Here is a 144,179-nt window from a genome sequence, read left to right on the forward strand (position 1 = left end):
TAATAGGCATTTTTTAAGTTACGGGTTGGCTTACATAATTTTATTGATGCATTGCCTTTCTAACTCCCAAAATCATTCTTGGGTTTTCACCAAGTTACTCCAATAGTTTGCGAAAGCGATGACTAAAAGGTCCCAGATTTGAACGTCACTATGATTTATAATCAATTCTTACAAGTTTTAACCTAGGTTGCCTATTAATTAAGACAAAGCACCAATGCCACTGCATGCAAGCATTTTGAGATAAATGAAACTGACAGATGTCTGCCTCCTCCTCTAAGCATTCCTAGTACAATAAAATGACAAAGAAAACCTATCCAAAGCAATAGTCCATTTGCTGTCTATGAAATCGGTAGCGGCAGGTAGTGTTGTCGGCCAAGCCAAAGTTGTCACTAGCATGCTTAATACAATTAGCATGGCACCCTATTTCATCATTGACAGTGCAATGCATGCAGCAATTCAGAGAAATCTGAAGATCACAAACAAATGATGCCATAACAATAATTATTAATAAACAATAGCAGCTATGAGTTCCAAACAAATTAGTTGATGTAAGCCAATCTGTAAAAAAATATCAGACTAGTAAATTTGGAAATGGAACTCCATCAGACTGTAAAAAAAATATTAACTATTATAAACCAAAAAAATTACAAAAAATAAGAAAATCGGAATAGAATTTCTATTTCCAAACTATTGCTTGTATGAACTATTATCCACTGGCCAACCATAATTTCAGAATGTGACTCCATTATGCTTACAATGTTATAGACCAAACAAACTCATAGAATGACTTTTCTCAACTTATATAATCTTAAATAAATCATCTTTCAGAAACAACATAGCCCAATTGTCTAATGAAACAACATCACAGATCCATAGCCTAGTAGACATTTTCCCTAACTTCATTTTCTGGAGACATTATCAATTGTGTTAGGAGTTTTTCCCTGTACTTTATGACATTGTCCTGTACAAAAGAGTATATAATATAATATTAACAAAAATTCACAATCATCAAAAATAAAAAACATTTTATTAAGCACAATATAATACATTTGCAATTGCACGAGAAAGTCCATCGTTACTCCATAATTGCGTAAACTTGATTACAAATATTCCATAATTTGTCCTGTAAATAGTAATTAAGGAAATTATAAGTCAATTGGGCATCAAATTAGTAAATTTATAACCTGATTTGCTTTCCATAGTTAAAGAGGAATACAAATCTTGCAACTTACGGATTCAATTGTTGGACAACTTCTGGAACAACGAATTCAAATTCTATCATGTCCACTGATGGTCTTCTTTCTTGAATCCCAATGACAATTGACAAAACGTTCACCTTAACACAATATACAATTATAAATATGGACATCTTTAAAAAATAATGACAACAATTCACATAAGTAATTGGACTATAATTATATTTGCCAGTTTCTCTATGAAGGCATTCATCCGTTTTTTCCTTCCGTCAATTAATGAATCCAACAACTCGATTCTTTTTGCATGAATATTCAAAATGATTAAATACCAGTGATTTTTCTTGCATATTGGTATGAACAACTAAAAGGAACAAAAAAAAAAAAAACAATGATTTTATCAAATTAGTTGTGTTCATGTATTTTCTGCACAATACTTAAAAATATCCAATTACAAAGTACTTTCATTAAACTAAATAAAACCTGTTCATATGTGCACAACTGATTATTTTTGAAATATTTTCATAAATTGTCACACATGTATTTTGGAGATAAGGTACCCCTCTTGTTTTCCACATCAGACTGTAATAAAAAAAAAATACAAAACATACATTAGATTAAAACAAACTACGTAAAACAAGAAAACCAATCTATAATTCTTACAACATATCTTACCACAAAGTTTGGAGATAAGAAATGCTTCCTATTTTCTTTATCCATACCATTCAAAATTCGACAATGCATGGTTACAACCTTCATGTAAATTAATGAAAATTAGATTTATAGTTTTAGAGTAATTTTATCCTAACTTCACATAACTAAATATGAATACCTTACTGTCAACCAATTTGTCGGGTCCCAAGCATTTGAAGTTAAACCTTGTCAAGAAGAAATCGTACATGAAACATAATATTTGGCTACACATAAATAATTATGATGTTAGAAATTAAAACTAATTATTTCAACTGGCTATCTTAATTGTATTTGTTTATACTAAATTAAATTCAACCTTACCTTTCATCACGTGTATTGTCCAATGCATATGCCAAAACTTGCTTCGCTACAGATGAAGACGCTAAAAATTTGATTGGCGGTTGTACCACGTATGGTGATTGTATGGCAGTAGCATGTCGATGTAGCCGATATGAACGTATTGGAGGATGTCCAATCTGGTAAGGAATAATAGCATTCATCCGAACTTCATCCTCAACTATATGTATAGAAAACAAGAGAAAATAAAATTCATTAATGAAAATAACACGCACAGGAAAGACTAGCCATTATTATGTACTCATTATTATTTTGATATTAAAACATAAAGATGCAGAAAGTATATTGCTATGCTACGCTGCTGGCTGTGAGGTCAATGAGCCTGCATTATCTTCACCATGAGCAAAACGATCATTCTGTGGCGATCCATAAGCTAATTTCAGAATGCATAACAACCAAAATTAATTTTTCCAAAAAAAAAATTATAGAACATTTGCAATTAAATTAAAAGTAATACAAAATTATAATGACTAGTGCTATAAAAATCGTACTACCATGTGGTGGTGATGGGAAAGAATCATTGATATCAGGTTGATTATGACTTCCGCTTTGATGAGAAGATGATAGGGTTTTATTTGTATTCTGCCGCTTTGCTAGTTTATCAATTGCTTCTCTCATTGTTCAAAGCAATTGGTGAATCTGTCTCTCCGCTGCATTATATTCTACTATAATTTCCTACAAAATGGTACAAAGTGTAAAAGATGTATATTATTATGCATAACATGTTTGGTTTTCTCTTTAAATAAAAGAATAGATGTAGAAGGTTCTCACATTAGTAGTCTCTTCTTCAACTTCATTTACTGGATTAACAGGGTCTTCATGCGCATCTTCCCCCATTTCATTTTCTTGAACCTACAATAATAATAAAAAAGAATATATGATTTTTTAAAAATTATTTTTCAAAAATGAAAATAAAAGAAAATGTTGAAAGAAAATTTTGTCCCTTACATCAACTAGTCCAAAGTCACCGTAATCCTGCAACTCTACATGCACCATTTTCTTCATCAAGTCATCAATCCACATTGCACATATTGGGATGGTACGTGGCACCAACATGGTTGGAATGTAGAATTTATTTACATAAAAAAGCTGATACACAAATATTCCACACATCAATACGTTATTTAGAAAAGACTTGTTAAAACATAGAAAATGATATGGAAACCTTCAGCATTTAATAAAAAAAGGTATCACCTGTAAAAAAATAAGGCAACCTGTAAACCATGAGCCTTTACCGAATCGAAAATGTCTAATTCCAACAACCAATGTGTCAAGTACAAATTGGCCCCAATTAACATTGATGTCAAAGTCTCAAGCAAGCAAAGTACGCCACAACTCATGACTACCATCCAACTTTGATGTTGGAGCAAGTAATGTAGCACATGAGAAGAAGATAAACAATTTTTTGAACTCGCCCATGTCTTCCATTGAAATCAGCTTATCTCTAAGATCTGATAGGTTTTCCATCCTATTATTCCTATTGGTAGGTGAAAGTAGAAGCCTCCTACCAATATATGGAATACCCAGAATTTCACCTACATCAGAACAAGTTATTGGAAATTGCCTTTCTTGTCCTATGTTTAACCTACAGTGGGCTATATTGAAATGAGTTATTATCCATCTACATAAGCTATGCCTTATCTCTGTGGAAGAGAGCTAAAGTAATCCACCAAAGACAATATGTTGAATTATACTCTTCTTTTCATCACTTAGATCATCAAGTAGATATCTAAGTTTGTTGCTGGAGCATCGACTATTTATTTTGACCTCTTGTAGAAGTAAATAAATGATATTATAAAATAAAAATTAATACAGTAAAATTAAACAACAATGTCAAACATTAATATAGTCAAAATAAAATAATACTAATTAAAAGAATGTTCAAACCTGGTTGTATTGTATTGTTTTTTACCTTTTATCCATGTATTATACTCTACACTGCACTATAGAATTTATATCAAATAATCAATTGTCATAATTAAATGTATAATGAATCAAGTAATGTTGTAATATGTTGTACTTTTAGTGCAATTGTATTGTAAATGTAGGGCATTTGTGTTGTACCCTTATTTATTTTGGTTTAACTACTATTAGTGATCCCAAATATAGTTACATACATGCTACTAAAAACACACTGAGCCATTGTATTAGTGGATAACAAATTTAAGCTATTTGATGGTAATCCAATATGTACACATTGTTAATGCTCATCATGGCTAACCTTTTAAACCATATATAATTTATACAAACTAGGTACAACATAAATGCATTATACTTACAATACAAATACACTAACGTTACAATAGATTACAATATAATTTAATTTATTTATGTTTATTTTTTCATATGCTATGTCCCTTGGCCATCCAATATGGTGTCTGACAGCTCCTAAGAATATATATTAAATCCGAAAGAATTGAAATGCAAAAAAAGAGATGAAATTTTGTTTGCATTAAAAAATGATGTCCAATATTCCCTAAGACAATATTGGAAACACAATCCTAAAGAAATAATACAAATTACATAAAACATCTAAAATATAACATATATGAGAAACTAATACTAAAAACTAGAAATAAAATTAAGATTCTAAGTTATTTTTTCCATTCTTTTATTTCATTTTTCATTTACCACCTACAACAAATAATGAAAATAACTACAACAACTTCAATAAGAGGTCAGATTGGTTTTCCCCAAATAACCAATTTAAATAACGCAATCAAACTTCATTCATACTCTATCTTTCCATTTCTCTTGCAAATCGAAGAACATAACACCGCAATAATCCAGTTGTTCAGTGAATAGGTACCCCATATAAACCCTAGAAACTAAAATCATATGATGAAAAAATTTAAATGAACTCTACAAACTAAAATCTAAGATTTCTCATATTTAAATGAAATAAAAAAATCACCTCTTTCAGATACGATGGAAAAAAAATGTGGTTGAAGAACCCTAGAAACTAAAATCTAAGATTTCTCATATTTAAATAAATAAAAAAAATCACCTCTTTCAAATACGATGAAAAAAAATGCGGTTGAAGAACCTTAGAAACTAAAATATAAGATTTCTCATATTTAAATAAATAAATAAATCACCTATTTCAGATACGATGAAAAAAAAATGCGGTTGAAGAACCCTAAAAACTAAAATCTAAGATTTCTCATATTTAAATAAATAAAAAAATCACCTATTTTAGATACGATGAAAAAAAAAATGCGGTTGAAGAACCCTAGAAACTAATATCTAAGATTTCTCATATTTAAATAAATAAAAAATCACATCTTTCAGATACGATGAAAAAAAAATGTGGTTCAAGACATCGTTGAAGGCACAATATTCAAAATGGAGACACGTCAACAATGATGCAGAATGGAAGTCTTCAACGGAGTCACCGCTGGAACAATGGAACTATACACGCCTACACGAGATTCAGTATCTCTCACAATATCATACCACCGTGAAAACACCCAGATCATGCGAAAGGGAAGCCTTGACGAGAAGGATGCGAAAGGGAAGGTTTCAAAGGGAAGGCATTGGAACGACAGTCTTCTCCTTTTTTTTTTTTCAATTCTTTTATTCTTTAAAAATTATAATTTTAGAATTTAATTGAGGATAAATTGGTCTAATAAAAATGTTAGGCCTTCAGAAGAATTATCAAATCTACCCACCTTTCTCGGTAATTTTTTTTTTCCCAGCCTACCCTTAAGGGTAATTCTCCCTTTTGGTAACTATGAATAGGGAAAAAGTAAAAAAAAAAACTATTTACTTTGATTGAGAAGACAATTTTTTTAGATGGAGCTATGAAGGTGGAACTATGCCATGAATGGTCTAATGCTAATGCTAAAGAAGTTGCTTAGGGATGGCAATGGGGCGGGTTTTTTCGGGTACCCACCCCGTCCCGCCCCTAATGGGACGGGGTTTAATTTTAATAAACGGGCTTGGGACGGGTATTGGATTTTTTTTTAAAGCGGGGACGGGTTCGGGTATTGCCCCATCCCGCCCCGCCCCGATTATATATAAAATTAATTTTAAATTTTAATTTAATTTAAATTTTAAAATTAATTTAATTTAAATTTTTATTTTACTATTTTTAATATATAGATAATAATAAATTTTTTTAAATAAAATAAGTTGTAAAAAATATAAAAATTTTATTATTTATAAAATATATTTATTTTTATGTAATTTTTTATTTTTTAAAAAAAAAAGTTAAGCGAGGCGAGCGGGTATGGGAAATTCCCATACCCGGCCCACCCTGCCCCGTTTAATTTTTTAAACGGGACGGGGATGGGAATTGTTTTTAATAAACGGGGCGGAGTTGGGATGGGGGCGACCCGTCCCGAACCCGCCCCGTTGTCATTCTTAAAGTTGCTAGAGTATAACACAACAAGGTGTTGGTATTAGATGAAAAGCACTAAGGCATGATGATTAAGATTTTGTTTTCAGCTAAGAGTACTGATTTACACGAGAACAAGATTAATTGTAAAAGGAATGAAATCATAAAGAAGACAAAGATAGTTTCTCAAGTCAAGTTTGATAAGAGTTTGAACTTAATACATGTTCACTCTCATTGATTGTCAGAATTGACACCCCACGTATAAGGGGTGGAAAGGTGGATATCAAGGAGAGATATCCTCACATGTGAATCGAGGGAATTTGAGGTAAGGTGGAGACTATTATATGATCTTAACTCAAATAATTTATTTTTTATTTTTGAGGAAGTCAATATTTTTTGGAAAGTCAATATTATAGGTCTGAAGAGTTATGAGAGATAGTTAAAGAGCGTATTGAGTTTTGGATACAAAGAGATGGAAAGAGGTTATGAGAGCTTGAGTGTATATTTTTTAAGTTTGCTAGTGAATTTGATCTCCCTCTCCTATGGATATAGACAATTACGAAAAATCACATAAATCTTTCATCTTCTCTATTTCACTTTATTTTCTTACAATGTTTGAATGTTGTATTTTCCTCAACACTACCAAATAATAGTTGATCTGATGTTACTTTTAAGCTAAGTTTGTGATGAGTAGGGTTTCCAAGGATGCATATATCTAAGGGTCTTTCCCTTGGTTTTTTTTTAAAAAATTATCACTCTGCAAGTGATTTCCCTTCAAGCCTGAATCCAAGAAATGGAAGCAGCAAAAATAGTGAAAAGACCACTTCTTGAAGCTGAAAACCAAATGAAACTCAACTCCAAGCTTTATAATACTGCCTGCAATCACCTCAGGGGATGTAAATTAGCACATGAATTCGTCTTGAAAGTGAAACAGAAATGGCTACCATTTGCCATTAAGTAGATAACTTGCTACAGAGAAACTCGGATACTTCCATTAACTAGCAAACACCCCAAATCAATATTCCTTAGGCTAATCACTCAAGAAGATGGCAGTTGGGTTTCCTGGAGAAGGCGGATTCTGGTTTAGCAGTGAGGCATACTGCCCAGCTTTCTGAATAGCCTCAGGGTCTGCAGCAGACAGAACTTCAACCTCCTCTAGACCAAGCTGCCTCTTGATCAACTCCAAGTTCTCCCCCAGGACCTCCACTTCTCCGAAGGGTAGCTTCAGATCCAAGGCCTGATGCCCAACAGCAATGGCCTCATCCTTCTTGAACCTCAGGAAAGGCATACACAGCTTCTGGGTCTCCTTAAAGTTTCCTTCCTGCCCAATTTCACTCTGCTGTAATGCCTCCAAGATCTCTTGGTCTGGTGCAAAACTGCTCGTTTCTGTGTTGAACTTGCTTTGTAGTATTTTCAAGCATTCTGCTTTCCATCCGTCGTATTGCTCGGCCATGTATATTAGTCCGACAGTTGGTCTGTTTTCTGCACTAGAGGAGATGCTTTTGTCGGCCCTTTTTGGGCCTGAAACTTGTTTTTGGAGCAGCTTCCTCATTGAGACAATTGAGTCCTGCAGATACTTGTTGGCAAGCTTGAGAGTGAGGTCAAGTGTATCAGCTTCAGGCCATCCTGCTTTCACAACAAACCCTTCTTTCCTCAGAAGCTCCTTCCAAACATATTCAGCAAAATGAGGGCAGATTGGAGTCATAAGACGAGTTTGAACATCCATAAACCGCCATAACAGATCACGATTCATGCCCCCCATACCACAAGAAAATCTATACTCATCCCTGGCAGCTTGGAGATCATAAAACCCAGTCTTGAGAGCTTCCCTGAACATGAACTCACTGTAGTTCTTCTCAGTCATTTTGACTGCAATGTTGATCTCATTGGCAAACACGCGATCAGCATAAGTAGAAGAGGGCCCCTTTCTGAAAGATGACTCCCCCTCTATAACCTCCTGCATCCATGATATCTCTTTTGTGAGGCGTAAGATTGCAGCATTTGCCGTCTCAGAGACAAAGTTGGCATCATCCATTCCATCTCCAGCATCAGCAAGGGAGAATCGTGTGGCGTCAGCAGAGAATTCCTGGATAGCTTGGCGTATTGTCATGAAGTTTCCAGTGGACTTGGACATTTTCTCAGAATTCAGCATAATGTGCCCATTGCATCTGAATCCCCTAGGCCAGTGATGCTTGGCTAGGATTGCTGTGTGGTTGTATATACAAAAAGTGAGATGATTCTGAATCAGGTCTTTGCCAGAAGTCCTGACATCAAATGGATACCAATATTCAAACTCCTGCTTCATCTTCCTCAGAACACTGGGGCAAATATCAGATGATTTGGGGAATGGGCTGCCACAAAACACAAAGTCCCAAACCTCATCTGTCATTTGCTCTGGTTTAACCGAAGAAGTATCAGAACCATACAAGTTCCCTTTCTGTAACAGATGAGATATGGTATAGTATGCCATGTATAGAGTCGAATCAGATAAGGACTCGACGAGGAAGTCTTCATCCCATGGAAGACGAGTCCCAAGCCCAAAGGAACGGGAACAAGCCCACTGATTCAGCCAGCTCAATGTGTGCTCAAAACCATGCCGCACCTCATTGGAGTACAGATTCATGCTGGCCAAGCACTCCTCTGCCTTCTGCTTCCATTCAGGCTCCCCATAGGTGATATACCACTGATCAGTCAGAGCCACCACACACTCATCCCCTGATCTTGAGATGACCTTCTTCTCTGGCTCGCTATATACAACAGCTTGACCGAGCTCCAGAAGCTTGCTCCTGATCAGATTCTTAGCTTCCTGGACTCTCATTCCTGCATATTCTCCAACAATCAAAGTTCCCTCATAGAATCCTCCCCTGTAAATCAGTTTCTTGGCCTCAGCAAGCTTCTCTTTCTCATTCTGGCTCTGAATACCATAATCTTTGCAGATTTTCTCAGCTGACTTATCTCCAAATTCTGGGGTATTGATAATTGGAATGACCTCAAATGGCAAGACCCACTCGTCCTTTACACCAAACTTAGCTCTGAAAACTGGCTTTGTTTTCAAATCATGGAGAGCCATGAAATCGTCGGGTGAATCACTTGGCACGCTTGTCACAATTCCAGTACCTTTGTCAATGAGAATCGAAAGCATGGGGAGAGCATATATGATCTCATTGAATGCTAATGGGGACTTGAGGGGCAAACCGATCAAATCATAGCCGGTCAGCTCAGCCAAACAACTGGGCTTTTCTGGAACACGGGACAGTTTCTGGTATGCAAGATTAAGAGCTGCCCTCTCAGATAAAATGAACACATCAGTATCATTGATCTCAAAGGCTCCATATTTCCCATCTGGCAACACCCACGCGTTTGTTTGTCCATACATCGTCTCAGGCCTCAATGTTGCAGCAGCAAGAAACACCTTCCTCCCTTCCAGAGCTCTCAACTTTGGGGGAAATTGTGGGATCACCTCCATTTTTACAAGAGTGTACTCTTGAGGCAAAACGCCTTCACCAGAAGCTCGGTCATGATCAGCACACGGCTGGCCGTCTAAAGGAGAGTAGATAGTGTATCTCAAGTCCTTAACAATCTTCCCCATCTTCTTCAGCTTCCTCATCTGCCACCTGACAAATGAGTCATAGAAGGGGTTCACTTCTGTGGTGATGAAGGTCCGTCTCCAGTCGCAGCCCAAGCCAAAAGCCTTGAGGTCTTCCATGGCCAGAGGGGGGAAATAGATTAGCCAGTGATATGGATCCTGGAACTTAGAAATCTCAGCATCAGAGAGGCCATAACTCCGCATAATCTCCCACTGAAACTTGGTGCTGCTCGCCTTTGCTGCTGCTTTGGACTTCTTGCCTTTAGACTTTTCTGCCACACCCTGGTTTTCCCCAACCTCTTCCCCCAGTTCCTGGTCTGGGTCACTGATTTGGTCCTCTGGGGTGGAAGGGAAGATGGGTGGATCACCAAACAATTGGATTTCCCGGGATAGTTTATCAGCAGAGGCCTTGACTGGCATCCCAGTACAGTGGAAAGCGAAAGGCAAGAGGACATTGGCGCCTCTCAGTCGGTGATATGCTGAAGCAAACTCCAATTTTGAAAGGGAAAATGCATGACCAAGGTGCAGGTAGCCATTCATGTAAGGATATGGGAAATTCCCAAAGAACCTTTCACCCGGTTTAGGAGGCGTTTTGAGAGAATCAGCCCTGAAAATCTCTTTTTCTCCCCACCATTTTTGGACCTGAGCCTCTATTTCCAGCAGCCGGTCTCTCCTGGCAAAGCTCTTCCCACCTTCAGTGTTTGAAACCATCTCCTTACTGGAAAGTCAGACAGAAAAGTGATGAATTCATAGAAGAAATGAGTCATTTGAGAGCAACAAAGGGAACCAACTGCTGTGCCATATAAATTGGAAATAAAGCATCAAATCTCAATGTTTTCTGTATCCTTCCCCATGTAATTCACTAGAAAATTTTTCCTTTCAACCAAACAGGATACAATAAATTGTTTTTCTGATCATTCAACCATCAATCTCATTGAATACATCATAGGGACCCAACAGGATTGCTGGCCAAAATTCACTGAAAATTTTACAATTCAATCTAATACAGATTTGCAAATAAGAACCATGTTCAAGTACAAAATTCAACATAATCCACACTTCAACCAAGAAAATTTTGATTATGTAAATGGGCAGTAAGGCATAAAATTTTAATGCTTTCGATTACATCCTTTTGATGATAAAGACAACCACAAGTTTTTCTAAGGAACCAAACAGATACCAATTATAAATTGATTTTTCAACTACACAGGCATCAATCTCAATGAAGGGTAAAAAATTTTTAAAAATAAACAAAACCTATGAAATGGGCATGAACGCATCATCTTCTTGTTTGACTAGTTTCTTGACTTCAAAAACTAGTTCTGTTATCAACCCAGAAGAAGAAATATAAAGAGAATGAATACAGATGGAAAGTATCCTCTGTTCTCTGCTTGGTTTCTGAGAAAACTGAGGAAAAGATGAAACTTGAAGTACAAAAACGTCTACTGTATGGTTGAAATGAAAAAAGAAAACCTCAACCAGCTGGAGCCAAAATACAGCAAAAAAAATATAGATGAAGACAAGATTTTAAATTTTTTCTTTCTTCTCCTCCACTTTCTCTTCAACCAAACAGATTATCAAAGCAATAAGACACAAATGAAGAATCTAAAAATAAAAGGTTACAGCACCAAAACTGAAGTACTTGGAGTCAGAGCTCGAATTCTAATAATAATAAAAATAACAATAATAGCAGTGAAAATTTACCTGAAACTCAATTGCAATCCAGAAAATGAATTACTCAGAAAATTTTCTGCTTGAATGAGAGGTCATTCTCACTCTTTATATGCAGAGAATACTGGGTTTGTGCTTCTCTTTCATTGATTCTCAGGGCAGTTATTCTGCTAGTGTTGAGAAAAGAATCTTAGAAAGTGCACAGGCTGATATTGGAAGTTTCTTTCTTTCTTTTTATTTTTTATTTTTTTTATTAATTTTATATTTCATTTTCATTTTCATTTTTTTTTTATAAACTAAGTTTTTATTTCCACTTGAAAAAAGAAAATTTAAATTTTGAATAGAGTTAAGAGCTTTGAAGGAGGATGTGAAGAAGATGAAGAAGATGATATTTTGGTCATTTCATTGTAAATTTATTTTAAAATGAAATGAATGAATACATATAATAATGTTTATATTTGCATTCATCAAATATCTTCAAACCTTTACTTTGATTAAGATTTTTTGAGACAAAAATAACTTTCATTGAAATCACCAAATTATCGTAAGAGTGCCTAAAATTATACTTACGAGACATTATTTATATTTCAAATTTATTGATCTTTTAATAAAAGAACACCATAAACTGTAATCTCAATAAATGATATATGGACATGGATTCAAATCTTGCTATGATACTAGTTGTTGTGAGATAGTCAACACTCCGAGGTTTGGATCCTACGAAGAGTTCTAAGGTTTTGATCATGGAAGGTTCCTCGATTATCAAAAAAAGAAAAAAAAATCAATAATTAATCTAAGTAATTTTTAGGTAAATATCTTATAAAAATATTTGAAAAATTCATATGGTTAGAGTGATTATAGAATTAAAGTGGATATATATGAATGAACAAAATAATTCATTAATGTTAAATCACATAATTTTTAAAACCATTTTACTTGGTCTACTACAACAATTAGATATTTATTATAAGTTTAATAATTAATGAGGTATATGATACTTTAGTTGATTTGACTTTGAGTGGGCTACGAATAGCAAGATGATAAGGGACAAGATTTTTAAAATATTTATTTGAAAAAAAAAAAAGTTATGCTAAATGCTAGTAAATGCATATGGATTTTGGAAAATATTAAAGAAGGAGAAATAAAATATGAAAGAAATTTAATTTTTTTTAATTTAATTTGTTATAGAAAGTAAGAGAAAAAATGAAATATAATTAAATTATGTAAAAGATTAATAAAATTTTAAAATATTGAATTTTTATGTAGAAGAAGGAATAGTAAAAAAGAATTTTCAACTGAAAATTATTACACTCGAATATATTTTTTATTTTTTATTTTTTATCTTTCGTTTTCGTATAAATATGTTCAAATTACATGTGATTACCACTGTGGTTAATAATGTTCATATTTGAAGTCTTTTAGTGAACGTGTGTGTGTGTTTTTTTTAAAGTATTTTAGGAGAATCACCTATTAAGTAATTCTCTTAAAAGTACTATAAATAATTTTTTAATTTTAAAAACATATTATTTAAATTTCACCAAAAATTTTATTTTTTTTAAAATATATTTTTTATACTAGAAGTTTATAAAATCATAACCCTTAAATATCTCATTCCTCAATTTGTAATTTTATGATATCTCTCCACGATATACATATTGAGCTTAAATCCTATAAGATTAAATTTTTACAAAAATTGATAGTTAAACATTGACTACCTCATTTGAAAATTAAGAATCTCTGATAAGTATAAATATACAATATTTTTAGAATTAAAATGATTATTAAATAGATAAAGTTATTGATTCACGGTTCATTAATCGGATCGATAATTGAACTATGATAAAATTGGTAATGTTATAAATATATCATTTATATATTATTAAAATTATAAGAAAATAAAAATTATAAATTCTACCACAATTTCTATGGCATCACCTCTCGACCTATTTCACTTTTTTTATAAAAAAAAAATTATAAAAGTTGTCGAGTTAGAAATATAAATTTTAAAATAAAAAAATTTTAAATAAAAAATTTTAGAAATCAAAGTTTTAAAAATTAGAAACTTAAAATGATGGAAATAAATTAGAAACTTAAATTGTTAAGGAAAAACGAGATTCATTAAGAGGAAATAGGAATTTTTTAGGAAACAAAGGAAAATATATTTTTAGGAAATAAGAAAAGAGAATTTTTTAAGGTCTCTATCTCTATCTTGGTAGGAGAGGAGACACCCTTTTCTCCCTTCCTTTTTTTCTAGGGAAAGTTGTGTTTATAGGTTGTTTATATGGAAAATATATGGTTTTGGAAACCCATATAATTGAAATATGAGTTTTGCTTATATGTTTCATGCACTATTTACTGTTCATATTTATATTTCCGAAATTACCCTTCAAGTCTCCCTTGGGGGTTTTGCATGGATTTTCTCGGAAATTAAATGAGGATGAATTTTCCTAGAAATCGAATGGGGGAAGCAACGACGACTCAAACAAATCCAAAAAACACATGGAGGAAAAAAAAAAAAAAAGCAATTTTGTTTTGTTTTCCTTGAGGGTTTTGCATGGATTTTCTCAGAAATCAAACGAGGATGAATTTTCCCAGAAATCGAATGGGGGTGGCGGCGGCTCGAACAGATCCAGAAAACACAAGGAACAAAAAAAAAAGCATATAATCTTTTGAAAATTTCAGAAATAAAGGGTAATTTCATAAATATAAATATGAATAGTAAATAGTGCATGAAACATATGATATTTTTCTCATTATCAAACAAAACCCATATTTCAATTATATGGATTTCCAAAACCATATATTTCCCGTATGCCTATAAACACAACTTTCCCTTTTTTCTGCCACTTATTTTCCTTCTCTTGGAACTTCTCTAAAAAAACTATGGTCATCTCCACACTCACCCGCACTGTTACTGACCACTGCAGCGTGTCGGCAATTATTGGTGTCACTTCTCTGCACCTACTCATACTACTCGTCGCACCCTCCCTCTCTCTTTTTCTCTCTTATTTTTTATTCTTCCTCCTGTTCTCAACCATGCAGCACCACCTCAACCATGCAGCACCACCCTCCATCTCCATTGTTGTTAGGGCTTTTGAGAGGGGAAAGGAAAGGGGCCTTTTATACCAAGACTAAACAACGTCATTTCGCTACAAAATGCATCAAAGTGACATCGTTTTGGAAAGAAAAAATAAATTTGCTAGTTCTTTGATAACCATCTAGTTCACCCAATTTGCGGGTTCAATAGCCAATTCCGATTATTCGAGGTTGATTCAACTGGTTCAAAAGGCTACTAATTCAAAAGGTTGGACCAGACCAATCGATTCAATCCGATTTTTAAAACATTGTAAATGGATCTTTTAATTTGCGACATAATAAACTCAATATATATATGAGATCATTTTAATTATGAAATGGCCTGTATTTTTCAACTATTTACTAAAACTATATTTGATTGCAATTTTTTAAATTTTGCAAATTTCTTTTAAATTAAAATTTTTAAAAAAAATTGAAAATCATGTTTTTTTATTTATAAAATATGATAATAAAAAAATCTTAATTAAGAGTATCTTTTTTTATTCCAAAGTCTTTTAAAATAAAAAAATATTTATTTGATGACATTTTCTAAAATAATTCTCAAAAAATAAATTTTAAAAACTTCTAATAAAAAAAAATGAAAATTACCAAATATGTTGATTTCCAGACCACCTAAAAACGGGCTTTGGATCGTGGAGGATTCGAAACCGGACCCGATCAACAGCATTTTTCACTGCAAAACAGACCCGAAAAGATCAAAGAGCTGAAGATGAGAGCTTTGGTCGCGACGCTGTGCCGGAGAAGAGTTCAAGAGCCGTTCTCGCGCTTCTTCTACGGCTCACTCTCTACGGACAATGGAGATGGGTTTCAGAGTTCACGCGTCAAGATCTTCGATCGCCATCTCAAACGCAAACAAGTTAAGTCTTTTTTTTTTTTTTTTTTTTTCCGGAGTCCTCAGTTTGGCTGCCGAGACAATTTGGGAAAAATAAAAGAAAATTGAATTTAGAGTTTCCTTTGTTTATTTGGATTCTGTTTTATATTGTTTTGGGCTATAGGAAAAATATAATTGGAGAAAAAGCTGCACCTCATCAGAGAACCATGGGGTTAAGATTTTGCTATTGTCGTCCCTTTGGTTGTTGGGAAAATGTGGGAAAGAGAAGTGAATTAAAACATGGAGATTTACTGTTTTTTCTTTTGGTGTTCTCATAACTTAGGAAAAAATATGGTGTTTTTTTTTTATAAAAAAGATGAAAGCTAACATAATCTGAGACATGTAGGGCTTAAAAGCTTGCTGTTAGGCTGTCTTTGGTTTCTGAATAACTGAAGGAGGGGAAACGAAGATGGAATTAGGATGCATATTGTGTTTTCTTTTGTTGTTTTTGTTTATTGGAGAAAGAAATGATTCAGAATTATTAAAGCTGTCCTCAGCTGAGAAATGATCTAGGATTTTTTTTTTTTTTTTTCTATTAGATTCTGTTTGGTTACTGAGAAAATGTGGGCAAGGAAAAGAGAGGTCTGTAGGATTTTTAATGCTCTTTATTTTTTTCTTTTTTGGTTTATTGGAAAAAATTAAGAAAGCAAAAGCTGATCTCAACTGAGAACTAGAGGAGTTAAAAATATTGTGCTTAGCGTCTCTTCAGTTCCTGAGAAAATGCAGGCAAAGGAAATTGAAGTAAATGGAATTTGGAGTTTATTGTGTTTGCATTTGATATTTTGGTTTCTTTGTTGTTTTGGCATAGAGGAAAAAAATTAATTGAAAAGACCAAAAAATTGACTTTATAAGAAATATAGGATTTAAAATTTTGTTGTTAGCCATCGTTTGGTGCAATAAAAATATGAGTAGACTAAATAGAAGAAAATGGAATTTGGAAGTTCATTGTGAATTGGTTTATTGTGTGTGTGTGTGTGTTTTTTGTTGTTATGGTTCAAAGGAAAAATATGAAAGAAAAGCTGGCATCAGCTGAGAATGGAGGGTTTAAAATTTTGCTGCTAGCCTCTGTTTGATTGCCGAGAAAATATGAGTAAGGGGAAAAGAAGTAAATAGAATTTGGATGTTAATTGTGTTTTGCTTTTTTTTTTTTCTCCCAGTTCAGAGGAAAAATATAATTGGAAAAAGAAAAGCTGGCTTCAGCTAAGAAATGGAAGCTTTAAAATTTTGCTGTTGGCCTCAGTTTGGTTGCTGAGAAAATGTGGACAAGTATAGGAAAGAACATAGAATTTGGTGGTTTATTGCGTATATATACACACATATATACATATATGCATATACAATAAACCTTGAAATTCTATTCCCATGTTTTCATTTAGAGGGAAAAAAATATTGAAAAAGAAAAAGGGTCAACTTCACCCGAGAAGTACAGGGTTTAAGATTTTTCTGTTAGCCCCTGTTTGGCTGCATTAGAAAATGTGGGCAAAAAGGGAAGAGAAGCAAATAGAATTTGAATTTCAATTTTTATTTTTTATTTTCTAATCTAGTCTTGTTTACAGGAAAATAACAATTAAGAAAAGAAAAGCTGACATAAATAGAGAAATCTTGACTGGCTAGAGAGAATGAGAGAGAGAGAGTGCGAGAGGGTGAGAGAGAGGGCGACGGCGATTGCGAAGGAGAGGAGGAGGAGGAGAGATCGGCGTCGCAAATCAGAAGGAAGGAGAGTAGGTTTTCAGTGGAGTCTAAGGAGTTTGAGATCGCAGTGGAAGATAGAAGAGGAAAGATCCAAGGATGCATTGTGGAGAAGAAGGGAGGGGCCTCGTCATGGGTCCGGCTGGGAGCGGAGAGCTTAACGTTCTTCTTGGAAGGGTTGAACCTCTGTATCAATGGTGAGAAAGAAACCAGATGGGGAAGGGAATGGAAGGAGCAGGGGCGAGTGTATTCTATGATTCGGGGGACAAACAGAGCGGGGGGGGGGGGGGGGTTCATTCGCCTAGGGGTCTCTGATGTGGAGGGGAAAAGGTTCTGCGTCTTTGTCCCAAGAGGTCGTAGGGATAAGAAGGGGTGGACGATAATGGCGGAGAAACTCAAACAGGTGTTAGGGTTTTTTGGTAAAAATCCGGAAAAATACAAGGGAAAGGTTGTGGAGAAAGTTGCTATGGGAGGGTCGTATGCAACAATGGTGAGAAAGTCGACGACGGGTAACCTAAATGCTGCTGCAATAAAGGTGACAAAAGAGGAGTCAGAAGTGTTAAAAAGGAAATTGCAAAATTGTGTTGTGGCGAGCTGGAGAGAAGGATTAGGGGGGGAAGATGATATTGAGAAATGGGGGAAATTCTGGGCAAAGTCTTGGGACCTCAAAGGTAACCTAGGGCTGGCTAAGTTGAACAAGAGGAAAGTGTTGCTGGAATTTGAAGATTTGGAGGAGGCCAGACGAGTCGTTTCCTCCGGGAGCTGCGCGTGGGAAGGAACCCCGGTAAGGTTGGAACATTGGAGCTCTAGGAGCGGATGTTGGGCAGAGGGGGAAGAGAGAAGGGACGTTTGGGTAAGGATTGTTGGGCTCCCAATTTCGTTATGGAGCCCGGTAATTTTGAGGAAAGTGGGGGATGCATGTGGTGGTTTTATCACCGCCGATGAAAATACGAGATCGATGAGAGATCTCCAATAGGCAAGAATCCTAGTGAAATGGGGAGGGGAATCCAGACCCAACGTGTTGGAAATTGAAGGGGAGGATGAAAGCTATGTTGTGTCCCTATGGTGGGAATGTTGGCCGGTGTTGAGGAGGAAATGCAGGGACGAAGCGGATCGTCAAGGCAGGGAGGTTAGGGATGAGGAGGATCCACGCGCGGGGCAGCGAGTAAGGAAGGGTTGGGGGAGCGGGAGGCTCGAGATGCTGCACCTGTCAGATGATGGGACGATGCTGCAGGGGGGCGGGCCGGGTCGGATTGAGACCAGCTCAGTGCCAAGCCCGTCAAACCGTAATTGGGTCCCAACTGATGAGATGAAGCCTTCAAGCCCAATCGCGGGCCCAAGGGAAACAAGAAGGGAGGGCGGGCCTAGCTTTTTGTTTGGGTCCATGGACTCTAAGAACAAAGGGGTGACTGTAAGTGATGTTGGCCCAGACGAAGGCCCATCGGAAGCTGTGGGCTGCTATTCTAAAGGTCCAGATCTGCCTCTAGCCCAGATGACAGCTAAAGGCCTGCTTGGTTTAAAGGCCTGCACAACAAGAAAGGGCTCTAAGGCATTAGCAGTCCAAGAGGTAACGGGCCTTAGTCTGAAGGGTCCTGCGCACAGTCAGTTCCCAGAAGCAGAGTTCTTTGCTGCGAGGGAGGAGGAGAACACAAGGAAGCTACAAGAAGGGGTGAGGCTGACAGAGATGGATAGGGTGCTTGAGGAGGAATCAATGAGGTATGAAAAGGGGGTTGATTCTTGGGGGAAAAGGGATAAGGGGAATTCTCATCTTAATTCTTTTTCTCTTGATCGGACTCTAGGGGGGAAGTCTTTCGATCACTCTGGGGATTTGGATGAGGAGGGTCGGGCCGATAAATCACTGTGGCTAACAGTGTATAAGGCATGCAATGAGAGGATTAAGGAGTGTAAGGAATTGGGAGGCATACACTGCAACAGTGACAAAGGTAGGGAGATGGAAGGGGCAGGGGTTATAGAGGATGCTCAAATTGTGAGAAGTGAGCTGGAGGGTAACTGGGAAGAGAGTGGTTTGGCAAGATTCAGCAAGTTTCTGGGCTTCCCTACGGAGGGATTGGAGAAGGAAATCTTGAATTTTTTGACAAAGATCAGGAAAAGAAGGGAGAAAATACATAGCAAAGAGTTACTGGAAAAGTCTAAATTTGAAAGGGAGTTAAAACGTTTAGAATGCTCCATAAACTATGAGGGAGGGATGAAACAGAAAGGCTCGGTACAGGGCAAAGGGCGCCAAATTGTAGTTGTCCAATGAAGGTGAAAATTTTGAGCTGGAATGTGAGGGGGGCAAATGACAGCTCCAAAAGAAAAGTAATTAAGACATTTATTAGAAATCAGAGGGTGGACTTAATGTGCATTCAGGAGACAAAAGTGCAGTGTATGATGGATAGCATTGCGAGAAGTATAGGATCAGGGAGATTCCTAGGCTGGAGAGCAGTGAATGCGGAGGGAGCATCAGGAGGTATTTTTATATGCTGGGATAGAAGGGCCCTGGACATGCTAGATTGGGAGGAGGGTCAGTTTACCTTGTCTTGCAGATTTCGTAATATAGAAGATGGAAATGTATGGGTTTTTACGGGAGTGTATGGCCCTTTTACTAAGGTAGAGAGGAATGCTTTATGGGAAGAGTTTGGGGCGATCAGAGGGCTGTGGGAGGATCCTTGGTGCATAGGGGGGGATTTTAACATTACTTTGTTCTCAAGGGAAAGGAGTGGGCAGAGGAGGATTAGCTCAGCAATGAGAAACTTTGCTGAAATTGTGGATGATCTTGGGCTGGTGGATCTTCCGCTGCAGGGGGGAGATTTTACTTGGAATGGGGGTCTACATAATCAGACTTGGGCTCGTTTGGACAGGTTTTTGGTGTCTCCTAGTTGGATAGATCAATTCAGTGGGATTAACCAGTGCAGGCTGCCCCGACCGGTGTCCAATCATTTCCCAATTATGCTAGTGGGGGGTGGGATAAGACGAGGCCCGACCCCATTCAGATTTGAAAATATGTGGCTTAAGGCTGAGGGATTTAAAGAGCTTCTACGCAGCTGGTGGCAAGGAATCGATGTTAGGGGTAGTGCTAGCTACAAGTTGGCCACTAAAATGAAGGAAATCAAACAGAAGCTGAAAGTGTGGAATAGAGAAGTATTTGGTAAGCTGGAGAGCAACAAATATGCAGCTTTGCAACAGGTGGAATTTTGGGATAGGGAGGAAAATGACAGAATTCTGACTATGGAGGAAGTAGAACTGAAGAAAGAGGCAAAGGAAAATTACAAAAAATGGGTGATTATGGAGGAAACTCATTGGAGACAACTTTCTAGGGAGATATGGCTGAAAGAGGGGGATAGAAACACGGGTTTCTTTCATCGTATGGCAAGTGCCCACCGTAGAAATAATTGTATGGAGAGAGTTAAGATTAATGGGGAGTGGTTTCTAGAGGAGCAGGAAATTAGAGAAGGAATTGCTAATGCGTTTAAAGAGCTTCTTTCAGAAGATATGGGGTGGAAGGCGGATATTGGGAGGCTTCAGCTAGATCAGATCAGTCAAGAAGAGGCTGAGATGTTGGAGAGGCCCTTTACAGAGGAGGAGATTCAGGGGGCTTTAATGGAGATGAATGGGGATAAAGCCCCTGGTCCGGATGGCTTTACTCTGGCTTTTTGGCAAAGCTGCTGGGAGTTTGTTAAAGAGGAGATTATAGAAATGTTCAAGGAATTCTTTGAGCATAGCTCTTTCCTTAAAAGCCTTAACAATACTTTTTTGGTTTTGATCCCCAAGAAATGTGGTGCTGAGGATCTTGGGGATTTTAGACCTATCAGTCTATTAGGGGGTCTCTACAAGTTATTGGCTAAAGTGCTGGCCAATAGATTGAAGAGAGTGGTTGGTAAGGTGGTCTCAAATTCTCAGAATGCCTTTGTGAGGGGAAGACAGATTCTTGACGCTTCTCTAATAGCAAATGAAGTGATAGATTCATGGCAAAAACGAAGAGAAAAGGGTTTTATATGCAAACTGGATATTGAGAAAGCTTATGACAGTATCAATTGGAAGTTCCTATTGAAGGTGTTGCAGAAAATGGGCTTTGGGTCTAAGTGGGTGGGGTGGATGTGGAGTTGTTTATCTTCAGCTAAATTTTCAGTGATGATTAATGGAGTGCCTGCAGGTTTCTTTCCTAGCTCCAAAGGCCTTAGACAAGGAGATCCCTTGTCTCCTTATCTCTTTGTCATGGGAATGGAAGTGTTGGATGTTCTTATTAGGAGAGCTATGGAGGAGGGCTTCTTATCAGGGTGCAACATAAGGGGCGGTAGTGAATCTCCATTGCATATCTCTCATTTGTTCTTTGCGGACGATACCATCATATTCTGTGAGGCTAGGAAGGACCACTTAACTCATTTAAGTTGGATTTTGTTTTGGTTTGAAGCGGCTTCAGGACTAAAGATTAACCTTGCAAAAAGTGAGATCATTCCAGTGGGAGAGGTGGTGGGGATGGAGGAGTTGGCTGTTGAGCTAGGGTGCAAGGTGGGCTCTTTACCTTCTCAGTACTTGGGTCTACCCTTAGGGGTACTCAATAGAGCGCCTTATATGTGGGACGGGGTGGAAGAGAGAGTCAGGAGAAGACTAGCTCTTTGGAAAAGACAATATATATCTAAAGGGGGAAGAGTTACTTTAATAAAAAACACTTTGGCTAGCATGCCAATCTACCAAATGTCAATCTTCAGGATGCCCAAGATGGTGGCTAGAAGACTTGAGAAAGTGCAAAGGGACTTTTTGTGGGGAGGAGGACAGATGGAGGGGAAATCTCACTTGGTTAATTGGGAGGTGGTATGTACAGATAAGGCCAAAGGTGGGCTAGGCATTAGAAAGCTAGCCTTGTTGAACAAAGCATTACTTGGCAAGTGGATATGGAGGTATGCTAGTGACAAAGATAATCTTTGGAAACAAGTGATCAAGGTGAAGTACGGGCAGGAGGATTTCGGGTGGAGGCCAAAGAAGACTATGGGGGCGGTGGGAGTAGGGGTTTGGAAGGAGATTTGGAAAGAATCAGAATGGTGCTGGAATAACATGTTCTTCAAAGTAGGGAAGGGCAACACAATCAGGTTTTGGACAGATGTGTGGTGTTCAGAGACAGCGTTGTCCCATTGTTTTCCTCATCTCTTCGCTATGGCGGTTCAAAGGAACGCAACGGTTGAGGAAATGTGGGATCAAAATTCGAGTAACGGAAACTGGAATCTAAATTTTTTGAGGGACTTCAATGATTGGGAGTTGGGGTTGGTTGGGGATTTTCTTCAGATTTTGAGGGGCCACAAACCCTCTGGGGTAGAAGACTCAGTCCTGTGGAGTAAAGGAGGAAAGGCGCATTTCAGGGTAAAGGAAGCGTATAATTTGCTGGTGAGATCTGAGGATACAGGCTTTCCTTCTAGAAGCATTTGGGTGACAAGGGTGCCAACTAAAGTTTGTTTTTTTGCATGGGAGGCGACGTGGGGGAGGGTGCTGACTTTGGATAGACTTCAAAGAAGAGGGTTACAACTTCCAAATCGCTGCTTTCTATGTGGTTGTGAGGAAGAAAGTGTAAATCATATACTCATACACTGTACAGTGGTTAGAGTTTTATGGGATATAGTGTTTGGTTTAGTAGATGTGAAATGGGTTTTCCCAAAAACTGTAAAGGATGTTTTAGTTAGTTGGAGGGGTTCGTTTGTGGGAAAGAAAAGGAAAAAGATTTGGGAAGCCATTCCGTTGTGTATTTTTTGGACGGTGTGGAAGGAAAGGAATAGGATAACTTTTAGGGAGGGGGTGTTGAACGTTCAGAAGTTAAAGAGTATTTTTGTTTGTAATTTGTGGAGTTGGGCCAAACTGTATGTAGGTGAGGAGGCGTTCTCCCTTATAGGGTTTCTTGAGTGGATGGCTTCCACTTAATAGGAGATGTTTTTGTTTTGTTGTTTTTGAGGCTTAGTTGCCTTGTATACCCCCTGTATACTTTGTGGCGTCTTGCCTTTTGAATGAATTTCCTTTACTTATCAAAAAAAATAAAAATAAATAGAGAAATCTTGAATTTAAGAATTTGTCATTGAATCACAGCTTGATTGGGAGAAAATGTGGGAAAAGAAAAGCAAATGGGTTTTTAGATCTTGCGTCTTTCATGCTGGGCTTGCTGGAGTGGGTTTTTTATTTTTTATTTTTTTTATTTTCAGACCTTAAACAAGTACAAATAGATTTTGTTTTTGTAGCACTTCCATGAGGAAGGTGAGGCTTCATTTGCTTTACTGGAGAATAATTCCAGGAAGAATTTTCCTAGAAAATGCACACCCTAAATACAGCTTAATTTCATCATTGCCTTCTTTTGATAAGTAATTTCATCATCTTTTTACATTTCACCTTTTTTATTCTCTATTTATCTTTGGGTCTTTCACTCATTCTTTATTATCAAATGTGGTTTTGTTCCTTGGCAGCGTGATCGAGCTGCGTGGTTGGCATGTCCAAAGGATCCTTTAGTTGACACAGTTGCTGAGAATCTTTTGGATCGACTGGAGGTACTAGTTTACTTTGGAATTCAAGTATTTTAGTGCCCTTCTACACTAAATTGCTACTAAACTTCTCACAAGATGCATTGAATTGTTTATTATCATTTTTTTTTCCTGTATCAGAAGGCAAAAGACATAAAAGAAGCTGCATAGGTATTATGGAAACTGCATATTGCTAACATTTGCAGTTTTTTTTTAAGGAAAAGTATATCTTGAGAATGGAACCAGTGGCTTTGAGCACTACTTTGATGATATATTTTCAGCACATGGAGATCAATCCTTTCTAGAACTTTTTTTTTTTTTTGATAGGCAATGCTTTTCAGAACACAAATTATATTATTGTCCAATTTGATGGACAGTTGTCTTCCACTGTTATACTTTGAGATGTCACTTCCTAGGAAACACTTCATCCATCTCTTGCTCTTTCTGATGTACAGAAACGCACGTACACATGTATGTGAGCATTCATGTAGACATGTGTTGGCATAAAAAGAAGTGAATAGGCTGGGTGTAAATGAATATGCTAAAATAAGAAATAAGAGTCAATGAGATATAATCAATGAAATGTAAATAGAGTTTAGGCTCAAATTCACATAAGAAGGTTACACTAAGTATAGAGCAAGCCATACTCAAACTTTACATTCATGAAGATTTTTATTTTATTTTATTTTTTAATATTTTTTTTCATTGATATGTTTACGTTCATTAAAATTGTTGTACATAAGCTCAGCAAAATTTGAGGAAGGGATTCCAAAGAAAATTTCTACATAAGACTACGAATAAGTGTCTGCACAAACTAATATGCTCTCCAGTTCCTCATATGCCTACATGTTAATGCATGTTTGTGGTCCTTTTTGAAAAGGAAACGGTGGAAGTATTATGAGATCATTTGTGGGATACAAACTTTGTGAAATGTAGGAGACATATATTTTGGTTAAGTGCATGAAGGTACCTTCAATTCATTATACAGGGAGCAAAATAACTGGAATAGAAAAGCAAGAGCTGTAGAAAATACACATAATAGTGCATATGTCAAAGATTTTGGATTCTTGCAGACTTTAATGGCATGAATGTAAGAGCATGGAAAACTGACCTGCATTACCAATAGAGCTATGCTATGGATTGAATTGCCAGTTCTATGTTATTCAGGGGCCATATTGCCTTCAAGCAGGATACTGTTAGATAAATTTAAACCTTACAGAGCTATTAGCCTCAATAGATATGCCTTATGGAGAGTGAACAAAAAAACTCCTCCTGCATTGCCCTCTTGCATATGATGTTTGACATTTTCTATTCCTTTTGGCTGGGATCTAATTGGCAGACTTGAAGCTGATTCCACGTATGTTGACTATGGTTTTGGTAGGATATCTAGGATTAGTCTTGTGGCATTGTGCTATTTTACCTACCTTGTAGGTAATCTGGAAAGGACTACAAAGATGAATTATCAACAAAACCAATTGATTTTTATGTCTATTTTTGTTTCTGTCATCAAAGAGTTTGTGGTCATCTTCATTAGCTTGGTCTCTATGGATCAGGTTGGCTTGTTAATCCTTTCTGAGGAGAAGACCACCAGTTGTTTTGTGGATTCCTCCTCCCATAGATTGCATTAATCTTATCTTTAAACGGTTTCTCACTACGTAACTAATGGATAGGATTTTGAATCTGAACTAACAGGGAACTGAAAAAGGATTGTTAATGGTTAGGAACATAAAGGTGGAAGAGGCGTTTTTGCTTTATAGTTCATGGCCTTCCACAGAAAGAGAGGCCTGTGGAACTGTGGAGGTATAAGCACCAGATGAGGTGAATCTGAGATTGTTGAGGAATGGATTCTCCTACCTGATTTGGAAGACTAGATGACCTAATCAGGAGATAGATGCGTTAGCTAGGAGGGGAGCTCTTTGTTTTTTTGTGTCTTCCTTGTAATCTGTTGGTGATTTAGCTATTTATTGTATTGTAACATACACTATGGCTGAAGGTTACTTTAGGAAAGAAAGTTTGGGGCTTAGTTTTTTAAGCTCTTCTCAATCTCACAAAGGATGTCACAACCTGCTTTGCGTTTCATTCTTGTTTGCATATATCAATAAATTGTTCTGTTATGGACTAAGAAAAAGGACCACTCCTGTCAAACTTTTTCAGTTGTTGTTTTATTGATACCAGCCAGTTATGATGAAATGATGTTCCTAATTTAATATTCATAGTTGTCAGTTTTTATCTATATATATGAACATCAGGATATTCCCTTTCTTTAATTATTTTGTCTGAGCTTTCCATTAATGTTAATTTAATATGTCCATTAGCAATATGGTAGTGTAAGTTTCTGTTGAAAAAAACATTCAGGAAACATATGTGAAGGCAACATGTTACTTCAAGATTCTATGAACCATATTTTGAGGCAATATTGTCTTAATGTAAGATTCTACAAAAACAATTAATTTAGTCTAGAATCTTTTTAGGCAATATAATAACAAAAGTTAACCCGCTAGGGTAGGCTAGTCAGTCAGGGCGAACACTGAGAAGTGTGGTCCTAATAAGTGGCACATGGTCTTGGGTTCGAATCCTGACACTGATTATACCCTGAATTTATTGGGTACTAGTTGTTGCGGGATAGATAACACCCCGAGGTTTGGGTCCCCATGGAGAGTCCTAAGGACTAATAATAATAATAATAATAATAATAATAATAATAATAATAACAATAACAATAACAATAACAATAACAATAATAATAATAAGAATAACAATAAGAATAAGAATAACAATAAGAATAAGAATAATAATAAGAAGAAGAAGAAAGTTACCTCCAAGCCATATATTAAGGCAAACATGAATTAAGAAATTCTCAATATATGGAAACATCATTTCAGCTAAAGGCTCCAAAATAATACAACAACAACAACAACAACAGTTACCTCCAAGCCATATATTAAGGCAAACAACAACAAAAGTTACCTCCAAGCCATATATTAAGGCAAACATGAATTAAGAAATTCTCAATATATGGAAACATCATTTCAGCTAAAGGCTCCACTTATTCATCGACAAATCATATATTAAGGCTGCAGGTAATCTAGAGTCTTGTTAATCTACTTATTTGATCTAATATAAAAACATTGGTCACAGGTCATGTTTAGGTTTTTCTAAATGCTTATGTACATTAAATAATATGTACTAATGTAAAGTTTAAATATTATATACTATCTTCTTAATCACTTGTTGGCCTGATGAAAGGAGTCCAGCATGTGTAAAATTGGTAAAGAACAATCACAAAATTGTGTCAAGAGTTGCAGTTCTTCATACAATAATGAAAAGCTAATGTTCCTTCTAAAAGTTTAGTATGATAATATTTTGAATTTGTTTTGCATATTTTGGGTATCTCTCCCATGTGTTTTCCCTTTTGTAGGATTGCAAAAAGGCATTTCCTACAGCGTTATGTTTGGGGGGTTCATTGGAAGCTATTAGGCGTTTGTTGCGTGGGCGTGGTGAGAGTTCATTTTAATATATATATGTTTTCTCCCAAAAATATGTGTTGCTGTTGGGTATTTTTTTGGGTTTGTTGGCTTTACTTCATGATTTGAGTATGAAATTTGAAAATATATGGCATGCAGCTTTAGGAAGAACAATAACATCAGTGACAGTATGGCTCTTTGTTAGCTCAAATGCATGCAAACTGTATTGCTGGTTAGAAAGGCATCACTACAGATGATAACGGAAACCCCTGAGAAGGAATTCATGTCGAAGAATAAATAGAAATTCAAGTTTCACAAATAGAAATCTTTTATCCATATGTTCGTTGCTTCTTTTTTGTTTTTGATTTTATTATAAATCTCTTTATCAAGTTTCACTTATCTTGTATAAAAAAAATTCTTTCTTCCATATTTCATACACCATAACTTGTTCAAACAGATTGTGCCTTCAGCTTGATCAGTTGCAATATATTGCACATATGTCCGTAGTAAACATGTTTTAGGAAGATATTAATTTTTAAGTGGAAAATCCAACCTTATTAACTTTAGTTGCTGCCTCAATAGAGCAAAGGGATGAGCACCAGCTCTATTGATTTCAATTTTGCTTGAATGACTCTTCATATATATGGTAAGTTTCTGTAGAAAATATTTTGTATAGCTGTCTTATTATATAGCTATTGGTTTCCTAGTTTGTATCCTGATCGTACTAGTGGAGATTGACAAGCATTTCATAAAAGAGAAACTGGATGGTGCATTGATTTGCATTCCATGTGTTTTAACAAGAGGGCAACTTGTATATCGTAACCAAGGGACTAGCTAGTCACTCATTTCAAGCAATCACTGGCAAGCTGGGAATGGATAATTTCTGTTCTCTAGCTTTAGGGGGAGCATTGGAAAGTCAACATAAACCAAAGTTGGGAATGAGCCGTATATCTATTATTTAATTCAGGCTAATTTTTTATGTTGTGATTGTTTCCCTTTATTGTAAATTTGAACAATTTGACCCCTAATTCTTAGAAGTTGATCCTTGAATTTTAAGATTCGTACAACTAGGTAATTATTTCCCTTTTAGTGTAGGGAGTGCTATATATATATATTGTGTATTGATTAATTTAGAAATAAAATGAATCATTCTTCTTCGTCATTACTTTAATAATACGCAAATTATATACTTACGATGTCCTACTGGCATTATAATTCGACTATAGTTAAACTATCTGAAGAATTTCTAAACTCCTTTATTCGTTTTTTCGGTACACACCATACACATATATATACACAAATGACTAAATAAGAAAATATTTATTTAGCTTGATTCTCTCCTAAAAAATAGGAAACTGAATCCTAAGGAAATATCCTAAATGATCTCTCCTTTTTTATTCCTAAAATACTTTCCTAAATTAAAACCCTAACTTTAAATGCCGAATTTCAACACTCCCCCTCAAGCTGGAGAATATATATCATATAATCCCAGCTTGCAAGTTAAGTCTTCGAAGTTAGGCCTAGGTAAAGCTTTGGTGAGGATGTCTGCGGTTTGGTGCTTGGTAGGAACGTAGTTCAATTTAACCGTCTCACTAGTCACCTTCTCTGTGATGAAGTGTCTGTCAATCTCAACGTCCTTGGTCCTGTCATGATGCACGGGATTCTTTGCTATGCTTATAGCTGCCTGATTATCACACATCATCAGAATCGGAGATGAACTCGTTTGTCCCAGTTCACTAAGAACCCTTTTTATCCAAATCCCTTCATAGATTCCCTGTGCTAGAGCTCTGTACTCAGCTTCTGCACTACTTCTGGCTACAAATGATTGCTTCTTACTCCTCCAGGTAATAAGATTTCCCCAGACAAAAGAACAGTATCCAGAAGTGGACCGCCTGTCAATGATGTTTCCTGCCCAATCCGCATCTGAGTATACTTCAGTGTCACGATTCTCTGTCTTTCTGAAGAATAGACCTTTCCCTGGTGTCATTTTTAAATATCTAAGAATCCTGTAGACTGCTTCCATGTGTTCCTCAGTGGGGTTGTGCATGAATTGACTTACAGCACTCACTGCAAAGCCAATATCTGGCCGAGTGTGTGAAAGATAAATCAAGTGCCCGACGAGTCGCTGATATCTCCCCCTGTCTACCGCTGTACTCTCTTTCTCGATACCAAGTTTCTTCTGACTATCCATAGGAGTATCAATTGGTTTGCATCGAAGCATACCGGTCTCCTTAAGAAGGTCGAGTATGTATTTTCTTTGAGATACTACAATTCCCTTCCTTGATCTAACCACTTCCATACCAATGAAATATTTCAAATTTCCAAGGTCTTTAACTTCAAACTCTTCTGAAAAATACTTCTTCAAATTCTGTAATTCCTCCATATCATTCCCAGATAGAATAATATCATCGACATAGACTATCAACATGGCCATTTTCCCGGCATGAGACTTCTTGACAAATAGAGTATGATCGGCCTGACCTTGTTTGTAGCCCAACTTCAAGACTGCCTTTGTGAATCTATCAAACTAGGCTCGGGGAGATTGTTTAAGGCCGTACAAGGATTTTTGGAGTTTGCAAACCTGATTCTTTGCCATACTTCCTTCGAAACCAGGTGATATTTCCATGTAGAATTCCTCTTCTAGGTCACCATTTAGAAACGCATTTTTTATGTCCAGTTGTTGCAAGCATCAATCTTGATTGACAGCCAATGAGAGAAGAATCCTGATAGTGTTCAGTTTTGCAATAGGAGCAAAGGTCTCCTGATAGTCTATCCCATAGGATTGTGTAAACCCTCTAGCTACCAAACGAGCCTTGAATCTCTCGATTGATCCATCTGCTTTGTATTTTATGGTGAAAATCCACTTGCACCCCACGGGCCTCTTCCCAACCGGCAAATTTGTGATAGTCCATGTCCCATTCTTCTCAAGTGCATCAATCTCATCTTGTACTGCCTTCTTCCATTCTAAAATTTTGAATGCCTCTTGTATTGTGTTGGGAACCTGAGTATCATCAAGAGAAGTAGCAAATGCTCTGTAAGATGGTGATAACCCTTCATAAGTAACATAATTCCCAATTGGATGATCTGTACATCTCCTAACACCCTTCCTCAATGCAATCGGCAGAGTAGAATCATCAATGCTGGGAATTGACACCTCTCCAGCCTTATCCTCACCTATGTTCTCTTCAGGTAAACTTGAAATGGAGTCAATATATTGGCCACATGTTGGCTGTGATCCGTGCTCTAAGTCCTGTCTTTTCCTCCTCCTGATGTATACTTGTAAGTTCTCATTAGCAAGTTATAGGGCTATAGGTTGAATAGGCGTGGGAGACTGGATGGTCACGGGAGAAGGAACATTTGTGGGCTGGGTTGGTTGGACTGATGACGGCATGGGTGTGGACAACTCAGTGGGCGCGGATTGGGAAGGATTTGGTGACTCTAAGTGAGAAAAAGGTACAGCCTCAAGAAGAGACTCCCAAACTTGATGTTCATTCATGCTCTCCCCCTGAACATGAGATTTGGGATAGAAGAAGACATGTTCAAAGAAAGAGACGTCCATGGTGGTGTAAAATCTTTTGTTGGTTAGAGAATAGCATTTGTACCCTTTTTGGGTTGGAGAATACCCTAGGAAAATGCACTTATTGGCTCGAGGAGCAAATTTGCTACGATTTTGAGGATACACATGAACGAAGGCCGTGCAACCAAATACTTTGAGTGGTAAATCAGAAGAGGCAGCACAGGTGTGAGAGAATTTTTTTAAGAGAAGTTGATGTGGGGATTGAAAGGTAAGCACTCTGGATGGCATACGGTTAATCAAATAGGTAGCTGTGAGAATGGTTTCCCCCCAGAAATAGTTTGGAACATTAGAGGAAAACATAAGGCACCGGGCAACCTCCAAGAGATGTCTATTCTTGCGTTCAGCCACCCCATTTTGTTGTGGCGTGTCAACGCAAGAACTTATGTGGATAATGCCGTGATTTTGAAGATAGGTACTGAGACTACTAGTAAAGTATTCCTTTGCATTATCTGACTTGAGGACTTGAATTTTGGAATTGAATTGATTTTGAACCATAAGATTGAAGGTTTGAAAAATGTGCCCGACCTCTGACTTTTCTTTCATAAGGAAAACCCATGTTACCCGTGTATGATCATCAACGAATGTCACAAACCATTGAGTGCCAGAAATATTTTTTATCCGTGAGGGACCCCACACATCACTATGTACTAAAGAGAAAACAGTCGAAGGTTTGTATGGGATTTGAGGATATACTGTTCGAGTATGCTTTGCAAACTGACAAATTTCACAGTGATAAGATGCTGGATTTTTATTGATAACTAATTTGGGAAACAATTTTGCAAGGTAAACAAAGCTAGGATGACCAAGGCGATAGTGTAACATTATAATCTCACTATCTTTATTGACCTTAGAATTTGACACAGAATTGAAAGACTCTAACAGACTCTGAGACTGTACGCAACTTGCTTGAGAGACTTGGTTTGAGAATCGGCCACATGGGAGGAGGTAGAGCCCGGAACACAGTTCAGCACTGCCAATCATCTTCCCCGATTTCAAGTCCTGAAAAACACATGAGTTTGGATAAAATTTAGTAACACATTGGAGATCACGGGCCAATTTGCTAATGGACAAAAGATTATAATCCAAGTTTGGAACATGGAGGACAGAGTCAAGATACAATTCTTTAGTAAGTTTTATGGAACCTGTCCCGACAATTTTTGACTTTGAACCATCAGCAATATGGACGGATGAATGACCATTACTTGGCTTGTAATTTTGAAGAATGGCAGCATCTCCTGTCATGTGATCAAAAGCACCTGTGTCCACTATCCACAGCTTCATTCCTCCTCGATTAGCAGTGAAGGCTGTCCCGGTAGTACTGCCACTGCCAACTTGGCTTAATAGTTTCTGTAGCATCTCCATCTGCTCTTTGTTAAATGGACTCGGCTCAGGAACAGATGTGCTCTCAGAGTTGGTAGCCACGTGTGCTCTGCCATCTCTGTCAAACCGTGGCTTTGGTTTCCAATCAGCCGGTTTGCCATGAAGCTTCCAGCAAGCCTCCTTATAATGGCCTAGTTTCTTACAATAATCACACCAAGGCTTATCTCGTTTCTGACGATCTCCACCACTACTATTAAATGACCGAGCAGCAAGGGCAGAGGCATCCAATGTTAGGGCAGGTTGCTCTTTGGATCCCATCATCACTTTCTTTCTACTTTCTTCACGCCTAACCTCTGAAAAAGCCTCCCTGAGACTTGGCAGGGGTTTAATGCCCATAATTCGGCCTCTAACATCATCCAATTCCCTGTTTAGTCCTAGGAAAAACTTGAACAGTCTCTTTTGTTCCACAATCTGCCTGTATGTTGCTGCATCATCCGAACATTTCTATGAGTGAGTCTCGAATAAGTCAAGTTGTTGCCAATACCTTGTGAATGTGTTGTAATACTGAGTAACTGACTGTTCTCCTTGGCGGAAGTCATGTAGGGCTGATTCAACCTGAAAAAGTTCTGAAGTATTTTCAGAACTTGAGTAAGTTTCTTTGGTTGCATCCCATATGTCCTTTGCAGTCCCAAACAGCAAGAAATTTTCACCTATGTCATTGTTCATGGAATTGATAAGCCATGACATGATCATGCTGTTTTCAATCTTCCACTTCCTGAAACCCGGTTCTGTAGTTTCTGGCATGACTGCTTCTCCAGTGAGGTACTCATCCTTTCCTTTACCGCAAATGAACAGCAACACAGATTGTGACCACTGTAAATAGTTATGGTCATTTAATTTGTGTCCTGTGATGAGAATAGGAGAGGAATCACTGCCACCAAGGTTTGGAATTTCAGAACTTCCCCCTGATTCTGGTGTCGTGACACTGGATACTTGTGATGATGTCATTCCGTATTTTGTCATGGAGATGAGGAAGACAACCGAATATGGTTGCTGGAAATAGGGAAGAGGAGAAAACCAGAGATATCGGCCTGAGAGACAGCCGAATATGGTTGCTAGAAATAAGGAAGAGATGAAAACCAGAGATACCGGCCTGAGAACAGGGACTGATGGCCGGAATGAGAGATGGCCAGAGAGAGAGATGGTCGGATTGAGAGATGGCCATAGAGACTTGGTCGGAATGAGTGATGGCCAGAGAGAGAGATGGCCGAATTGAGAGATGGCTAGAGAGGTTTGGCTGGAATGAATGATGGCCTGAATAAGAGGCGGCCAGAAGGGATTAGGGTTTCAGAAAACTAGCTCTGATACCATGAAGAATTTCTGAACTCCTTTATTCGTTTTTTGGTATACACCATACACATATATATACACAAATGACTGAATAAGAAAATATCTATCTAGCTTGATTCTCTCCTAAAAAATAGGAAACTGAATCCTAAGGAAATATCCTAAATGATCTCTCCTTTTTTATTCTTAAAATATTTTCCTAAATTAAAACCTTAACTTTGAATGCCGAATTTCAACACTATCAATTCAATTGGTGATCCTAGTAAATTTTCCAATTCAATGATTGGTCCAGTTCTAAAAACATTGGTGATAATGGGTTAAGGAGATGGTGGTGTGGTAACATTGGTGGCAATTTAGCAATAGTTGTCTTGGTGATAGTGGTAATGTTAGCAACCTAAAAAAGATAGGGGCACTATGTTTACTTATAAACGGAAGGAGAAAGGTTAAGGTGAAAAGTCCTGGGTGCAAGTGTAATTTCCCCATAATTTTAAAAGTTCTACTAGGAGAATTTGTCTTCTATTTAGTCCCATACTTAAATGGTTGTTTGATCAAAATTCAATTTTCTTTTTCTCCTAATTATTCTATATGATGCATGATGGTTTTTCTCCTAATTATTCCATATGATGCATGATGGAATTTCATCTGGGCATTTTGTGCATCTAAGTCGTTCCTATGTTTTTTGAAACTTTTGTCTTTACTATTTGAGTACTTGAGGAAAGTATGATATAAATCATCTGATGGAAAGGCTTGTTCCTTACCTTGGTAATCATTATAGATTATAATGTTAAGGACACTTTATCCAATCTCAGGTGCCATCGAAAAGCTCATTATGATGGATACGTCTTATGACATGGTGAAATTGTGTAGAGATGCTGAGCAAGATGTGCCTAATGAAAGCATAGAAACTTCCTTTGTGGTTGGTGATGAAGAGTTTTTGCCCATAAAAGAAAGGTATTTTAATGCAAACCATGATTGCACACGGGAAAGGACTGCTAAAATGGTAATTGCAGAAAGCTAAGCAGCTGTTTAATAAATGGAAAACCTACTCAATAAGAAACCATAATAGGAAGTTGTGTGAGCATAGCTTTCAGTACTAAAGGAGTCGAATAAAATATGAGTGTCTCTTTTTTGCATTATGCTTGGGTGCTTATAAATGTTGCTTAGTAATTTGAATCATTGTTTAATTTATAATTCAATGGGCAATATTAAAATTCTCCTTTACTGTAATACCAATTTCAGAATTCAAATGGTCCTCTGTAATCTAGTAGATAAAGTCCAGTGGAAAAGCTCAGCGTAAAACATAAAAAAAGCTCACTAAACATTTTCTAAACAAAAAATTTAGAAACTTTTTAACCAGATTCTGGTGTACAACTGGCTGCCTTATTTGATTCCTATCATAATGGAAATTACCTTTGGAGCCTTATGATATTCACAACAAACAAAACCTGCTCTTCAATGCCTTCATCAGTATGTATGTAGATTCATGTAAAAAATATGTTGATGTTTTTATTGGCACTCTAATGGCTTGTATTTGTAAATTGCAAAGTTCTCTAGATCTGGTAATCAGCTGCTTGGGACTCCATTGGACGAATGATCTTCCTGGAGCCATGATACAGGTAAGCTTCTTTAGAGTTGTTATGGTTTTAAGTATTGTTATCGATGTCTCAAAACTCAAAAGTGATGGGCCTGGTGCTACGCTATGTCTTCTGAAGTGCAGCGTTACACAAAAAGTGCATTGAAGTCCATGAAGAGAGGTTTTTTTTTTTTTTTTTTTTTCTGATAGGCATTGAAAATTCACAAAGATAAGAACATCTAAATAAATGGAGAGAACTTATAAGGTACCAATCTTAGAGATAAGGGTGCATATTCCATTGTGTAGAAAAAGCAATAAATTTTCTGACTTGGCCTAAGCTACTATGCTAGTTCATCATCTTAAAGTATGTAACTCCAGAGATATTGTAAACCTATAGTATTAGGATAATTGCACTCCTTGGTTTCTTCATATTTTGAAACTCTATTTTTTCAATCTTGAAATAGGTACTCAACTTTACCAACATGTCATTTGATACAACATTTACAACAACAAAAGTAGAGTACATGTTAGACCTTTTTTTTTATATCAGAAACAAAATATATTCATTTTATTGAATGGTAATTACAAAGAAGGATGGCTTATCCTTTCAACACGTACAATTGCTGGCCAAAAAGTAGAAACACTTACAAAGAAGTACATGTTAGAGTCAAAAATGAAGATGAGCAAACTTACACTGATATATACCCATCTGCCAAAAACAAAAACAAGCAACTTGGTCCAAGTGGAATTTAAACAGACTATTTTCCTTTTTGAAAAAGGTGTTTCCTTCAATTGGTTTTTTAGTGTTAGACAAGCTATGTAGTTTCATCTTTTATTTAACAACCTAATTATATATATATATTGGAGGATGGAGATATATTACACAGCTCCTAGCAAAAAGGGGGATTCACCCCATTTATGCTGGAAAACTACTCCAATTAAATATTTGAGGAGTCAGTCTCCTGCAACGTTAATCCTTGATTGAATGGTCTAAGTTTGCACTTGATCTCTTTCCTGAAAATGGGATTAGCTTTGTAACTGTGTTTTCTTCCCTAATATTGACATTTTAATAATTTGATGCCTAGTTTAGAATCTCCTTCATAATCACAGAGACACATCTTTTTCCTTTTCAGTAGTTGCAGCCCATTTAGGAGAGATAAAGATTCAAACTGAGATTTTATGGCAGTCAATTATTATTGTTGAGTGGTAACTCATTTGTGGCGATGTCTAAGACACAAGTTCATGTTGTATTTTTGACAGTGCAGATTGGCATTGAAGCCCGATTGCCTATTTTTAGCAGCTATTCTTGGTGGAGAAACCTTAAAGTAGTTTATTCACTTGTTTTTCTTCAAATCTAGTATAGTATTTCAATGCACTAAAGGCCTAAGTGTTTTTTCCATTTTTCTTGTGATTAGGGAGCTGAGAATAGCATGTACTGTAGCACAAATGGAGCGTGAAGGGGGCATAAGTCCACGAGTATCACCATTGGCACAGGTGGGTACTTTGCTGCAAAATTCCTCTCTATTATCATTAAATTGTGACTTGAAAGGTCAGTCATTATATAGTTTTCAAGCAGTAGTTTCTTATGCATGCATGTAATTTTGTGTATTTAGTACTTTTATACGAATTGTTCTGATCTCCATACTCTGTAGTTGAATTTCTTTCCAGATTATTCAATGTTTTAAGTCAAGTCTAAAACTTGAAATGTACTGGTTACAAATTTCTCATCACTTCTATGCTCGCATATAAATTTTTGTTGTGAGAGTTCAAATTTTAATTGAAGCTCTATATTGATCCACATAATAAATATATAAAAGTAAACATCTAGGTACTTAAAAGTACAATCATATACAGGCATGAGTCAAATTTACATGCAGGATGTCAATTTATGAGTTTTTTTTCATGTGAGCCATGTGGTAAGCTTGGAATTCAAACATCCAGATGCTTTTGTTGTTTGTGTTGGAAAATTTTCTGAGCATGGTAATTAGTGGTAAAACATGGTAATTGGCAACTTAACTTTAGGAAATGTCAAAAGAGGCGGTAAAAAGCAATTAATACCTGAGTTGTTACTAATAAATTGCATACATAACAAACATGTGATATATAGGCTGCTAATCATGTGTGCTGGAGAAGATACATAACATGTCAAAAAGTTGAATGCTAATTAGATGCCAACTCTGATATCCAAATACAATGTCTTGGCACTAAAACATGTTTACCAGAGTACTTGATTGAGTGTCTACTAGAAGGTAAAAGTATTAGACAAAAGAAAAGGAACTGGAACCAAAAAAATTAAGGAAAAAAAAAGCTGAGGGTGGAATGGAAACCCCATTAAAAGACTTTGCTGCCAGTGATCCTTTTGGCATAGTCAACTGATCCACTACTTAGTTACTGACTTAGACATCCAATAGAAGAGGTGTAAAACATGATAATGTGAGATTAATCATCAATGAAGAAGATGAAATATTCAAATAAAAAAATTTCGGGGGTTTTGCTCATAGTAAAAGAGATTATCTTGTTACTCAATTTATTAAGCCCATGTGCAACCCCAAAAAGAGATGTTACACGTGAGGGAGGGTGTTGCAAATCTCCCAATTTATAAAGCTCACTTTTAAACCCAAAAAGCGAGGCTACATGTGAGGAAAGGTGTTGGAGAGAATGATGTACATTATGAACCCAAATCTTACAAGCTTAAGTTTTTAGGAAAATTGGTAGTTCAACATATTTGTTTAATGACCATTCATCTTGGATCTTGGACCATGGATCATCCATCTAGTTTACACCCCTAACTGCAGAACATGATTTCAAACTTCTCTTATGACTATGAGGTAACCATAGCTCCAAGAGCCTGAATCCTGTGTAGTTCATGAAATGAATGAAAACCTAGAATCAATCATCAATTTATAGCCAGATCCAGAAGAGCAAGCACTTCTCAAGGGAAGGTGCTGTCATCTCATGCGAAATTCCATTTATCACAGTGGCACTCTTCAAATTGATTTTGGGCCCACAAATTCTTAAAATTCTTAAAGATGGTGGTCATGCTAATGAACCTATTGCCCTTGCTAGAGGAGAATAAAAATGGTATTGTTAGCAAAGTAGAAATGGGAAACTCTAGGACTCGCCTTCCCAACCCTGAAGCTTTTAATAATATCAACCTTCTCAACCCTAGTGAAAATCTTACTCAAAACATGGACTACCAAGGAAAATAAGAAATGCAGTAAAGGACCCCTTGCCTTAGGTCCCTCTAAGTTCCATCTTGCTTTCTGATTTTACACTGATCTTGATTGCAAAAATCTATTACATCTTTTGCTTATCAGAAAAAAATTTGTTCCATTTTTCCCATCTTTCACCAAAAGCTTCCCTGTGCATTACATGGTGTAGGAAATCCTGGGCCACCTGGTCATTGACTTTCTCAAACTCCACCATAATCATAAGTCTTTGCCTTCTTTTTGATACATTTTAGTATGGTGTTGGTCACCAATATAGAATTCTGCATCCCTAGTGAAGGCCCCTTGAGTATGGTATCCTATAAACACAAATAACAACAACAATAGGTCTGAATTCTTATCCCAAATATAAAAAACTAATGTGTCTCAAGTTTTTAATAGAGATGGAATCCATTTTCTTGAGGATGAGAGTTATGAAGCTAGAATTGGAGTTTTGGCCCCTAAAATAAAATTTGTAAAATCTGGTTTTGTCTTAATAAAGAAGTAATGATAAAACAGTAGAGACATGTGGCTTTATCTCATCTTAAACTGAAATCCACCTCTTGAATCTCCTCTTCCTCAAAAGATCTTCCTAACTAAGAGGTACTCTTCCCTGCTACAGACTCCATTCAACCACTCCCTTCCCTGTTTCACCATCTTTTTAGCTGAATACAACCTCAAAAATATCTCAAAAATTCATTAGAAATACAACTGCCATATCCAAGAAATTTCCTGATTCAAACTCTAAAGCCTCAGTCTGTTTAATCACTCAAAATTTCATCCATTTGTCACCATGTGGTTATAATTTGTTTCTGTGTCTGTTTAGCATGGCTTGAATCACAGTAATTAGATTGTCTAGGAGTTAAGTAATCACTATGGGCCCATTGAAATGCCCAGATTTAGAGTTCAGTTTGCAAAATATTTGGCTTTGCTTTTTTCCCCATTTTTCGTTGTTTCCTTTACACTTTAAATGTACTCTTGGTGGTTGTTGGAGTTGTTTCTGCTTTTGTGCCAAAGCACTCTTCTTGGTCTTATCTTTGTTGACAAATGTAGTGAAGACTTGGATTGGGTTATGTTTAATACCATATTTTGTTGGTGGTGCTGACAATTTTTTATGGTTTTGTTATTTAGGTTCGGGATGCGGGCAATCTTTTGACTCGTGCAGGCTTTACGCTTCCTAGTGTTGATGTTGATGAATACACTGTTAAATATAGAAGTGGTGAGAATCCCCATTTGTCAATTCTGGCTTGTAGTTCAGTAGCTGTATTGGAAACACATAATTCTATGCCTTTTGAGTCTACATTTGATTGTAAAGTAACGCTTTCATTAGTGGGATTACTGTAAGCTTAGGTCTCATGGTTAAGTTTGTCATATGCATGTGAACTGCTGACATGTCCACAGACCCTTGTAGTTTGAAGCATTTTAATTGCCATCTATCTTATTTGTTGAATCTCCGGAATAATTCTTACTTGTATGACCTTGATCTTCTTTGCAATACCAATCGTTATTTCTCATTCCCCATGTAGTTTTTGGGTCTGTTTCTATGTCCATGTTCCTTGTACGGATCACTATAAACTTGACCCTAAGATGTTTGACAGCATTTTTCTTTGTTTGCCCACTCAAGTGAGTTATGTGTTATCATTTTTTTTTTTTATCAGAAGTTATGTGTTATCATCTCACCTCTTTAAAAATTTAATTTCCACGTCACAATATTTGAGTTTGCCTTTTATCTGGGCCTGGTCACCATACCCCCCTTTCTGAGGAGGCACACCTTCTCTTGAAGTTGCAGGTCCTTCTATGTCTGATTAACCATCTTTCAGAAATCAGTGGGTGTAAAAAGTTGTTTATTCCCTCATTGTTGAAATATGTGCTATTGCTTGCATTTCCTGCTGCCTTTTCCACTTCTTCTCCTGAGCAGGAAGGTGATTTTCTTATTGAAGCAAAAAATAATAATCATATGTTCCTATAAAAGAATTGTAATTATTATTATATATTAACTTAGAATATAAGTTAAAAATAAAATCAATGCATCTTAATTACCTTTATGTCTCACATGTGCTTTTAACTGTATGTAGCTCTTGACCTAATAGAACATCTGCGTTCAATGGGTGAAACTAATGCTCTTCTACAGAAAAGCAATGTAAGATTTTTTTCTCTTTTTTTAAAATTGTTATTTTTAAAATTTAGGTTTAATTTTTTTTACTTTTTTCGCATATAATGAATGCTTCATTCTTTTGGATATATATTCTGCTTTCTTACTGAGAGTCAGCTTGGTTCTACTTATATCATTGGCAATTTTGATTTGTGTCTCAATGAAATCAGATCTTAAAGAGAGAAACAGCCCTAGCAACTGCAGCTGTTTATGATTCAATGTTTGCAGGAGAAGATGGCACCATTCCCGCAACCTTCCAGGTGATAATAGTACAGTGCTTCCTGTAGAATAACATTTTTGTATGGTTTGTATTGTCAACTTTCTTCATGATAAATAATGAAGCTCTTGAAACCAGGGAAACAGTACAAACAAATGAAGCTAAAACAACTTAGCCTTAGGGGTTGGATAATCTAAGTATGTATTCTGTAATGTTCAAGCGATCTACCAATTGAATAGGTGGAGCTACCAAGAGCCATTGGTATTTCTGTCTGATTTCATGAACTGGAATCTTGATCTCTATATCACCATGGGGATCATATAATAGAATAATTATAAAGAGGGCTGACTTGACTCCCAAATCATGATAAGTGAAAAATATTCACTCATTCTATTGTTTACTACTTCTATCCTTTGCAAAACTGTTCTATATAAGATTATTGACCCTTGCATGGGCAAGAGAAAGTGATGCAGGATTTTTAAAATTTCCAGCATTTTGGAATTATTGTTAGTTGTAGAGAAGAAAATTTCTTAATCACACTAAGACTTCTAGGAAATGTAGGATAGATTCCCTAGTAATCACATGATTCACACCCTCAAAGAAGCTTGATAGCTGATGAAAACTCTCAGTAAATTCCTAAGCAATCACACCCACAAAATAAAGATTTTCATTGTTAGATATGTGTACATACAAGGGCATACACCGGTTGGCGAGTTTGTTCTCACCTATCCTTTAGCCTTAGTATTTTCAGGTTCTACCTCAAGGGATTTGCCATCTTTTACCTTCGGGTTTCCTTCTAACCTTTGGTCTTGGCCCTCCTTAATTAGAGGGAAATGGTTTCAAAAGTCAATCAATTGAGAAAAAACTGATAACAAGCTACTTTAAAGTGGGTTGGAGTTTCTCATGTTTGTGCTTTGATTGCCAAGATGGATGGAAAGGAGAAGAAATTATTCAGGATCCTACATCTTCTTGGCAAACCAAAGTGGAGGATTAGATAATTCAATTTCCTTTCTTCATCTCAGTTCTCTTTTTGTACTCCTATTTATGCTTGCACATCCTTGTTATGACACTGGAAAATGATGAAAATTTTCTCATATTTTGGTTAACTTTTACACTGCTCTGGTTTTTGTAGGTTATTTACATGACCGGGTGGAGGGAACACTCTTCTCAGCAGAAGGCCAAAAGAAGGGGATCTGCCACAGTATCTTTCCAAGACATACAAAAGCAGTTTGGCAGTGATAGTTGACTGGTAGTCTTTATGAATGTTAAAGACGATGAAGGAACTTCCCCAACATGGGCAGAGAGGCATTCCAATGCCCACCAAGGTGGCAGTATTTTCATATGTAGCATGATTATTCTGAAGGGAAACAAAATAAGAGAAGTCAGTTATGGTTGTTATACAATTGCTTTGTATTGATGTCCTCACCAAATTGACTTGATGTAGGAGTTTCTACAGAGCAAAAGTACCAGGAGGCAAAGTTATGGGTGCCTTTTCTTTCAAGTTAAGAAACTGTTCCAATGGAGGATATGAGAAGTAACTGTGTCATGGGTTAATCATCTCAGGTGAGTGATGGAAAATCTTCAAATTTCATAAAATTTTCCGTGGATATCCCTCAGTTACTCCTCTTGAAGTTAGTCTTTTGAATTTTTATTCTTCGCAATGGCTGGGAACGCCTTTGTGGCTTTTGAATCTATATGGACCGTTCTTTTGAATCTTTGTTTTATTTCCTCTAGTAGATTATGTGATGGGTTTTTAGTGATGTTGGGTAGACTTTTTAAGACAACTGATGCCCTAGATGGTTGATATTGCTTTAAGAGCTGGTAGATCCTTTCGGTGGACGTCTTGCTTAGCCAAGCATGCAGATGGGTTAGTAAACTTTTATTTAAAAAAAAATTGGATGATTGTTGACATAAAGCGGGTGATAATTCATGATTAGATGTAGATTAGATGTAGGACGAACGTCACTCTTGTGTTTTCCTAATGGATCTGTGACTCGCATAAAGTGTTGGCTGAAACCATTTAGAGTTCGTTTGGTAGTAGTTTTAGGAAACGTTTTTAATATTTGAAAAATTTTATTATTTAAGTATTAAAAATGTTATATACGCTTTCTAGAATGACTTCCAAACATGCAATAATTCTATATAAGATAAACTACAATTTTAAAAATATCCATTAAGAAAACAAATTAATTAAATTTGATGTCTTTATAAGTAAATAAATTTCAATTAATACGTGCAAAAATAAATTGATTAAAAAAATATCTACCATATTTCTTAGATTATTTTATTAAGTGAATGAATATATTTCTTTATACTTATAAATTTATATTAAGAATTTAGATTTATTATAATGGAGGTTCTTACTTTTTTTAGAAATGTAACAACAATGATGATATTCAGTTTTTTGTATTGCATAATTTTATTATTAATCTATGATTAGTTCGCATTATTAAATTAATTAAGCTGATATTAGTTTCCAAATGAGTAATTATGATTATTATTTATTTTATTTTATACGTTTATATAAGTATTTCAAGGTGTATGGTTAATCTTGAGACTTTGATAATAACTAGGGACAACAAGGACGGGTTGCTCTCATCCCTATCCCACTCCATTTATTCAAAAATAATTCTTATCTTCGTCCCATTAAAAAAATTAATCTGATGGGTGGACATAAGAAATTTTTTATACTCGTCATGTCCTCTTGTTTAACTTTTTTTTTTTTTGTTTAGTGAAATTTTTTTAATTATCTTTTATTTTTTAATTTTTTTAATTGCATTAAAACAAATATATTTTATAAATAATTAAAATATTATAATTTTTTATAACTTAATAAGTATTTTATTATTATTATTATTATTATTATTATTATTATTATTATTATTATTATTATTATTATTATATTAAAGATAGGAAAATAAAATTTAAATTAAATTAATTTTATATATAACTGGGTTGTATAAGGAAACACTTGAACCTGTCCTGGATTTTAAAAAATCTCAAACCCCATTACCGGATGAAATTCATCCTATTGTCATTCTTATTAACTACGCATACATTTGAATTTAATAGATATATTTGGGTGTAATAGAAAAAAAATCCAAAAGTATATTAAAAAAGATACATTCAAATGAAATCATTAATATAAAAAAGGATCGGTGTATGTGTTAAAAAAAAACTCAAAACTGTGAGTGCATTAAATTTTGAGATGCATAATTATTTTAATATTAAATATACATTTTATTTATTTATTATATATATATATAGTTTTCAATTAAGTTATTTACAATTGAAACCAAAAATCATGTGCATCTATGCACTCAACGGGGTAGGTCAATTAGTTGAACCATTTTGTTGCCTCAATTAATTGAGTCGAATTTAATAAATTTAATATTAATTAGCTAAATAAAATAAAACCTTTCTATAAAAAAAAAGGGTTCATTCTATTTCTATCTCTTTCTTATTGGGCACTTTTCTATCTTATCCTTCTGTTTTCCTAAAAAGCTTGTCTTATTATTGACTAAGCAACGTATTAGTCAACATCTGTATAAATTATTGATATTGTGATGGTTACACCCCGTGGTAAAAATCTGACAAAAATGATGATGCATGTAGCATCAGTATTGCACATTTTTCATGCAAGTTGGCATGAAAAAATATAGTCAATCCGATTTCAACAATATGTGAGTATTTTTCGTTTGACCACTTCGATTTGTTCGAGAGTCCCATGATATGAAATATGTAGTTATATTCCATCATTTTGAAGATGCTCGAGAAAAATATTAGAGCTAAATTCCTTTTCACAATCACATTGAAATACTTTAGTTCTTCGAATAAATTGATTCTTTATAAATAGTTGAAATTTATGGAAATAGACAAAAAAAAAATTGGATTTTCGTTTTAAATGGTGAAGTCATGTGAATCGTGAATAGTTGTGAATCATCTTCCCCTTGAGTTGAAATTTCCTTTATTCTTTCAACCATTTCAACCATAATCTCGTTGTCTAAAATTTTTTTGCATGTTTTTAAAATGTTTTCTTATCTTCCTTTTAGGTAGTAAGTAATTGTCATATCCTTAAATAGCTAGCAAAAATTGACTAAAGGAGCGATAATATGGTTTAGTAAATATTGCTAGTCGAAAATTTTATATTTTTGTCCCGTGAGCAAATTGGAACACTTTGTTTTGGTCTAAAATTGACTTTTTGATTGTGACAAGATCATCACATATGTTTTTCAATTCTTTTAAATTCTTTAAGAGGCCGTGACCCATTTCTAAAAGTCATCAACATGTGTTTTTAGATTATGTTTTTTAGATTCTTTTTTTTTTAAAACTGTAATAAGAAGCAATTGCTCTTTAAAAGACGTATATGCTTCATATATTGTTTCAACACTGAAGATCGTACCCAAAATGTCTTATTTCATGGTTCCAAGAAGTCATGAAGTGAGAAATTCTTCATTATTGATTTATAATTGGTATTATGGGTGAAGACTTTTGTTTCCCTCACCAACTTTAAGTTCTTCAACAAGTTTCTTTCTATTGAATAGATGATGGAAAACACCGAGGCTATGAACTAAGGGGTGATTTGGTTTCGCCGATAGGAAGTTTGTAATGTTTAACTTGAAAGAGTATCGTGAAATAACTAAATATTGAGTTTAGGTTATTAGAAAGAAGAAAAGGATAGAGAAGTTTTATGGCTCAAATACCATATAGGACTTGGTGTATTTTGGTAATGATAGTTATGATTTCTACTATATTTAGAATTTTATACAAAAATATGGTTGAATTATAGAAGGAAAGAAATAAATCATATCCCTAACAAAACTATGTATAAGAAAATAATCTAAAATTAAGAGAATCAAATATGGTTAATATTTAATTTCTTTAGATTTATGGAATTTTTTATGGGAGTGTCTTCGGCCTTTATGCTTACTTTGTGTATCTTCTCAATAGATAAGATTTCTTAGTTTTTTATTTTTATTTTTATTTATTTAATAAAATATAATTAAAGTAAAAAAAATCATGAAAAAGAAAAGGATATAATTAAAAATGAATGTTCTTTTTTTATTTTAAGGAAATGTATTTAAAAAAAATTCAACTAAAATAATTTCCAAACTAATGTATTTCAACCACTTGGATGTCCTCAATTTTTTTATCATAGAACCGTAGTTACTATTTACGGTTTTGAAAATTTTTTAAACATAATATCATAACAACGACTTGACTGTGGTTTTAACCATTTAAAAAATAAATAAAAAAAAGGTAATTACGGTTTTATGACATGGATATTCATGTTGATAAGACACATTAGTTTGAAAATTATTTTGAAAATCAAATTAGTTTATGAAATTTTTGTTTTAAAGAAATCATTTTTACCCAAAACTTTTTTTTTTTCTGTATTGGTTATATAATAATGATAATTTATAGGTAAAACTATTAAAAAGAAAAAGAAAAAAGGCAAAAATATTAAATAAAAAAAGGGAAAAAAACAAAAAAAGTTAAGTAATTCAAAATAAATATTCTAACATTTTCCATGAATTTTAAACTTATAAACATTAAATATTTAAAAAATTCACAAAATGCACAAAAAAAAAACCCAACAAGCTTTTGATGAAAAGTAATTTAATGATCATCTTCCAAAAAATTTAAAAGGTAAAAATTACAAAAAAAAAAAAAGAAAGAAGTAAAATAAAAAAAAAAATTATTATGACATAAAGAAAATTACAAAATTGACCTTTCCCTTCAAATGAGTAATAAAGCTGATAGGTAATTGTATGGGGTAAAAAGGTTATAAGGACTAAGGAGTCTTTGTGAAAAAACAAAAAAAAATAAAAAATAAAAATAAAAAGCAAGAAAACAAAGTTATTTATTGAAGTGGAAATGGGAGAGAGATTGAAAAAATCAAACACCCCCAGTATAAATTCGGTTACAATGAAGGCATATTCTCTCTCTTTCTCTCTCCCTTCTCCTCACTTCCCACACTCTCCCCCTTTGTTTTCTTCTTCGCATATCCGTTACAATCTCTCTCTCCTCTCTCTCTCCTTCTCCCTCATCACTCTCTCTTTTACCCTCAAGTTTTGATTTTTCCAGAAAATTTGTGATGGATCTGTGGTGCGCTCATATCAAGAACCCCAATCTGAGTCCGCTTCTGCTGCGGAATTCGTTTTCCGAGAGGCCGTTTTCATGCTATTTGGCCAAGGTCGGGAGTTTCAGGCCTGAAGATGGGAGGCTGTTCGAGATCAGGGTTGCTTCGCGCAAGGCTTCCTCGTTGGTTGTGAGAGCCATGGGCAAGAAGAACCATGATAATTCCTCTTCTTCTGGTAATTTCTTTTTTTTTGCGTCTTCATGGATTTTGGATTTCGAGTCTTTGATACGGTGGAAAAATTTGATAAATAACGAATTGGAGGTTTATTTATGTGAAAAATTTTGAGCAATTTTTTCTCAAGCAACTCCGGTGATTTTCTTTTTCCCTATCTTTTGGGATTTGGGTTCCAAATTCGTATATGATTGCTCTATTTGTTTTATGGGAAAGCGGGTTTAAGGGAAAGAGGAAAGCTGAACTTGAATTCGTGTGAAAATTTGAGCTTTTCTTTTATTGTATTCATAGTTTAATCACACATATGTGTTAAATGCCGTAGTTCTCCTGGATTTTCAAATTGATTAATGGCTCAGTCTGTATCTTATTCTGACTTTTCAGTTGAGGATTTTGATCTTGGTTTAAGACGTTTCATCAAGCTTCTAATGTGAATGTACCTCTGCTCGTTGACCTGTTGCTAGGCAATTTAATGATCTAGTGATGCATCTGCTTGAGCTGTGTAGGACCCATTATGTAATGAGATTGTGTGGGAAGTTAGCATTAGGTACCATGCCTATTCGATGTTTTATGTTTCTCAACGTGGGGAGGCCATCGGGAAGTTGTTCATGTATGGCTCCTGCAAGAGTGGCTGAACCTGCTGAGCAACTAATGAACTCTCCTTTACTTCCCTAGTAACAAGGATGAAATTTACGTTTTGTTTTGTCCCATAGAAGACAAACTTAACATATTTCTCTTTGCTTTCCTTCTCAAGATCACACCTTTAAAGGAGGGGTTGTGCTTCCTTGATCTCCTTTATGGCCTTTGGTTTTTTGGTAGACTTGACTTACATGTTATTACTTGATCCTCAAATGGTACTTGATGTTTAAGTATGCATGTTACTTTCCCTATCTTGAATTGTCTTCCTTGGTAACGGGGAAGATTTCCTTTTTCTAATAGGAAACAAAGTTTACATATTTCTATTTGCATTCCCTCTCAAGATCACAGCTTTGAAGGAGAAGATTTCCTTTCTTGACCTCTTTAATGGCACTTGGTTTCAGTAGGCTTGGCTACCATTTTGGCACTAACACACAAGTAGTAGTATCTATAATAGTGCACATTTTGCTCTTCCTGGTATGGATTGTTGTTATATCTAACTGGCAAAGGGATAGCCTAGCCAGCTAACCAAATATGGAACACCTCAAGTGGAAGCACATCTTAACAAATGGAATTTGATATGGAAGTTTACCAAACAATGCGATGTGATTGGGGCTTTGGTCCACTCCTTAAAAGTAGAAGAGCTGTAAGGTTGATTCAATTTTTTCCCCTTTTTTTTCCAACTTAACTAATCAACAACCTGTTGTAAAACTCAGTTATTGATACCTCCACTGTCTACATTGTGCAAGCACTATCTGTGCAAAAAGTCTGAAATTTCTATTTATTGTAACCACCTTTATTTCTCAGGTACTTTTGGAGAAAGCATTGGTAAATGGATAACAAGTCCTGGTACCAAATTGTCTCCATGAATTCTACTGTCAAGGTCATCCTCCTGATCTGAGAACCCTTCTTCAGTTTCCTGATATCACTACTCACTAATATATTTTTCATCATCAGGACCAACAAAGTCCCTTGACTCCCTTCCCTTTTGTTTGATCAACCAAATTTCTTTCAGAGTATACTGCCTGGGCATTCTGAAGAGAGGTTTCTAGGTTTGCCACATTGGAATCCTTGTAAAATGTGTTTTGGGGTTTCTGTCCCAAGATCCTAAAACCATTTATGAGCTTTGGAGCAACACTTTGTAAGTAGGGTACAAACTCAAATTTGCTATTGAAGTACTGACATGCTCCTTCATTGATTCTTGCCCCATGTGTGAGGAGCTAGCATGCCCCTTACCAGAATTACCCCTGTTAGCAAAATCTTGTGGTTAATGCTTAATACCTTCCCCCTTTTACATCCAAGCTGTGAGCCTCATCCACAATTGATAATTAATGTAGGATGATCTAGTTTTTTTTAATATATTTTTTTACACAACCCAACACATTACTAGTAGGAGCCCAGTTATTATCCTTTAGCAGTGCATTGTGTGCAGCCAATCGAGGAAAACTCTCATTGTATTCTCTATTTAGTTTAGTTTCTAGGTTCAGCAGCTTCCATAAAGCTTTGTCCAGTAATTGAACAGGATTTTACATTGGTGCTTATCTTTCCTCCACTCCTAAATTTGTTGTCATGCTTACTGGCTGAATTTGACTATCTTGACCACACAACTGAAGTTTGTGAGCTTCAGTCTTCAGATGAGATCCTTCATTGGTAGAAGTTTGTCATAGTCTCGACCTCAACAAGGAACTTCTCAGGGTGTAGGCTAATTCTAGTATTTGGTTGTTCAAGCTTAGCTAGGTTGACTAAGATCGTGTTCAAGCTCACTTGAGCTTGAGTTGGGCCATACAACTGTATTTAAGCTTGGCTAGCCAATTATCAATAAAGCCTGTGCTCTGCTCACCTGAGATTGGCTCTTCTGCAGGATGAGCAGTGAAACATTGCATCAGAACTAACCTGGATTTCAATTTTTGGCCACAGAAGTTTCTGAAACTGAACTTCCAATTAGAAAAAGCATTTGTTAGAAGACAACTCTAGAATCAGCAAATTTGCAGATTTGCTTATAAGACACCAGTTTATCATATCTAGATTTTGGTCTGTGGAAGCATGCAAATCCATGCATAGATCTAGGCCAAGTGCAGAAAATTAATATATCATGTGGATCTCAAACTATGCATAAATCATCAGTTATGCCATTATTTTAAGCACTCTCAATGTAATCGACATTTAATCCTAATATATTCATATTTTAAACCTCATTATTTCATATTTTTGTTTTGGGCTGCTTTAGATCAATTTCTTTATGCAAGATTCTTATATCAACTATAGAAAAGGTATAGAAAAATATAGGGGCAAAACGTTTGGTGTTTTTGGGCTGTCACAGGGAATCTGGAAAACTTTAGTGTTATTGGAAATGGCTTAGAGTTGACTAGTGCACACCATTCTACTTGAAGCACATTATGATCTTCTTAATTTGTTGGTTCTCGCTGTAGTTTTGATTAACATAATTGTTGGAACCTGAATTTTGGAGCCAAACGTTTTACTTGTCCAATCTGAACAGGATCTGTAAAACAAAAAGAACTCTGATGCTTAAGTCAGTAATAATTCAAGGGGAAAAGAAAGTTTTGATGGAATAAGGAGTATATATTTTGAATACTATTGCTTGGCACATGTCTTGCAGACATGTCTTTTGCTTAATGTATAGTAAATTTGGTTGTCATCAGTATAATAATCTCCAAGTCATGAAGATTAGTTGGTATTATCTAAAATCTATAAAATATTAGGATATGGATGTTCAGGGGAAATTGATATCATCTGATATTATCAAATAGAGAATTAACTGTCACTAACTGAATTGGTGCTACATGTCAAGTAGAGGAATATTGTTTCAATGATCATGTTTGAATGAGATGGAGCATGCCATTATCTAAGGATATGATGATTTGGAGGACATAAAGTGCATTTTTTTTTTCCTGCTATAAATTTTCATCTTTGAACTCTGCCACCAGCTGGTTAATTATCATTGGAAGTCATCATTAGCTGTTCTGTTGATGACCTTTGTTGGGCTGGCCAGAGTATTGTGTTGATATGGAAAATTTTTTATGTAAGAAGTCGTGAAAGAGGTAATGGAGTAGCTCTTTCATTTTCTTGCTGCTAATGATATGAACTTCAAAGACCAACTGCCTTTTTGTATTTGGTGTTCTTACATGTTAATAGCCCACTCTTCAATCATATAGTGTTCTGATTTACTTCCCTTTAATGTATTCTAGAATTTTTATATGGCTTATTTTGCAGCTTTCTTACTAAGCACAGAGAGATGACTCTCCATCCATTCTTCATCTTCTATGGACTTCTTGTAAACCTGCTTAAACAATATGGTTATGCTTACAAATACAGGAAATGGCGATCGGTCTATTCCAGAAGGAGATAGCCTGAAAGGAAACAACCCTTCTGAGGGCAACAAATCCAATGACACTGCCTCCCAGAAGTCCCGTCAAATAATTGTGGACTGGAGAGAGTTCAGAGCAGCTCTCTTTGCTCGGGAACAGGTGATGTTTTGTATGGCTTGTAGAGCTTTTATTTTCCTAAATAAAGGTATAACCATTGTGTAATTGTCTCAATATTTCAATACCACCAATATCTACAAGTGCCTATGGCTTATAAACTATCAGTTTCCTAAACAAAATAAGATAAAGGTATAACCATTGTAGTATTATAAGTCAATATATAAATATCCAGTATCTACTAGCGACATTACATACATGCATACTAGAGTAAGGCACACAGCAGACATTAGCGCACACACATACGAAAGTTTGGACTTTCCTAACCTGCCAAAATTCAAGTTTAGTTCAGACTTTTAAGGTGTTGATAATAAGATTAAGAGCTTTATAGAAATGTTGGTGTATCTATTCAGTTGGCTCCTATATGTCATGAACCTCTCTGGATTGCACATTATGGCCATATCTTCCCCCATCAAGCATATGACCATATGGATTCTGTACAACTATATCACCCCATATCAAGCATGGTCACATTCATTATATCATGTCTATATCTTGCGGCCCTGCCACATCAAGCATGAATATTTTCATGCTTAGAATCAGTTTGGTTTCTGGTTGATTGCTAATGCAAAGTGAGCCAGATTGTGACTCTACACCAATTTAGCACCAGCTTGAATATGCCACTTCTGAACAACCCTTCCTTGGGGACATTCTGGAACTATTCTTCATGCTGTCATGTAGGATAATGGTATGAACCTGATATGCACTTATCAGTGGAGAGCATAGCATTTAATTTCATCTTTGAGGATTGAGAGATTTTGAAGTATTAGTCATGATGGTAGCAATCTTCTCTTGAAATTCATGCTCTGTAAATGGGAAAACTTACACTTGAAAATTTTATCAGGCAGAAAAGGCAGATCCTGAGGCTCACAGCCAAGGTGGAACACCCCAAGAGCCTAAACCCCTAGGCCTGAAATGGGCCCATCCTATTCCAGTACCCGAGACTGGCTGTGTTCTCGTTGCCACGGAGAAACTTGATGGGGTACGCTCCTTTGAAAGAACTGTTGTTCTCCTTCTCAGATCTGGAACCAGACACCCACAGGAGGGGCCATTTGGAGTTGTTATTAACCGGCCTCTTCACAAAAAGATCAAACACATGAAGCCCACTAATCTGGATCTGGCAACCACTTTTGCTGATTGTTCCTTGCATTTTGGTGGTCCTCTAGAGGCAAGCATGTTTTTACTAAAAACAGGGGAAAACCCAAAACTTCCTGGGCTTGAAGAGGTGATACCTGGCCTCTGTTATGGTGCTCGAAACAGTCTGGATGAAGCTGCAAAACTGGTGAAGCAAGGGGTGCTTAAGCCTCAGGATTTCAGATTCTTTGTTGGATATGCTGGGTGGCAGCTGGATCAGTTGAGAGAGGAGATTGAATCAGACTATTGGTATGTGGCTGCATGTAGCCCAAATGTAATCAGTGGGGTCTCAGCAGAGTCTTCATCTGGTCTATGGGAGGAGGTTTTGCAGCTAATGGGTGGTCATTACTCTGAACTGAGCCGGAAGCCCAAGCAAGATATGTAGAGTTACCTCTGAGCCTACAAAATTTAAGAAACTGATCAGGGAGTTGAAGCAAGATACTTAATGGAGTTGTAAATGAAGCCAAATGTACAGAGAGTATGCTCAGGACCTTTTAAACGGTAGATCTCGTTTCTTTTTCAGAAACTTGCCATTTATGCTTCTTCTATGTACTGATACTCTTTAGTTTATTTATTTAAAATAATACTTATAATTAGGAATCTCTTTGTCACATCTGAATTGAGTCATCAATATGTCATAGATTTCTCAGTTCCAATGAAGTATAGGCACCATCAGAGAAGAACCCTTCGTGTAAAATCTTAATGGGAAGCTATAACTGTAATGAGGAGGCCTGAATGCCTGTGTACAACGACTTTCTCTTTTTCCCTTTTCTTCTATTGAATGATAAATAAAAACAAAGAATGATGAAATGACGCAGAGTACCTTGACTGTCGGATTGTTGGTTATGCTTTCTATTAAAAGAATATAGAAAAATGGACTGAATGTTGTTTGATTTGAGGGAGAAGAGAAAACTTGGAATCTTTTACTAGGCAGCTAATCCAGACCCAAGCTATTATACTGAGGTTTAAATTACTCATAGGAAAATCTTGTCTTGCCAGAGATGGAATGGGGCATGAAGGGAAACAGGCATCTAACCATTACTTTGTAGGCTAAGGGCTGTTTGGAAACTATTCTTGAAAACAATTTTCTGATTTAAAAAATGTGATTGACAATTTCTGATTGAAATAGCTTTTTGATAATCTGTTCTTATTGTTTTTATATTAAATTCAAGATATTTTCAGATTTTTTTTTTATTTGTGTGATAAGAAAATTGAAAATACGAAGGATAAATTTTTTTGTATTAGACATGGTTATATACTACTGATTGGATGAGTAGTCTGGATTGGGGAAGTAGTGAGCGTAGATATGGGAGTCCCTTTCAAAGGAGATTGGTTGTTTTCTTAGAAAGCTTGCTCTCTGAACTTGTGAGCAACTTGCCTAAAATCCCCGGAAAATCTTTTTCATTTTCCTGGAAAATGTTCAGTCATTTTCAGCAATGCCATTGGAACACAATATCTCCTGTAAGTTATTTTTTTGAGTCAGTGATTTTTAGGTTTTGCTCAGCTTCGTTGTCATCTTCAAACCAATTTTCAGTAGCATGTTTCAAATACTTCCCATTTCCGGTGTGCTTGTGTCTGCAACTCTTGACATAAACTCACTTTCCAGTCACTAATACCAATATTGAAGTACAATCATGCATGAAGAAAGAACTGAACATTTCATTATATGGATTTATACGTATATATAATGGCTTGGACTGAGCAACCCCTTTTTAGCTTTACAAATTGAATTCCACAACAAGAGAAATGCAGGTAAACCAACTAAAAACCCTTCTCCCACTCTAATGAGATTGTTGGCACTGTTATACCACAGATGAAAAATCTCAGAATCCTGATTATGTATAAGCACATTCTTTCCCTCTGGTACTTTGTGGTAAACCAAAGGAGTCCCCTGGTGGGATGCTAGTTCCTTCTACTGGTAAGAATACCCCATCCAAGAAAAATCCAGTTTCAGTTCTTGACTGTCCTCCAACAGTTCTTCTGGGTTTGGACAGCTCATGTTAATCACAGTTTTTGTTGGGTCTTGTCAATTCGTGCTTTGCGGACAGCCTCTTGGATCTGTCTCTCATGGTCTTTGAGCATTTCTTCAATGTTCCCTCCAGACGGCATCAGTGGTCCAGAGTAGTGCATCCTGTTTTTCTTGGGTACATAGCCCTAAAAAATTCACATTGTAAGGCAATTCAGTCATGCAGTTAACTAGGAATAGAAAAAATGGCATAGCAAAGTATTGCCATCACCAAAACAACAAAGAGATTAGTGTTCCTTAATGACGAGAATGCTACATTCTGTGGTTATGCATCAGATCACAATATTTTAGCATTACAGTTTTTATAGGATATTCAAAGATGTTTTGCCACAAAAGGAAATAGGAAAATAAACCCAGTCAGAGTCAGCTGCCAGCTGACTCCATACTTGCATGCAAATCAAATCAGAGTGATTCTAGGATGACTCAAGAATTTACAGAAGAAAATGAATTAACCAATGACTTAATAATTTTTTCTAAGCCTACAACTAGACATGCTTCAAATAGAATATTCTTTCCTCTGTTCTAACAATCCATAAGTATCGCATGAGTCTGATCTAACAACTCCAAGTCCTTCTGATTTGGGTAATCAGGATCAGCCCTCTCTTTCTCGCTCATCTCACTAGGTGAAGGGATTTTGTGTTAATAACTTGTTAGTTCTTATTTCAGAGTAGCATTCTACTTCTCATTGTAATTTAGTTACATGCAGAAGAAACAATCAACTGGTGCAAGATTTTCCAGATATCAGTCTCAATTGCTTACTGTGTCTCTGAAGTCTTGACCAGTATGGCTCAAGATGTTGCTATTGGGCAGACAATGGGTCTAAAGAATGCTTATTGAAATGACAAATCTGCTGTTAAAGTTCCTTCTAAACCATTTCAAAGCCTTATATTTCATTGGAGAAAGGCTAAAGATTGGTTATATTTGTGCTCATTATATCATGACTGCATTCTAGCTAGAAGAAATTCTCATTCTCCCAAACTCTTCTGTTAAAGAACATAGGCAAGTCAGAAAGATATAGTAGCTCCAGCTTAGGTATTTATGTCAATATTTGTCTTCACCATATGGTCTTGAATTAAACAGTTTTCTAAAACCTTCTCTAACCATATCTTAATTCAAGATCCTATACCTTTTGCTATACCTTGCATAGAAAGTTCACCCATCTCAACTCTCAGGTGGCTAAGGTTTGGAATGGGATGAGAGAGGTTCCAGGTTGGTTTCCATGTAGCTAAAAAGAAAAATGAAAATATATATATATATATATATATATTATCTATTGAAAGAAAACCCTATTGAAACAGGTTAATATGTCCCATAAGGAAAATTCATTGGTTGATGTTTAACATATGCATAAGCTAACAATATAACTATACAGACAATCCTGAGGACCATTTAAGGACAGCATAATTTTCAACAACTGTAGGATCAAGGAATTGAAACAAAAGTTACTATCATCCGAAAATTCATGCATTAGGCTTCAGTTAAACATTTCTAATCTCATAAAAATAGGAAATGTAATGGGAGGTGGGTAGAGAGTAAACCAATTATTAGATGGACACTTACGGTAACAGATTCCTTGCCAGAGATCCTTTCGTCCTTCCTATGAGAGGAGTTTGACACACCTGCTGCTCCATGAGGCATGTGAGATCCATGGGTCCTCAATTCTACTTTATTTCTTGAAGAGTCAAATGTATTTCCATAACCCAATTGGGCCTCATCCTCAACCTTCTTCTCTGATGATCCAACGGCATTTTGGTTAATCATCAAAGTAGAATGAGACAAACCATTTGGCACAGTTCCTCTATGAGGTTCCATCCGAAAGTTGGACCCACTATCCTCTCCAGGTTTGTATTTTTCACTGATGCATTTTGTGTTTGTCTGTCCCTGCTATACATGAGTTAGTCACAAAAGTAAAGCTGGAAATGCAAATTATGAAAGTAATAAGATACAGTTTCAGGCCAAAAATTACCTGCAAAGAGGCTTGTGCCTGAGGCTTAAATTCTGGTGTTGGCACATCCTTGGATTGTCTTGAACCCCTTCTAACAGATTCAGCTCCACGTCCTTTTACAGCCTCTGCCCTTTGCCTGGAATTAAGACATGAAATTCATATAAACAATAACATCGATTTAGAAATCTGATGGTGTCATGTCCTCACCAAAAATAAACCTTAATAGAATTTTGGAAGTTGATTTCTGTATAAAGTTTTCATGATGAAAAATGTCGCCCAAGGTTTCTATACTAACATGAAACCAAGCGAAAGGTGGCTGCTGGTGTGCAAAATAAGTGGCAAACCCAATACATTCTATGGGACCATTTGGGATAGCTTTGAACTTCTACTTTTGGTGATCAAAGAAGCAGCAGCAAAAGTAATTACTTTTGCTATGCTATTAACTTTGTGCTTTGGAACTATATTTTAAAATGCCAATTTTAATGTTTAATAAGTTCTCTGGAATGCAGCTATAAGGTCACAAAGTTTCAAAGAACGACTCAAAGTTCTCCCAAAGTGGAATCACCTGATACTTGGAATGGAATAGATTCTGATCAAAATAGAAAAGTTTTCTCGAATATTCGTATAAGCCAAGTCATTTTAGACCCCAAGGATTTTAAAAGGACCAAACATTGCACCCAGGACCATGAGAACTTGATTCTCATGACCAATGGGAGAAAGATCTATGACAAACAAAATCTAATCTCATATCCATCATAAAATTTAATATAGTAAGTGTCATGAGTGTAAGTGAAGAGATTTACTATAGTTGCATTTGCATATGTTGTCGAATAAATTGGCCCCAAGATATCATGTCACATTGAGCCAACCAGACTAAAATATCAAAGTAAATGTAATAAAAAAAAGAAAGAAATAAGTTTTAGAAGTCTACAAGGAACAAAAAATAAATGTTGGGTCCTTGGGAGATGCTTTATTCATTTATCATGGCGTCTCATCTAGCAGCACAAAGTCGTGATACATTTTGTTGATTCAAGGTCGAACTATCACCAGCACATTGCAAGGGATGTCAGGCTAGGTGCCCAAGTTTTAGAACCTTGTTTGTTGGCACATCTACCACTTAGCATTAAGGTTTCATAGAAATACTCTCAACTAAAAGAGGTGGCATTATATACTCATGAAACCACTAATTTTCTTTCCCTTTTTATATCTATACTCCTGCTTCCTTCAATTTCACAGAGAGATGACAGATTCTAAAGATCAAAGAAATAAAGATTTTTTTTTGTTTTGTTTTTTTTTTTTTTTAAAAGAAATATTGATATGATAGAAGTCATCAAATAGCATACCTTCTTGCTTCCTCATTTCGGAGCTTGGCATCGTATTCTTTGCTTGGAACATATTTTGGCAAACTTGATGGATCACAAGGGAGGGGCTTTGTTGTAAAGAACTGAAAAGAAAACTTGAAGTTAAAGACACAATTCCAATTTTTTAGTTTTTCAATATGATGCCAAATTCAGGATTCAGCAAGAGTATAGTTTGTGCCAGGTTAAATTTACAAATTGAGGAATTAGTCTGATTGTGAGGGGAAAAAAGTTAAGATTACTGGAAATAGCAAACAAAAAAACACACACACACAATTTTGAAAACAATCGGGAGAAAAAAGAAAGAGAATCGCAAGCAACAAGGTCCCACAAACATCCCAACATAGAACCACATGAAATTATTCAGAATAATCAATTTATTAGTTTTAATTTTCAAATGGTTTAAAAAAGGTAATGAGTTATTCAACTAATGAACTGGCAAAACAGGTTATGCATCCTTAATGAAGAGATCAACTGTAATTTGGAACCTTTCCAATATGGCCACTGTATTATTCATTAAAACCTTTGTGCTGTACTACAATTTGCTGAGAGAGTGGCAGCTAAAGATCTCTTGCAGAAAAAAGTGAACCTATCTGATGATCATTAGCAGCATGTAAGTGTTCTTGGACACCTAATCTTATACGCTAATTTTCTTCTTTCTTGGGGAACCCTAATGAGACTATGCTGTCAGATTCCAGACCCTACCTACCGAGTAAATTGTTTTTTCCATTGATATAGACATTTGTTTCCAAACAAAAACATTGCAGGAAACATTTTGATTTTTATAGAAGCTACTATTGATAACTATTAGAGAACCGATTTTCCTAGAAGCTTAAGCTTGTAGAATTTGGGTTCATAATATATCATGCACTTGAACACCCTCCCTCATGTGAGGCTCTATACACACATGTGGAGAGACACATAGGCATACATAGGCCTGCCCATAAGATAAACAAACCACAAGCAGCCTCCTTTGAGCTTAATAAAGTGGAAAATAAATATACAGTGAGGTTCGAGCACATGATTTTCCGTCAAACAAGACTCTAATACTATGTTAAGACAATCAATTTTCCTAAAAGTTAAAGCTATAGGATTTGGGCCCCTAATATATATCATGCACTCCAACAGTAACATTCTGAAATACAGTTCATACTGAACTTGAAATTACCTCACTTTTGAGTGCAGAAGCAGCTGTTCCCCTTGCATCTGGCTCTACTGAAAGAAGCACATCAACGAGAGCCAAAGCTGAAGAAGGGAAATTTCTGAATGTCTCAGCTAGGCGGCGCTTGTAAGGATGTTGAGGTTTGAAACTGGATGCATGTGCCAATTTTGATTTCTGCCAGTATTCCTCAGAGGGTGAACCACAAAGCTTAAAGATTTTATGAATTTGCTCCACCTGTTGTTGGTCAGGATGATATCAAACACTAATTAAAAAAAAAACGCATGGTAAAAATAGAAATAGAAAAGCATATTGCACCTTACTTCAAGATATCATACACAGCTAAATTGGCAATTAATGCTTATAATTTCAATGTAATTCAAGTGCATCGTCATAATGTATAATATAGGAAATGATCCTTATATCACAGGTACTGGCATCCCCAAACTCAATACATGAACTCAATATCAAAACAGGTCAACCATGTTTGTCAAACTAGTTAAAAGTTGAGAAGAGAGAAATGGTTAGGAGAAGAAAACAAACAAATGCCATCAGTCAGGATTCCAAGACTGTTAGAGCCCACTTGTATTTTCCCAGAGAAGACAATGGATGATTCTGGAACTATATATTATTCACTGTTGGGAAGGATTTAAAAATAAAACTAATTTAATGACCCGCTTCCTCCCATGTAGATATTGTCTACTTTGAGCCCAATGGACCCTTACAATTTTAAAACGCATCTACATGGTTAAGAGGAGCCCATAAATATAGTGTAAGAAACTTTTTCCCTTATCCGATGTGAGATATCACAATCACTCCCCCATGGAGACACGACATCCTCGTCTTGTCCCATAGGATTGCGGGGCTAAATAGACAAATACACCTTGTAGGGTTGGACAAACAAATGTCTACATCAAGGTCGGGGATTGACTCTGATACCATTTTGTAATGACTCACTCCCTTTCATGTAAATATTGTTTGCTCTAAGTCCAATTAGCTTTCATGACTTTAAAACACATTTACATGGTTAAATGAATCCAATGCATATGTAGTGCTAGGAATGTTTTCCCTTATCCGATGTGGGGTATGACAACTAATATCATGAAAAAGAATTCAGTCATAGTAGATAAATTTTGGTAAAGAGGCATAATAATATTGAGAAAATAAATCAAGAAGGAAAAGAGAATAGAGGGCATCAAAGAGAGAGAGACAGTAAAAAACAAATCATATTTCAGTCTAGAATTGTTTGGAATAAATCAGGAATAATTCCTAGTATTGGCAAAACTAATGAATAATTTGTGAATTACTGAACTATGTGAATTAAATATTCTTATCAGAACAAGAAATGACACCAATAAGATGTGTGTCATTGCATTCAGATGTTATTACAACAGAAAAAATTGCCAGTCAGGAGTTTGAAACCATGGAGGAAGAACATGAGCAGTTGAGTTTCAACATAAGTCGGAACATGATGATCTTACACGAGTGCCCATTTTTGAAAGTGACTATAATCTAATATTTTAAAGTGATGGACCTTCGCTAAGACTGGCCAGCATGAATAATTATTCAACAGAAAAAATGTCATTCAGGAGTTCAAAACCATGGAGGAAGAACATGTGTAGTTGAGTTTCAACATAAGTTGGAACATGATCTTACACTAGTGCCCATTTTTGAAAGTGACTATAATCTGAGATTTTAAAAGTCATGGATGTTTGCTAAGACTGGTCAGAAGGAATAATTATTCAACTGTCCCTTGTGATAGAATCTAAAATTAGTCTACATTGTTTCTTGTGGCATTTGAAATAAACCCATTCCATATTATTCATAATCCTTTTGATGGTTTGAGGATTTCACAATATGTCTTGTGACATATTTTGGCAACATATCTTGTGAGGCTCGTCATTTTAGAAATCTTCACTTTCTGAGAGTTAGAAAAATCATCATATGCATTTTTTCAGTTAGAGAGATTGTCACAATTTTTAGCAACATGTCTTGTGATGCTCAGCATTTTAATTTTTGTTCTGCACTGCCCACATGTTGTTTTGCAATCGTAATACTGAAAAGGATAAATAGTTTAGCTTCACTGCTACAGTAACACAAACTGAATGTTCACTTTGACATTGGATATGCAAATGCTCCCTAGACTATTCATGTGGTTGGAAAAGCATTTTTCAAGGGGATAGAAGACCAAAATGTTTTCCAAGCAAAATAAACATACAAGGATGCTACCTCCGTACTTCCAGGCATGATAGGACTCCCAGCAAACAGTTCTGCAATGATACAACCAGTGCTCCATAGATCCACAGAAGCTCCATACTTGGTAGCACCGAGCAAAAGCTCAGGAGGTCTGTACCACAGAGTTACAACACGACTAGTTAATGGTTGACTTGGATCAGACCTAAAGCTTGCCAGACCAAAGTCTCCAATTTTGAGGACTCCTTTATTGTCAATTAGAAGATTTGAACCCTTGATGTCTCGATGCAGAACACCCCGACTATGGCAGTGCTCAAGTCCACGAAGTAGTTGTTGCATGTAACACTTAATCTGCAAGTTCCGCAACAAATATCAAATAAGAATATGCTTCATTTTCATGACAGTAAATTACATGACCCAATTGCATGGAGAAAGAAAAAATGAAAACAGAAAACAGAAAGCTTTCAAGACCATCATCTGGCCAATCTTTTCCAGTCTATGAAGTTTAGAGACCAGAGCGACTGAACCAAGTCCAATTGAGCAGTAAATTAATTTACAACTCTCACATGATTTGGCACTCAAATTAATTTGTTTTGATAGCAAAAGAGTTCTTTTAGATATAGAAATGGAAAAGAAGTTGTTCAATATCTTGATCTCATTGAAATGATGTCCCCAGCCACACTTAATGTAATTATATCTCTCAGATATGCTTCTTTGACGCTTCTTTCTGGTTGCATTTCTTCATTGATTAGACATTGTGTTTTCATTTTTCCACCTTTTGTCTAAGAAAATCATCATAGTATTTTCTACTGTTGAGCGAGAAACAGAAATAATGTTAAACACAGCAAAAGCCTAAGCTTTTAGCAAATATGTCAACAATATATATCAACTTGATACATGCAGCCCAATCCTTACATGGAGAGATAAACAACTAATCAAAGACAAACAAATAGGGGATAAAGAAACAAAAAGGCTTGAACTCTAACATTTTTAGAAAATAGGAACTCGTTTGGGAACTGCTTTTAAAAACGTTTTTTTTGTTCTTAAAATAAAACTATTTTCAGACTCAAAAACGTGTTTGGTAATTGTTTTGACATAAAATAGTTTTTTGAGAACTTGAGAACCTATTTTAATTGTTTTCAGTCATTTTCACTTGTTTTCTGGGTGTTGTTTTCGAAAATGTTTCCAAAGAGAACCTAGAGCTTCAATACCATATTAAATCAAGAGCTACTCAAAATCTTAAGCTTTTGGCAAGTGGCATAAATAAAAGTATCAATGAATTTCAAATTACTAGTAGAAGGCAGGTACCTGTGGTTCAGTGAACTTGATACCAGGTGTTGCAGAAAGCCCAGCAAGATCATGCTCCATGTATTCAAATACAAGGTACAAGGTACCTGATGTCCTCGAAGTGATTAGGCCCTCAAGCTTCATAACATTTGGGTGGTCAAGTTTACGCAGAACATGGATTTCTCTAGCCATAAAACGAACACTTTCTGGATCCATATTACCAAATCGCACTTTCTTCAATGCCACAATCTTACCACTGTCAAGGTCACGGGCCCTATATACAGTGCTGTAAGTTCCTTGTCCAATCTGCATAAAATGAAAGCAAAGTGAAAAAAGAAAAATAAGACAGCAGAAAAAGTCATGTAACGGTCCATTTAGACCATCATAGTAAAACTATTAAACCACAGATGGAGAAATCGTCCTACAAACCATTTATCCACCAAAAAAGGGGCCCAAAACACAAACTACTTCACCTAGTAGCTGATATACAGCTTCCACCTATATCAAAAGGAGGTTGGTAATTACACTTAGCTGCTAAACTTTCATCAATGCTTTGGTAATGATATTCTAACAGAAACTTCAACATTTCACCTTCAAGATTTTTTATATAGGCTAATCAAGATGCAGCTTCCAAAGCATGTGCAGATTTTAAGAAGTATATCATGTTAAACTGAAAGGAAAAAAGCAAAAGAAATTTAATTTTGGTTTCCAATATTATAAACATATTTTTAAAAAATTGATTTAGTGTCAAATCATGTAACTGTTGTAAAATTGGCAGAGTTTCTTATCTCTATATTGGCATTTGGCAGGAGTAAAGCCACTAAGTGCAGGATCTTTAGAATTTTTTGCAGCAAAAGCACCTCAAAACTAAAATATTTTTATTTTTATTTTTGGCAGATTTTAGGCAATCATCAATGTCAAAGATGATTTGCTTTCCCAGATCGTATTGAAGTAAGTTCTTTAAAGTATATAAAGCTTATTTCCCAGCTCGGCTCAAAGAAAACATTATTAAGGACTAATCCCCTTGGATCACGTGAAATGCTAACAATCAGAAAATTATTAAAGAACCATTCCTATAATGTTTCTCTTATGAATGCATCTCAGTCATGTTGATATTTCAGAAGCTAAAATTGATATAATGCACTTCATATGCATGTATCAGTTTGAAAATCCATCTTTGTAACTGGTGTATGTGATAAAAATCATGGTAAGGCAGGTCTTCACACTACTAAGATTATCATAATGCAGGACACCAAATAGATTTGAGTTTTATCATGAAAAACCATTATGAGCATATTGAAGGTTGAAAAAAAATGTGGAACAGCTTCTAAGTTCATGAAGATTAATTCAAAACACATGCATGTAAAGCTTAAAACAGAAAACATTATTCAAGATTTCAAGCCCATCATGACATAAGAAGTAATCAAAATCCTGAACAACACTAATTACAAGCAATATGCAAAAAGAGACCACAATTATGCACACAAATACAAACTGAACCATAATCAAATAAAACATAAGTTGCATCAAAAGAGACAAACAAAGAAGCTAAATAAGAACTAACTTTGTCTAACTTCTCATATGACTCGGGCCTTAGAGGCACCCACCCTTGGATGGCTTCTCCAGCAACCGAAGATAACCATGATGGCCATCCAGCGACAATCTGTTCTCCTTTGGCACCATTGGGCATGCTAACTATACGAGACATTGGTGATGGCCCTACGTTGTTTTCCATATCTAATGTCAACCTTCTTTGATGAGAAGCCTTAGTTGGCCTATCAGCAGTCATTGCTTTTTTCTCTCCCTCCATGGCACGAATAGGAGCAGACCCCACATTGCCCTGCAATGCAGACTTTGATATAGGATGAACAGACCCACCTGTCCTACCATGACCACCACCACCTCCTGGCCCCATTACAAACTCCTCTCCCGTGGAGGGGGCAACCAACTGCACTGAATCCTTATTCAACTCTTTCCCTTTCTCCTTCTCTCTCTCATTATAATCCACATATTCATCAACGGAGGCTTCCTTTGAGCAAATGCACCCCATAATCTCAGTTGAAAAAAACCCAAAAACCTGCCAAAACTTTGAGCAATCACACCTTGCAAACCTCTTGGCGTTAAGCACAAGGGTGCAATTGCATTTTCCTCCGAAACCCAAATTCCACCGGCACTGCCAATTCCCACAATCAGCAGAGCATTTCTTGTAAAATTCTCAATCTGGGTATTCTTAGTTTTGATCAACCATCAACCAGGTTTCTTGAAAATCAGGATTTTGAACTCCGGATATTCATCTCAATTGATCATTAATACAGTTTGAAACGAATTCGAACAACCCCAACCCTTTTGATAATAAAAAAGGCCAACCAAAAGAGCAAAAAAAAAAAAAAAATCAGAGGGAAGAAGGATCAACAAATATTGAATTCAAAAGGCAATGCTGACAAATGCTTAAAAGAATAGCAAAAACCCAGAAAAAAACTTGGAGCAAACTGTAATTGCCCAAGACCCACTCCAGGGTTTCTGGGTTACAGCTTAAAAAACTATTTTCAAATGATTAAAATCAGTAAATAATAAGTCAAAACCCTTGCTTTTCTGAATATGGACAAAGGGATACAAAGCCAGATAGATTGGACATTAATGGAAAAAAAAAAAAAATTCAAATTCAAATTGAGGGTATTGAATTTTGGAGTGTGGGTCATGACCCAAATGGCGAGGGAGACAGAGAGGGTTTTGCGGATGTGGGTTTGCCTAGAAGTGAGGAGAGCCAAAAGGTTTCTACGGTTGTACAGGGTGGTTACAACTTACAACATAGAAGAAACAGACTTGACCCAGCACATGTCTCCCTCTCTCTAGAAATTCTAGAGACGAGAAGGAGAAGAAGAAGAAGAAGAAGAAGACGAAGAGAAAATGGTGAGAGTTAAGAGGGAAGAGCAGAGAGCCGGGAAATGTTTGAAAATGGGCAACGTGCACTGCAGTATGTGGTGGATCCCACTTCTTCCTATGAAACATGCCAAATATTCTCTGCAATTTTTCTATAAGATATTCTCATGTATCACATCCATATCCAAACTCCCAAAGGAGAATGATTTTGAGATTTGATTCCAGCGTTTCTGATAAAATTTCATTGTTGTTAAGAAATGTATGAATTCGATTGCTTACAATCAATTTTTTTTTTTAATTAAACAATTTAAAGATATATAAAATTTTAAATAATTTATATTTGTTTCTTAATGTTTTTAATCATAAACAAATGCGAGAATATCATTTTTATTTACTTTTCACGATAGTTTACAAAGAGCAGATATGACCATTGAATAAATATGAAAGTTTGCAAGTATGACCATGGAAAAAATATGGAAGTTTTGGGTGTAGTTAATTGATCACATGCCTATACATATAGAGAGATGAAGAAAATCTAAGGAGAGATGGGGAAAATTTTGTGATGTTGATATGATTCAAATCTTTCTATACATAGGGGTCCTCACGACTTTAAAACTCGTCTATTTGGTTAAGATAAATAAACTTTCTAATTAGATGTTAGTAGATGGATGGATCAAGTAAAAGTTTGTCATTGATGGAATTAAGATAAAGAAATTGTTTCATGGGAGATGTGGTTGGTTAGGGATGACAATAGGGCGGATTCAGGACAAGTTACTCCCATCGCAACCCCACCCCATTTATTCATAATAATTTTCATCATTGTCTCATTTAAAAAATTAAACGGGGCTGGACGGGTAAGATAAATTCTCATATCCGCCCCGTCACTCCCCATTTTAATTTTTTTTTAATTTTAATTTTTTTTAAATTACTTTTAAAAATTTTAATTACATTAAAATAAATATGTTTTATAAATAATTAAATTATTATATTTTTATAACTTATTTTATTAAAAATATTTTTAATTATCTATATATTAAAAATAGTAAAATATGTTGTAAAATTATAAAGTGAAAGGAAAAGAAAACAAAAAAAGAGAAATTAGAGTGTAGGAAGAGAATAGAATGCACGAGAAAATTCTATTGAAATTCATTAGGGGTCTCTCCCTTTTATAGGGAATTACACAAGATATTTATGGATGATCATCCACAAGTTACCATAGTGGTACAAAATCTCATATTTTATAACACTCCCCCTTGGATGATCATAAGAATATGCCTCATTAAAACCTTACTAGGAAAAACCCTATGGGAAAAACCCTAGTGAAGGAAAAAGAGTACAATATTATTTTGGATTACTATAACTGCCTCATTAAAAACCTTGCCAATAAAACCAAATGGGACAAAAACCTGGATGAAGGAAAAAAGAGTGCACAGTATATCCATATTATCATTCTCTCTCTCAGGTAAATATGATTATGATTTCTCCAACATTTCAAATGGTAGATCTCTCAATCTTCGCATTCCAATGTTATACCTTAACTTTTTCAATGTGGTGGAAGGTAACGCCTTTGTGAATAGATCTGCTAGATTATTGCATGACCGAATTTGTTGAACATCAATCTCACATTTCTTTTGGAGCTCATGAGTATAGAAGAATTTAGGGGAAATATGCTTAGTTCTGTCACCTTTTATGAATCCTCCTTTAATTTGTGCAATACAAGCAACATTATCTTCATGTAACACGGTTGCATTGCCTCTAATAGAAGGTAGTCCACATGTTTCTTGTATATGTTGGATTATTGACCTTAGTCATACACATTCACGGCTTGCTTCGTGAATTGCAAGAATTTCTGAATGGTTTGAAGATATGGTTACCATTGTTTGCTTGACTGATCTCCAAGATATTGTCGTTCTACCATAAGTAAAGACATATCCCGTTTGAGATCGAGCTTTATGAAGATCTGAAAGATATCCTGCATCTACATACCCAATTGTGATTTTGATTCTTTTGAATAATATAAACCCATGTCACTTGTTCCACGAAGGTATCGCAATATATGTTTAACCCCATTCCAATGCCTTTTAGTTGGGGCAGAACTGTATCTTGCTAGTAAGTTGACAGAGAATGCTATGTCTGATCTAATACAATTTGCAAAATACATTAGTGCACCGATTGCACTGAGATATGGTACTTTTAGACCAAACGATTCTTCATTTTCTTCTTTAGGACGAAATGGGTCTTTGTTCATTTCAAGTGAACGAACAACCATAGGGGAATTGATTGGATGTGATTTTTCCATATAAAATCGTTTTAATACTTTCTCTATATATGTCGATTGATGGACTAATATGCCATTTGAATAATACTCGACTTGCAGGCCGAGGCAATGTCTTTTTTTCCCCAAGTCTTTCATGTCAAATTCCTTCTTTAAATAATTGGCTGCTTTTGTGAGCTCTTCAGGAGTTCCTATAAGGTTTAAATCATCTACATATATTGCAATTACTGTAAGCCCAAATTTTGATTTCTTGATAAAAACACATGGGCAAATTGAATTATTTACATATCCTTCTTTTAACAAATACTCACTCAAATGATTATACCACATACGTCCAGATTGCTTTAATCCGTACAAAGACCTTTGTAGTTTGATTGAGTACATGTTTCAGGGCTTTGGATTAGTTGTTTCAGGCAATTTGAATCCTTCAGGGATTTTCATATATATGTCAGTATCTATAGACTCATATAAATAGGCTGTAACAACATCCATAAGATGCTTATCTAGTCCTTCAGAGACTGTTAAACTTATCAAGTATCGAAATGTGATTGCATCCATTATGGGGGAATAAGTTTCCTCATAGTCTATACCAGGTCTTTGAGAGAAGCCTTGAGCAACAAGTCGTGTTTTATATCTTATGATTTCATCATTCTCATTTCGTTTTTTCACAAAGACCCATTTATATCCAACATGCTTTATGTTTCTAGGTGTTTGAACTATAGGTCCAAATACCTCTCATTTTGTTAACGAGTTTAGCTCTATTTGGATTGCTTCTTTCCATTTTGGCCAATCTTTCATTTTTCGACATTCATTCATAGTTTGTGGTTCTTGATATTCATCATTTCTCATGATGTCCATAGCCACTTGGAATGCGAATATATTATCTATGATAATGTCACCACGGTCCTTGGTTTCTCCCGTGTGACTCATTGAGATCTCTTCAATTCTAGATATCGGTATTTGATCAATTTGTGCTTCTTCAGGAGCTAACTGTTTGTCAAGTTGGGTTTCATCATTTGACCCTTTCATATTTGTGAACTCTTCAGGATCAGTACTAAGTTTTTCATATGTTGTACCTTTTCTTTTTCTAGGAATTAAATCCTTTGAGCCAATAGGTCTTCCATGCTTCAAGCGTGTCTTTGATTCATTTGCTATGACATTCTCCAATTGTCCTTCAGGGACATCAATACGTGTTGAGGCATTCACAACTGGCACGTGTGACTTTGTTACTTTCTTTATATCTGTGAAAACATCAGGTAATTGATTTGCAAGTCCTTGCAAATGAACAATCCTTTGAACTTCTAATTCACATTGTCTTGTGCAAGGATCAAGATGAGACAAGGAGGGTACATACCATGTAATGTCTAGCCATTCTTTTGGCTTGTCTCCCCCTAACGGCAGGAAAACATTTTCATCAAAATGACAATCTATAAAGTGGGCAGTAAAAACATCACAACCTTGGTAATGGAAGGACATGTTTGGAGCATTAAAAAAGATAAAAATAAAAACTGATCATATGAATATAATGTTTATTTTAATAAAATTAAATGCATTTATGTTAGGTTATATAATCCAAACCTACTCTTGTCAAATATGAATGTAAAAAATCATTATAATTTTTCAAATTTTGTTTTAAAATTTTAATTTTGAAAAAAAAAAGTTTATCAAACATGTTTCAGAACTTATTTTTTACTTTTTAATTTTAAATTTGATAAAAAATTTTAAAAAGGGTTAAATGCACAAACATCGATTAAAAAACTAAATATCATGTTATTTTGTTATTAAATTTTATGCAAAGTGTTCAATAGGTGTAAGGCTTATAATAATACTACTCCCAAGAAATGATGATCACTATAGTTTCACTCTTGATGATCACCATAGTTTCAAGCGTAAATACAATCTTCGGCTAATATGATTCATTGGCAAACACAAGTACAAACTTACTCTTTTATACAATCAACTTCAAAACCAGGTTAAGTGTTTAAGTCACAAAATATCATATCGAAGGAAGAACTATTAGGTTTGCAAATGATGCCAATCACCCCTCGTGATTGTATTAGCTCGAGAGATTATGTGTCTTTGGTATTCTATTGGCCTAAGGTTTGCATTTATCTTTGAAAATGTGTTTGCCTTTCAAAATATATATGTTAGCTCAAGATTGTGTTTACCCTTAAAACTATATTGAGTTAGGATTCAACTATAAAGTAAAGAATTATGTTAAGTTAAAGTCCTAATTAATCCATGATGCTAAAAATTTATTTTTGATGATTATAATAATGGGTATTTCAACAAAAAAAAAGGGGTAAAAATGAGTAAAGAAGACAACAATAATGAGCTCAAGGTGGCTCTTTGGGTTCCCTCTGATAACAGTAGTGTATAATTTTCTCCCTTATGTGTGATCTAAAAAGAAAAAGGGGATAAAAGGAACTCAAATGTACAAAATGATTTTCCTCTTTTGGTTTTTTTGTTTTGTTTTGTTTTTGTCTCTCTCTCCTCTATCTATAGATCTCTTAATTAAATATTTTCAAAATATAAAATAATAATAATAACAATAATACTAATCTTTCCTTAATCAAATATATTTTTTCCTTAAAAGGGAAATGTATCTTTTTCATTATATATATTTTTACATATTTTTATTTAATAAACAAAATAAAGGAAAGAGTCCTATTACAATACTAAGTTGGTATGTACCAAAAAGTAGGATCAATCACAATATGATATGCAGATAATTTGGTTTCAATACTATATACCCAACTTGCATCCATTGTTTTGTACCATAGTCACATTAGTTTGTATTTTAGTTTTATTAATTTATTTATAACATGATTCTATATATTTGTACTTTTATCTAAGCGTGGAGACAAGCTAATCTAACTTAGAAAAACACCCAAGAGGGGGTGAATTAGGTGTCGATTAATTTTTGAAAACTTTCATTAATTTTCAATTAGTAAATAAGACGATAGCAATGCAATATGTAAAGCGAGTAATAAATGAAGATAGAAGGGAGAATAAGTTGCAAATAGAACTTATGGTAGTTCCATTAACCATCTACATCAACTTCCTTTACTTAATGTCAAGCAAAGAGGTAATCCACTATGTTTTAAGAACTCTTTCAACCAAAGCATTTTTTTTTTAACACCTGGATTTTCTATATTCTAACAGACTTTTATAATGCTCCAATGAGTATCCCTCAACTCCTTTCACATTCTCTCACTAAGACCTAGATGATACAAAAATGAGTTCACAGGAAGGTGATTTTACAAAACTTTGCACTTCAATAGTTTTAAGTATAATGAAAATCATGGCTAGGATTTCAAGTTGCAATAAAATATTTGCAAGTTTTGAAATAAATGCACTCTATGTAGGGACCCCTCCCTCTGGGAAACACGTGGCACGCACCTCACAGTGACACGTGGCACGCATCATCATCCGAACCACCACCATCCGGATTCCCCTAAAGATATGCATAAGGCAGTTCTCCTATCCGGATCACCTCAAGGAAAGGCAAAAGACGTTTCAACTTCTCCTATCCAAGGAAGAGCAAACGTCGCTGGCAAAGCACAGACATCCGGACAACCTTCATAGTGCATCTGCTCCACAATACATCCGGGCAATAAGCATGTGCCACCCGGATATAATCATCCGGATCATCAATCAAAGTAAAGCAAGTCTTACACGCTATCACGACAGCCAGCTATGGCCCACATCCCATCACCTGCAGAATGAGAAGACAAGAGGAAGTGACAGCAAGTCACTTCCCACGATCATTCTACATAATCACTTCCCACGATCTCTGACAGCCGCATCACCTACCATGGTCTCTGACAGCCATTCGTAGGGTGATAATACTCCTACTGACACCTATTATCATCATCACAACATAAAATATCTCCTCACCATTAATGAAAGGAACAGTACCCCTGAAGCTGTATATATATGCCTTCGCACGAAGAAGAAGGGGATCCCTTGGTAACCTCTTGATACCTAGTAAAAGGCCAACTGATTTATATCTCTCTCTTACCATGACTAACAATATCATCGGAGGGGGCGTCCGGACACCCTGTCCGGATGCCTTCTTGCAGGAATGACGACTGGATCAAGAACCTTTATGAGTTGAGATCACGCGTCTATCCATCTGTCAACTACCTGGATCACCTAAGACGTGAGACATCAACACTCTATAATTGTTTGTCGATTCTTATAATAAGTATAATTGAATGCTAGGTCCGTGGAAGAACACATGTGTGACTTAAGAGACCTTTTTATATGAAATAAAAGTCAATTAGCCGTTAGAAACAAATTTCCTAAAGTTTCAATCAAACACTTGGTTGATTTATTAGGGAGTTAGTTGTTATGCATTTAATGCACTACGTGTATGTGATCATCAAGAAGCAGGAAGGCACAATAAGTTAACCATGCAATTGAGTTGATTTACTCAAGACAACTTACCATTAGATGAGTGCATTTTTTAAGCATTCAGGGGCACCATTAGCCACATCGAGTAATCAGTCAATAAAGTCATCAATTGATCAGCAACCCCAAGGTCCAATTTCTCATTTGCTTAAATTTTGATCCTTTAAACAAATTTATAATGTTGAACATTAACACACTTGATATTGCATATATTTGAAAACCTTTTTAAATTGAACGACATTTATAGAGATTTTTTGGTTTTCAAAAATATTTTACAATGGAATCTTTCAAAATGATGTTTTAATGAAAAACATAATTTAAATCTATCTTTGATATATAATTTGAGTGCCATGGAAAAGTTTGAAGGATTTACCTATTATTGATAGCACCTTTTCCTAGTTTTACATGACATTAATTTTAAATTTAAACTAAAATATAACCCCATCTTGATATCTTGATATTTCATGTATGGTCTTCTTGATTTCAAGCCCTTTAAGATCACTTTTTTTTAAAGGGTTTCATTGAAATCATTGAATTTGAATTCAATGTTTTGTTATCATCAAGGCTTTTGAGTAATTGCCTTAGGAAAAACCTTGGGCAACACAATGGCCTAGACTTTAGTACAACCTTTTCAATAGTTGAGATTGTAACATCCATAGTGGGCAAACCAATACCCTATAGTTTTCATAAAGGAAATTAAAGAGCATGAGATAAAATCATTAAAGCATGAAAATCTATTACCATATCTTAAATGTTTGTGTATTTGGATTCTATAAAGTGTGAAAGAAAGCAAAAAAGGAAAGAAAATAAAAGGGAAAATGTAAGGGAAAAAAAAAAGGAAAAAAAAAATTACAGTGAATTAAAATCACCCCACCAACAAGAAGCTTTCATCCCTTTGTGTGCTGAGCCTTCATTCAAATGTGAAATGACAAAATTCAAAGCAGACCCCACAAGCATTAATGGATAAGAGACCAAAAGCAAAGTATATCTCAAATGGGGTTATCGTCAGTTGATCACAAAGCTTCAAACACTGCTCACGTCTGGATGCAAGACCTTCCAAAACCACCTCCATCCGTCACAAAACTAAGCCTCCAAGCCTACACGTGGTCTCTTCACCCACTGCATGAGCCCATGGTCTGTTGATGTTTCAGCACTACAGGCCAAATCCAGAGCCCCTTTCCTCTCTCTCTCTCTCTCTCTATAGATCTCTCTTCTGTTACATTCACATTTTCACTACTCCACCCACTCACCCACCCACCCTCCTGCAGGCCCTTCATTCTTCTTACTAGAGATGGATCTGATCAACTCTCTGTTGAATCTGGTGGTGCCTCCAGCGAGCTTGGTGATGCTGGCATTTGCATGGCCTGCCTTGTCCTTCATCAATGCCTGTGAGTGGGTTTACAACACCCTTTACAGTGAAAACATGGAGGACAAAGTAGTTATCATCACTGGTGCTTCTTCTGGGATTGGAGAGGTACTGATCACTCCTCTTTAATTAATTGCCCTTTTTGTCTCCAATTTTTTTCTTTTGGGTGTTGTAGTATATGAAAATGATTTGTTTCTGGAACACATTCATCATGTCAATGACTTCTGATTTTGTGGAAATCAAGGCATTTTCTTGTGATGAATTCTTATATATATATATATATATATATATATATATATATATATATATATATATATCATGTTTATGGATTTTCAAAATGATGAAATTAGGGTCTGACTATTGATGGATACAACTAGTTTTAGGCTGCATCATTGGCCACTTGAATTAGATACAAAATTGAATAGTTGAGATGATGATCAAATTTCTGGTGTAAGAGGTGAGTTTAAGACACTCAAACCACTGAAAAACATCAAATACTTCAACTAAAATAGCATTTTTGAGAGCTTATCAAACCACCAGCAAACAAAATTGGCAACAAAACAAGAAATATCTGTAAATTAACCTGCAAACACCCACCTCCCAATACGTTGATTCATGTGAGCTGATATCAGTTATGTTCAGATCACAAAACCCCATGTATGTGATGAAATTTGTGTTTGTAATATTCTCAGCAAGTTGCATATGAGTATGCAAAGAAGGGGGCGAAACTTGTGTTGGTTGCGAGGAGAGAGAACAGGCTACTAGGAATTGGTGAGAATGCAAGGCAGCTAGGGGCGAAACATGTTATGATCATGGCTGCAGATGTCGTTAAGCTAGATGATTGTAGGCGATTCGTCACCGAAACCGTCAATTACTATGGCCGCGGTTAGTCTCATCCTCACATACTTCATCTCCAATGGTGTCAATGCTGATATCTATGAATTCGACAATTGCAGTACTGGCACCATTCATTTGATAAGTTATTCTGATATGCATTGATGACTTAAACAATACTTCATGATCGAATTGAGATTATAAGTATGGTCTTTATAGGATTTTGTGCCTGGATTGTAATTGTTTTTGTGTTTAATTCTGCAGTGGATCATCTAGTGAACACGGCAAGTTTGGGGCACACCTTCTACTTTGAGGAAGCTATAGACACATCCGTGTTTCCCCCTTTGATGGTAAGGACTAAATGCTGGTTTAGAACTCCAATATATTGCAGAAAGTTGCCTTGAATTGTTCTAATTTGATTCTCTTTTATGTCTGTTTTGCTCATGTATATTTGTAGGACATAAATTTTTGGGGAAATGTTTATCCAACGTACGTCGCTTTGCCTTTCCTACGACAGAGCAATGGCCGAGTCATTGTTAACGCATCGGTGGAGAACTGGTTGCCTCTGCCAAGAATGAGTTTATATGCAGTAAGTATACATCCATTGGATGAGTTGATTTTCATGCTTAGTTTTTTAATCTTGGCTGAGGGCACTTTTTCTTAGTAAGCAAACAAAAATTTAGTGGTTTCTAATTGTTATTGCAATATATATTTCTGAATGTGAACTAGGCTGCGAAGGCGGCTTTGATAAACTTCTATGAGACGTTGAGATTCGAAGCGAAAGAGGTTGGAATTACCATTGCAACACATGGTTGGATAGGGAGTGACATGACTAGAGGGAAATTCATGTTGGAGGATGGTGCTGAGATGCAGTGGAAGGAAGAAAGGGAAGTAAGTCTTTTTCTTTGATATCTACCACTTTTTATGCCAGTCCATGATTCCCTATTTTTTCATCACTCTTGTTTTTCTTTATATGCCTAGAAAACAGAGGAAAAGCAAAGAAAATTAATTAGAAAAATGCTATACCAAAGATAGGCTAACTGCATTAGTAGGTATTCCTCCTTGAACTTGCTTTGAAACATACATACTCTAATACATGGCATACAATTTTTATCTTTCTCTAGCCCGATCGAAAACCCTAATCACTTCTCAAGTCTTACCAGCAATGGCATGTAATTCTTATGAAATCATTGAGACCCAGATCATGTATAGTTAACCTTGTGAAATATACTATGAATGCATACTTAGCGCCAACTGAATATTTTCAAAAACCCGGGTAATAATTTCACATGGCATGTCTCATTGTTCTATATTTTTGCTAATACACCAAAACTCACATAGAAAATCATCCAATCAACTCAAAATTCATCTATGCAGGTTGATGTATATAAATATTTTTGAGAGTATTCATTGTCCTCCTCACATACTACTACAACAGTGTGATTAATTGCCATGAAAGCTTTGCATGCTTATCACTACTGCCTTTTTCGTGTTAGGTACAGGTGACCGGTGGACCGGTGGAGGAGTTTGCAAGGTTGATGGTGGCGGGGGCCTGTCGTGGAGATGCATACGTGAAGTACCCGAGCTGGTATGATATCTTCCTCCTTTACAGGGTGTTTGCACCTAATGTTCTTGGGTGGACATTCAGGCTGCTGCTCTCAACGAATGGAGCTAGACGGTCCACCTCCCTCATCGGTACTGGAAGGCCTCTTCTGGAATCAATTCCTCCTCCAAAGCTCCTCACAGGTGGTCCTTTTACATTTCCCCAACACAATCCTCAACAGCATCAGCAGAAAATGGAGTAGTGAAGATGGGATTTTCTTGGGACATTTAATTTTCTCTATGTTTTGTGTTGTGGTTGATGTGTTTGGTTTAATTCACAGGTCATGTGGGATATTTGTTATGATCTCAAACTGTGATGAATGGGGTGTACAAACATTTGGGTTGGCCTCTCTTGGGAATTGAATAATGTCTAGTGAAGAGTTTGAGGAATGAGGAATAATAACTTAGCCATTCTATTTGGACCAGGCTTTGTCCAAATAGATATACCCATTTTTTATTTTCGATTTGAAATAGTACAAGGCATGTGATCAGGAGGAAAATTGCACCTCTTCATCAACCTTTATGCCTACAACATGCATGCAAAAGCCCTAATTCTAATCTCTTATTCTACTTCCCTTTCCCCCCTCTCCCAATCTCATTTGGCCATGGCCATTTGCTGCTGCAATTGGAGCAACATGATGTAAGGTCATGGCACTTCCCCTTTTTATTTTATTTATTATTCACTATTATTATTTTGCTATCTTAAAGTGGAAAAGAAGATGGGATGAATAAAAGAGAAAGAAGAAAAAAAAAAATGGGGAGAGGGAGAGGGAGAGGAAGAATTTAACTTTAGAGATTAAAATTAGGATTTAGGATGGGTTTAAGGTTTTTGGAGATATGGGTGAGGGTTGAAGAGGAGATGGTTTCAAATTTTTTTTAAAAAAACTTTGTAATTAATAAATTAAAAGAAAAAATAAATGGTGGGTGGAGTTTATTTTCTTGGGCAGGACTTGAGGACAGATAGATTTTGTACCTATATAATTGAAATAAATTTAATATGGATATGATACAAATCATTATCTAAAGGTTTCAACCACAAAAATAAATGATAATTAAATTAATCAACTAAACTTAGTAATGTGACCAAACCGACATGTCATTTTCAATTACTATATTTTATCTACCGACAATATCATGTGCATTCATTAATTTCACATCCTCAACTTTCAATCAAACTTTCACATTTAATCTTCTAAATGCATTAATTTTGTATATAAGATTAGTTGAAGATTAATTAATGTTGATGGGTATTGAATGTTCACATGGCATCAATGCATGTCTTGATCGACTCCCCTAACTTTTGAAGTTTTCAAAGAGTCTAGCTAATACCCACTTTGGAAAATTTTCTCAGTAGCCAAACAGATACTTTCCCGTGATAATTGACTGGTTTTTAATTTTACGATTTTGGTTACTCATTGAAATATTACCTAATTATCCATTTATTTATCAATTTTGTTCAATTCCATTCTTATATTTAAAGTCAACTGGTAGTGAATGTTTGGTAAACCAAATTAGTAAATTAAAGTAACTTAATAATTTAATTTAAATTATTAAATAAATTAAATATATTTAATAAAATAATTTAATGGTATGACTTAAAATTAGAAACAATTTTAAATTATAAGAATAAATATATAAATTTGATAGTTTAAAATAAATTTTAAATTAATTTTATTAAATAATTTTAATATTTAAAATAAGAATTAAATAATAAGTTTTAAGTTAATAATTTAATTATATTTTAATTTAATTTAATATTAATTTAAATTATTAAATAATAAATATTAAGTTTTATCCACCATCTTTAATAAATTTTATTTTTTATTTTTAAAAATTAAATATGACTTAAAAAAAAAAAAACCTTATAGACGCTAGAAATAAAATTATGTTCAAATGATTGGAATATTCAATTTGAGATCAAGTGGGAGCCCTACTGTCAAAATTGAAAAATTAATTTGAATATTGAGAAAAAATAAAAAGGAAAAAGTCAATAATAATTGTGGATTCGAAATGAGAAGAAGTCGTCAAAAAGTGATTCAAAATACAGCTAAAGATGAATCATGAATGGATTTGTGTGATACATAAAAAATTATAAGTTGGTCAAGGGGACCAGTCAGTGACTTTGACTTTGACGCGGCGAGGACGGTGATGTAACTCTCCACCAGCAGCAGGGCTGCAATAGTAATTCACGTGCTCTCCTGACCACTCTGAAATAACGAAAATACCCTTGACCGTCGACATGGCATTATACGATTCGCTGGACGGGGGAGAAAATTTGAACGAAACAGTAGCCGTTTGCTTCCACCAAAAGACACCATGAGCGCACATGGTGTGAAGACATAACATACCATTGTCCACCCGAAGCAGGCTACAATAGTAATTCACGTGGTCTCCTTACCACAATGAAATAACGAAAATACCCTTGAACAATCCACATGGCATTATACGATTCGCTGGACGGGAGGAGAAAATTTGAACGAAATACTAGCCGTTTGCTTCCATCAAAAGACAACAAGAACACACAGGGTGTGAAAACATCATCCCGTTTTCATTTCCATGACTTTTGTATTACAAACTAATATGCTATTTTTTTAAAAAAATTACAAAATATACCACTCTCTATCCAAATAAAACCGATCGGATAAAATTTTCTCGGGATATTATATGTACATTCTTATTATTGGTAGGATTTTAGAGGTAATCATCAATGGAGATGCTCAATGCCTCTTCTCCTCTGAACTCACTCCCCTGCCGTGAAGCTCCATAATTATCATCCGCATTCCCCCAAACCTCCATCTGATCCCCACCCTGCGCTCTACTGCAGCCTCCGGCGCCATCCTCCGATGACTTTTGGATCGCAAACTGAGCATCAATCGCCAGCCCAGCGTCGGACGCAGCCTTCTGCACCGACCTGGGGGACAGATCAGTCCTCACCTTGGAACTTATCACGTGAGGAAAGTTAAGCCCGTCCAAGGACGTGCCCCCACGCAGGCAATACGATGCGATATCGTGGGCCACCGCGGCCGCCTCGGCGGTGGCGTAGGAGCCGAGCCAGAGGCGGTCCTGCGTGCCCGGGACCCTGATCTCTGACACCCACTTCCCCCATTTTCGCTGGCGAACGCCCCGGAACTTCTTCTTGACGGGTGAGCTTGAGCTTCCGAACTCCTCTGAGCTACTCATTCTGGAAGAAAAATTATCAAGGTGATGGTGCGAAAGGTGGGAGGAAGGTGGTTATTTATAAAGGTTGAAGATGGAAAAAGTCAAAAGGGTTCAAGTGGGGTTTGGGGTTTTATGGTGAATATAATAATGTAGAAAGGGTTGACTGTTGAAAGGGATATTATGATTTGTGAGTGAGGAGGAAAGTCAAGATTTTCAAAGGTCAAAGTAAGGGAGGGTGGTGGGTTTCTAGTAATAATCTTAAAGAAGAGTAGACGGTGGATATGGGAGATATGGACAAGTTGTGGAAATGTTCACGTTTTGGAAATCTTGGGTTCAATACGTGTTGAAAGGGTGTGGAATTTCCCACGTGCATTGTGGTTAAAAAAATATATATTTAATTTTGCACTTGTGTTTTTATGCCAAATTTCATTAATTTTTGCTAATTGCTTCTTATATTAATTAGATCATATAGTAAATTATATATGTTACATAAAATATTATATTATTTAAACATATTTAGGCTAGGTATGGTTTAAAAAAATTTGAGAGAAAATATGAAGAAAAGAAAATATAAAAAAATAGATAAAAAATAAAAAATAGATTTAAATTATTTTTTTTATTTCTTTAAATTCATATGATTTATTTCTCTCTATTATATAAATATTAAATAATTTAAAAATATATAAATTTTGACAAATTTTAATTATATTTGATTTTTTTATTTTTCATAATGGAACCAAAAATTTTAAAAATATTTTTTTTCTTAATACTTTTTAAAAACCAAACACAGCCTAAAAAAAATCACCAGTCGGGGTTGAGGTTTATATAGTGATATTCTATACCATATAAATAAATTAATTTTAAATTGTGATTATATAAATAATATTCTAAAAATAAAAAAAATGATCAAATTTATTGGCATGAAAATATAGTACAAATTTTGAGAAAAAATGGTGAATAAAAAAATAGTGTTCAATTAACGGAGAAGAGCGTCATGGAGTGTAAAAGGTAGATGATGATGATTAGACAATGCTTGATGTCACGTGCCCAAAGTGCATCTTCAAGGGTCAATCTCAAAGGATAAAAATTCCAGATGGTTTATGTACCTACCATATTTGACCACCCTTTCATGGCCTTGGAGGATCAAGTCAATAATTTTAAAGAGAAGGGATTTAAGAGTAATTAATTAAGATTAATTATTAAATTATTATAATCAAAATTAAATTAAAAAATAATTTATTTTATATACTTTATTATGATATTAGAAAGAAAGAAATTAAGGACATGTTTCCATGTATTTTTTATTTTAAAAATAAAAAAAAAATCTTATATAAAATATAAATTTTTTATACAAAACTTGAGAACGCTTTGTAAATTTTTAAAATTTATTAAATATTTTTATTTTCTCATAATTTTTATATTTTGTACAAAAAATTATTTAAAAAATAAATAAAAAATAGAATGTATATCCAAATATTACCCAAAGTTTTCCCTTTAATCTATTGTAGGATAATAAATAAATTGGAACCAAAAATTTATTTTACATATTAAATTAAAAATGCTTCATATGTTTTTGTTTTGTAAATTATTCCAACTTTGAGTCAAAGTAAAATCAATATAATTTTTTTTTTTTTAAAAAAAAAAGTTTGTGTTAATAGCTATCACCTGATACTCAAATCGAATATGAGATAAAGTTATTAAGATTATATATGTATAAGTTTCTCTTAATTTTGTAAACACATTAGACTTATTTGAGCTTATAACAAACAATATTTACACAATTAAATATAAGTCGTTACAAAATAGTATTAGAATTGATTATCGATCCCAATATAAGGAAACAATATATTTGTTTATTTGACTTCACAATCTTATGAGATACAACGAGGACATTGTGTTGATATGGTGTTTGTAATATTTTATATCAAATATGAGAGAAAGTTATTTGGATTATACTTATCTTAATTTTGTAAGCACATTTTAAAACTATGAGAGTCTGTTTTACCTTAAAGTATATAATATATTTGGCATGGATTGTTGCATATTGAATTATTTTAAATTTGTTAATACGAAAACATGGGTAATGAAGAGGGGTCACTATCATTGAACTCTACCATTACCAAAAAAAGCATTTTTGAAAAACAAAATGCTTTTCCAAATCATTACAGCATCATAATAAATTGTAAGTGGGTGTAGATTCCCACAATAAAACCAACCCATATAAAAACATGCTTGTCAATTTTTGTTGTAATTATCATATATTAAAAAAAAAAAAAAATCTAAAACGTGGTCTATGGACTAAGTTGACCATACAATAGTTGCATTGTGACAATATTGATTGCACTTGAAACTTAAATTTTTGTTCCCTTTTCTCTAGTGGACTCAATCTTTTTTTATACTATAAATTGACCAATTGATGATGACGTGGGAAGGCTTGCTTGTGGCCCTAAAGTTAGTTTATTTTTATTGGTTACTTAAAAAGTTTGATAGTGAAATGGGAATGCTTGTAGTTGGAAAATATTAATCAACCATTAAAAAAAAGTTCAATTTTGTCATTTTTTTTTTTTTCCTTTTTTCAATTTTCTTCTTTGGACACACTTACTGATGATCATATGGGAATTTGTCTTGAAATTTTTGTGTACATATTTGGTTTATGAAAATATACATATATTGTGACAAAGAATTCATTCATTCATATATTATTATTATTATTATTATTATTATTATCTAAACTTTATATTTTTATTCTTTAAACCTTTTTTTTTACCTAAAATTTATATATTTGTATTATCTTGTAATGGGTCAAATTTAACTTTACATTAGAAATATCTAAATTTAGGTCATGCATGATGTCATGAATCACAATGGAAATTCAGAGTGGTCAATTGACCATCCATTTTCATGGCTTCTATGCCCCTCAACTTTTCCATTATAGGCTATCATGTCAACAGTGGCCTCAAATCTAAAAGATAGGTTTTTTTTTTTTTTTAAAGGAAAAATATTTCAATATAATAATATCCTCTTCCCACAGGAAATAACTTTTTGTCTATTTTTTTTTTTCAAAAAAAAAAACACTCACCAAGGCTATAATGGACATTTCAACCTCTAATTTTATTTATTTATTTATTTATTTTTAAGCAATCTTTGTCACACTCAATTCACCAGTTGAAAAATGATATGGGGTTGGGGATGCTTCTCTTAGAATCCTAAATTTTTCCAATTTTTTAATTATTATTATTATTATTATTTTTTATACCAATGTTGAATATGTATGACCCAAATCTGAGGTTTTTTTTTTTGAGGGGGTTTCCATTTTTTTTTTCTAATTTTTTAAAAATATTAGTCAACCCTAGAATAAAGCTTAATAATAGTATTTTTTGAGTTCAAGCCTATTATTAAATTTAAATAAGCATCTATATGATCGGGATTTTATTTATTTTATCTCATTATTACCCTTAAAATTGGTTCATTTACTAAGATTAAGTCTCATTATTGAATGAGAACGCATGTGAAAATACGGGTCTAGATTTACCAAATATATATATATATTCATTTCAAAAATCATGGATTGACTATTAACAAACCAATATCAAAACATATATGTTTATGTATTTGATCTGAAAAACTATGTATATATCATTTAATAAATATTTTTGTAATATGAAAATATTTAGATGTATAAGAAATATGTGTTCTTTTTTAAATTAAAGTAATGAAGATTTAATTAACATTTTAGTACATTAATATTAATCATTTTTAAATTTATTTTACATTTTTTGCATATTTGTTTCAAGTTTTTATACTATTTTTGCAAATAATTTAAATTCCCATAAATTGGTATCTTATCTTATGATGTAAATATCATTTTTTTTGAAGTATGCTTGACTAGTAAACAATACAATGTAGTTATTAATAAATACAAATTATAATAATTTTTGAGCACAAAATTAAATACTCACCTAAAAATTGTATTCTTTAATAATTTTAATATTTTTTTCCCTCAACTTTTCCTTTTAACATCCAAATAAAATAAAATATTTTATAAATCTTCTTCCTTGTAATTTTTCTCACTATTTTTTTCCCTCTCAAACTTTCTAAATCCAAACATGCTCTTAATATTTATTTTTCTTTCTAGGAAAATATTTTAGGCTATATTTAAAATTGGGAGAAAATGAGAGGGTAAAAATTAGGAAAAAAAAAAAGAAGAAAAAAATAAATTTAATGTTAATAATTTTTTTTTTTTTTTACATTTCTTCATCCTTATTTCACTCCTTTTTTTTTTTTTTCCTTTTATATATAAAGATCAAATAATTTTAAAATATATAAATGTTTAATTAATTTTAATTATTAAAATCTTTATTTTTATTAGTATTTCAATTTCTCACATTTTTTCATAACATGAAGAAAATTATTTTCTTTAGGTTTTTTTATTTTTTTATATTTTTTTGTGGTCTTTTAAGAAACAAACATAAATGAAAAGTTAGATTTGACTATCAACAGCTACTTTTCCTACTTTTCAACGATTAAGGTGGTCTCCCAGACACCTTTGAAAGTAAAAGATTTCAAATCAACCTAAAAAGGTTGCTTACTAATTCACATGACCTCAAAAGTTTCCATTTGCTAAGTCTTAGAATGCCTTATAAATCATGTAAAAAGTAATGCAACCACCATACTTTTCCAGATTTCAACACTAGTACAAGTAAGGAAAAATGACATATTAACAAAGACCAGGATAGTATGACGGCAACTGAAGAACCATGAACCATGAACCATGAACCATGAATCATGAACCATTTTTCACTAGAGACTCACCCAAAAAAATTGGTGATGAAGTTCTTTAATGAGTGCCCAACAATGAAGACATCAACCTAAGCCTGAGAAATCCACTCAGAGTTATATACAAGGTCTTCATAAACTACAGAGCTTGCACTCAAAGCTCATCAGTAGAGAGGCTTGATGGGTTTTCTCATATCCATGGCTTATGCATGGAGAGTGGGACTCTTGGGATGACTAGTCACAGAACATGACTTTAGGACTGTTGAAAGAGACATGAACATATATGTCAAAGTTCAAAACATCTTTAAGGTGTACAAAGGTTGCTGGGATGCAGAGAAACAAGATTTGAGTTAACAGACAAATTTTGAACATTCAAACTTCTATTTGTCAAAGATCGTTTTATCTCCCAGGATTATGCTTCTTAATCATTTGGTCACAACAAGAAATGGAATCAAGAATTCAAATACTCGTGTACTGGCTTCTGAACTTTGAAACTTTAGAATCGTCGGATATCGCTGTTCCCTCAAAAGACTGCTTCCAAGTTATTCTGGCTACAGAGACTAACGGGCATCTAACGGAATTGGGAAATTTGAAATACTGGTATAGCGGTCAAGGGCAAAATACCTATTCCAAGTTGAGAAATTTATTCTACAGTAGACAAGAGAAGCCTCACTAGAAGACTATTCAAATATTTGCATATTCATCTTTGATTCACAGAATAACTATATACCAAAGGGCTTCTGAATTAGATAATACATCAAGATAACAGCTTATCTAAGCATCAAGTGTCTGTTGAATCAATAAAACAGTGGAAGAAGACAAAGGAAAAAACACACACACATACAAGCGCATAAATCATAAATGCACATCTCTTATCAAGAAATTTCCATCATACCAAGAGAGTGGCAACTAATTTCTAGAGGTCCACATCTTCTGTGCATTTCAGCAAGTAAGCAGTATTAAAGAATAAACTCATAGAACAACACTCTGGGTGGTATTCAATGCATCGATATTTTATTTCTTGTATACATACTATAAGCACGCCTGAGCAACGCCAGGATGTGGAGTGCACAGAGAACAGCACATATAAAGATACCCTCAAAACCAGAATTCCTTTGGAGCTTGATTTACTTGTGTGTGAGTGCACAATTTTGAGCATATTAAAATGATTACCCCTAAAATTATCCACACCAAGTTTTCAGGCACAAAAATATAATAAAGCCTTCACCCTGACTTAATGAGGTTGTTTATATGAACCCTTTTTATTCATCAACATGGAGTGTGACTGTATGTTAGAAAATCACCACCTATCACAAGATTCACAGCCCACCTTTTTCTATGCTTTGGAGCAGCTAGAAATGCAACACAACATGGTTGGGAAATAAGCTTACAATAGAGCAGCATGGCCATTGTAGAAAGTGACGTTTGCCAGTCCAGAAATGTAGGTCATCGGCACTTAGAAATATATTGACAAAGTAGGATTACTGGGAACAATTAAGAATTTCAGCCAGCAAGGAATTCTCAGTTACAAGTTAAATAATCCAACTTAGAGTAGAGTACAAAATACGAGTTGTGAAAATGTCTAAACACATCCTGTGGTGGTTCCAAACATTTGAACCATCAATACTTTGGACTGTGTGACGAAAGATATTTCTCAAAACATAAACAATGATTGACATGAGTTGATTTATAGAACCAACATAATTTATACAGTAAAACAAGAAAAAATGCAAAAGATAAAACATATAAGTATTGTCCGACTACACAAAGAAATTACCTCCATGTGGATCAGAAAAATTCTTTTCATCCCTAAGAGGAAGCTGAGGCCTACTTGAATGCATTTGAAACAGCATAAAGAAAGTCCAAGAAGCCTGTTCCCTTGAGAATGCCTTTACCAGTCAAGAGTTCAAAATCTAATAACAACAGGAAGCCAACTACAGCTGCCTTTCCATTTATCAATTCATTCTTCCCTGTGAAACCAAAACCCTCTTGATCCTCATCAACGATCATTCTAACCTGGAACACAAGTTGGAAACCACAGGTTAAAACCAGAAGATGGAAAATATTGACTTTTTTTTCCCTAGTTTGTGACGGGTTTGAATTATCATTTGGCAAACTTCAAAAGGAAAAAATTACCTCCTCCACATTTACATCGGTTGCAGTTAAACCAGGTTGAGCCTTCCCACTGAAAACAATCTCTGCTGATGCATCTGAACTTACACCTCCACTCATTCTGATGTAAATATTTTTATCATCAGTTTTCACAGGATAAATGAAGAGCGTCCTTAAGGCAGGTGTGAGAACTCTGAGCACAGGGTTTTTTGGATACCAATCCTTGATTTCTCCAGTCTGAAGATCAAATGTGCTATCAGTTGTTGGGCATACAATACAGCCATCCTGGAAAAAAAGAAATTCATCATCAGGTTTTACTTTTCATCATATCACTAGGCAGTGCATTTTATATATGAATGTTAGGATATGGTGTCCTTCAAATTGGCAGCACCAAAATGTATCGTAAGTTCCTAACTAACTGGTACCGAGCATAGGTTTGCAGAATAATCCTACCATGCTGTCAATTTATTACTTGAATTCCAAGTTGCTTGTATGGATTTTGGAGGTTAAATAAGGTTTATAAATTCCATATTGGTTTTGCATTTTCAATTCCTCTTACATAAAAACCCAATGTATGTGAAGATCTGGAACTGGTGAGTGTCTGGGCAATTCTATCAATAAAGAAAGGGAAAAAAAAGGAACCTACATATATCGAATTGAAAGTTTCCTCTTCCATCTCTTTAGAAATTGATTTAGAACCTCTTAACTAGAATTTCTCTTCATGTAATAGTAGCATTTCACTGGATCATTTCTATTGAATGGAAACTTCTCTCAGGCCTGTTCTATCATGAGGGGTAACCACAGTCTAATCCACTATACAAAGAAGCGGTATATATGTGTTCTTTATCTGCCCTTTCTGTGCTTCCAAAAGTAATCTTGTTTTTTTTTCCTTAAGACATATTGTGAGCAAGGGTGAAATAAAAATTTTAACACATTTCAGGCTTAGTCAAAATACATGATCTGATACAAGGATCAAAATAAGTAAATTTGCACATAACCTGTATGCCTCTCTAGTTAGAACTACTCATAATGTAAGTTATAGTATAATTTCAACCCAACAATCTTTTATTTTATTAGGACGTTATACCTTCAAAATCACTCCAAGATAAAGACACTGTTATTGTGTCCGATATGATCAACATTGTTGGCATCTCTACGGATGCATCAGTTTGTGATGTCAGCCCCTGAACTTTTTCACTTCCTTGTTTGGTTGGTAACTTTTCAGTCTGTCTTTGATCACCATTGCAAGGTTCTGTTATGTGACTCCCACATTGTATATGTTCCCAAGATTGTTATATAACAATTTGACGTCTAATTTTAATTGGACTCTAGGGACCTGCATATTTTTCTAAATTCACAAATCCTATTGATGAATTGATGAATTTGTCAAAATTTTGAGGAAAACCCATCGCATTCACTTTGAAAAACTCCATTTGGCAACAATCTTAAGAAGAGCTCATAAAGCATCCACAATGAATTGTCTTTACTGAAGTCTCTTTAGAGCTCCTCTTTAATATCTGAGTAATTTTTGTTAATTTTTAAATAACAAGCATTTAAAAAAGAAAAAGAAAAGAAAAAAGAACATATTTTAGATTCTTAAATAAGGACCGATAAGAAGTATGGAGGTATCGCCAATTTGGAGAAAGACGAAGAGAAGACATCTGCAACAGTTTGGTCGTGCACAACAGTTTCATTATGTTTTAATTAGACTGAAAAAAGTATTTGAATTTATAAGGCTTAGTTCATAATGATTAAACAACAAAAACTACAACAAATTTTTTCAGATTTGTTTCTACTTTATCAACCAAACCTTTTTATGTGATAGTTATTAGTTACCCATCTAATATCCATGCATTGATTTATTATTGTCGCAATTCCGATCTCCACTGATGTATTAACATTAAACAATTGACCATGTTTTCAAATCATTAACAAACATCTTGAATCTAAAAGACTTCTCATCAAAGCAACAAAATCTATGCTATTCATGATACTTCATAAATTCCCAAATATCCCAAACATCATTAATTGCTCCTGAATTCAAGAAATACTCCCAATGTTAAAGAAATAACAACATACACCTCATTTTCCTAGCATCACCACTAATCCCTTCACAATCACTCGAATACCAAATACTGCTTGGGTTCTTTTCCCATAATAACCCAAATCAATTCCCAACCTTTTGTCTTCTATATTTTTTAGCACTCCCACAACAAATAATAAAAACAACAAAAACAGTAATAACAACAACCACAGTAAGTGTCCCATATCCACTGTGCTTTATCATTGCTGCAACTCAAATCTCTACTCATATATCAACACCAATCAATTGAACTAAATTCTCAACTCATCAACAGAAATCTCAAATCCAAATAAAATTTTCATGAAACCATCAAAGCCCAAATTATTCAATGCATTCCAAAATATTCCAAACATTGCTAGCACTTCCTGAATCATACCCAAAACTCAAAAAGCTGTCTTCTGATTTTCCTACCATTAACCATCAACCCATTCCGGAACCCTTCCAATAAGTGATGCCAAAGTCTTTTCTCGGGATACCCACATCAATACACAACTTTTCTCCTCTAAATTTACCAGCACTACCACAACCAACAACAACAACAGCAATAGTACTTCAACACGAAGAGAAGTGAGATTACTGATTTGTGGGATACACTTCTATGCAAATTCCTATTTTATTTTCAATCCTAACATTAATTGCAACAATGATGTAGGATCAATCAAATAATTCCATAGTTGGAAAATGTTCAATCTTCAAATACCAATTTGCATCTTCCCTTAATAACATTAACTAGTGAAATTGCTTACTTGCATTCATAACAAATGGATAGTAGCAATTATAAAAAGGCATTTGAAAATCAAACCTGGGTGAGCTTCGCATTAAGCAATCCCTCGGAATAAGCCCCTTCAGCCGGAGACCGATTCTCAATGGCGTAGACCTGATCCTTATACCACAACAACAGAATCGTCTCTCCGTCCTGTATTATCACGCGCCGCTCCCCCTTAGGCAATGCCGACAGCGGCACCACCGGCACCCAGTTCCCGCCATCGCCCGCAGCCGACGACTCCTCCGCCACCGACACTTCCGTCGCCTTGCAAGTAATTCTCCGGCTAGAGAGTCCCAGTGTTAAGGCAGAAGAACGGTCATTCCGGGGCAGCGGCGGAGGGAGGTGGTGCAGCAGGGGTTTCCGGCGACGGAGGGGGGAGGAGAGAGAGAGGAGATGGGGCGTGAGCTTGGTGGCAGCGGCGGTGGCCATGGAGAAGTGGGAGGTGAGAGAGAGAGAGGAGGTGAGGGGGGTGGAGTGAGAGGTGTGGGTGGAAAGTGGGGCAGAGAAAGAGAAGGGCTTTGCATGGCCACAAGAATTGGATAAAGCCTTTTGGTTGGTTCACATTTTATACCATGATTTTTTGTTCAGACCCTTAGGCTTCACGCACTGAACGTTTTGCAAATGGGGATTAGATACAAAGCCATAGGACCCGAGAGCACACGCAGTACAAGGTTGAAGATGCTAAATTTTTCTTAGGACAGTGAGGAGGATGGAAGTAAGGGGAAGAGAATGATCATTTGCTAATTATACCTCTTTACTTAAACTTATGTCATGAAATATACAAGGGATAGCTTAGGTTTTGTTACCTAGACTGACCTAACAAATCAGAATAACAACAACCTTTTTATGCTGAAAAATTCTACAGTGCCTCCGGAGGTATTATGCCTCCGTTTTGTTTCTATGCTTTATGGCGACTTTTTTTAGGTATAGGGTTTTCTTAGATAACATTTAAAAAATAAATAAAAATAGTTCTTAAAAATATTGTATTGAAAAAGCAATTTTCTTGATTTGTTTTTCATGAAAATATTGTATAATGCAAAAATATTTAAAATATTCTTTACATTTTCAATTATTTCTTATAATATTTTAAGAAAACACCTTCAATATATTCTTAAAAAATATTATGTTTTAAGAATAAATTCTCCATAAAATTGTTTCGAATAATAAAATCTGTCAACTGAAAATTATTTCAGTTCCAAAGAACAAAAAATTTATTTTCAAGTTCCCAGCCTAACCATTACTATATGCTAGAATCCAGGTATTAGTATACTTTTCCCCTAATTTCACTTAAATTAATTTCATATATTTGGGCAAACATCCATGTACCGCCAAGTCTGATTTCTCTTTAATCCAGAGCAGACCCAAGTTTTATATTTTCATGGGCAAGTTTTCCTAATTTCTGAACGTCATCATATTTGAAAAGTAAATTAAAGAAAGGTATTTATTGGCTAAACAAATTGAAAAATAAAACTCTTCTTTTCTCTATGTTTTCTCCATTGGTGATAGTTTGCCTGCATTATAAGACAACATTCTCGGTAGAAAATGAAGAAACAACCTAAGTTATAAGCAATATTTTCAAAACCGAATCGATTATTGAATTAGAAAAGTTACTAGTTTATGATTTACTAGTCGGACCATAATGACTGATCATCAAACCCTTTTGGACTCAATCTGTTTCGACTTTTAATGGGTGATTGGTTGTGACGCCTATTGGGCTTCCACAACAAGTGCAAATTTGGCCTGGTTTTGGGCTTGACTACTCTTAGGAAGCCGGACAGTCCATCCAATTAGATGGTCCAACCATCGACTCGAGCAATTCAACATCGGTATAATATAAAAATGATTCCCTAGGGTAAACCAGACCGGCTCAAGCAGTTCAACACTGGCTTAATATGAAAACAGTTCCTTAGGGCAAATCAGACTAGAGAGATGGCTGATTGACGGTTCAATCGGTTGGACGACTGGTCTGATTTTCAAAACATTGGCTACGAGTATCTTATACATCATTACTAACAAAATGAATGAAAAATGAGCCATGGATTACCTTAGAACCCATCAAGATGAAAGTACAAAATATGGTATAATATCAATGGAAGAATTTACAATTCTTACGAAGTAACCATTAACTGTAATAGCTCTATCATATTCAGATAAAAGAACATATCCCAAAAACAATGATCATGATCTGTTTCGTTCTAACATTGGAAGAGAACATATGCCCTTAAGGGTATATGTTTAGTACATGAGAATAAGAATGAAAATGGGAATATGAACAGAGATGTATCACAATACCTTGTGCGAAAGAAAACCAAAATCTGTCAAGAGAGTTTGCTAAACAACTCAACATGTATCAAGGCAAACTTGAAGCAAAAACCAGTAACAACAACCCAACATGTATCAAACTCCAAAAACTAGTCAGCAACACCACTAATACACAACCCAAAAACTCCAACAGTTATGATGTTTCCAGAATACTAGAAAGTAAGGTATTTTGCTAAGCAACTCAAAGTCAGTTTCAGGAAAAGAAACAAAGGAAGCACACAACTCACCAAGAGTTGTTATGGAAAGATTTGGGTGCAAATCAGGCATTTGTCTGGCTAGTTCCTCCTCATCAAGGGATGCTCTGATAATGGCTGCATTGCAAGTGTTTCTCTGGCCACATCTCTGATTGAGAGTGATCCTTACAGCAGGGGTGCAGAGGGTTCCCCCTCATCAGCAGAATAGTAATCGGAGTTCTCTGATTCTGAGCCATCAATATTAGAGCTCCCACTTCCACTAGATCCCTCCCCATGGATTTCTTGAAGGACAACAGATGACTCATTAGGAGGAGGAGAGAAGGGAGAGTAATTCAACTCTTCATTAACATACACTAGACCAATCCCACATTCCTTAATTACATTAAGGCGCATGAAGGTGGTTATTCTGAATGAAGCCTTGATGTGAGTGACTTGCTGCCAATTGATGAAGTGGGGAAGCGGTACATAAACCAGCCACAAGTGATCTGACTCCACCTTTCCCTTAAGATGATTTGGATAAGTGTAAACATCAAAGGAGGAAGAAGCGTGACTGGATGTGGAATAGAACAAGGTACATGATCTCCAAAAAAGACCAAAAAAATCAGCAAGTGACACCAGCCTGGGAACAGTGACAACACACAAAGCAAGACCCAGGAAGTTGGAATCAAACCAGTTTGGAGGTAGCTCTGCTTTTACTTCACTCCCTGAGCTCTGGTACCTTATCCAGTCTGGTATTCTACTCCCAAAAACAACTGCACTAAGTGCAGGAACTAAAAGTCCATCCTGTAGAATGAACATGATGAGGATGTTAGTAGAGATAGAAATTGCTTGCTGCTTTACCATCTTAAATCATTCGACATTTATTTTACACTACCACAAATGAAATTAAATTGTGCATTATTTAGTGGGAAATTGAATTATGATATACCGGAGGAAAATCTCACCCGATTTATTGGGCAATAGATATGTTCCTTCAATCTGACAGTCATTAGTAGGGAGCTAAATGATTGATTTGAGATTGTTTCCAATGATGTGCAATTACGAGCCATTATACTACGTATGCTTGTTGGAAGCTCTGGCAGTGCTTGCAATCTTTTACAATTTTCCAACCCAAGCATTTTCAAGTGAGGAAGTCGGCTGATATTTGAAGGCAGAGTAACAAAGTTGTTCTCACTTAAATCTAAATCTTCCAGTGAAGATAAGAAGCCAAGACTATCAAGAGTTGCTCCATCTGATATATTGCAGGCACTTAGGCTTAGAGTTTTTAAGGAGCTTAAACTTGACAAAGGAGACAATACGAAATTACTGAAATTTGAACTTCTTCTTGGCAACCACCATGAGGTAGATGGTGGTGGTCCTTTACATCTCTCAAAGGATAATATTTCAAGGTTTCTCAATAAAGAAAAAGAGGAGGGAAGTACCCTAATAGCAGTTCCATCCGCACAAAATTCCTTCAACATTTCTAAGTTCCCAAAATTCTCAGGTAACTCTTCAAATTTTGAGCAACCAGAAAGAATAAATACTTCAAGGCATTTCAAATCACAAATGCAACTTGGAAGACTCTTCAGCATTTTGCAATTTTTCAAACTCAAGAAATTGAGTTTGTTCAAATCTCCAAGTGATGGGTGAACCTTATACAAAGATATACAACCTTTTAAAACTAACCGTTCAAGGTTGGTAACCCTTGAGAAATCCGGGGTTTCCGTTAAGAATTTGGAGTGCTTGAGATTCATGAACTTCAAGTTTTCAAGAACCTGCAGTGAAAGAAACAAGGCTTAAGAAGATGATTTTTCATGAACGGTACATACAATCTAAATAAAATAACATGGATAAATCATAGCGATACCTTGGTCCCTTTCCAAAGTTGTTTTATTTGGCTATAAGGCATGCTGAGGTCAACAAGATTCTTGAGGTTAAAATCATTGGGCAGTGATTTCAAAGGGTATTCATACCAATATAGGTGCCTCAGTTCTTCGCAGTGAAATTTAAAGCCTCGGGAAAAGTGCACTTTACACTTCTCTCTTTTGGAGTCCATGAGAAAATTCAATGTATAGACTTTGAGCAATCTGAGCCTATTCATCGGTGCAAAAGCTTCATTAGTGAAATTTATCTCTTTCAAACTGGACAAGTCAAGGGATATTCCTTCAACTTCTTCGGTTCCCTAGCAAAAAAGAGTAATGGATAAGTGAGTAAAATTATATACATACTAAACTACGCAATTAAACAAAGTTGGTACTTCCTAAGTTGCACTTTAGACCAACCTAATTACCTATATATATAAAAAAAGGGTTTATACATTTGTCTCTTACCGTTTTTTTTGTCAATACATGATTTACATCATCATGAATCCACAACCTGCTGCGTTTTCCAGGTTCCTTAGGAGATGCTTCACGAACAATTTCCCGACCCATTTTTTGTAACAAATTGTGCATCATCAATTTATTCTCAACAACAGATATAAGAGACTTCTCAATGAGAACTCTTATTCCAATATCAGGGAAGAAACCACAAGATCTGAATATTTCCATTACATAATCTTTATCATGCCCTTGAAAGAAACATGCGATGTCCAAAAATATATCTCTCTCGTTATCTTCCAACCCATCAAAACTTACTCGAAGCACATCTTGAATTTCCTTCTTAGGAATTTTTTTTAGTTTATCCAACTGACTTTCCCATTGCCGTTTGCTCTTATCAAATAAAAATGAACCTAAAACTCGAAGAGCTAATGGAAGGCCCTGAGCATAAACCACTATACATTGAGAGAGCTCCACATAATCATCTATAGGATGGGCTTTTTTAAAGGCATATCGACTGAAGAGCTCAACCGCATTATCATCATTTAATTTTTCAGCCTGATAGACTTCATTCACCCCATGTGTAACTAGCAACTGCTTATTTCTTGTTGTTATGATGATTCTACTTCCGATACCAAACCAACCATGCTTCCCAATCAAGTCTTCTAATATTTTTGAATTGTTCACATCATCAATGACAATGAGAACCTTTTTAGAACAAAGCAAAGCCTTTATAGAGATGCATCCTTTTGTATTTAGATTTTCATCTTCCAATAGTTGAGAAAGATATTTCTTTTGCAAGCTAAGGAAATCTTGCTTTTCCAAATAATCACTGACATTTTCAAGAAAGCAGCAAGCTTCAAATTGATGAGAGATTTGGTTATAAACAGCTCTGGCAAGGGTTGTTTTACCTATGCCGCCCATGCCCCAAATCCCCACCATGCGAACATCTAGAGACTCGGTAAATAGCAGGGATTTTATTTCTCGTATGCTAGATTCTATTCCAACTAGGTTCTGATCAGCATAATTTGAGGATCTACTAAACAATTTATTCCAAATATAAGTGGCAATTCCCTTGATAAGCATAGGCTCATGCCTGCCAAATTTGAAGTATAAACATGAAATTAGTTCATCACTCAAAAAGAGAAAGGTAAAATTAAAGTAAACAAGATAATTAATGAACAGATGCATATATTGAAATTAGTGATATGAGGATGAAGATGATGATGGGAAAGCTGTAGAGAATTACTTATTCCTGGAATCCCAACCGGATAAATTGGCAACTTGAGTGAGAGCATCCCTCCAAATCGGCACCCTCTCCATAGTTCTCAAATTTTCTTCATGTTTAGCCAGTGCTTCTCCAAATTTTCCGTTGTGCTGTCTTACATGCGAGGGATCCACATCGTAGAAAATGGGGAGAACCCTCTGTCCCATGGTTCTCATGCACTCTAGAATCTTCACCAGCTCCTCCAAACACCACCCGGAAGATGCATAATTTTCTGACAAAACAACGAGAGAAAACTTGGAGTTTTGAATAGCCGCAACAAGCGCAGAAGAAATGACATCACCCCTCTCAAGCTTGTCATCGTCAATGAACGTGTTGATTCCTTTGGTGCGTAGCTCCTTATAGAGATGGGCAGTGAAGCTATTGCGGGTGTCTTCTCCTCTAAAGCTCAGGAACACATCATAGCTCCGTTGGAAAGAAGGATCAGCCATTACGAGGCGGCAGAGAAGATGGATTCTGAAATTTGAGTTGTGAAAGTCAAGTCTGAGCAAAACTCGCAGAGTGTAAGGAACAGGCAGTTTCTGCAACAAGTAAATTAAATGCCAGTGAGATCATCGAAGACAAAGGGTCCTTGTTGACCCACCTGCTTTCTATAGACCATTATTTATTTATTTATTTATTTTGTCTCAACATGCTATAAGAGAATTTATTTTTAAGTGAGGGATATTAAAATATTAATTTATTTTTCAAAAATCTTGCAATGGGCTCACTTCCCAGCCCACGCATTGCGCTCACTTTAAAGGTAAAACCTCGAGCTTGGGAAAACCATGTTTTACATTATAAACCGAACATATTTAATATATATGTTCATTCTCAGCATTACATATATAAGAGCCCGTTTGGTAGTGATTCTAGTGGAAGTGTTTTTATTTGAAGTGTTTTCTACTGTAGTGTTTATGTGAAAAACACTTTTATGATAATCAGAAAAAATGATTCTAAAGTGTTTTTGATAATATATTGTATAAATATAAAAACACTTTTAATATTAATAAATTACCAAAAAGGACATACAATTTTAATTAAAAAAAATGGTATGATAAACAAAAAAACTTTTTATTAATGAAAAAACATCTAAATCACTAAAAAAATAACATTGAATAAAAGATAATTTTAAAATTAAAACAATATATGATTTTACCTATTAATTTCTAAAAAAGAAAAAGACTTTTCTAATTAAAAATAATAATTTTTTTATCACTATACTAAAATTTTAAAAAATATTTACAAAAAACATCTAAATCAATAAAAAAAAAAAAAACATTGAATAAAAGATAATTTTAAAAGTAAAACAATATATGACCACTGGGGGGCATTTTTGGAATATTTCAAAAAAATTGAAGTGTTTTTAAAAAAAAACACCTGTTAAGTGATTCTCTAAAAATCACTTTAAGTGTTTTTCCAGATTTTCAAAAGTGTTTTTTAAAATTTGCCAAACACTTTATTTTCATCCCAAAAACACTTAAAAGTGTTTTTAAGGGTAGAAACACTTTTAAAAATCACTGTCAAACGGGCTCTAAACCATATATCTATATAAACAAATATAATTATATATATAAATTAATTCAAATAAAATTATTATAAATAAATTAATTTTGATTACTGTGTTAAATACAAAATAAATATAAATTTATGAATAAAATTATCAAAATTTTAAAATAAAAAATACTTATACAAATTATCATTATTTCTTCTATATTATTAAGTACATTCAAATTTTTGACCCATCGACATTTTACGTCAAAATATCCGTATCTATGATATATTCCTAAAATCAAAATATCAATATACTCATGATTATCGATATTTTTTTATCATTGGATTTTGAAATGGTGTGGAACAAAGTAAAGTCTTGAGTTGGGACTAAATTATTGTGTAATGTTTTATATTTATAAATATTTAAAAAATTAAAATAAATATAAATCCTAGTTAAAATTTATTTGTGAGATGATAAACATGAATATATTATTTGTGGGAAAAAAAAAGCAATAGTAATTTACAAGACGATAAAATGATGGAATGTATAACGGTTAAAGTTTGATAAATTTAAATGATAAAATTTTATTTTATTTTTACATAAAAACTATTAAAGTTTTTATGCAAAAGACATTGTAGAACTTAACATGTGTCATAGCAGCTTAAAACAACTTTGTGAAAATGACATGGTATGATGAGTGATTTTATTTTATTTTTTTCATGTTTCTTCTTTAGTTAATCTCTAAACTCCATGAAAGCTTATATACTAAAGTAATTATTATTATTGGTTTTTCTTTTTTATTTTTGGTTATAGCTTCTTCAACACCTAATTGAAATTCCAGACATCACATTTAGTGCGCCCAATCCGGAGAAACTAATTCTTGATGGTTGTTCAAGTTTGCTTTAGGTCCACCCATCTATTGGAAAGCTTAGCAAGCTTATTTTATTGAGTTTGAAAAACTGCAAAAAGCTTAGCAATTTTTAGAGCATCATCAAAATGGAAGCACTTGAAATTCTTAATTTCTTTGGCTGCTCAGGGCTCAAGAAGTTTCTAGATATTCAAGGTAAAATGGAACATTTATTGGAGCTTTATTTGACTCCAACCGTGGAACTTATTACAAGAAAAGAATCAAGAATCTCATAATTTTAGGATAAGATTTGTTAATATGAGATTATTTTTTTGATTGATTGTAATTGATCTGTTTACACATAGTTTCCTATAATAGGCTAACTGATGTTTTATATATATGTATTTTTTTCTTTGTAAGTCAAAACATTCAATATACTGAAGATTTCCAAAATATTCTGTTTTACTTTGTTTTTGACATGGTATCAAAGCACCAAACTTGGTGGCTTTGAATTCTTCCAAATATTTTTGCAACCTAATTCCTTGTTACAGTTGCTGCCATGGACATTAATAACAGAATGAGATTGTTGACATCGTCTAAGGCTACCATAGAAGCCTCACATTCCTTCTCTCTACACCACTCGAACCATCCGAGTATGGTACTCATCTCTAAGGTACTTGAAGGAGATAACTACAACACGTGGAGTCGGGGTATGAGAATTAGTTTGAGTACTAAAGATAAGATTGGATTTGTCATAGGTTCAATCAAGCTGACTCCAACTCCATTGACATATGATAGTTTTCCTTCTTAGCAATGATGCAATGATGCAATGATATGGTGATCTCATGGTTATTGAATTTCATTCATCCAGACATAATCAACAGTGTGATTTATGTTGAAACTTCAACAAAAGTTAGGGTAGATCTAAAAGAATGCTTTTTTCAAGGAAATAATTCAAGAATTTATTAAAACAAACGAGAAATCATGGAACATAGGTGAGCCAACAATCAATTTCGGTTTACTACACAAAGCTTTAAGCTTTTTAGGATGAACTTTCATCCTATCATGAAGTGTTATCCTACTCTTGTGGAGGGTTGGAGAAACTCAAGGAAAAGGATGAGAAAGAAAGAGTTATGCAGTTTCTCATGGGATTGAATGATAGTTATGCTACCATTCATGGACAAATCTTATTGATATGCAACCTCTACCTGATACATGTCGAGTTTACTCACTTGTCCTTCAATAAGAAAAACAGGTTGAAGTTTATATCAAACATGGGAACATGAACCGTCATGCCATGCTTGCAGATTGGCACAACAAGGTGACTCCAGCACACTAGGTTTAAAGGTAAAAAACTTTGCTACATTGCTCTTATTGTGACGGTGATTATCATAACATTGAGAAGTGTTACTACCTATATTGCTTTCCAATAGGTCACAGGCTTCATGGGAAGAACGTGAAGTCTCCCAATCAGTGTCACTAAAATGCAAACAATGTGAAGGTGGAAACAAACAAGGTCATGGAGATAAAAGCAAAATATCTTCCAACAAGTGACGGATTAAGGCTCACAACTGAGGAATATGACCAACTAATGGCCATGATTCAAAAAAACAATGATGGTAACTCACAATATTTTGCAAATGCCACAAGTATAAATATATCATCCAAAATCATTCAAGATTACCTACACTCAGAAATATGTGTTGGATTATTGATAGTGGAGCCGCAAATCATGTGACTTCTTCAACTGAATTACTAGATCTAAAAAATTTGCATAAGATAACCACCATTAGTTTGCCAGATGGTGGTCAAACACATATTAAGTCGATTAGTTCATTGAATATTTCACCCCACATTAAACTTGATGAAGTACTCAAAGTTTCACAATTTCAAGTTAATTTACTATCATTTAGTAAACTAACATGGACATTTAAATGTATAGTGATGTTCTTTTCCAATTTTTGTATTGTGTAAAACACTGCTACAAGGAAGACTATTGGCTTGGGCAAGCAACATAATGACCTCTACTACCTAGCACAAGACCAAAATCTAGCCTTGGCTTATGCCATTTGTAAACATCCCAATCTTTGGCATTAGCATCTTGGGCACTCGTCATCCAGTTCTCTTCAAGTTCTTGCTAAAATTAATCTTGAAATTTATTTTGATTCCAAGCATGTTTGTGAAATCTACCCTTTAGCCAAACAAACTTGTTTATAAGAATAGTAGATTAAATTGACCGATTGAGTTTTTTTTTTCTTGCCATTTTTCGCCGACATACGACTGATGCACCAATAATTTCAATGCCACATGATTCATTTTTTTTCTTTTTCTTTTCCTTTTTTTTTTTTTCAAACATCTTGCAATGGGCTCGCTTACCAGCCTACACATTGCGCTCATTTGAAAGGTAGAACCTCAAGTTGGGGAAAATCCCCCACCACCAGCCAACCAACCATGCTACATTATAAATCGAACATATTTAATGTATATATATGTTATAAATTAATTATAATAAAATTATTATAAATTAATTAGTTTTGGTTATTGTGTGAAACAAAAAATTCTTCTACAAATTATTATCATTTCTTATATATTGTTAAATATATTCAAATTTGGTGTATATACATAAAATATGTTTTCAAGTTATAAACATTATTGTTAAATATCACAACTTATATTATATATATATATATATATATATATATATATATATATATATATCAATTTATTTTAACAAAACAATCTCAATATTTCTATTATTATTATTTTTATATCATTTTTTTTAGAGATTTTCATAATATTTTCATGAGTTTTGATCAATTTTTTATTCATCGATATTTGTATGAAAATATTCGCATCTCTAATGTATCAGTAAAATTAAATAACTGATATATTCATAATTATCCATATTTTCATCCTTATTTTTTGAAAGCACATGGGGCAAGGTCATCCTTGCTTTTTGAAAGGATGTGGAGCAAGGTAAAGTTTAATGTTGTAAACTAAATTATTGTATTATGTTTTATATTTATAAATATTTTAAAAATTAAAATAAATATAAATCCTAATTAAAATTTATTTGTGAGATGATAAACATGAATCTATTATTTGTGGGAAAAAAAATGCAATAGTAATTTACAAGACATTAACATGATGGAATGTATAACAGTTAAAATGAGATAAATTTAAATGATAAAATTTTATTTTATTTTTACATGAAAACTATTAAAAATGTTGTACTATATCGTATTTTTAATGTATTTATGTTATAAATTCAATAGATAAATGTTGTACTTACATTTTGTAACAAATCTAATAGTATTAGAAACATTGCTTTATTCTATTATATTATTAACATCAATGCATTTTTTATTATATCTATAACTTGGATATAATATTATTTTATTAAAATATTAATAATATAAAACTAATATCTTAATAGCAATAATAAGAATAATAATAATAATAATTTAATTAATCTTAATATAACATATAAAGTATAAAATGAAAAAAAAAGAATAAATTTTTAATAAAGTTTACAAGTTCTAAGAACGAAAAAATATAAATTATCTTCTAAGGTTTCTTTGTAGTAGTAATAAAAATATAATAATATTATTTTTAATATAATATTAAAAATATGAATAATAATCATAAAAATAATAAATAATATTAATAAGAATGATACTAATAATAATATGAAAATTTAAAATACTAATATCATAAATAATAATATTAAGAGTAGTATTAATATTTAATAATAATAATAATACAAAAGAAAAAAATAAAAAAATAAAGTTTAGATAGGATATAATTGAAAATTTCTTTCAAATGATTACCCGAGGAGTAGAATTGGTCAACATGATGACTTTTAAAAAGGATTACCACTTTCCGCCCACCGTTTTGATAATTCTCTATTTTATATATATATATTTAATGTTTCTGAAGTTTTGACTTTTTGAGTAGTAGCCTCTTGGGAGGAAAGATAAAAAACCTTTATCTTTGAATTATAAAAAAGACAACGGATGCTTAAATAGATAAGATGGGTTGAATTTTAAAAACGGTGGGTGGGACCATGTATTTTGTAGTGAAGGCACTGAAGGAAATAAAACAAGGGAAAAGAGCACCAAAGGCACCGACGTGGCCGAGAAATGGAGATTTGGACCATCTGGTCAAAGCGCAGTGGGTTGGAATTTGGGAACGGAAGCAAAGCAAACAAGGAAAAAGGACGCTGTCCCACACAGCAGGCTGCGAGAGCCATAAAAGGAGTCTTGGCTTGGGAAGGCGAGATCCCAAACATTTGAGGGTCCTGCACCAGCCGGAAGCAAAGCAATCAAGCACCGATCCTCTGGATCCACACCCATCAACTGCACCAGAATGTCTATCGAACCCTATCATCTTGCAGGTATAGTTCCATCGGTTCACGCCCAGATGTTCGGGGTGCCATACAGGAATCTGATGATTTAGTAAACCACAACAGAGTTGGCGGTACCTTCAGGCGCCTCACTATCCAGGTAAGCTCGATCCATTTTCTAGAACAACGGTTAATTTTAAAGATAAATAATTCAAAAACTTTTCTGCCCAAATAAAGCTGCTACCAGCAAATCAAGAATTGGTTACTCCATCTACTTGTCTATAAGCCGTCTTACAGTGTCACTCTTCTTATATTAATTCATTGTTCTACAAGAGTTACAGGATAAGATGTAGTTTGAATCAATAGTTGGTGTAACAGAAGAAAATTATTGTTATGCATTGTACCACTTTTTGCTTCTCATTTTTCTCATAGAAAACTTCTCTCTCTATCTCACTTTGTACAGGATGAGCTTAATTTTGATTCTTGGTGGAGTTCGTTCTATAGTGGTGAGACTGAAATGGCTATTAATGTAAATGGTGATGAGATTGGAACATTGGTTAATGTAAATGAGAAAAATCCTGAAGACGATGATCAGATACCACGGAGAGGGATGGCGTTTTCTTCTGAGTTAGAAGCTGAAGAATTTTGTAAAAAGTATGCCAAGAGAATTGGTTTTACAGTAAGAAAAGGAAAGGTACAAAGGAAAGCAAATGGTACACTGAAAGGGCGATGCTTTCTTTGTTCATGTGAAGGCTTCCGGACCAAGAAGCATCCCAACCAGGGAACAAAGTATCAGAGATCAGAAACAAGAACAGGTTGCAATGTCCAGATCCAAGTCAAACTTGACAATGGACAATGGGTGATCACAAAACTTCATCTTGAGCATAATCACAGGTTGCAATGCCTAGATACACTTAATTGGCCTTCAGATGAAGTGGAAGGTGCTTCGGGAGCTGACAAGGTTTGTCAAAATTTTCAACTGAAACTACCAAAATATTTTTCCTTGGGCACTTTTACATCAAAATTAATCTTTTTTGTTGGTTAATTCCAAGCACAAGTTCTATACTTTTCCTTCTCTTTTTTGGGCTTTAGGAGATCCAAACTTCCTTCGCTCCAACTGAAGCTGAGGACACAGACAAAACTCTCACAGATCCTAACACAGCTGCTGCAGGGCTTCTTGAGATGGTTGAGGGATCTGGTGTAACTTCCAATACCAGGGAGTCGATTTGGCAGCAAATATGGACCAAATATGGAGACGTAACTGCCAATTGCTCCTTTACAGCACCCCAGTTTGTAGAGATCATCAAAGGTTCCATACTGCAGATTGTGGAGCTGATGCAGAAGAATACTGCCTGTAGCCTGTCTGGTGCAGACACCTACTTCATTGATAGAGCATTGAGTGATTTGGAGAGGGTGTTGGAAAGTCAATCTTCCTAAATCTTCCATATTAAGAATAGATTATCTGTATATGTTAGTTTTCCTATTGTAATTCCTGACTTATAGTTGAATAGTCTAGAATATGGTAAGCTAATTCCTGACTTGTAGAAAAAGATCTCAAACCTCCTTGTATAGATACACACTTCAACATCAATAATATTAATTCAGCCAATTCTTCTTCTTTTCATGGTATCAGAGCAGGACTAAAATCCTGATTTATTGCTACACTCTAATCTCTCGTATAGCATCTCTTTTCTTCAATCATCATGGCAAAATTAGAGATTCCTACGGATTTCTCAAAGGCAGATCTCTCCAATCCCTATTTCACTCACCATTCAGATCACCCAGGTTTGGTTTTGATTTCCAAATCTTTGAATGGAGACAATTATTCAGCTTGGAAAAGGGCTATGATTCTAGCTTTAAATTCCAAGAACAAATTGGGTTTTGTTAATGGCTCGATCAAGGCTCCTTCAGAAGAAATTGATCCTGAAGGTTATGCGACTTGGTCACGGTGTAACGACATGGTTCACTCCTGGATCGTCAATACTCTCAATCCAGAAATTGCGGACAGTGTAATCTATTATTCTACTGCTCATGAAGTTTGGGAAGATCTCTGTGAGCGATTCTCTCAGAGCAATGCGCCTCGCATCTTTGAAATTCAGCGAGATATTGCTTGTCTTTGAAAAGAGCAACTCTCTGTCTCTGCCTATTACACAAAATTGAAAGGCCTGTGGGATGAACTGGCTTCCTACAACGCTGCATCACATGGGGCACAACAAGATCAACAAAAATTGATGCAATTTCTGATGGGTTTGAATGAATCTTACAGTGCTATTCACGGGCAAATCCTCCTGATGAATCCTCTTCCTTCTGTCCGCCAAGCATACTCCTCTGTCTCTCAAGAAGAAAAACAACGCCTCCTCACTTCGACGAACGCAGCAGCGGAATCTGCCGCAAGTGCTGCTATGGCTGTGCGTAGCAACGACAAGTCTTCGGCAACTTGGAAGGATGGAATAGATCGATCGAACACAGGAAGGATGGAACCGACTGATCACCCCTCTAGTTCTCAAAATTTCCGGGTGAATCGGTCTTCTCAGGGACAAGATGGCAGACCATTTTTTGATCAAGATTGGCGCCGCATGGGTTCTGGAAGAGGACGCCCCCAGTGCTCGTATTGTGGAGATATGGGTCATTGGGTCCAAAAGTGTTTTCAACTACATGGATACCCACCAGACCATCCAAAAGCAAGAATAAACTTAGGCTCAAACTCAAATCGAAATAAAAGTTTTTCTGCAGCTAACCAAGTTTCTGAGGCAGATGAAGGGAAACCTGCAGTTGCATTGTCAGAAGCCCAACTCAAGCAACTTTTGTCACTTCTTAATAACCAAGATGAAAACTCTAGTTCCAAAGTGAATGCTGTAACAAAGCCAGGTTTGTCCAAAGTCGCTTCTCGCAATTGGATTATTGATAGTGGGGCGACGGATCATATTACTTCATCCTCTAAGTTATTGCATAAAGATAAAAATTGCTCGTTACCGCTCGTATTGTTGCCTAGTGGAGAAAAAACGAATATTGTTACGAAAGGGACTTTGCCTCTGAATTCCGTCTATTATCTGCATGATGTCTTATCTGTGCCTACATTCAAAGTTGATTTAATATCAGTTAGTCGTTTGACAAGAGGTCTAAATTGTTCAGTGACGTGTTTCCCTTATTGGTGTATTTTGCAGGATCTGGCTACGAGGAGGACGATTGGTTTGGGTAAACAACGTGACGGACTATACTATTTGGTGGCACTAGCGACGGAGAAATCTTTAACCAACCATTCCTCATCCACAAACCAACCAGCCTGCAATCTCGCCATCTCTTCCACCGATCTCTGGCACAGTTGCTTAGGCCATGTATCACCTTCTCGTTTGAGTTTCATTGCCAAGAATTTTTTGAATTTTTTTGTTCAGTCCAATAATGCTTGCCCTATATGTCCTTTGGCTAAGCAAAGTTGTTTACCTTTTGGTACTAGTGCTATTTCTTCTACAAAACCTTTTGAGATTATTCATTGTGACATTTGGGGTCGTTATCGACACCGTTCTCTGTTTGGTGCCCATTACTTTCTCACTATTGTCGATGATTATACACGTTTCACTTGGATATTTTTAATGCGATATAAAGATGAAGCACAATCACTTTTAAAACATTTCTTCAGCTATGTGTTCACACAATTTGAATTTCGCATTAAAACTTTTCGAAGTGACAATGGTAGAGAATTTACCTCACTTCGTTCCTTTTTTTCAAGATAATGGTGTCATCTTTCAGCATTCTTGTGTTTACACGCCTTAACAAAATGGGGTTGTGGAACGCAAACATCGTCATATTTTACAAGTAGCCCGAGCTTTGAAATTCCATGCTCAAGTTCCCACTCAATTTTGGGGGGAGTGTGCTCTCATTGCCGTACACATCATCAATCGGTTACCTTCACCAATATTGTCTTTCAAAACTCCTTTTGAATTGCTTTACTCAAAACCACCTTCTTACTCCATCTCCGTGTTTTCGGATGTTTAGCCTATGCCACCAATGTTCACACCTCTCACAAATTTGATTACCGTGCCATGCCATCCATCTTCATTGGTTATCCTGTTGGTCAGAAAGCATACAAATTATTTGATTTATCAACCAAAAAGGTCTTTACTAGCCGAGATGTCAAATTTCATGAAGATATTTTTCCTTATGTCTCTCTCAAGCCCAACTCTACTCTCTCTTCGTTCACCCATAATTCTGGCCCAATCCCCTTGGTGGCCCACGACATCTCTTCCTCCCTTGACTCTACTTCTCACGCACTTTCCCCTCTTCTTTCCAACCACACAAGCACACTGTCTCCCACCACAGAAAATGACGACTTTTCCTCTCTTTCTCGACATTCCGAACTCATTATCGAACCTTCTTCTCAGATTGATCCAAACCCTTCACCACCGCCTTCTACAACTCTAGTATCGCCTTCTCCGGTGCCACCGTTTGCATCCATCCCGTCCGTTCCTCCAGCCGAGACACACTCACCCAAACCAGCCACTCCTCTTCGTCGCTCCAGCCGCCATATCGCCCCGCCAATCAAGCTCCACGATTATGTTTGTTCCCACGTTTCCTCCAATCAATCGTCTTTCTTGATTCCAGGTCCAACTAAAGGTACACATCCACTGGCCAATTATGTTTCTTATCACAGATATAAGCCTGCATATAGATCTTTTGTTGCTCAACATAGTGCTGTCACAGAACCCAGGTCTTATTTAGAAGCAGCCGCTCATCCTGAGTGGCAGGAGGCAATGTGTTCTGAATTGCAGGCTCTCCAAGCTAATGACACTTGGTTTCTCACTCCACTTTCGGCCGGTAAGACAACGATTGGCTGTCGATGGGTGTATAAAATTAAACACCGTTCAGATGGGTCTATTGAGCGTTACAAAGCACGATTGGTAGCGAAAGGCTTTACTTAATTAGAAGGTGTCGATTATCAGAATACCTTTGCCCCCACCGCCAAGATCATATCTGTCCGCTGCTTGCTTGCATTGCCGCAGCCCGTGGCTGGTCTCTTCATCAAATGGATGTTAACAACGCTTTTCTTCATGGCAACTTACATGAGGAAATATATATGTCTCCGTCGCTAGGGCTTCGGCGACAGGGGGAGGAAAACTTGGTATGTCGCCTTCATAAATCACTCTATGGTCTGAAACAAGCTTCTCGCCAGTGGTTCGCCAAGTTCTCAGAAGCTATTCAATCCGTCGGTTATGCACAATCTCGAGTCGATTATTCTTTGTTCACCAGAAAACAAGGCAAGTCCTTTACTGCCCTCTTGATATATGTTGATAATATTCTGATTACTGGAAATGATCCTGTGAGCATTGCTACAACAAAAAAATTTCTACATAGTCATTTTCATCTCAAAGATCTGGGTGATTTAAAATACTTTCTTGGCATTGAGGTTTCTGTTTCTAAAAATGGGATTTTTATTTCCCAATGTAAGTATGCATTAGAGATTATTGAGGATGCAGGATTGTTGGGCGCTGCCCCTATTGATACACCTATGGAACGAGGATTGAAATTGTCTGATAAGAGCGATTTGCTCAAGGATCAAGGTCGTTATAGGAGATTGGTTGGAAGGTTAATATATCTAACTATGTCGAGGCTAGATATCACTTATGCAGTTCATGTGTTAAGCTGGTTTATGCATCAACCGAGAAAGGCTCATATGGAAGCAGCGTTCAGAGTTGTACGTTATCTCAAGAATACACCTGGTCAGGGTCTGTTCTTCTCTTCGAATAATGATTTTAGATTGAGAGCCTACTGTGATTCTAATTGGGCAGGTTGTCCACTTACTAGAAGGTCCACTGTAGGCTACTGTGTATTCCTTGGACCTTTATTGATTTCTTGGAGATCAAAGCGACAGAAAACAGTGTCACTCTCTTCAACCGAAGCAGAGTATCGTGCAATGACAAGAGCTTGTTGTGAGTTGACATGGCTTCGGTACCTTTTGAAAGATTTGGTTGTTTTACATCAGGAACCTGCCTTGCTGTATTGTGACAACAAGGCAACGTTGCACATTGCAGCTAACCCTGTTTTCCATGAGCGTACTAGACATATTGAGATGGATTGTCACTATATTAGGGACAAGATCCAAGATGGTTCCATTATTACAAGACATGTGAGCTCAGCACACCAACTTGCAAACATTCTAACTAAACCATTGGGAAAGGAGATTTTTGCTCCTATGATTCGCAAGTTGGGAGTGCAGGATATCCACTCTCCAACTTGAGGGGGAGTGTTGGAAAGTCAATCTTCCTAAATCTTCCATATTAAGAATAGATGATCTGTATATGTTAGTTTTCCTATTGTAATTCCTGACTTATAGCTGGATAGTCTAGAATATGGTAAGCTGATTTCTGATTTGTAGAAAAAGATCTCAAACCTCCTTGTATAAATACACACTTCAACATCAATAATATTAATTCAGCTAATTCTTCTTCTTTTCAAGGGCGCGGGTTAAGGTTGATTGGTTAAGAAGCCCATTTGTTGGAGTGCAACCTTTAGTTGAGTATGCACAAGCAGAGGGCAAGAGGGACGTGATTCGTAGGCGCTTGAATGAGAAGATAGCTGAAGTAGAGCAGCTTTATCTGGAGTTGGACCAAGCAGAGGCCAGTTTACAGGAGTGCAACCTTTAGTTGAGTATGCACAAGCAGAGGGCAAGAGGGACGTGATTCGTAGGCGCTTGAATGAGAAGATAGCTGAAGTAGAGCAGCTTTATCTGGAGCTGGACCAAGCAGAGGCCAGTTTACAGGAGCTGCAACACCGAATACCAGACTGGCTTAGGATTGAAGATACACTTGGTAAACTATTATTGTAGGAAGTGGAAGGTTGGTTTTATTGATCTCTTCATATGTATCTGGACATGGTTTCCAAGTGATTGGAAACCCCACCAGTCGCACCATGCATGGAAGTTAATAACTTTTAGACTCATGTAGCAAAAAGTTATATATTGAACGATTTCATATAGAAATTAAATTTATACCTAAAAGCCAAATATATGGAAAGTTATTGTGCATAGCCCAAAGTTATGCCAATGATGACCAAAAACTACCGAGAATATATTTAGATATTCTACTAGCATGAAACTTTATTTTATATGATATTAGGGTTGGGATTTGAATATAGGGAACTCTCTATTACAAGCATAGATAAAAGAGCAATTAGAATATAATTAAATAAATGATAAATCCAAATTTCTAATTATATCATGTAATGCTTTGTAGGATGATATCCTAACAATCTTCCATTAGCCCTCAAAACATAATGCTATAAAAGTAAATTAGGTGCATATTTGACACCTATATTGTCCCCGTTACAATCAAAGACTTTTCCTATAAGTGTTTTAGTATAAGAATCTATTAGGTTCTTTACAAAAGGTATCTTCTCAATTGGCATATCACCTTTTTGTACTATTTATGAATTAGGTGGTACTTCCTTTCAATATGTTTACTCTTCTAGTATTTTCATAATCTATTTCACATACATATAGATATATATCTATTTTGATGATAAAGATGTAATACCATGAACAAAATCATACTTATGGTTCAATCAAAAGTGGTTGATGCATAAATCAATTCAAAAATCGAGAAAGTCATTCACTTTATATATTAGCCATAAACATACATTGTATATAACATATTGAAAATTGATAAAATAAACTTTTATTATCATAAATTTCATCACAATAACATCAAAAGTATTCATGTCACTTAATCAACATATGTCAGTGGTATTATATGCTCACCAATGAAACTCATAAGTAATTATTTAATTATGCAAATCAAATCCTAATTTTGTTTGAATCAAAATAGTCAAGGATTTTAGAATAATATGATTTTCACAATTCCATTATTGAGAAAAGACATACTTTTAATCCATATAGAAGTCTTAAAGAGATCAAACAATAAGCAAAGTAGAAACCGTGTTGTTCTTTCTTAACCCTTCTACTCTTAGGTTTTTTCTTATGTGTATTTGATCAAATAGAACATTTATTTTACAGGGTGAAGAGAAGATCAGATAAGGCGTACGCTTTCCATTAAAGTACCTTTAATTTAGGAAATTAACTTCTGGTAGTTTTATTATTTATTTGACCATAATTTTTAATTTGATATTTAAATGAATATCACATAATAATATACACTAGGCCACATGAAATTCTTACATGGCTTGCATGAGCCTCAAAAGAGCCTTTCATTCTTCACATAAATTTCGTGTATAATCACAACAACAGAATCGTCTCTCCGTCCTGTATAATCACGCGCCGCTCCCCCTTGGGCAATGCCGACAGCGGCACCACTGGCACCCAGTTCTCGCCATCCCCCGCAGCCGACGGCTCCTCCGCCACCGACACTTCCGTCGCCTTGCAAGTAAGTCTCCGGCTAGAGAAAGACAAGGGCTTTGCATGGCCACAAGAATTGGATAAAGCCTTTTGGTTGGTTCACATTTTATACCATGATTTTTCGTTAAGACCCTTAGGCTTCACACACTGAACTTTTTGCAAATGGGGATTAGAAACAAAGCCATAGGACCCGAGAGCACGCGTGGTACAAGGTTGAAGATGCTAAATTTTTCCTAGGACGGTGAGCAGGATGGAAGTAAGGGGAAGAGAATGATTATTTGCCAAATATACCTCTTTACTTAAAATTATGTCATGAAATATACAAGGGAGAGCTTAGGTTTTGTTACCAGTTACCAAAGGGGACTTCGATAGAGGAGGACTTATTCTATCTTTCCTTCCTTAACCTTCTCAAAGCAATAAATTACTTCCATTTGTAATAATTAGAACCAGATCCGTTATTGGATTGAAAAAGTTATCGATTTGTGGTTTATTGATTGGATCGATGGTTGAACCACAATAGAATCAATGAAGTAATAATTATATAATTTATATATTATATAAAATAAAAAAATAATTATAAAAAATTTAGAATATATAATAAAAATTTTAAATAATATTTCAATTTTATATTAGATATATCAAATTAAATTATAAAGATAAATGTAAATATATTAATATTTGAAACCTTATTAAATAGAATATGTATAATATTTAAATATAAAGTATTTAAGATGAAAATAAAATCATAGTATTTAATTTTATCTCGTTGTATTTTATTACTTTAAAATTATTATATTAATTATTTACATTATTTTCATAATTATTATTATACAAATAGACATGAACGTAAATATTTACATGAAAATATTTGAAAAAAAAACCATTAATCTTTCTATATATTTAGTTTTACAGCATTATTGTACATGGATGGCATATAGCTCAATGGCCTTGCCCTTGATTTTAAAGCTGACCTCAAATCCACCTGCAGCATGCACAACTTTTTTTCCTTACCACCTGGAATCAATCCCACATCGGATTGGGTTGGGCTTTGGCTCGTTTAAACCCTCTTGGGCTCAACCGGTTTGGGCTTTTAATGGATGATTGGCTGTAGAGCCTATTGGGCTTCTACAACAAGTGGAAGTTTGGCCCAGTTTTGGGCTTGACTGCTTCTTAGGAAGCCGAACGGTCCGTCCGGTTCAATGATCCAACCATGGCTCAAGCGGTTTAACACCGATTTAATATGAAAATAGTTCCCTGGTGCAAACCAGACCGACTTGAGCAGTTCAAGCCCGGTTTAATATGAAAATGGTTCCCTAGGGAAAACTCGACCTGAGAGATGGCCGATAACGGTTTAGTCCGGTTTTCAAAACATTGGCTGCAAGTATCTTATACATCATTACTAACAAAATGAAGATAAATGAGTCATGGATTACCTTAGAATCCATCAAAATGAAACTACAAAATATGGTATAAAAATCAACCAAAGAATTTACAATTCTTACAAAGTAACCATGAACTGTTAACAGCTCTATCATATTCAGCCAAAAGAACCCATCCCCAAAAAAAAATTATCATGATCCTTTTTGTTCTAACATTAGAAGAGAACATATGCCCTTAAGGGTGTATGTTCAGTATATGAGAATAAGAATGAAAATAGGAATTTGAACAGAGATATATCACATTAGCATGTGGGAAAGAATAACCAAAATCTGTCAAGAGTGAGTTTGCTAAACAACTCAACATGTATCAAGGCAAATTTAAAGCAAAAACCAGCAACAACCACCCAGCATGTATCAAACTTCAAAAGCTTGTCAGCAACACCACTACTGCACAACCCGAAAACTCCAATGGTTATGATGTTTCAAAAATATTAGAAACAAAGGAACAAAGTCAGTTTCAAGATAAGAAACAAAGGAAGCACACAGCTCACCAATAGTTGATATCGGAAGATTTGGGTGCATATCAAGCATTTGTCTGCCCGGTTCCTCCTCGCCAAGGGATGCTCTGATAATGGCTGCATTGCAACCGTTGCTCTAGCTACATCTCTGATTCAGAGTGATCCTTACAGTAGGGGTGCAGTGGGTTCCCCCTCATCAGCAGAATAGTAATCAGAGTTCAATATTAGAGCACCCGCTTGCACTAGGTCCCTCCTCGTGGATTTCTTGAAGGACAACAGATGACTCATTAGGAGGAGTGAAGATAGAGTAATTCATCTCTTCATTAACATACACTATACCAATTCCACATTCCTTAATTACATTAAGGCCCATCAAGGTGGTTATTCTGAATGAAGCTTTGATGTGAGTGACTTGACACCAATTGATGAAGCGGGGAAGCGGTACACAAACCAGCCACAAGTGATGTGACGCCTATTAATGTTTTATTAAAGAGATCCATTAGGTTCTTTCGTGGAAGGTATTTTCTCGACCACCATATCACCATTTTGTACTATTTATGAATTAGGTAGTACTTCCTCTCGTTGGGTTTACCCTTCTAATATTTTCTTGGTTCTTTATATATAGTACATATATCGTTAAAACATTACTATCAAAGATACAAAATTCACTATTGACATAAATATATATATAACATAATCTATTTCACTTACATATAGAATCTATTGATGATAAAGATGCAACAACATGAACAAAATCATATTTATGGTTCAATCAAAAGTGGTTGATGTATAAATCAATTCAATAAATTTCATGAATTAAGAAAGTCATTCACTTTATATATTAACCATAAACATACATTATATATAATATATCAAAAATTGATAAAGTCAAACTTTGATTATCATAAACTTCATCACAATAACATCAAAAGTATACATGGATAGACCTCAAAATTTGTCTCATATTTATTTTTACATTGATTTTGAGCTTCATTTTATCTTTACATTCTAAACTTGATTACATCTATTTTTTTTTTGTCCATAGACACTATTTAATTCTTAGTTTTATTATTTTGTAGAACATTTTATTATTATTATTATTATATTTTACATTTTTTCTTTTTCATTTTCTTCTTTTCTCTATTTTATTTTATTTTATTTTTCTCTCTTCTCTCTCTTTCCACCTACCCCCACTTTCTCCCGTACCCCCCCACATCACGGAGACAACCCACTTTTAGAGATTGTACATGCCCTTCCCCATTTTTTTTTCTTTCTTTTTTTCCTACTTCTTTTCTTCTTTCTTTCTCTCTCACCACACTCACTCAACCTTCACTGTGGACAACACGGCCGGCCAATCGTCATTGGCAAGCCACTGTCGGTCAACCATCTCCTTTTCCCCTTTCTCATTTTCCCCTTCCCTCCCTTTCTCACCTCACCCATTTGCCTATTTTATTATTATTTTTTCCTTTTTTTCCTTTTCTTTCTCTCCTCAATTCCACTGCCATTTTTTTCTCTCCTATTCATTCTTGGTCTCCAAAAAAATGTGTAAGTTTATTTTATGCATTATTTTATTTTATTTGTGAGATTTGAATTGGTGAATTAATATGGAATGTGAGCTTTGATGAATTAATACAAAATTTGGGTTTATTTGTTGTTAATGAAATTTGTTGGATGGATTTATAATTGATATGGATTTTGTTCATTTAAATTATTTGATTTGTTATGAGATAATTGTGGTATATTTTGGGTGTTACTTCAAGTTTGCATATTAAATTGAGTTGATTTTGGTTATGGATTTAGGTTTACATATTAAATTGGGTTAATTTCTTTTAGATTATGGGATATTAAATTTAGGTCTAATGGAATTTGTTTTAATTATCAAATTTTAGGTTTGGTTAATTGTGCTTGTATTTTAGTTATTAATTTGGAGATCTTGGACTAAGGCCTATAACATGTGGGTTATTTTTGTTGAGTTTTATTTACTAATTTGGGCCCTTTTTTAATTAGTAAAATTTATTTGACTAATTTGAAGTTTGAATTTAAGTTTAAATATTTATTTTGGACTTTGTACATTTCTAGATATTTACATTTGGTTTAATTTTGTTTTGAATGGGCTCCTTCCATTGAATATAGATCAATGACAAGTGGAAAATCGAATTTCATGGAAGGAAAGAAAGCTCAGGAAAACTATAAATGAAGCATTGAACTTGTTGTAGGCTTGTTGGGATATACGTTTTATTTTCCACTTCCATTTAGTTTTATTGTTATTGATTCCTGTAAATATTTTTATGTATATATTTATTGGGTGTGAACAAAATTGAACAATAACTTAGAAATTTTGTTTTAATAAAAATAAAGGTTCAGAAAATATATATTTTTTTATAAAATAAAGTTTTCTTGATAAAAATTCATAAAAATGCTTTCAGAAAAATCCAAAAAAATTTGTTTTTAAGAAAATTCGAAAAATTGTTTTTAATAATAATTGTCTGAAAATTTATGTTTAAAAAAAATTGTTCAGAAAACTAGCTTTTAAATAATATTTCTCAAAAGATTATTTTTTTTAATAAAATTGTCCAAAAAAATATATTTTTTAAATAAATTCTATTTCCTTAATTAGAATGAGATTAAAAGTAATTTTTGTAAATGAAGGTCTTAAAATAACCTTTTAATGAGAATCAGAGGGGAGTCATTTTTGCAAATTCAAGTTGCAAAAACCATTTTCTTAATAAATTGGATCGAAAATATTTTTGTAAATAAAGCTTGTAAAGAAATGAATTCCTTTGTAAATAGAAATTAAATTGAAGGACTTTTTAAATAAAGTTGTAACTTTTTCTAGTAACAAGAAGTAAAAATAATTTTTATTGTCAAATTGAAATTTTGTATTAAATTCTTTTGATAAAATAAGTGTAAATAACTTTTTTGAAAATTGAATACAAATGAAATTGAATCAAATCACTTGTTAAAAATATATTGAAACTTTTTTTTTTTTGTAAATAAACAAATTAAAATTATTAATTCAAAATTGTTTTTAATAAAATCCTTTGAAATTTCTTGAAAAACTAATTTTTGAAATATTTTTTTAATTAATTAGTTCAATAAATCATTTTTCATAATTCTCATATCATTTATCTTGTGCATTTTTGTAATTTGATTTTATAATTATTTTTGTGTATTTTGATTTGTGTCTTTAATTTCGGTATCTATAATTAATTAATTAATTATCACAATTCCCTTGATTCATTTAGTAGAGATCGTAGGTATATGGGTTTAGAGGAGTGTTATGGCTTATAAGTGTACCTTCTCCATAGGTAACCTGACCCTCATATCTAAACTCAATTTTTATAGATTTGTCTTTCCCAAATAAGAAGTCACACATGGTTTTCTTTCTTATTTTGTTTTCATTTAAAAAAAACTAAAATAAGTGGCGACTCTAAGTCTTTTTCAAAAAATAAAATTTTCACTAAATAAAAAATGAGTCTCGTCGTTTGAGTGAGAACGCACGTGAAAAATGCGAGTCCACAACACGTTACTTAATCATCAACATATGTCAATGGTATTATATGCTCACCAATTAAACTCTAAAGTAATGATTTAATTATGCAAATCAAACCCTAATTTTGCATAAATCATAATAGCTAAGGATTTTAGAACACTATGATTTTTCACATTTCCATTATTGAGAAAAGATATACTTTTAATTTGTAGAGAATTCTTGAAGAGACCAAACAATAAACATAGTAGAAATCGTGTTGTTCTCCCTTAACCCTTTTACCCTTAGGTTTTCTCTCATATATATTATTGATGGAATATAACATTTATTTTATAAGGTGAAGAGAAGATCAATTTCCTTATAGAATAAGGAGTACATTTTCCATCAAAGTGCCTTTAATTTAGGAAACTAACTTCTTGAAAACTAACGAATAGGATTTTAACGTTATTATTTATTCGACCATAATGTTTAATTTGATATTTAAATGTCACATAATAATATACACTGGGCCACTTAAAATTCTTACATGGCTTCCATGAGCCTCAAAAGAGCCTTTCATTCTTCACATAAATTTCATGCCTTCTTGATATCTTCCAAGATTAAAACTTCTTAGAAAATCACAAAAAGTAGCCTAGCTTCCTACATCACTTTATTTCCCCCCTTAGAAAGGAGCTTAAATATCATTTACCCTATAATTTGGCCATAAACAACCTAACAATGGCTTCCATGAGTATGAAAAGAGTTTCTCCTTCTTCTCATACTATCGAATATTGGAGATATGATGTGCTTTTGAGTTTTAGAGGTGAAGACACTCATGATGGTTTCACCCATCATCTCTTCAAGGCATTGGGTCCAAAACACATTGACACCTTTAAAGATGACAAACTTCAGAGAGGAGAAATGATTGGATCACTCTTGAAAACAATTGAAGAATCAAGGGTGTGATCATTTAAAAAAAATATTATGCTCAATTGAAATGGTGTTTAGATGAATTGACCAAGATCATGGAGTGCATGAAAGAAAGAGGACAAATAGTTTTTCCAGTATTTTGTTAAGGTTGAAGTCATTCCACATCAGAAGAAAACAAAAAAGGGAGAACTTCCTTGTCCTATGAAAGAAGGCTTCCACCCCTTATACTATTCATCCTAAAAAAGGATTTCATTCTTTTGTAAGCTTTTATGTTCTTTCATTTTAATTGAGAGGGAGGTTGAAATTTTGTCTTCATATAATGGATATTTTTTTTATCTTGTCCCGTGGAAGTTTCCATTTTAATTAAGAAGGTTTTATCATGTAAGTATTTTTGTCCATTATTTTATTTATTGTTTTATCTATTGTTTTATTTATTATTCCATTTTTATTTTTTATTATTCTATTTTCAAATTATCGCTCTAGGTATCATTTCATTACAATGGTATTAGAGCTTTGGTTTAGGACAATAGATGGTTACTTGTGTGGTTAGTACATGTCTAGGAATGTTCTATCAAAAAGGGCAATTAGAGCCTAAGGAGAGTGGGACCACTATGACTTATCTACTTTCCTCGAGACTTTTTTGGTGTATTTAACACAACCACTTACTCCTATTCTGGGTTACTAATCACTATAAAAGTGAAACAAATGACGACAAAATTTGAAATAGAAAAATTCAATGGGAACAATTTTGGGCTGTGGAAAATAAAAATGAAAGCCATCTTGAGGAAAGAAAATTAACTAGAAACAATTGGTGAAAGACCAAAAAATGTTGAAGATAAAAAGTGAAAGCAAATGGATGGGGATATCATTGCAAGCTTGCATTTAGCAGTAGCAGATAATATACTGTCAAGCATGTTAAAATTACAATTAATTAGCAAAAGAAATTTGGGATACTTTTACAAACTTATATGAAGCCAAGTCATTGCACAACAAAATATTCTTGAAAAGAAAACTCTACACTCTTTGGATGTTAGAATCAACTTTGGTGATTGAACACATCAACACCCTAAAAACTCTATTTTCTTAACTATCAGCTATAAAACATAGTATATAAGAGAAGGAACGTGTTGAACTTCTACTCCAAAGTCTACTTGATTCATATGATCATCTCATCATAAATGTGGCCAATGGTGCATTGTAGATAATGCTAGTCTTTAATGATGTTGCGACTATTGTACTTGAGGAAGAAAGTAGGCGTAAAAACAAGGAAGACATAATATCTTCTCAGCAAATCGAGGCTCTAATTATCTCTAAAGGGAGATCAACAAAACGTGGTTCTAGTGGGAGTAAACAAAATAGATCAAAGTCCTAAGGTAAGAAGAAAGCTAAATGTTATCACTATGGAAAGCAATGACACGTAAAAAAAGAGTGTTGGCATTTCAAAGGAGAAGTAGATAAAAACATGAAAGAGAAAGAGCTTGAGCTATCAAATACTCAGAGTTGTGTAGCAAGTACTTCAAATGAAGACAAAATCTTATACAATGAGGCAACAACAATTGTAGAAGTTAGAAAATGATTTTTTGAAGTTTAGTTAATTGACTCAACAACAACATGACATATGACTTCTCATAGAAAAGGGTTTCACCAATATGAACCTATCCCATGAGGATTAGTGTATATGGGTAATGATCATGCTTTGGAGATTGTTGGCATGGGCTTCATCAAAGTAAAGATGAATGATGGTGTGAGTCACATTATTCTAGAGATATGACATGTAAAAGGCTTAAAGAAAAATCTGCTATCAATAAGACAACTAGATGACATTGGATATGAATTCCATGCTAAAAAGGAAATCATTAAGGTTATTAGATGTGCACTTGTGGTGATGAAGGCAGAAAATATTACTGCAAATCTATACATGTTGCATGAGAGGACATATCAACAAGTAGAGACTTTTGTTGCAAACTTTGGAGAAGAATTAACAATGAGATGGTGGCATCACAAACTTGGTCACATGAAAGAAAAAGGATTGAAAATTCTTTCTGATCAAAAGTTGCTTCCTGAACTCAAAACTACAAGTTTATTATTCTGTGAGCATTGTGTTATCAGTAAGCAACATAGATTAAGATTCAGTAGATCTACGAAAAGAAGTAAGAGCATTCTAGACTTGGTTCATTATGATGTTTGGGAATCACCAGTCACATATCTTGGGAGCATTTTGGTGTTGTTTGTAAATGATTATTTTAGAAGATGTTGGGTGTACCCTATTAAGAGAAAGCCAAATGTTTTTCCAGTATTCAAAGCGTTTAAAGCCTAGAGGGAGCTTGAAATGAGAAAAAAGATAAAATGTTTGAGGTTAAACAATATATGAGATTTCTGTAGCCAGGAGTTTGATGCATTTTATAGTCAGGAAAACATACAACGACAGAAAACTATTGCTTATACTCTATAAAAAAATGGTGTAGCAAAATGGATAAATAGAATTGTTGCAAAAGGAATGAGAGCTATATTGAAGACTGCAAGACTACCCAAAACATATTGGGCCGAAACAACCAAAACTGCTTGCTATATAATTAATTGGTCTACATCAACAACAATTGAGATGAAAACACCTATGGATATGTAGACTAGTAAGCCAGCGAACTTTTCCTCCTTACATATATTTGGGTGTCCTGCTTATGTGATGTATAATGACCAAGAAAGAATAAAGTTGGATCCAAATTCAGAAAATGCATATTCTTGGGGTATACTAATGGAGTAAAGGGGTATCGCTTGTGAGATCCCATTGCTTGCAATTTTATCATCAGTAGAAATATCATCTTTGTAGAAGACATGCTACAGAGTGAAGAAGAAGATACACATTGATGAAAAAGATGAACATTATAAGTTTAATTGGAAACAAACAATCAAAACAAGAATAACCAAAATCTTTTAAAGTAGTTCCAGAGCACAATGAACAAGTACCAGTTGAGTATGAGATACCTAAAGTGCGGTGGTCAATCCGAGAAAGAAGAGAACTTTCCTGGCACTCAGAGTTTGTTGTGCCAACTGATGTTGCATACTGTCCTCTTATAGAAGATGGAAAACCTTTCAAAGTATGTTATGAAAAATCTCTAAAAATGCAATAATTTAATTACAATAATGCACCAATGAAATTCACTAAAATGCAAAAATGAGACTCACCTAAAAATACATAAAGTGGATTATCCTCAAATGCAACTAAGTGAAGTTTCTTAAAATGCAATTGAGTAAATTTACCTAAAATGCAATTAAGTGAATTTACTAAAATGCAACTAAGTGAATTTACCTAAACTACAACTAAGTAAATTTTCCTGAAATGCAACTAAGTGAATTTACCTAAAATGCAACTAAATGAATTTACTTAGAATGCAACTAAATGATTTTCTAAAAATGCAACTAAATGAATTTTCTTAAAATGCAACTAAAATGAATTTACCTAAAGTGCTACTGATTCGTCCCCAATTGGTGATCTATTTGATTCAGTCCTCAGACGGGAGTTATCAACAAAATTTATAAACCTAATTCACCATACACTAGGGTAGCATAGCTAGCATAGTATAGTGGTTCTAGGATCGTCCACAGGGATGGGTTTTCATATTACAAGTGATATTAGTTAAAGTAGTGAAATTGTGCTTTTTCTTTTATGAGTTAGCTTTAAAAGAAAACATAATTTTGGTTGAAAAAAGTTGGTTTTAAGTTAACCAAAAGTAGTAATTGAGATTAATTACAAAGAAAAGGGTTTCTTGGAGTTTTAAGTCACTAGGTTCAGGTTCCTTAGACAAAAGGGGGAGATTTCAGATCTTTTCCTCGCGTTGGGGATAATAACATAAAGAATGGTTATCTTCCGAATCGGTGTGTATTTAGCAATCAAGATTTGATCCCACTGGTCCATGAAAAACTGTAGTTGCTTCCCATTAATGGTTTCAAACACTAAAGACCTCTCACTGTGAATCATATTTCAATGGCTTGTAAGAGATAACTGATTGGAGCCAAAATATGTGCTCTAATGGCACATATTCGATATGATTTGTGCACCAAAGGACATTCAAATCACCCAACTTGACCTAAATCAATGCTAAGGCCCTAGCCATGAGTTTAATCTATACTTTGGAGATTTATCTCAGGTTCAAGGGAAGAAAATTGTGCAAATTGAATGACTTTAGATTTTGAAAGATCAAGAAAGGGCTAAATGAGGACATAAGTGAGTCAAGATTCATTGAATGTAAGGAAAGGCAAAACAAGGATATCATGAGGTTGGAGGATGATAAATGACCATTATGGAGTAAGAAAGAAGGCAAGGAAGCATGGGAAATGAGGCATGAAGCAAGATTTAGCTACATGGAAATTTAGAACTCAAAAATCTGATGGCATTATATACTCTGACTTTGAGGACAAATTTTGAGCACTTTCTGGAGTCCATTATATACATACTATATATCGTTTCGAAGCTCGGGAAGTCAGGAGTCCAACGCTTCAAACGGTTTGCAAATTGGAGCTGAAATGAAGAAGTTATGGCCATTTGAAGACAACTGCACCAAGCTGGAGGGTCATTTCGAAATGATTTCGAAATTCAACTTATGATTTCGAAATTCAACTTATGAATTCGAAATCCACTTCGAAATGACATCAATTTCGAATTCACCCACTGCCACTTTGATGTTCCGCCTCCTCTACCCCGGGAATTGCATATATTCAACTTATGAATTCGAAATTCACTTCGAAATGACACCAATTTCGAATTCACCCACTGCCACTTTGATGTTCCGCCTCCTCTACCTCGGGAATTGCATCTAAAGCACTCCATCCGGCCTAGGTGGACCCCACACGACTAGAAATCACCATTTTATTATTTTTTAATCATTTTTAGGAAATTATTTTGTAATAAGTGGCCAATGAGAGTGTGCCACATGTTAGGTAATTGAGGATATTATATAAACCCTCTCAATTCTAGGTTTTAGGGATCTTGGATCTTGGATTTTTTTCTAGAGAGTTTGACATTGAAGGTGGAAGAAGACGAGAACTTTGGTTTGTTTTCTTCTCCTTCTTTCTTGAATATATTGTTTTTAGTTTCTTTTGATTCAAATTATGGATTTTTACCCTACTATGGATTGTGAATGTGACATCACCCCCATGAGAGGCTAAGAGCCAACTTGGGGCTTGAAGCATGAAAACCTAAGGGCTAGGAAACCTATAGGGACAATGGGTAAATTACTATAACAATGAGATTAATTATTGGTTGGGTGACAATTTATTATATTTTTTTATCCTATCCTTGTGAGTTCGTTTAGGGAATGATACGATAGGTTATTACTTGATACTAGTGATTCTTGGTAATTCTTGATCATTAGTTATCCTCGTTTTCCCTACCGTTATTTGCCCCTAAACAAAGCTATAAGGAGTAGGAAGGGTTAAAAAGCCAAATCTTAAATTGATAATCAATCTCATTCATTTGATGGTTTTAGGAATCTGTTTGAAAAAGGAAAAATTAGGTTTCGGATGCAATTTTGAGTTATAGAACCCAACTTGATCGCGAGTGGCCAAGGATCCCAAAACCCTAAGATCATATTACTTAAAATACCCTTGTTTTCTATAATTTCTATACCCTAGGTTGGATTGTGGAAAACCCCAAACTTGAATCAATTGAATTTAAAATCAATATTCATTTTCTCTTATTAATCCAATTTCTTTTACTTAGTTTCACATTATTCACATATTGTTTTTCACTTAAGGATTTAAACAAAAAACAATTCATTTATTCTAGTATTGACAATTTTCATAAGCCAGTCCTTGAGAACGATACCCGGAATACTACAAAAGCCGTAGTGACTCTTTCTCTAGTTTTTCTTGACCAGAGTTACTACGTAAAAAGGCTAAGTATTTTGGTACAATAGAGAAATTTCGGTCAATAACTAATAGACATCCATGGATTCCATGGACCCCGAAAAGCTTACCAAGTATTGGCCATTCAAGGTGATCCTAACCTTGGATTACCCTTCAAAGGCTCGTAAGAGATAACTAATGGATCTCCAGGGAGTCCGAAAAGCTTACCAAATATTGTCCATTCTAGGTAATCCTACCTTTAAACCACCTCCTAGAGGCTTGTAAGAGATAACTAATGGATCTCTAGGGAGTCCGAAAAGCTTACCAATTATTGGCTATTTTAGGTAATCCTATCTTTAAACCACCTCCCAGAGGCTCATAAGAGATAACGAATGGATCTCCAGGGAGTCTGAAAAGCTTACCAAGTATTGGCCCAGGTGATTTTAAGGGATTTTAAGTTAAACCTTAAAAATAAAAACCATTAACGGGTAACAACTCTCCTCATTTAAAACAAGGAAAACTCCCACCTTTGTATCCGGATCCCTTACCTAGCTTCCTTCAGTCCAAGAAATGAAAAACCTAGCCACTCATCCTCTGAGAAAACATCATCAGAGGTTGTTTGGCTAGAAAGAAAATAAAAACAAAATGAGTAGGTAAGGCAGAGCAAAGCTCTGTGTATTTCTTATTACAAAAATCTACAAGAGTTCTCTGGAAAATCTTCCGAAAGCTTACAAAAGAGATATTTTAAGACATATATAGAGAGATATTTTAACTCCTTATTTAGATATCCTAAATATCTAAAAATATCTTTAATTGATTACAAGGAGAAAATAAGTAATTACACAAAATATCTCGAGATAAAAATCTAACGGAGTCGGTGCAAAAATATCTGAAAATTACACAAGAGGATTTTCGCAAGGATTGCAAAATTTCGCATAGGGTGCGAAATTCATTTTTCACAGTCTTACTCTCTGTTCTGTAGCTTGTACTCTTTTTGGGCATTTCGCATGCTATGCGAAAATTTTGCATAGTCATGCGAAATTGCTGGATGTTAGATTTCTTCTCTAATTCTCTTCCTTGCATACTTGATTGATTTGGCAAAGGCTACGAAGCTCTCCAAACCTTGGATTCTTCATGTGTTTGAGCTTCAACTTGCTTTGCCATGAACTATACAAAATTCTCCCTCATTCTTGGCTTGTTTTAATGATAAAAAAGCTATCAAAAACACCAAAACTTGCCAAAAACTAATTAGAAACATTTGCAAGGGTCTTTAATGTGCCAATTGAGTTAAAAAGTAATAAATACTACTCAAAAGTGTTTATAACTAGCTATAAAAGAGCACTTTTTGAGTAGTAATCACTCCCCCCAACCGACATATTGCTAGTCCCTTAGCAATGAAGGAGAGAAAAATGAAAAATAGACAGTAAAATAATTTACAAAATCATGCTGATCACTCCAAAATTTTTTCAAGTGGCATGATGTAGAGCATACTCTCTCATGGGACATTAAAGAAGCAAAACTCAACCTTCAACAAGAATTTATCAAATATCTTGCCTGATCACAATTCATAAAAAGTAGGCATTATGCAAATTTAAGTATTAAAAGGATTTCCACTCTCATAGCCTCAATCCTTACTATTGCACAAAAATCTATGTGTTAAGCTTATTAGTTTCCGAATATAGTATGCTGAACTAATCTCTCCCCCCAACCTAGTTCTTTCTCAAACTTTAGCAAACTGACCAACCTCCAATAGGCTAAAAACGCACCTCTTTTATTTCACAAATTTTTTTTTTCATTGTAAGTGTGCAATGCTTAAGGTATTGTTTTCTAAAGTGTCCATGTAATAGGGATCCATCGATGGCTCCCAACCAATCAAGGTTTAGGGCATCAAGCTTTAAGGATCTTTCGACCACTAACTCTTCAGATTTTACCCCGGACTTTTGAGATTGACATTTAATACCCAAGCACCTACAATATGTTAAACTCCACCTATTCACCCTTGCAACGAGCATTGAGGTTGGTGACTCCCAACCAATAAAGGTTTAGGGCATCGGGTTTTAAAGACTTTCGCCATAAACCCCTCGGATCTTGCTCGGGTTTCAAGGCAAGCGAAACACTTTGTTCTTTCTTATTTTTTTTTTCAAAGGCTCATTGGCCTTTTATAAGGTGTCCCAATACTATTAAAATGAGGTCAAAGGTACTAAGTCAAAGTTTTCCTAAGTTTAGGGGGTGAGATAGTTTTTCATCTTATAAATGGAACCTAATGTGCATAGTGTGTGGTAAGATTAAAGTGGAAGAAATAAGGTTGAATTCAATAGGATTTTCAATAATTCATCAACCTCAATACACATAATATAAACTCTAAGATTCAAGTAAAAAGATAAGAATTCAATATCTCCCATTTCCTTTTGAGAAAATTTTCTTAATAATCATGGATGGTAGAATAAAAACTTTTAAAATTAAGCAAAAAGTTTAAAATTAAGAAAAAAGACCTAAATTAACAAAATAACCTAGCATTATTAACAAAACTTTCTTCCTTAACTCTCCCCTCAACCAAGATCAACATTGTCCTCAATGTGGCAAGAGCGATTGAAAATAAAAGAAGGAAGTGGTACCTCCTGAGTGACATGGAGTTTGAGTCGTATAGGATAAACCACATGATTCAAAAAACAAAAGAGTAATGAGTAGAGGAAATAGAAGAATGACAAATATAATAAAAAATGATGTGTATATATTACTCTGAGAAAGTACAATGTGAGATATGATCATGTAATACATCCAATCCCATAATATAAAACATCAAAACATGTAATTATGTCTACTAATATAATAAGTAAATACAATATGATAAAGAGATGATCAAGTAGCGGGGGCCTCTGGTGGAGGTGATGCCTCTGTGGTGGCCTCCTGAGTAGGCTAGATCGGGACATTGGCTTTAGTGGTCTCCTCAGCTGGAATAGTCTCCTTAACTAGAGCTATGGGCTGTGATGGTCCATGAATGTCAGGCTGAGGTGGTGGCAGAAGTCCCCAATGCTGCTGAATATGATGAAGGATAGCAGTATGATGGTCTTACCGAGCACGCATGGTGGCCATCTGTTGGAATAAAGCATTGTGTGTAGTGGTCAGTGTCTGGAATGTATGTACCATGGCGCGAAACTCTGTGGCAGAAATGGTGATGAAGGCCTCAGATATAGAAGGTGCAACTGGTGGAACGGCAGGAGTGGTAGGAGGAGCAGTATAAGTGGCCTCAGGCATAGGTGTTGTAGGGGTAGGTGGTACAGACTCCGTGGGAAGCTCATCCTGTTGTGCCTACTCAGCCTATGGTGGCACTGGAGGTGCTGGCCTGGGTGGGACTTCTAGAGGTGCCGAATAGCCCGCCAACTGTGTCCATTTGTTGAGAGTGAATCGCTCTCGACAATGATGGCGGCGCTCAAGGTAGGGCTCAGTAGGATAACCCATATGCTCCAATATGTGACATAGCAACCTCGGAAACAGTAGTGGAATAGTGTCGGCTCTCTGGAGCTTCTTCCTGTGAACCTTCTCCTCAAAGTGGAGGAGAGAGGCCATAATCAAGTGATGTGGCCCGAAATAGAAACCCTTGGATATCCGGAATAAAGCGTTCAGAATGGCTCCTCTCATCTGCACTAAATGCTGAAGGGGAAAAAGATTGGACTGTAGCAACACATCTACTAGGAGCATCCTAGGTGGAAGCTCCTTACGTAGAAGGACTGAATCTCCAAAGGTTTCCATGGATAAGATGCGGACCATGTCCCACTGAGATACAGGGGACCACTCCTGGCAATCTGCTGGATTCACTAGCTCGTATGGAATATGTAGAGCCTCTGCAATGTGTCTAGCCTCAAGGATACCCTGGCGCCCATCAATGCTGAAGTGAATGGCGGTAGGACTCCAGGCGCCTTGAGTAGTCATAGAATGATAGAAGTCCATTGCCACTTTGGGGTAAAAGAACTCCCTGGGAGTCATAAGGTGCTCGAGATGGTACCTCTGGAGTAGTCCAAATGAATCCCGAAGCTCCGACTACTGTCGCATAACCTCGAGGTCAAAATATAGCTCGGAATGAAATGGTCTGGCTCTACAATCTGAATTGCCCTTAATGGGCGGCGCGGTGACCATAGGTCGTTTGATGATGGCTTCCGGTGACATGTTAGAAGGACGCTGAGAATCGACAGGGGCCCTATGATCAGGCTGTGAAGATCTAGACGACTTTCCAGGGCCTAAAGTCCTGGCCCTCTTAGTTGGAGTGCAACGTATTGAGGTCTCAGGGCGCGAAGAAGTAGTCCCAGGTGTAGTCGGTGGTCTCCACGTCTCGTATCTATGTTGAGGAGGATTAGAGGGCACTCCTCCCTCAAAAGATGGAATGGTTGGGGCCTCAAGGGCCTGAGATGTCGAATCTTGAGGAGAGCAGGCTCTTGGCCTCGGCTCGCGAGAGAGTGAAGAGTCGGTATGGCCTCCTCTAATTCGCGCCATGTAAAAAATGGAGTGAAAGGCTCGGGTCTGTGTTCTTCAAGTTCGGTGGGGGTCGCCTCTTCAAATGGGTGGTCGCGGGGCGTCCAATGGAGAAAAACGATGGAAGTTTGGGCGTCGCAAGGTGATAGAGGCTTTCGCAATGGGTAGATGGGGTGTACGAAATGAAAATAGGGCTTAGAGGGCTTTAAATAGAGTTTTAAGTGACTGTTGGTTTTCGCACCGGCTGTTGGACTTCGCACAGGATTGTGAAATGGGTTTGCATACCCTCTCTAATTTGGCACAGGTTTTCGCAAAACATTTTCGCAAAGCAAAGCAATTTCGCATGGCATTTTCGCAATGCAAAGGTGGGTATGCGAATTTTTCGCATGCCTTGCGAAATTTTCACAGGGTGTGCGAATTGGCTTTTGCAGGGTGTGCGAAATTTTCGTACCCCTTGCGAAATGATATTTGGGATTTTCGCAAGCCTTGCAAAATTTTCGCAGCATGTGCGAAATGCTCTGTTTTTCCTCCACCATAAATTTTTTAAAGGTTTTTCCCATCTATTATGAAATCCACTTGCAATTGATCATAAAAAATTAAATTAAATCACAAAAAAATAAAATTAAAGCAAGAAATTACAATTAAAACAAGTACTAAATCAATAAAACTTTAAATCAACATTAAAACAAAAAATTATAGACTTAATGTCTTTCGACAGACTAAGTCCATCTAACCACTTGTCTTGTTAAGCTTGATGTGGCTCAAAGATGATGATTTCCTCATTGTCTAGAGAAAAAGGCTCCACAAATGGCTTGAGACGATGGCCATTGACTTTGAAACTCTCGATGTTGTTGGAATTGAGTAGTTCCACCACTCCATTTGAATGCACTTGTTGGATAGTAAACGGACCTATCCACCTTGACTTCAGTTTTCCCGGGAAGATGTGGAATGATTCGTTCCCAATTGGTGTCTCAGCTGTCATCTCAATGGTCCCTGACAGTGGTGCCATTTGATTCGTGTCCAGCTGGTGTCCCTTGATTTTGGTCCTCAGGAAGTAATCAACAAAATTTATAACTTATTACACCATGAACTAGGGTAGCAAAGACAAAGCTACTATAGCATAGTGGCTCTAGGATCGTTAACTGGGATGAGTTTTCACTCCACAATTGATATTAATTCAAAGCTGAATTGGTGCCTTTTCATTCCAAGGTTAGCTTTAAAAGAAAACATAAAGATGTTTGAATGGAAAAGGTTTGGTTTTAAACTAACCAAAAATAGTAACTGATTTTACTTACAAAGAAAAGTGTTTCTTGGAGTTTAGATCACTAGGCTCAGGTTCCTTGTACAAAAAGGGAGTTCCGGTCACTTGTTTCTTTTCCTCGCTTTAGAGAATTAACATATAGTTAATTCTCTAACCGGTGTGGTACAGATGCTTCCCTTTAATGGGTTCAAACACTAAATCCCTCTCACTGATGCATCTTGCAATGGCTCGTGCCTCTCACCTAGCATTTGCCATTCAAGGTGATTTTTAACCTTGGATTACCCGTCAAAAGCTCGCAAGAGATAACTAATGGATGTCTCCTTGGAGTCCAAAAGCTTACCAAGTGTTGGCTATTCTAGAAAATCCTACCTTCAAACCACCTCCCAAAGGCTCGCAAAAGATAAACTAGTGCATCTCAATGGATGGAGACCACTTGCCTTATCAAGTGTTGGCCCAGGTGATTTAAAGGCGTTTTAAGTTAACTAAAAACATAGAAACCATTAACGGGTCACACTTTCTCTTCATTAAAAACTAAAACAACAAAACTTCCAATTTATGCATGAGGAAACTTACCCGGCTTTCTTCACTCCAAGAGACGAAGAGCCTAGCCTCTCATCCTCTGAGGAAAAATCCTCAGAGTTTGATTGGCTAGAAAGAAAAATTAAATAATATACAATACAATCAAAACGAGAAGGTAAGGCAGAGCAAAGGCTCTGTATTTTACTTCCTTGCAAAACTGTACAAAGGATGCGTCGTCTCCCTGAGAATAGGCTCCCGAGAGATATTTATATGAAAATTACAATAATAATATATATAAGGTTATTCATCATTTTTCCAAACTTAATAACTAAGGAATCCTATAATTGGTGGGTTACAAGGAGAGTTTGGGGATTTAGACATCAAATATCTAAAGCAAAATATCTCAAAATATCGGTCGCAAATATCGGGAAGCTTCAGGAGAACACTGCGTCACAGTGCAAAATGGCTGCGAAACTCTCTGGGTAAGCGCTATCAGAGGATCCGGATATGTCTGACCGGGGAAGTTGAAACGCCCTCCTCTCCCATCCGGCATCAAACGTCGGATGCGAAATATCCGGATGGAATGTCGGCGGAGAAGAATTCCGGATGTGATACATCCGGGTGGAATGTGCGATGCCACACATCGCAAGGGGGCTGTCTGCGTGTGCAAGGTGTAGGGACCCCTTCTCCTGATGACACGGAGTGCGCATCGCTATCCGGAGCAACTCCATTCGGATTCTCTAAGAGGATATGTGGCGCGCTCCCCTATCCGGACTCCCTCAGGGAGAAGCACACAACACTCGCGATCATCACACCCCGGACGATAGCATATCCTATCCGGATATGTTGTCCGGATCATTGGCTAAAGTGCACAAGCCTTGCTACGTCATTCCGACAGCCTGCCACAGCCCACGTTCCGCCGCCCTCCGATGGTGTGTCCGGACGCCTTGTCCGGACATCTTTTGCCATGGATTCCAAAGAACTCTCCTCAATCTCGGATTGCTTTGGTGATAAAAAAGCTATCAAAACACCAAAACTTAATACAATTTGATTAGAATTGATTGTAAGGGTCCTTAATATGTTAATTGGGTTAAAAGGTGATAACTACTACTCAAAAGTGTTTAAAAGAGTTAATTACAAGCTATGAAATAGCACTTTTTGAGTAGTAATCATGGAGCTTAGAGTCATATAGCAAGACTCTTTGTCCCTTCTGGAATTCTTTGCGGGAGACTAAGTGATCATGCCACCTCTTCAATCTTTGTTTTGCAATGTTTGAATTATTGTAGGCGTCATTTCTCAGTTCCTCCATCTCATTAAGGTCTAAGAACCTCTTCATGTCGGCTCTGCTCAAATCCATGTTGAGCTTCTTGATTGCCCACCAAACTTTGTATTCCACTTCCACGGGGAGATGGAACATTTTGCCGTAGACTAGGCGATAAGGAGACATTCCAAGAATGGTCTTGTAAGCTGTTCTGTACGCCCATAGTGAATCATGAAGCTTAACAGACCAATCTCTTCTGCTCATATTCACCACCTTCATCAGTATGTTTTTGATCTCCTAATTTGCTAACTCAACTTGCCTAGAAGTCTGAGGGTGGTAAGGTGTAGCTACCTTATGCTTTACCCCGTACTTGGCTAAGAGAGTTTCGAACGACTTGTTACAAAAATGAGTACCCCCATCACTGATTAAAGCCTTGGGTACTCCAAATCTAGAGAAGATGTCCTCTTTGAGAAATTTGAGAACAACTCTGTGATCAGTGCATTTGCATGGGATCATTTCAACCCATTTAGAAACATAATCTACCCTTACCAAGATGTAGGAGTAGCCAAAGGACATAGGAAAAGGTCTCATGAAGTCAATGCCCCAGACATAAAAAAGATCAACTATTAAAGTGGGGTTCAAAGGCATCATGTTCCTATGTGTTAACTTCCCAAGCCTCTGACATCTATCACAGCTCCTGCACATGGTGTGGGCATCTTTGAAAAGTGATGGCTAGCAGAAACCCGATTGCAATACCTTCATAGCTGTCTTTTGAAAAGCAAAGTGGCCTCCACATGCGCTTTCGTGGCAATGACTGAGGATCCCCTGTTGCTCTTGTTCAGGGACGCACTTCCGTATTATTTGATCTGCACAATATTTGAATAGAAATGACTCTTCCTAATAATAGGCATGAATTTTTGCAAAGAAGTGCTTCTTATCTTGTGCTTTCCACTCACTTGGAACTTCTTCGATAGCTAAATAGTTAGCAATATGAGCATACCAAGGAGCGACTTTCATCAACATGAGTGACTCCTCTGGAAAATCATCATTAATGGGCAAACTATGGGAATTTTGTTGCGATGGCTAGCCTTGACAGATGGTCGACTACCACATTCTCCACTCATTTCTTGTCTTTGATATGAAGATTGAACTCTTGAAGCAAGAGAATCCATCTAATCAGCCTCGCTTTTGCATCCTGCTTAGTTAGCAGATATTTCAAGGTCGAATGATCAGTGAAAATCACAATGAAAGACCCCACCAAATAAGTGTGGAATTTGTCTAAGGCAAAAACTACAGCCAACAATTCTTTCTCTATGGTTGTGTAGTTTCTTTGCGCTTCATTCAACGTTTTGCTCGCATAGTAGATCACATAGGGCTTTCCATATTCTCTTTACCCAAGAATAGCTCCTATAGCAAAGTCACTGACATCGCACATCACTTCAAAGGGCAATTGCCAGTTGGGAGCTCTCAGTATTTGAGCGGTTGTCAAAAATAGCTTCAGTTCTTCAAAACTCCGTTGACATCGATCATCCCATACAAATTTAGCATCCTTTACCAATAGTTCACAAAGAGGTCTTGCAAGTTTAGAGAAATCTTTGATAAACCTCCTATAGAACCCTGCATAACCAAGGAATTGCCTTACTCATTTGATAGTTGTTGGCGATGACAACTTGACAATAAGTTCAACCTTTGCTTTGTCCACTTCAATGCCTTGCTTTGAGATAATATGCCCAAGGACAATCCCTTGGTGTACCATGAAATGACATTTCTCCTAGTTAAGCACCAAGTGTTTCTCAATGCATCGGTTCAGAACAACTTCCAAGTTGATTAAGTATTCGTCAAACGTACTTCCATATATGGTGCTATCGTCCATAAAGACTTCCATAATACGCTCCACCATATCACTGAAAATGCTTAACATGCATATTTGGAATGTTGCGGGTGCATTGCATAAGCCGAAAGACATTCTTCCGTATGTGTAGGTTCCGAATGGACATGTGAAAGTGGTCTTCAACATCAATTTCCATTTGAAAATACCCGGAGTAGCCATCCAAGAAATAGTAAAATGGATGGCCAGAGACCCTCTCAAGCACTTGATCAATAAACGACAACGGGAAGCGGTCATTCCTTGTTACAACATTCAACTTTCTATAATCAATACACACCCTCCAACCTGAAGTGAGGTGTGTAGAAACTTCTTCTCCCTTATCATTTTGCACCACCGTGATCTCTAATTTCTTTGGCACGACTTGCGTAGGACTCACCCCTGGGCTATCTGATATGGGGTAGATAATACCAGCCTGAAGTAGCTTAAGCACTTCAGCTCACACCACCTCTTGCATGTGAGGGTTCAACCTTCTCTGAGGTTTTCGAACTGGCTTAACTTCTTCTTCCATGTATATATGATGGGTACAAACTAAAGGGTTGATCCCTTTCAGATCAGATATTTGCCACCCTATCGCCTTCTTACATCTCCTGAGGACTTCAAGTAGACAATCCTCCTGAGGAGTGGTAAGAGATGAAGAAATAACAACAAGGCTCTGTTTGTTTTCTTCCAGGTATGCATACTTCAACTCCGTGGGTAGTGGCTTCAGAATAAGCTTTGGGGGCTCCTCCTTAACAACTTCTTGTGTCTCCTCCCCATTGAATAAAGGTAGAATTTCTTCCCTCCTCTTCCAAGGGGGCAAAGTGCAAGCAAATCTGAGGGTTCAGGTAACCCTTCATCAAGATCCCCAAGACTTTCATTCAAATCTTTGAGCATTTTCTGATCACAATGCTCCTCCACTAAGTTGTCAATCATGCACACCTCTTTTGGTTCTTCTTCTTCTTCTGGATGGAATTGTTTCTTGCACAAATAGAAGATGTTGAGCTCTAACGTCATGTTGCCAAACATAAGTTGCATGACTCCATTCCTACAATTGATGATACCATTTGATGTAGCTAGGAATGGTTTTCCAAGTATGATAGGAACATAGTTAGTTCATTTGGCAACTGGGTTTGTATCAAGAACAACAAAATCCACTGGGTAGTAGAATTTGTCAACTTGAACTAGGACATCTTCAATCATGCCTCTTGGAATCTTCACAGATCTATCTGCTAGAGATAGAGTGATTGATGTTGTCTTCAACTCTCCAAGTCCCAATTGCTTGTAGACAGATTAGGGTAGCAAATTCACATTTGCCTCCAAGTCCAACAAAGCTTTCTCCACACACGTCCCTCCAATAATCACTGAGATGGTAGAACAACCTGGATCTTTGTATTTCACTAGAGACTTGCACTGTATAATGGCACTTACTTGCTCAGTCAAGAAGGCTTTCTTATTCACATTCAACCCTCTTTTTATAATGCATAAGTTCTTCAGGAATTTTGCATAAGTCGGAACTTGTTTAATCATGTCTAGCAAAGGGATGTTAACTTTCACTTGCCTCAACACTTCAAGAATTTCTGATGCATTATTGATTCCTTTTTTGCCATGCAAAGCTTGGGGGAAAGGTGGAGGCATGTGTTTCTTCATCATATCTTCTTGGTTGATGGTCCTCTCTGGTTCTTCATTCACAGTAGATTCAAGGTCCTCATTCTTTGCACTGTTCCCTTTTTTCTTTCCTTTGATTTCCTTCCTCTTTTCTTTCTATGTTTCACTCTCTGGTTCATGCTCTTGCTTGGAGGTAGGCAGATCAATCTCTTTACCACTCCTTAGAGTGATAACTGCTTTGACTTGTTTCACATGTGAAGATTCTCCCTCCTAAGCCTCTACTTCATGGATACCCTTGGGATTCTGATGAGGTTGAGAAGAAAACTTTCCTTTCTTTGTTACTGTGTTGAGGTTGGTGAGCCTTGAGATTGAGTACTGGAGATTATCTATCTTCTGAGATAGATCATTTTGTATTCCGTCCATTATTTTGTTCAATGTACTCTCTACACTGTCAATTCTTTGACTGAGCTGAGCATTGATGGATTTCTGGTCTCCAACAAAGTCTCCCACGACCTTTCTAAGATTCATAATGGCTTGTTCAAGATTTGAGGCTTACGGAGGTGCTTGGCCAGGTTGTGTGTGCTGAGGTGCCCTTGGTTTCCATGAGAAATTCGGATGGTTCCTCCAATTTGAATTGTAGGTGTTGCCATATGAAGCATTGTTATTGGGCTTAAATTGTCCAATAACATTTGCTTGATCCCCAAACATTTCTCTCACAATTGGAATCGTAGGACACTCCTCCACTAAGTGCTCAAAAGATTGACAAATGGAACACGACATAGCTTGCATTGGTGTTTCAGAAATGACCTGCACTTCTCATATCTTCTTCATTTCTAGCTCCTCCAATCTTCTTGCCATAGCTGCAACTTTTGCTTTCATATCGATTTCTTCGTTCAAAGTATACATTCCAGCCTTAGCATTAGGAGCATTAAGTTGAGACTTCATTCTTCCCACTTCTCTAGCATTCGACTCATCCCATCCTCTTGAAACTTCAGCTACATAACTCAAGAAATCCATGGCTTCCTCCGGATTCTTACTCATGAAGTCTCCTTCGCACATAGTTTCTAGGAGTTGCTTCATTAGTGAAAGACATAACGTCGTAAAAATAGCTCACCAATAGCCATGTATCAAAGCCATGGTGAGGACAAGCATTGATAGCTTCCATGTATCTCTCCCAACACTCATAGAATTTCTCATTCTCTTTAGCTGAGAAGTTTGAAATTTGCCTTTTCAAGCCATTGGTCCTATAGGTCGGGAAAAATTTCTTAAGAAATTCAGCTTGCAAATCAGTCCAAGTTCGAATACTCCTTGGCCTTAAAGAATTAAGCTAGACCTTGGCCTTATCCTTCAAGGTGAAAGGAAATGACTTGAGCCTCATCAAGTCGATTGAAGCTCCTCCTTCTTGGAAAGTATTACAAACCTCCTCAAATTCCTTGATATGCGCGTAGGGATTCTCACTTTCCATCACGTGGAAAGTAGGTAGAAGTGGCACAATATGTGGTCGGATCACCAGTTGCTCTGTAGGTGGCACTATGCATGACGGTGCACTCATACGAGGTGCATGCATGCGGTCCCTCATGGATCGGTATGCGTTGAAATTCTCCTCCTGAGCATGTTGACTATGCTGATCTTCAGGTGTAGCTTCCATGACGTTCAAGCACAATTCCAACTCTGTTTCGTGAGGAGTTTCGATTTTCATAAGTCTTCCCTCATTGTCTCATATCCAATAGGGCATGCACAACTAGCAATAATTGAAACAAAAACACAGAAAACAAAAGAAATACAATTCTAGAAAAAAAAAATTAAGGTTAACTAAAAACTAGATAAAAGATAAACTAAAATGAAAACAAATAAAAAGAGTTAGTAAAAGAAAAGAAAAATCACCAAACTTGTGATGAAGATCACAAGTGTTTTGTAAAGGTTATATCACTGTGAAGTGGCACCATCCCCGACAACGACGCCATTTGATTTGTCCCCAATTGGTGATCTATTTGATTCAGTCCTCAGACGGGAGTTATCAACAAAATTTATAAACCTAATTCACCATACACTAGGGTAGCATAGCTAGCATAGTATAGTGGTTCTAGGATCGTCCACAAGGATGGGTTTTCATATTACAAGTGATATTAGTTAAAGTACTGAAATGATGCTTTTTCTTTTATGAGTTAGCTTTAAAAGAAAACATAATTTTGGTTGAAAAAGGTTGGTTTTAAGTTAACCAAAAATAGTAACTGAGATTAATTACAAAGAAAAGGATTTCTTAGAGTTTTAGGTCACTAGGTTCAGGTTCCTTAGACAAAAGGAGGAGATTCCGGATCTTTTCCTCGCGTTGGGGATAATAACATAAAGAATGGTTATCTCCCGAACCGGTGTGTATTTAGCAATCAAGATTTGATCCCATTGGTCCATGAAAAACTGTAGTTGCTTCCCATTAATGGTTTCAAACACTAAAGACCTCTCACTGTGAATCATCTTTCAATGGCTCGTAAGAGATAACTAATAGACATCCATGGATTCCATGGAACCCGAAAAGCTTACCAAGTATTGGCCATTCAAGGTGATCCTAACCTTGGATTACCCTTCAAAGGCTCGTAAGAGATAACTAATGGATCTCCAGGGAGTCCGAAAAGCTTACCAAGTATTGGTCATTCTAGGTAATCCTACCTTTAAACCACCTCCCAGAGGCTCGTAAGAGATAACTAATGGATCTCCAGGGAGTCCGAAAAGCTTACCAAGTATTGGCCATTCTAGGTAATCCTACCTTTAAACCACCTTCCAGAGGCTCGTAAGAGATAACTAATGGATCTCTAGGGAGTCCGAAAAGCTTACCAAGTATTGGTCATTTTAGGTAATCCTACCTTTAAACCACTTCCTAGAGGCTCATAAGAGATAACTAATGGATCTCCAGGAAGTCTGAAAAGCTTACCAAGTATTGGCCCAGATGATTTGAAGGGATTTTAAGTTAAACCTTAAAAATAAAAACCATTAAAGGGTAACAACTCTCCTCATTTAAAACAAGGAAAACTCCCACCTTTGTATCTGGATCCCTTACCTAGCTTCCTTCAGTCCAAGAAATGAAAAACCTAGCCACTCATCCTCTGAGAAAACATCATTAGAGGTTGTTTGGCTAGAAAGAAAATAAAAACAAAATGAGTAGGTAAGGCAGAGCAAAGCTCTGTGTATTTCTTACTACAAGAATCTACAAGTGTTCTCTGGAAAATCTTCCGAGAGCTTACAAAAGAGATATTTTAAGACATATATAAAGAGATATTTTAACCCCTTATTTAGATATCCTAAATATCTAAAAATATCTTTAATTGATTACAAGGATAAAATAGGTAATTACACAAAATATCTCGAGATAAAAATCTGACGGAGTAGGTGCAAAAATATCTGAAAATTACACAGGAGGATTTTTGCAAGGCTTGCGAAATTTCGCATAGGGTGCGAAATTCATTTTTCACAGTCTTGCTCTCTGTCCTGCAGCTTGTACTCCTTTTGGACATTTCACATGCTATGCGAAAATTTCTCATAGCCAGGTGAAATTGTTGGATGTTAGATTTCTTCTTTGATTCTCTTCCTTGCATACTTGATTGATTTGGAAAAGGCTACGAAGCTCTCCAAACCTTGAATTCTTCATGTGTTTGAGCTTCAACTTGCTTTGCCATGGACTATACAAAATTCTCCTTCATTCTTGGCTCGTTTTAATGATAAAAAAGCTATCAAAAACACCAAAACTTGCCAAAACCTGATTAGAAACATTTGCAAGGGTCTTTAATGTGCCAATTGAGTTAAAAGGTAATAAATACTACTCAAAAGTGTTTAAAAGAGTTTATAACAAGCTATAAAAGAGCACTTTTTGAGTAGTAATCAACTACTGAGTGAATTTTCCTAAAATGCAACTAAATGAATTTACCTAAGAACAAAGATAAAGGGGCTAAACTAAAAACAAGTTGAAAAACCAAAATCAAAAGAAAACTTACGAATGAAAACAAACTCTTAAGCTAAAACTAAAGGATACTAAAATCATATTAGAAAAACAAAATCCTTCTAATATATATCCCTAAAAGAGGTCCAAAAACAGTGATAAGATGAGTAACAATGAACAACTAATAAGGACACAATAAATGACTTAGAAAAGGATCCTAAGTATGTATGCAATGAAGGAACATGGATGAGGGAAGACAATCATAGGATAACAATACTAAGAGGAAAAAAATGAAGTATACATTCAGGTTGAAAACTTCAACTTAGAATATGATCGATCAACATCAATTAATGGAACTCACTAGTTTCATGTCATTTTCAAATCCTATTTATAGTTTGATTTAATCAAGAATTACCACCCTTACATCATCTTTTCCATGATAATAATACTTAATTAGGAGCTTGGGAGCCCTCACTAAGATATTGCTTCATTTACATGGATACTAATCATGTAGTCATGATGTGATTTAAGCATAAAATTTACTACCATTTGCTTATAAAAAAATATTATAAAATTTTCCTCATGTTGCTTTTATCATTATTTTGTAGCTCATTTGACTCACCATATGTTTTATTATGATTTATAATTGGTTGGTATGAGTCCAAATACATCAATGAAATTGTGGAAAACATCTTCAAGAGATTGAATGATAAACATAGTGATGTAATTGGTCAAATGATATTGGAATGGTTGGAATCTATAAGAGAAAGTTATTAGTAGTGGAGCCTAGAATATTAGAGCCAATTATTCTAGCCCCAAATTTAAATTAAAATTCAAGTTTTAATTATATATTTTCAATTTCATTGCATTTTCTAATTCTCTGAGCAAAATCTTATATTCCAAAAAATAATAATAAACTCATGAGTTATCCTAGAAGAATGAAAAAAAGAAAATTACATCAAGAAATATATAATATAAAAAACATAACCTTTATTAAATGGAAGAGAATAAGTCATCATTCAATGGCATTAGTTCCTTTTTTCTTTAGCCAAATTTGGTAATCATACTAAATGCTATCTATTAATTCTTCATTGAAACATCTTGAAAATGCATTAAATTCATATAAAATCATCCTCAATCTCAAATCAACTGAATTAAATCTAGTCAATATATATACATTGGAATTGTTTCATCAATATCAATAATGGAAGTAATTAGTCCCTTTTTATTGCTAAAATTATGAATTCAACTACGAAAGTATAAGGGAAAAAAAAAGGTCAATCCAATATTCGAACAATTTGTGATTTTTATGCTTTGAGGAAAAAAAAAAATATGTTAGTACAATGTTTCAACAATTGGTCATTTATAGGCTTTGGAAGTAAATTGAAAATTCTAGAGAATGAACTAAAAAATCACCTAACTCATGAGCTTGTGATGTTAAATATTTATTTAAGCTTTAATGTCTAATTCACTAGATCTAACAAGAGCAAAACATGGGTGTGTAGTATCCATAACAAATAGTTGTTGCAGCTAATAGATTATTCTAGAAGTTAGGTTGAGGTGGCAATCTACTCTTTATCATCCCGTCGCAAGTTAATCAATTTGGGAACAACACAAAGTTTACTACAATCGGTTAACAAGCACATCAGTAAGTTGATCAGTAGAGGGAATTTATTGAATAACAAGTTCATTATGTAACATTTTGTCAGATATCGAGTTCAATATGTTTCAGGCGAGCATGAAAGATAGGATTTGTAGCAAGATAAGCAGTATTTTGATTATCACACCACAGAATTGGAGGGGTAACCTATGCTATACACAGTTCCTAAAGCATAGAGTAGATCTAAGTGAGTTTAGTAATTGTAGTAGTTAGACCACAATATTCTAATTCAACACTACTCCTTGAAATAACCCATTGCTTATTAGAGGACTAAGAAGCCAAATTCAACCTAAGGAAGACACAATAATCATTATTGTTTTTCTTGTCATTAGGACAAGAGCCTAGACTGTATCAGAATTTGAATAAGCTTGAAAATGAAGACGATCAATTTCTTGTAAAAGGATACTAATATAAAGATCCTATCAAATAATGCAAAGTGTGTTTCATAGATAAACAATATGTAGAAGTAAGTTGAGACATGAACTGACAAACTTATTAACAATAAAAGATAGGTTTGTTTGGGTAATGAAGACATATTGTTGAACACTAACAATATTGCGATGAAGAAAGACATGAAGAAATGGTTCCCTATTGATGTGTTGGTTTGCAAGTATACGAATCATTCAAGTAATATAATTGTACCTAAGTACGGATATTGAACCCACAAGGACTATGCTACTAATTACTAAAATTTATTATTTCTACTACTATTTGATCAACCGAATATTTAAAGTTGTAGAAGAAAGCAACTTAAACAATTATAGAAAATAAATTCAAACTCTTATGCTTTAAACGATCTAGGGCTTTTGATTTCACTACAAACACTTTTCATGCAATTGATTGCTTGACCTAATTCCTGTTATGCTTTATTTGGAGATTTAATTCCTTAAGCCAACCAATATTTTCTCTCGAAATATATCAGATTGCTCCTTAAATTACTAACCTAACATATCTCTATGTGAATTTAAGTCTAAAGGAGTAATTAAGATCTATGGAATTATTATAGATTTAACTATTAATCTCTTAGAACATGGTAATGTATCTCTACTATTCATTCATTCTAACGTAATCTATTCTATGGATTTAATTTAGATTCTAACTCTCGTTATCAACCTAAATCATAAAATCAATCAAAACTTGGGCCCTTAAGAATTGAGAACATTAAGCGCAGAATAGATACACAAATAAATTAATGCAAAACAGAGAATTAATTTAAACCAATCAAAAATAGAAGTCGTGATTGAGCTACATCTCAGCCCTAGACAAAGGAAATTAGTTCATCTTGAGATGAAGAACAAACATCCTGAATTACAATCATAAAGAAAAGGGAAGAATAAACCAGAAAAATAGAAGGAAATCTGCAAATCCCCTTCTTGTTCTCCAAGCTCTTTCTTCTCCTAGGTCTTCAAGATCCTCCTTCTTCCAGGTCTCCAAGATCCCCGAATAAACCCTACTTTCGTCTATTTATAGCCCCAATATCGTAAATTGACGTCCCACCTAATTCGAATCTGAACATATGAGATAAGGATGAATAATTTTCAAATTTTAAATATCGGGTTGTGGCGCTCATTGTCTCTCGTCGTGGCGCTTTAGTCTCAGGTTCCTAGGATTTCTAAAATTCCTTCGGGCGCCGCGGCGGACAAGCACCTCCAGACGTGGCGGTTTTGTCTCGAGTCCCCAACTATGATTTTCCACATGCGTACGCTGCGACGCTTAAGTCCTTCCCGCGGCAGAGCTTTCCTCTCGGGTGAGTTACGCGAATTGTCACGTAAGAGGCCGCCAAACTTCATATTTTTCTTCCAATTTTGCCTCATATTGCTCCATTTTCATACTCTTGGCTATTTGAGACCTAAAACAATAAAAATAATGATTGTTAAGATAAAATTACTCTTAAACTAATGAAATATCAAGTTAAATCATAGATAATAAGTCGCTCTAAATTGACTTATCAAATTCTCCCAAACTTAACATTTTGCTAGTCCTCGAGCAAAAACAAAATAAAATCTAACCTAAAACTATTCTAAAAATAATTAAATCACAAACTAAATCAAGACTCAAAACTTCTCAAACTTCTAGAATCAAATTCATTTGTCAAGTTTGATTCATAATATTATCTCAAAAATTACTAATAACACAAAGCCGTCAAGAATCTATCGAACATTACAAAAATGAGAAGTGATTACTACTCAAAAAGTGTTATTTCATAGCTTGTAATTAACTCTTTTAAACACTTTTGAGTAGTAGTTATTACCTTTTAACCCAATTAACATATTAAGGACCCTTGCAATCAAATCTAATCAAATTGTGTTAAGTTTTGGTGTTTTGATAGCTTTTTGATCACCAAAGCAATTCGAGATTGAGGAGAGTTCTTTGGAATCCATGGCAAAAGATGTCCGGACAGGGCGTCCGGACACACCATCGGAGGGCGGAGGAACATGGGCGTCAATAATCCGGACAACATATCCGAATAGGATATGCTATCGTCCGGGGTGTGATGATCACGAGTGCCGTGTGCTTCTCCCTGAGGGAGTCCGGATAGGAAAGTGCGCCGCCATTCCACTCGGATGTCTTACATCCGGAATTCTGCTCCGCCGACATTCCATCCGGATATTTCACATCCAGCACTTGACGCCGGATGGGAGAGGAGAGCGTTTCAACTTCCCCGGTCAGACATATCTGGATCTTTTGATAGCGCTTACCCGGAGAGTTTCGCAGCCATTTTTGCACAGTGCCGCGGTGTTCTCCTGAAGCTTCCAGATATTTGAGACCGACATTTTTAGATATTTTGCTTTAGATATTTGATGTCTAAATCCCCAAACTCTCCTTGTAACCCACCAATTATAGGATTCCTTAGTTATTAAGTTTGGAAAAAGGGTGAATAACCCCTTATATATAGTTGTAATTTTCTTTACAAAAGGGGAGCTCGGGAGCTTGTTCTCAGAGACAACTTTTTGTATAGTTTGAAAGGAAGTAAAATACAGAGCTTTGCTCTGCCTTACCTACTCAATTTGATTATATTTTTCATTACTAGCCAAACAAGCTCTGAGGATGTTTCCTCAGAGAATGGGTGGCTAGGCCTTTTTGTCTCTTGGAGCTAAGGTAGCCGGGTAAGGTCCCGAATGCAATAATTGAGAGTTTTGTTGTTTCAGTTGTTAATGAAGAGAAAGTGTAACCCGTTTATGATTTCTATGTTTTTAGTTAACTTAAAACGCCTTCAATTCACCTGAGCCAACACTTGGTAAGGCAACTGATCTCCGTCCATGGAGATGCACTAGTTTACCTCTTGCAAGCTTTTGGGAGGTGACTTGAAGGTAGGATTTTCTAGAATTGCCAACACTTGGTAAGCTTTTGGACTCTAAGGAGGCATCCATTAGTTATCTCTTGCGAGCTTGAGAAGAGAAATCCAAGGTTAATGATCACCTTGAATGGTAAATGCTAGGTGAAAGGCACGAGCCATTGCAAGATGCATCAGTGAGAGGGAATTAGTACTAAAATCCATAAAAGGGAAGCATCTGTACAACACCGGTTGGAGAATGAACTATATGTTAATTCTCCAATGCGAGGAAAAGAACCAAAGTGACCGGAACTCTGTTTTTGCATGAGGAGCCTGACCCCAGTGATCCTAAAACTCCAAGAGACGCTTTTTCTTTATAAGTAATTCCCATTACTTTCTTTTTAGTTAGCTTGAAACCAAACCTTTTTCAACCAAAGTTTATGTTTTCTTTTGAAGCTAACCTTGAAATGAAAAGGGACCAATTCAACTTTGGATTGGTATCAATTGTAAGTTGAAAACCCTTCCCAGTGAACGATCCTAGAGCCACTATGCTATACTAGCTTATGCTATCCTAGTGCATGGTGATATAGGTTATAAATTTTGTTGATTACTCCCATCAGGGGACCAAAAATCAAGGTACACTAACGGGGCACGAATCAAGAAGGATTACTCAGACATTCATTCCATTCAAACCTTCAATCTTATGAAAAATCCAAGTAAGCAACCTTTCAAACAATCAATTCTACTACCTAAATGATTTTATAAAAACAATTATAGACAAAGTCGACCTCTAACAAGTAATGTATGATATCGAATCTCATAGGCTTGGCTTTCTTGCTATCCTACACTAATGTATATTCATCATGTTACCTCGGATCAAAAGGTCTTTAATAAGCTTGTAATGTTAGGCTAAGGTGTTGGCTCACAAAGAATGGAAAGGATAAATTCAAAGAATGAGAACATTCACAATTGAACAAAATGTAACAGACTCAAGGAGCTTTTAATATTAACATCACTTCCTACCTTCTTGAAACTTTTCATACTTTTTCTTTCTTTCGTGCTCATAAGCACTTTTCACATATTTCACCCTAATGCCAATTTTTTTTTTTTTTTATGCACACTCTTCCTTTTATTCTTCAAAACCCCCAAACTTATTTCTCTATTATAACTAGGTTAACAATACACATTTCCATATTTTCCTCAATAAGATATTTTTGCTCTCAAACAAAATAAATAACAAACATGTAAATATTCTCATCAAGGGTAAGGATAAGTGTTTAGGCTTAAAATAGGTAGGAAGATAGGCTTAAAGAAAGAAAAATAAGGCTAACATTATATAAAAAGGCTCAAATAGGTAACTAGCGGATAAAATATTTTGGGTAAGGTAAGAAAAGCTCAAACGATCTAAAAATGGCCTAAATCATCTCCTAAGTAACATGAAAATCTAGGATTTCACCTTGAGTAACAATCAGCCAAGTTCTATCATCCACAATTGTCTAAATAAAATGTCTCTAAGCATGCAAAATGGGATTGTTATCAAAATCACCATACTAGACCAACATTGAATCTCAAATCCAAACAAAACAAACATCCAAATTATCCTCAAAATCTAAGCAATATCAAATTTCATCTTAACAACCACGCATCATAGCAATCAAGATATTATCATTGACTATATGAATCAACTCGAAAAATAATGCTAAAAAATCAAGAAGTTTCGAAAAAAACATTTTTAACTGAACTTAGCTAAACCCAGAAGAAATTAATCGTTCCCCCCAAACTTAATTACTTTCATTGCCCTCAATGAACAAAAGAAAATAAAGTAAGGAAAAGAAAAAACTCCATTTTTGATGAATTTTTGGGGCACATAAAAAAATCGCTCATTTATCATTTAGTAGTGTCCAAATTGCAGCAAAAAGGTAGAAACAATCACCCCAAATCGTGACCCAACAAGAAGACGGATTGGATATGCAATTTTCCTTCCAAAATTACACCAAATCAAGCTTTAATCTTGCCAAATCTCCAAAACCCATGAGTAATCCCAAAAGAAAACAAAGAATTCGGAGTTTAAATATGATTAGGATCGAAGGATAGAGAGAAAATGGAGAGAAGATGAGAAAATGAGAAAAGTTGTTTGTGAAAAATGAAGGAAAATGGCCCTTTTAAAACTCCCATTTACTCATCGCGTAGCGGTGCTCAAGTCTTTTCGCCGCGGCGCAAAGCCCTAATTTTTATAAGAGAAATTCAATTGGGGGTGACTGCTTCGGCGCAAAGCCTTACTAGCTGCAGTGGTTTAGCCTCGGGTCCTTTATAAGTAGCATTTGAAGAGTCAACCGCGACACTCAATGCCTCCCGCTGCGGCTCCTTTCACTGGGTATGTAAAAAGCCCTTTTTCTCCTGAAAATAAAGGAAAAATAGTTAAAAATAAAA

General features: G+C 35.3%; 9 protein-coding genes across 14 annotated transcripts; 4 read left to right on the top strand and 5 right to left on the bottom strand.

The window, feature by feature from the left end:
• Positions 1–7,427: 7,427 nt before the first annotated feature.
• On the bottom strand, positions 7,428–11,990 carry LOC100249854 (leucine--tRNA ligase, cytoplasmic). Its single transcript, XM_002277043.4, has 2 exons — positions 11,873–11,990; positions 7,428–10,886 (listed from the first exon to the last, which is right to left on the bottom strand). Exon 2 carries the CDS (start codon positions 10,877–10,879, stop codon positions 7,613–7,615), a length of 3,267 nt encoding a protein of 1,088 aa, XP_002277079.1. The 5' UTR covers positions 10,880–10,886; positions 11,873–11,990; the 3' UTR covers positions 7,428–7,612.
• A 3,548-nt stretch (positions 11,991–15,538) lies between these two features.
• LOC100255004 (putative methyltransferase At1g22800, mitochondrial) lies at positions 15,539–42,605 on the top strand. 2 transcript variants are annotated; one of them, XR_002029305.2, is made up of 12 exons: positions 15,539–15,791; positions 23,936–24,016; positions 27,408–27,486; positions 34,507–34,648; positions 35,244–35,313; positions 36,531–36,595; positions 36,686–36,764; positions 39,608–39,695; positions 40,552–40,616; positions 40,799–40,888; positions 41,978–42,170; positions 42,290–42,605. XR_002029305.2 is itself a non-coding variant. In XM_002279475.5 (11 exons), exons 1-11 carry the CDS (start codon positions 15,645–15,647, stop codon positions 42,089–42,091), a joined length of 1,020 nt encoding a protein of 339 aa, XP_002279511.1. In that variant the 5' UTR covers positions 15,539–15,644; the 3' UTR covers positions 42,092–42,605. The 2 variants fall into 2 exon arrangements, 1 of the variants encoding a protein (XP_002279511.1); XM_002279475.5 differs by having other exon boundaries at positions 41,978–42,605.
• Positions 42,606–46,739: 4,134 nt separating this feature from the next.
• LOC100260279 (uncharacterized) lies at positions 46,740–53,036 on the top strand. 2 transcript variants are annotated; one of them, XM_002279419.5, is made up of 3 exons: positions 46,740–47,162; positions 51,125–51,276; positions 52,136–53,036. In XM_002279419.5, the coding sequence occupies exons 1-3, from the start codon at positions 46,943–46,945 to the stop codon at positions 52,808–52,810; spliced, it is 1,047 nt and encodes a 348-aa protein (XP_002279455.1). In that variant the 5' UTR covers positions 46,740–46,942; the 3' UTR covers positions 52,811–53,036. The 2 variants fall into 2 exon arrangements, with proteins under 2 accessions (XP_002279455.1, XP_019073460.1); XM_019217915.2 differs by having other exon boundaries at positions 47,047–47,162; positions 51,023–51,276.
• Positions 53,037–54,068: 1,032 nt separating this feature from the next.
• On the bottom strand, positions 54,069–65,385 carry LOC100265500 (probable serine/threonine-protein kinase At1g09600). 2 transcript variants are annotated; one of them, XM_010647622.3, is made up of 8 exons: positions 63,958–65,385; positions 62,415–62,699; positions 61,143–61,457; positions 58,923–59,150; positions 57,740–57,840; positions 56,418–56,532; positions 56,012–56,332; positions 54,069–54,579 (listed from the first exon to the last, which is right to left on the bottom strand). In XM_010647622.3, exons 1-8 carry the CDS (start codon positions 64,441–64,443, stop codon positions 54,430–54,432), a joined length of 2,001 nt encoding a protein of 666 aa, XP_010645924.1. In that variant the 5' UTR covers positions 64,444–65,385; the 3' UTR covers positions 54,069–54,429. The 2 variants fall into 2 exon arrangements, with proteins under 2 accessions (XP_010645924.1, XP_010645923.1); XM_010647621.3 differs by having other exon boundaries at positions 56,012–56,335; positions 63,958–65,384.
• A 7,725-nt stretch (positions 65,386–73,110) lies between these two features.
• On the top strand, positions 73,111–76,223 carry LOC100260124 (11-beta-hydroxysteroid dehydrogenase B). Of its 2 annotated transcripts, none has more exons than XM_010647620.3 (6): positions 73,111–73,438; positions 74,023–74,215; positions 74,429–74,514; positions 74,622–74,753; positions 74,894–75,055; positions 75,667–76,223. In XM_010647620.3, the coding sequence occupies exons 1-6, from the start codon at positions 73,256–73,258 to the stop codon at positions 75,967–75,969; spliced, it is 1,059 nt and encodes a 352-aa protein (XP_010645922.1). In that variant the 5' UTR covers positions 73,111–73,255; the 3' UTR covers positions 75,970–76,223. The 2 variants fall into 2 exon arrangements, with proteins under 2 accessions (XP_010645922.1, XP_002279316.1); XM_002279280.4 differs by having other exon boundaries at positions 73,122–73,438; positions 75,661–76,223.
• A 2,165-nt stretch (positions 76,224–78,388) lies between these two features.
• On the bottom strand, positions 78,389–78,992 carry LOC100243187 (ethylene-responsive transcription factor ERF020). Its single transcript, XM_002276958.5, has one exon. The coding sequence runs from the start codon at positions 78,944–78,946 to the stop codon at positions 78,458–78,460; it is 489 nt and encodes a 162-aa protein (XP_002276994.2). The 5' UTR covers positions 78,947–78,992; the 3' UTR covers positions 78,389–78,457.
• A 6,210-nt stretch (positions 78,993–85,202) lies between these two features.
• Positions 85,203–89,475, bottom strand: LOC100248314 (uncharacterized). The gene is made up of 3 exons (XM_003634894.4): positions 88,699–89,475; positions 85,838–86,098; positions 85,203–85,717 (listed from the first exon to the last, which is right to left on the bottom strand). The coding sequence occupies exons 1-3, from the start codon at positions 89,089–89,091 to the stop codon at positions 85,529–85,531; spliced, it is 843 nt and encodes a 280-aa protein (XP_003634942.1). The 5' UTR covers positions 89,092–89,475; the 3' UTR covers positions 85,203–85,528.
• A 1,285-nt stretch (positions 89,476–90,760) lies between these two features.
• LOC100258575 (disease resistance protein RUN1) lies at positions 90,761–95,334 on the bottom strand. Of its 2 annotated transcripts, none has more exons than XM_010647619.3 (5): positions 94,725–95,334; positions 93,488–94,571; positions 93,025–93,339; positions 92,123–92,932; positions 90,761–91,961 (listed from the first exon to the last, which is right to left on the bottom strand). In XM_010647619.3, exons 1-5 carry the CDS (start codon positions 95,189–95,191, stop codon positions 91,344–91,346), a joined length of 3,294 nt encoding a protein of 1,097 aa, XP_010645921.1. In that variant the 5' UTR covers positions 95,192–95,334; the 3' UTR covers positions 90,761–91,343. The 2 variants fall into 2 exon arrangements, with proteins under 2 accessions (XP_010645921.1, XP_019073465.1); XM_019217920.2 differs by having other exon boundaries at positions 92,844–92,932; positions 94,725–95,328.
• Positions 95,335–101,223: 5,889 nt separating this feature from the next.
• On the top strand, positions 101,224–103,035 carry LOC100241462 (uncharacterized). The gene is made up of 3 exons (XM_002276841.4): positions 101,224–101,586; positions 101,890–102,387; positions 102,519–103,035. The coding sequence occupies exons 2-3, from the start codon at positions 101,944–101,946 to the stop codon at positions 102,861–102,863; spliced, it is 789 nt and encodes a 262-aa protein (XP_002276877.1). The 5' UTR covers positions 101,224–101,586; positions 101,890–101,943; the 3' UTR covers positions 102,864–103,035.
• Positions 103,036–144,179: the final 41,144 nt, after the last annotated feature.

The sequence above is a fragment of the Vitis vinifera genome, chromosome 18, assembly GCF_030704535.1.
Source record: "Vitis vinifera cultivar Pinot Noir 40024 chromosome 18, ASM3070453v1".
NCBI lineage: Eukaryota > Viridiplantae > Streptophyta > Magnoliopsida > Vitales > Vitaceae > Vitis > Vitis vinifera.

Bases quoted from the DNA above. Each gene is read 5' to 3' on its own strand.
- LOC100258575 (XM_010647619.3), bottom strand. From the start codon at position 95,191: ATGGCTGATCCTTCTTTCCAACGGAGCTATGATGTGTTCCTGAGCTTT. The intron at 92,933-93,024 runs GTATCGCTATGA...CTTTCACTGCAG, and splicing joins AACTTTGGAAAGGGACCAAG to GTTCTTGAAAACTTGAAGTT. The intron at 91,962-92,122 runs GTGAGATTTTCC...TTCATTCTACAG, and splicing joins TCTATTGCCCAATAAATCGG to GATGGACTTTTAGTTCCTGC.
- LOC100265500 (XM_010647621.3), bottom strand. From the start codon at position 64,443: ATGGGGTGCATTTGCTCAAAGGAAGCCTCCGTTGATGAATATGTGGAT. The intron at 61,458-62,414 runs GTACCTGCCTTC...CGGAACTTGCAG, and splicing joins TCAAGTTCACTGAACCACAG to ATTAAGTGTTACATGCAACA. The intron at 56,533-57,739 runs GTATGCTATTTG...TCTTAATTCCAG, and splicing joins CGAAATGAGGAAGCAAGAAG to GCAAAGGGCAGAGGCTGTAA.
- LOC100255004 (XM_002279475.5), top strand. From the start codon at position 15,645: ATGAGAGCTTTGGTCGCGACGCTGTGCCGGAGAAGAGTTCAAGAGCCG. The intron at 36,596-36,685 runs GTAGTTTATTCA...TCTTGTGATTAG, and splicing joins CTTGGTGGAGAAACCTTAAA to GGAGCTGAGAATAGCATGTA. The intron at 40,889-41,977 runs GTGATAATAGTA...TGGTTTTTGTAG, and splicing joins CCATTCCCGCAACCTTCCAG to GTTATTTACATGACCGGGTG.
- LOC100241462 (XM_002276841.4), top strand. From the start codon at position 101,944: ATGGCTATTAATGTAAATGGTGATGAGATTGGAACATTGGTTAATGTA. The intron at 102,388-102,518 runs GTTTGTCAAAAT...TTTGGGCTTTAG, and splicing joins GTGCTTCGGGAGCTGACAAG to GAGATCCAAACTTCCTTCGC.
- LOC100260124 (XM_002279280.4), top strand. From the start codon at position 73,256: ATGGATCTGATCAACTCTCTGTTGAATCTGGTGGTGCCTCCAGCGAGC. The intron at 74,216-74,428 runs GTTAGTCTCATC...TTAATTCTGCAG, and splicing joins CGTCAATTACTATGGCCGCG to TGGATCATCTAGTGAACACG. The intron at 74,515-74,621 runs GTAAGGACTAAA...GTATATTTGTAG, and splicing joins CCGTGTTTCCCCCTTTGATG to GACATAAATTTTTGGGGAAA.
- LOC100243187 (XM_002276958.5), bottom strand. From the start codon at position 78,946: ATGAGTAGCTCAGAGGAGTTCGGAAGCTCAAGCTCACCCGTCAAGAAG.
- LOC100249854 (XM_002277043.4), bottom strand. From the start codon at position 10,879: ATGGTTTCAAACACTGAAGGTGGGAAGAGCTTTGCCAGGAGAGACCGG.
- LOC100248314 (XM_003634894.4), bottom strand. From the start codon at position 89,091: ATGGCCACCGCCGCTGCCACCAAGCTCACGCCCCATCTCCTCTCTCTC. The intron at 86,099-88,698 runs GTTTGATTTTCA...CTTTTTTTCCAG, and splicing joins TTAATGCGAAGCTCACCCAG to GATGGCTGTATTGTATGCCC. The intron at 85,718-85,837 runs GTAATTTTTTCC...CTTGTGTTCCAG, and splicing joins CCGATGTAAATGTGGAGGAG to GTTAGAATGATCGTTGATGA.
- LOC100260279 (XM_002279419.5), top strand. From the start codon at position 46,943: ATGGATCTGTGGTGCGCTCATATCAAGAACCCCAATCTGAGTCCGCTT. The intron at 47,163-51,124 runs GTAATTTCTTTT...TTACAAATACAG, and splicing joins TGATAATTCCTCTTCTTCTG to GAAATGGCGATCGGTCTATT. The intron at 51,277-52,135 runs GTGATGTTTTGT...AAATTTTATCAG, and splicing joins CTCTCTTTGCTCGGGAACAG to GCAGAAAAGGCAGATCCTGA.